We start from the raw sequence: 144,179 nt of genomic DNA on the forward strand, positions 1-144,179 counted from the left end.
AATACTTAGGTGAAGACAATTTTACATCTGTTTTTTTGTAGTGTTTATAACTCACCCTGAGGTGGTAAAAAAACAAATTTACTTTTCAACAGCAAAAAGTCAGGTACCCAGCTTTAAGTAGCTTTTAGATTTGGGTAAAGCCAAAATGGAGATAATGGTTGGATCAGATTTGGCACCATACATGCAATGATTTAGCCTCTTACCTCCCGCCTGAACCAAGGGCATTTTCTGTTCAGCTTTACCAAAATCTAAAAAACGTCTGGACTGGAGAGCAACGCTTGTAATGCCTCATTTGAAAGCTAAGATCTACAAAACTGAACACGACCTTTTTTGTCACGTCGTCACTGAGATTCTGTCACATTTGTGGAGCATTATTGTCGTCCGTCACTTTTTTGTCCGATTTTTTGACACTTTATTGTTGCTTTTCCTGCACGTTTTTGTCGCTCTTTTGTCACCTTTTTTTTTATCGCTTTTTTTCATTGTTTTTTTGTCATATTTTTGTTGCTTTTCTGACACGTTTTTGTTTTTTGTTTTTTTAAATCATGTTTTCATTCTTTTTTTTTCACTTCGTTGCATTTTCGTCCTCATTATTGACACTATTTTGATGCTTCGTTTTTTTTAAAGCCTTTAGATTTGGGTAAAGCCGAACTGGAGAAAATGCGCTCGGTTCGGGTGGGGGTTAAGAGGTTAATGCACTGCGTAAACGTGCTGTCTTGTTTGCGGATGAACAGAATAATACGTGACTTCCAGGCTTCGTCTCTCAAAAGTCTCACCAAATGATTAAAAGTCACATTCCCCCCATCGCCCCCCCCCCTCGGAGCGCTCACCCTCCGTCCACTCACCCAGGCGGCGACCACCTGAAAACAGTTCGAAAAGCGCACCGCTCTTTCCCTCCTGCTCCGCGGCGGTCACCCCCCGGTTCGCAGTTGGTCGTGCGTCAGCGATGGGCGTCACCGCGTCGGTATAAAGTCCTCCTGCTCCCTCTCTGCGCGCACTCTCCCTCCCCGAGCGTCAGAGTCAGTCAGTGTGAAGCCTCCTCTCTCTGCGCCTCGCCGTGCTCGCTCGCTCACTCACTCACTCCCCCCCCCCCCACCACCACCACCACCCCCCTCCTCCTCCTCCTGCAGCAGCAGCAGCGGGCCGTGGACGCGTGGATGTAACCGCTGCGCATCGCTCTGAGCCTCCGCCGCGAAGGAAGCCCGTCTCCAACAAATGGACTGCCCTCCTCCCTCGCCGTGCGCGCAGCAGACCCGCAGAGCCGCCCCGGCGCTCGACTCCTCTGGACCTTGGGATTTGGGATTCTGAACTTTTACGCGTTGGATATGTGCACAGAGGACGATGACAACCGCTTTTCTCATCGTAGAAGTAAAATAAAATAGGCTTTCCCTGTCCATTGGATTTACTCCTGTCGTTCCATATGAAGAAGCCAAAAGTAAGTGGCGCTTCCTCTTGCCTCCCCCCCCTCGATGTTTTCCACAACTTGTCCTCTCTCCACATTTGCAAACAAGAACACTTTCAGAACAGTCGCTGGTCTTTTCATAGTTTGGCACGGTTTGGCCCGCGCGCTCCTGGGGTCTTCGGTGCATGCGTGCGCTCTTCCTTGGACACCGCTCGCTTTTGGGTTCTCCTGCGCGCGGGGCAGCGGCGGCGCATCCATCGACCCGCGTTCCAAACCAGACTTAATCCCCGCGACACTAACGCGCACAACCCAAATCTCACTCCAGACAGCGCAGAAACGTGCGTTTTAGTTTGGAAGTTTGCGTAAAGTCCGCGGTGTCTTCTGACGCGCTTCGGAGGCTTTTGGTGCTGGGTTTAGATTCTGCTAGAGCGAGTGGATTAACCTCATGCGTTAAGCAGCGCCTTTTCTCCAGTTCGGCTTTACCCAAATCCAAAATCCAACCTATGCGCTAGAGTAACGCCTCATTTGAAAGCTAAGACCTGCAAAACTCATCTAAACTCATCTGTTTCCTTGCGTTGTCGTCACGTTTTTGCCTTTTTTTTTTCTTTTTTTTTACTCCATCTCTTTTTCGTCACATTTTTGAGCTTATAGATTTGGGTAAAGCCGAACTGGAGATAATGTGTTTGTTGGGGGTTAAGGTTTTTTTTTTTTTTTTTTAAGAAGCGGCAAAGTTTTGGACGCGTCACGTGAATGCCGCTCGAGCGCAGAGGTAATTCTAATCCAAAGCGCACCGGGCTGGAGCCGCACAAACGAACGCACTTGTTTAACACAATCAGTTCCCGAGACAAAGATCCCAGATTGCGCCGTAGGTTTTGGCGTTTTCTTGTCTCTTCCCGAGATGCGGCTCCCGCTCCGCGCGCCTCCCGCACAGGAGCGCTCCGCCGCGGGGCTTTAATGGCTCCTGACAGGGCCATTTGTAAACGCATTACTGCAAAAGCGAGGGAAAAAAGAAAAACATTCCTCGCAATTATTCCGTCGTTCGAGTCGCTCCTCTGGATACACTTTCTGTCTGAGCTGTCACGTGATGCTTCGCTCCGTCAGTGCGCGGCGTGCCATCGCGGAGCAAATGCCCCCCAGGCGGCCGCTTTTCTGGCTCTGCCGCTCCGCGCTGCTCGACCCCATTATCTCCCTCGCTCCGGGCGGGAACCATTTGAGCGCAGGCCGTATTTTAATGGGGCTTTTTTAAAGTTGTTGCGAAGTATTTATGGCTGCGTTTACGAATCAAAGAATTAGCTGGAGATAGTGCGTGCGGTTTCTTTCTTTCTTTTCCCCTTTTCTCATCAGACTGCTTTTTGTCTTAACTTGAGAACGTAGTAAATCAAATTCTTATTCCGCATTATTGCTTGATTTTGTCATAAATTTCAGCAGGGAATCTAGCCATCTCGGGGCGGTATGTGGGAGATTTTTGGTCCATTTGTTGGTGTTGATCGCGGGTGGGCGAGCTTCCTTGGTGGATTGATTTTCTTCATCATTAAAGGAACAGTTAGCCGTTTTTCCATAAGGTGATATGTTCTTACCTGAGCTTAGACGAGTTGATACGTACCTGTCTGGTCTTCGTGCCCGTGGTAGAGCGTGGTCGCTTCCAAATTCACCCCCGTTTGGAGCTATAGGATCATCTTTGGTCAACATCTTTGGTCCTTGGCACGCACAAAGACCAGACAGGTACGCATCAACTCGTCTAAGCTCAGGCAAGAACATATCTCAGTATGGAAAAACGGTGGCCTGTTCCTTTAAGACCTAAAGGGTGTTCTGCATGAACGTTTAAACAGAATTATCAGCATTGTGCCCAACTCGAGGGCCAGAGTTTCTTTGCTGGAGGGTTTGTTTCCAACCCCTGGTGTCGAACGTTATTCGGGTCTCGGTTCAGACCTGCAGACCTCGCTCAGTCCTGTTTAGAACTGACAAAGTCTTGGTTTCTTCGTGACGCACTGTTGTGAAGGATCAAAGCAAAGGTTGAAGGGCCGCACATTCATAGAACTGTAGTTACTGTAGTTACTCTGCTTTGTTGCTCTCGTTCAGACCCCCCGTGGAAAGCTTTGATGCATGAACGATTATTTCTTAATCATTAAGAAATAACGGTTTGCGTTTGAAGGTCCCGGGTTCGATCCCGGGCGGGGCCTCTCTCGTGTCATTCACAAAAACATGTACAATAGACCAGGGTGACTGTGTTTGAGAGCGCGAGTTGGGGATAACGGATGGAAATGAGTCCGTGGCTGCACTGCGAAAAATAATTAGTTAAAGCCAGAGCGAAATGTACAAACGAACATGAGCCTTTGCCGTGAGCGGCTCGGCTCAGACGTGACTGTACCTTTACCGGGAGTGGGGACGTCTCCAGCTCGTCTCCATGGAGATGTGACTCAAGTCAGACGGATTTGAGATTTTATACAGGTTAGGCCCTCATCCAGATCCATTCTTTGGTTTCCCACTGCAGCAACAACGGCCTTTTCTGGTCATTAGGAGCATGTTTTGTACTGACAGTATAAGTCCAAAATGTTATGCAGTGTGCCTTTAAAATGTCTGAGCATGATAAGATGTGTTTGGGGGGTTTGACAAAGATTACCTCACTTGTTCTGAGATGTTTCTGACTCGTTTCAATTCTTTTTTTGTCTTTACTTTTCTTTGCCAATGGGGGTAAAGCAAATTGCTCTTGTTCCATTGTCAGTTTTACTTCCTTATTTCAAGCAATATTACCTCAGAACGTCTAAATGAGTGGAAACCGCTCAAAGTAAGATTAAAACTCTCAGCTCAAGTCATTTAAACCCGTGCTTTATATTCGCTTCATCTGGTGCAGGAAACCAAGTGGATAAAAAGTATTTGCAGCATCTTTAAATCTGTCTTTTTGTTTTGTCGAGGATTCCGTTTTCATCAAAAAGTCAGTTTGCTAAACAGTCTGACTCGTCCTACTTTGTTAATATATCCATTCGGATCAAACCACTACAAACATTTTTAAAGGGGAAAGTTGCCGTGTTTTAATTTTAAGCGTTTAGCTACATTACAGTGTGGCCGGGTTTACAGATCTGGATTGTGTCAAAGCAGCAAAGATTTCTGGGATTCCTGGCGTATTCTAGGAAAGTGAACCACACACAGTTTTTCCTTTTACGCCGTGTTCCTCCTTTAAGGGCTGTTTTTTTTTTTTTTACGGCTTGGATCGGGCGACCGGAGGACTCGACCCAAACGCCAACTTTGATTTTTGATTGATTTCCGTTTGCGGGACGTCCTCTCTGTTGGGCGTTGGCCGGTGTTGTGTGTTTTTTTCGGTGAAGCCAGGACAGACCGGGACTAACGCGGCACAAACGGAGCCGAATGCCACGGAATTCAGAGTCCAGACAAGTCCGAGGCCAAATCCCAGTCCCAGAAAACACCAAATTGGACTCGCACGGCGGTCATGGGGGACGAATACGGGAATTTGGCACAATTTACGAGAAACTTCTACAGCGTCCGTGACTCACAACACACCAATACTCACATTTTGGATTTATTTTTGTCCGGCTATTTTTACATGAACAACTCAAGGATGGAAGGATAGATAGATAGATAGATAGATAGATAGATAGATAGATAGATAGATAGATAGATAGATAGATAGATAGAGAGATAGAGAGATAGAGAGATAGATAGATTTATTTCATGCACAAGCTTAATATAGAAGCTGCAGTTACACGTTTGACCTGAGGTGGCAGTAGTGAGTAAGTCAGACATAGATGAATCTGATCATTACAACTTGTGCATAACAAATATGTTGTATCAGTAATTCCTTCAAGGGGCTGGATGCAAGTTGGCCATTTTATACTCACTACTGCCACCTCAGGCCATACGTGTAACTGCACTTTCTATGTTAAGCTCGTGCATGACGGTACTTCGGACCTGAATTGACACTTATCGAGTGACAGTGCAGGATTTTAGAGGCAGTTTAGGACATGGCTGGAACATGTAGGGGGAGGAAAATACTTAATTTTAGCATTTTTAAACTCCGTATAGTCCCTTTAGCAGCATTTCATAAACTAAAATATACTGAAACACGTGGCCACAATCGTAGTTTCTGTCCCAGTCTTGATTAGTTGCCGTTAGCATTAGCTTGCTGCCGCTAGCGTTAGCATACCGTTGCATTCGGCACAACGATCAAAAGAGGTTTGCAAAGGTTAAAACTAACTCGGTCATTAAAGTCTCCAGGTTCTGAGCTTCAGAATGACCTACAGGACGTCCACATTCACTTAGTCGGTGAAAGTTCAGTACATAAAACTTGAACTTTTACACATGTTCAATGCATTGTTTGTTTCTGGTTTTTGCGATGTATATTGTGGCTTCTTGTGATATTGCATCACCTGATATCGCGATACAATATTGTTCATATTGTTCATCCATATGTATTTTTTTTGTGACAAACCTTCTAAATAAGGGTGACCGGATTTCCCACATTCTAAACTGGCACCCAATGAGCCCCTTCAATGGAACAATCAGCCCTGAAGTGACGATTTTGTGCTTAGCTGAGGTCAAAAATGGCTTCGGGGGGCGGGACTGGTGATAAACCGGGACAGCTGGGACAGAAATGGTTGTCGAACTGGGACGAATCTATGGAGAAATCAACTGGGACATCTGGTCACCCTGGTCTAAATGCTGAGTTAGTTCATCAGTGAATAATCTGAGGAGACTTTTGGAAGATGATGGAGTCGGTTTCCTCTCAGAGCTTCACCTAAACGTTTGCAGATTTGGTCCGACGTGACTCACTCGTTTTCTGCTCAAGGAGGAAACGAACCTTTAACAAATGTGAAGGGGGCGGTATTCGTAATAGTGAACGACTTTCGTCCTGGAACACTGGGGAAAGTGAACTTTGGTGGAATGTCCAGTTTTTTCTTGTGATTTACGGGCGGCTCTTCTGAACCGTCTGGTGACCTCTGAGTCGGGGAGGGAGAGGTCGGAGGTCGCAGCCTCTCCAGAGACCGGGAGTCACATGTCCGATCCGTGTAGTCGTTCGTTTTCTGACTGTAAGGTTGAAGGAATCTGTTTTGATGCCGACGGCCTCATTAAAGCGACAGTCTGTAAGATTCAATGTTTTACAAATGTCACAGATTGAGAATAACTGAGTCTGCAATACCACCTTTCCTTTTCTAAAGTCTCTCCCCAACTGGTTAGTTAACCTCTTAACCCCCACCTGAACTGAGCACGTTTTCTCCAGTCGAGTGGCTTTTAGATTTGGGTAAAGCTGAACTGGAGAAAATAGTTAGACTTCCATTCATTTTACGAAGGATTAATGTTCAGTTTGGGCCTAAATCTGAATGCACCTGTTGTTCAGTTCACCTCTAAGCCCCGCCTTCTCTCCAGTTCTGCTTTACCCAAATCGAAAAGCTTCTCGACTGGAGCCTATAGGCCAGGGTAACACCTCATTTGAAAGCTAAGACCTGCAAAATTGATCTAAACTCATCTCTTCCCTCGTTTTTCATTGCATTTTCTGATCATTTGAAAGCTAAGACCTACAAAATTGATCTAAACTCATCTCTTCCCTCGTTTTTCATTGCATTTCTGATCATTTGAAAGCTAAGACCTACAAAATTGATCTAAACTCATCTCTTCCCTCGTTTTTCATTGCATTTCTGATCATTTGAAAGCTAAGACCTACAAAATTGATCTAAACTCATCTTTTCCCTTGTTTTTCAATGCATTTTCTGATCATTTGAAAGCTAAGACCTACAAAATTGATCTAAACTCATCTTTTTCCTCGTTTTTCTGATCATTTGAAAGCTAAGACCTACAAAATTGATCTAAACTCATCTTTTCCCTCGTTTTTCATCGCATTTTCTGATCATTTGAAAGCTAAGACCCACAAAATTGATCGAAACTCATCTTTTCCCTCGTTTTTCATTGCATTTTCTGATCATTTGAAAGCTAAGACCTGCAAAATTGATCTAAACTCATCTTTTCCCTTGTTTTTTCTGATCATTTGAAAGCTAAGACCTGCAAAATTGATCTAAACTCATCTTATCCCTTGTTTTTCAATGCATTTTCTGATCATTTGAAAGCTAAGACCTGCAAAATTGATCTAAACTCATCCTTTCCCTTGTTTTTTCTGATCATTTGAAAGCTAAGATCTACAAAATTGATCTAAACTCATCTTTTTCCTTGTTTTTCATTGCATTTTCTGACCATTTTTTCAACCTCATCTTGAAACATGTTAATGATCAGATAGAAATGATGGGGGTTCGAATCCTGGCTCCTGTCATCGTGCCATTGGGCAAGACACATCGGTTTATGAATGAGAGCATGAATGGGCGAGCCGGCACTTTCTGACGTCGAATTTGACGTATTTCGGAGTGAAATGAGTCCAAACTAAATCTCTCGGCCTCTTTCCGGACGTGTGTTTTGTCGCAAATTGAAGCAGAACATTTTCGATCGTTTGTTTTCAGAAAGGTTGAAATGGCAATCCAAACAATCGCAGCTGCTTTCTCCAGTGTCTTGTTGTTCTTCCAAAATGTGGGTCCGCTGTTAAAGACTTTGTTCCTTGAGAGCCCAGAAGGGGGCGTAGTTCTGCCGAATGTGAGCGAGACGGACCAAAGGATCCAAAGTGTCAAACATTTACTCCGACCAAAGTAAAAGCCAGGTGTAATACTGCTTTAGTGAAAGTACTGGATGTGTAAAGTACTTTGTGGGTCAGTGGATTTTGACCGTATGTCTGCACAGCGCCACCTGCTGTTCAGAGAGCGTGCATTATTAGTCAAATGAAGCGTGAGTAAATACCTTTATAGAAAAGTAGTGGAGTAAAAGTAATAAGTTCTCGACTAAAGTATTGCTCAAGTCAAGTACAGATCCCAAAAATATCCCCAAACTATTGAACTTAGATATTTACTTTGTTACTGACCCTCTGGCTTTGTAATAGTTGAAGCAGCAGTAGTAGTAGGAGTAGTAGTAGTAGTAGGAGTAGTAGTAGGAGTAGTAGTAGTAAGAGTAGTAGTATGAGTAGTAGTAGTAGTAGTAGGAGGAGGACTAGGAGTAGGAGTAGTAGTAGTAGTAGTAGAAGTAGTAGGAGAAGTAGTTGGAGGAGTAGTAGTAGGAGTAGTAGTAGTAGGAGTAGTAGTAGGAGTAGGAGTAGTAGTAGCAGTAGTGTAGTAGTAGTAGGAGTAGGAGTAGTAGTAGGAGGAGGGGCAGTAGTAGTAGGAGGAGGGGCAGTAGTAGTAGGAGGAGGAGAAGTAGTTGGAGGAGTAGTAGTAGGAGTAGTAGTAGGAGGAGTAGTAGGAGGAGTAGGAGTAGTAGTAGGAGTAGTAGGAGGAGTAGAAGTAGTAGTAGGAGGAGTAGTAGTAGGAGGAGTAGAAGTAGTAGTAGTAGGAGGAGTAGTAGTAGGAGGAGGAGCAGTAGTAGTAGGAGTAGGAGTAGTAGTAGGAGTAGTAGGAGTAGTAGCAGGAGTAGGAGTAGTAGGAGGAGTAGAAGTAGTAGTAGGAGGAGTAGTAGTAGGAGGAGTAGAAGTAGTAGTAGTAGGAGGAGTAGTAGTAGGAGGAGGAGCAGTAGTAGTAGGAGTAGGAGTAGTAGTAGGAGTAGTAGGAGTAGTAGCAGGAGTAGGAGTAGTAGTAGGAGTAGTAGTAGGAGTAGTAAGAGGAGTAGTAGGAGTAGTAGGAGGAGCAGTAGTAGTAGGAGGAGGAGGAGCAGTAGTAGTAGGAGTAGGAGTAGTAGTAGGAGTAGTAGGAGTAGTAGCAGGAGTAGGAGTAGTAGTAGGAGTAGTAGTAGGAGTAGTAAGAGGAGTAGTAGGAGTAGTAGGAGGAGCAGTAGTAGTAGGAGGAGGAGGAGCAGTAGTAGTAGTAGTAGAGGAGCAGTAGTAGTAGTAGTAGGAGGAGCAGTAGTAGTAGTAGAGGAGCAGTAGTAGTAGTAGTATAAGTATAGTAGTTTAAAGGAGTTATACCTGATTTGTTTTTTCTTTTTGCCCCATACAAGCATGTTGTAAAAGTCATGCGTGGAAAGATCTGCCTGATGTCTGACATTTGCTGTATTGTGATTGGTCGATGTTGTGTCTGGTCGACCCACATTACCATGAAAAGGGTTCAACCTGAGGTTTAGTCCCTTTAAGTTATTTACGGCAGCCTGTGTTTTAAGTGTGGGTGTAACGAGGCACCGGGCCACACAGGGCAAACATCTGACCATGTGCCCCGTATATGCACATGTGTCATCATCACTAACCACTAAACCAAAGGATTCTGCACGGTGGCACAGCGGGTTCGATTCCCACCTGGACCGGGCCTTTCTGTGGAGTTTGCATGTTCTCCCTGTGCCTGTGTAGGTTTCCTCCAGGTACTCCGCTTTCCCCTACCACTAAAAAACATGTACAATAGGTTCCCCTCTGGGGCCAGGACTCCCTTGAAGAAGAGATTCTTAATCTCAGTGGGACTATCCTGGTTAACCCCTTAACTCCCACCTGAACCGAGCACATTTTCTCCAGTTTGGCTTTACCCCAATCCAAAAGCTTCTGGAAAAAATGCTGTGAAAATAGCGACAGAACAGACAAAAACAAAGATGTGACAAAAAAAGTGAGAAAACTTTGACAAAAAAGTGACAAAAAATGACCAAAAGAAAGAAAAAAAACCCACAAAAAGTAAAAAAAACAAAACAAAAAAAAACACAAATGTGAGAAAAAATGACAAAAAAAAATGACAAAAAATTGATTTAAAAAAATGACAAAAAAGTTACAAAATGAGTTGAAACCCACCCCCAAAAAAGATGAAAAAAAATCTGATGACGTGAGGAAAATGATCCATTTAGATGAGTTTTGTAGGTCTTAGTGAGGTGTTACAATGGCCAACAGGATTTGGGTAAAGCTGAACTGGAGAAAATGCTCTCGGTTCAGGCGGGAGTTAAGAGGTTAAATAAAGGTCAATAAGATTCTCCCGCTGAGGACCAGGCTGCGGTGGTAGAACATCAGAGCTCTGTCAGATCAAGTCCTGCTCAGACTCCGCCTCAGGAGAAAAGTACACACAGAATGTCCGAGAACAGCCTCAGATCACACGGTTTGGAAACGGAAATGCACCTCTGAGCGAGCACATGGCCCTGCACTGATCTTCTCTTTTTTTAAGTGTAGAACGCTGCACATTTTACTCACTTTACTATTACACAATTCATTACAAAGCTGAAACTATAAACACTGTCTAATGATTTACATTTTGGCTTTTTTATTTGTCCTTGCACCGTGATATATGTTATTATATTGTTTTTTATTGTATTTTTATTGTGTTTGGTGATGCTGTGAAGTACACGGAGTGAACTAAGACATGAAATGTGCTGTACAGATACAGCTTAGTAGCAGCAGTAACAGTAGTAGTAGTAGTAGTAGTAGCAGTAGTGTAGGAGGAGTAGTATTTGTAGTAGTAGTAGTAGTAGTAGTAGTAGGAGTAGGAGTAGGAATAGGAGTAGTAGCAGTAGTAGCAGTAGTGTAGGAGGAGTAGTAGTAGGAGTAGGAGTAGTAGTAGTAGGAGTAGCAGTAGTGTAGGAGTAGTAGTAGTAGGAGGAGGAGTAGTAGGAGTAGGAATAGGAGTAGGAGTAGTAGCAGTTGTAGCAGTAGTGTAGGAAGAGTAGTAGTAGGAGTAGGAGTAGTAGGAGTAGTAGGAGTAGGAGTAGTAGGAGTAGTAGGAGTAGAAGTAGTAGGAGTAGAAGTAGGAGGAGTAGGAGTAGGAGTAGTAGGAGTAGAAGTAGGAGTAGTAGGAGTAGGAGTAGTAGGAGTAGAAGTAGGAGTAGTAGGAGTAGGAGTAGTAGGAGTAGAAGTAGTAGGAGTAGAAGTAGTAGTAGTAGTCTTTCCAGTGGTTTATGGCTGCAGTCCCAAGCCCTGATAACATCTGTCTTCATGCTTTAAGTTTGCGTGTTCCCCTCGGGCTCAGACGCACAAATGTGAGCGCGGATTAAAGCTCCGCCCGACGCGCTGATCTCGATCGTCCAGCGCCCCCGGCCCCTCCGGCCCCTCCGGCCCCTCTGGCCCCGGGCTCCTGCTGAGGGACGTAGAGCCTTTCAGAGTCAAGGGGATTAACAAGAGGAGCAGGTTCAGACCGTCCTTCACAGACGGAGCGGCTCTTTACGGCAAACAGAGGAATGTCACCTTTTGGTGTTTTATACTGAGGGGATTAGTGACGAAGTACCTACAGTACTGCAATACTGCAATACTGCAATACCGCACTTAAGTCGAGTCTCAGAGCACTTTAAGAGAGAGGGTTTGTCTTTGCACTCCTCATTTTCACTGCATATTTTAGCCTTTCACAAAAATGCCCAAGGCCGTGGGAACCCAGGGTGCTGAGGGGTGCTGCAGCGCTCCCTTGTGGGTGGTTTGTGCATTGCAGGCAATAATAATAAACAGGAAATGAGCACAGAATAAAATAAATCTTGTCCCCGAGCGCCCCCGAACCAAAATATGTTCCCACGGCTCTGTCATGTAAGAGAAGCTTCTTGAAAAAAAAGCGTCAAAGTAGCAATAAAAACAAAAAAGGCAAATCAAGCAACAAAAATGTGACGAAAATGCAATAAAAAAGACCAACCAAGGAGCAAAAAAAAGTGACAAAAACACTGGCCTTTTACACTATAAGCCGAGAAGCTGCTAGATTTGGGTAAAGCCCAACTGGAGAGGCCTAAGTGTCATTGCAAATTAGCATTAGATCTAAATTTGTTTGTTTGGAAAGACAAAAATGATGCTCTATGATGGTGACTCCCAAAGTGGGGGTCGCGAGGCCTTGGATGGGGGTCCCCGGATGATTTCAAGATGAAACAAAAAGAAAAATGCTGCTTTTATTGTAGATTTTTGAGTGTGAAACAACCTAGAATTTGTGAAATCCATTCAATGATTCAATATAAGCAGTTCAAATGCATCTTCACTTGATTTTAAAATGTTTTTTCTGCCCTAAAGTAGCACTAGAGCCAATAACTTTATACAACAGGGGTCCCCGAGTTGTTTATGTGTTAATGTTTGGGGTCCCCGACAAAAACTGCTGCAGTTTAGGCTGAAATGAATGATCAAGTTTCCCCATTGGATCTGATCTTCCTCGTAGTCTGGACGCAGCAGGTCAGATTGGACGGTCCAAAGTCCTCCCTGAGCTCTGAATATGTGTGTGTTCATTAATGAAGGCGAGACGCTGCAGACGAACAGGGGAACAACACTGCAGATCACTGACACCCACATGAGAAGAACATGTTTTCTGTCGTTTCATGTTTTCATGTTTAAAAATCCAGTGACGAAATGTGCATAATGTAGGATTTTTTATCTTGTAGGTGAAAAAAATCTGTACAAATTCAAATTCTGCCTCGTCTGCTGCTGTTCGGAGCTCAATAAATCAGGCTAGGGATTAGATATTCAAAAATCCTTCTGGGAAAACCTTCTAAATATTGTTAAGCGCAAGCCTGTAAAGTCTGGAGTCTGTAGGAGCTGCTGTAGCGAGAGTGGAATGAAAAACGGGCCTAAAACATAAAGGGCCTAAAACATAAAGCACAATGATCACACACATGTTGATTTTTAAGTTTATTGCTCACATTTTGTCCTTAATGGGCCGTAGTCGTAGTTTTCTCCGGAGCTAGCTGCGCATAGACATGACTATTCCTATGCTAGCCGCTTAGCAGCAAACAGCTAGCTCACATTAACCCTGTGAAAACAAGTGTTATGAACCAATAACGTCAATAAAGCTGTAACTACACAGAGCAGACTTAATGATGATCACACACATTTGGATTTTTAAGTTTAGCGCTCACATATTATCCTCAACGTGCCGTAGTCGTAGTTTTCTCCGGAGTTAGCTGCGCATAGACATGATTATTTCTATGCTAGCCGCTTAGCAGCAAACAGCTAGCTCACATTGACCCAATGAAAACAAGTGTTATGAACCAATAACGTCAATAAAGCCTTTATGAGGATCACACACTGAGCCGGGCTTCACGTATTTGTGGTTTATTTCACGCTTTTTATCAACAATGAGCTGTAGGCGATTCTAACAAGCTAACCGGGCTAGCCTAGCCTATAGCCACCTGCCACCAATGTCCCGTCAACCGTATGGGCTGGATCTGAGCCCAAATACTGGGGCGATCCTGCGTAGGCCACGGGGTAGGGATGGCCAATACCACATTTTTTTGAATCAATACGATACCGATACTTTTGGGGTCATTTTTGTCGATGCCGATACTGGTCATTTCATATCAATATCAATATCCATTTCTAAAACTGGTTATTTTATATAATAATAGATCAATCAACATTATATTACTTTAACTGGTTTATTAAACAATGCTAATGTGAAGTTAAATACATAAACAAAATGTAAAATGAATACTTAAAGACACTAGATGGCCATTTTATGCTCACTACTGCCACCTCAGGTCATACGCGTAACTGCAGCTTCTATATTAAGCTCGTGCATGACGGACCTGAAGTTTCTGAGTGACAGTGCAGGGTTTTAGAGGCAGTTGTGGGGAACGGGTCTGGGCTGAACATGAAGGGTGAGGAAAACACTTAGTTTTAACATTTTTAAACTCCGTATAGATAATCTATTATAGAAAAGGCTATCTCAATGGCCGCCGCCTGGGCGCCGCCATCTTTATTTCCCATACCGACTTTGAAGCTAAGCAGGGAAGTGCCTGGTTAGAACTGGGATGGGAGACCGTTCCTCCGAAGCTAAGCAGGGAAGGGCCTGGTTAGGACTGGGATGGGAGACCGTTTGGGAACACCAGGAAGCCTGGCGACAGTACTGAGTGTGTGCGTGGACATCCGCGGCCGGCCCCCACGTGACGAGTCCCACCGGCCGCGGGCATTGGCCACGGGTCCATATGGACCGCGGTGCTGCTGTCCGAGGACAACCCGCTGTCACACAAACGCGAGTGCACGAGATCTGACTGCCGTGCGTGTGCGCGCATCCAAACAGGGCGATGTGTGCGTGTGTGTGCGTGTGTGTATGTGTGTGCGTGCGTGCCCTAAACCTGCTCAAACACGAGCCTCTAATCACACGCGCTGCTCCGACTGATTTCTCCTCCGTGCGAGTCAAAACGAAAATGAAACCACTTAACTGCGTAGTTTTTTTTCTTTTTTTTTTCTTTGCTGCTGTACCATTTGTTTTCTATTTTGCTTTCACGTATTGTGAGCCCAGAGGTACATTTCATTCTAAAGCAGCTTTGAACGCATTGCCAATTTTATTGTAAGGTTATAAATACTGTCTAATAACGATCATTAGGCTATTTCACTTCAAAACCTACTCATTCTTTTTTTTTATTGTACACGACCGTGATGCACCAAACCACGGGTCCTGCACCGTGAACCACACCGTTAGAGCTGAACCCCTAATATTTATCCATAATTATTCCACTGTCTCTTGAATCCTGTTCCCCAAGTTTAGCCAAAATATTGTCGTACTTTATAAGACAGGAGTACGGGTGCATCAAACACTCCAATTGCAGTTTCTTTGAAAAAAATTTTTGCCTTCATTCTTTTACTCATTTGTTGTGGCCATAGTTTTTGGAATGGGTTGGGAACCACTGGTCCACAGCTGAACTGTGTGACGGGTTGGACATTTCTTTGTAGTCACTCACAATCTCTGAATATCAAATGTGGAGACTAGCGAGGCCCGGCCGAAGGCCGGGTCTCAGCTAGTAGATAGATAAATGACAAACAGAATCTAAACCAGAATGACACGCCTGGGTCAGAACAAAGAAATAAATGGTCCTTTTGTTTTGATAATTGCCGCCGCGCCTTCTTCTTACATCTGCAAATTTGTATCAATACTTTTTGCCCAATATCGATACTTAAAAAGTAGCCGTTTGGTATCGATATATTGGCGCTTTGGTGTGATGTGGGGGTGTAGTTAAAGATCCATAGGACATGGCAGGAGCTGAGATGTGGAGCTTCCTCCTCCCGTCACATCTGAGCGCCAGTGTTTTCTCACGGACGAGGTGAAGCGAGGGCACGCAGCGAGAAACAGGTCCGACGAGGCGCCGTGTATTGAGTAATCTGGCAAAACGTTTGGCCAGATTACTCTGCAGAACACAAAAGGCGTTTCAGCTGTTACTTATTACCAGCAGCTGCGTGCGGCGCTCAGCCTGATGAAAGATCACAGCCGCGAGCAACTACTATCTGCACTTAATGAACATGACGAGGGTTGGGCACAGGTAAAAATAATAAATAATGGATGCCGGTGTGTGACTTGGTTTTCGATGCCAACGCCTGAGTAATACTTTTTCTAATACCTGTAATATTTGTCATTTAGAAGCAGAAAACACGTCATTGAAGTGCGTATGTGTTAATGCTTTCGAAAATACGACTTATTTAGATGAATAACATCCGTTGCAAGGAATAATAATCATTTTATTTCAGTGAAGCGGCGATTTAATTAAGAAATGTTGGGCAGAAAAGTTTTTGATTTGAATTTTTAAAGGATCTGTATCCTGCTGTTTTAGCCATCTCAAAGTGAAGTATTAGCATTCATATGATATATTATACCTCTACCACTATGGAGTACTGTTTTTTGTATTAAGTATTCAGTATTTTCTGGTGGTATTCTTCCAACCCGGAAGACAAAACATTTTCGATTCAGTTAAGTCCGCCCCCTCTGTCCGCGCATACAACTTTACCGTAGTAGAAATATAAATATACAGCAAAAAGTGAAGTTTCTTAACAATGCAGTTATAAGGAGTTGACATCTGCAACACAGCTTCATAAAAGGCTAACACACACATGCTAACACACGCTAACACACACATGCTAACACACACATGCTAACACACACATGCTAACACACACATGCTAACACACACATGCTAACACACACATGCTAACACACACATGCTAACACACACATGCTAACACACACATGCTAACACACACATGCTAAAACGTGCATTTTCGCCACATTATCGTTAAGTAAGAAAAAAGAACAGGCGTGTCCAGAGTAGGTTAGAAAGAGCTCCTTCACAGCTTTCGGAGCAAACATGAATCTGCTCAGACGCTCAGGGGGTGCGTTTGCTTTCTCTGCAGGGGCAGCGCGGATGAGTCAGGCACCTTTTCTTTCTTTTTTTTTTTTTATAGCATATAGCATAACAACATGGTTTAAAGCTCCAAAAAGTCGATTTTGCATTATTTAGGACCTTTAAAGGGACTATACACTGATACAGAGTTTAAAAATGTTCAATTTCTGTATTTTAATCCCCCTACATCAGGGGTCGGCAAGTTTGTTTTTCGTGGAGGGCCGATTTTTATCATTCCCAAAACACCCAAGGGCCGAGCCGCAACATTGTGGCCTAAAGTAAAGAACTATTTCCAAGTGGCAGGGCTTTGAGACCCACCATTACCCTCAGATGGCAAGCCCCGGACCCAAAAAACACTGTAATTTGTCACATATATATAAAATATTGTATTTTCCACATAAGATTTTGTTGAACAAGCAGTAGATTTCCCTTTAAGACATGCAGTTTCAGATGGAAAATACTGAAAAAAAAGTTCCCTATAGACTTGCGACCCACAGGAAATGGTTCCGTGACCCATGTTTGACTTCCGATGGGACATTTTTGAAATACTGACACCATTTCTCACATTTTAAGAGTATACTTTACCAGGTATTTGCTCTCATATTTGCATAATAATATTTCTCAACAAAACTGTTTTTTTTCCTCATGTCTTTTCCCCGTTTTTGTCGCTTTTTGATGCTGTTTTGATTTGGCCTAAGCTCTGTCGTGTGTCCCCTTAAGAGACAGTCTTTCACACCTGGGCCTGAAGAAGCTGTCCCTGGTTTGAAAGCCGGTCCTCTCGTCCTGCAGTGGACTGGTGCACAGAGCTCTTCAGGTTTTGACGCTGCAGACGCTGGTGGTTTGACAGATCGACGAGGCGCGAGGAACAGGAGGTGCCGTTCACAGGATCACAGCGTCCTCGGAGAGACCGTCCCGCGTCAGAGCCGAGAACAAGGGTTTGATCTAGTTATTAGCTGGACGAAACGGGCACTTTTACTGGTCAGCATGAAGTCACAACCTGCAAATATTTAGGTTATTGGTTAACTAAACACAGGGTTTTAGAAGCAGAGGTGGTCAGTGATTAAGTACTTTTACTTCATGGGTCAGTCTGGTCTCACAAAGGCTTTCAGCTCTCGGCTCGTCTTCAGGAGGCGTTTTGTTTTGTGACGTTGATGTTGGAATGATCAAACCTGTCATAGGCAACAGTTTTTGTCATGTGATTGTGCTTTACGTGAAGTGGGCGGGGTCAGTCACCTCCAATATTGTTCACAATAACCTTAACATAAAAACATGGTACTAGGGTTTATTGGTTCTTTTGTCTGTCCATCCATTTTCTACCACTTGTCCATATCCGGGTGGTGGGGGCAGATGTTGGAGTTGCCCCAATCACACTGCCCCAGCCCCTGTGGCGCCTCCTGCAGGTGGTGGGGCCACAGAAGGACGGCCTCATGGTTCTCGGGCCTGTTGGTCTCTCATAAGGAGATCCTGACCCGCTCTCTGTCTGACCCGTCACCTATAGGACCTGTTTGCCCTGGGAGACCCTGCCAGAATAATAGGTGCAATTCAGACTTCAGAGGAAACAGGAAGTTGAGAGCGTGTGGTCTCTGCTGATTGGTCAAATGCCTCAGAGGTGGGATCTGTGCTGCAGGATGCTCTCTTCTGATTGGCTGAGTGAGGAAAAGTGTGGAAAGTGTGCGGAAATTACCCAAAATAGTCACTTGCCTTATAAAGACTTAGGGCTGGACGCTGGAAAAAATGTTTTCCCATACCAGTACTTTAACGATATTTGGTTTTCGGTACTGATGCTAAAGTATTTGTCATCTAGAACCGGAAAACAGAGCAATAATGTGATCTGTAAATGTACAATATCGGGTTTATCTCCAGTGTCAAGAAAAGTGTGAAAAATGGGGAATCATTTGGGGCGATAACTTCCTTAACCTCTTACCACCTGCCTAAACCAAATGCATTCTGTCCTCTTTTGGCTGTGTAGCACCTCATTTGAAAGCTAAGACCCACACAACTGACCTTTTTCCTCGCGTTGTTGCTGTGTTGTGTCACCTTTTGTATGTTTTTTTTTTCTTTTTTCTTTTTTGTCACATTTTTGTTGAGTTTTTGTGACATTTTTGTTTAGTTTTTGTCACTTTTTGTTGAATTTTTGTCTTTTTTTTGTTGAGTTTCCATCACATTTTTGTCACATTTTTGTTGAGTTTTTGTCACATTTTTGTTGAATTTTTGTCACATTTTTGTTGCATTTTTGTCACATTTTTGTTTAGTTTTTGTCACATTTTTGTTGAATTTTTGTCACATTTTTGTTGAATTTTTGTCACATTTTTGTCACATTTTTGTTGCATTTTTGTCACATTTTTGTTTAGTTTTTGTCACATTTTTGTTGAATTTTTGCTGAGTTTTTGTTGCATTTTTGTCACATTTTTGTTGCATTTTTGTCACATTTTTGTTTAGTTTTTGTCACATTTTTGTTGAATTTTTGTTGAGTTTTTGTTGCACTTTTGTCACATTTTTGTTGAGTTTTTGTCACATTTTTGTTTAGTTTTTGTCACATTTTTGTTGAATTTTTGTTGCATTTTTGTCACATTTTTATTGCATTTTTGTCACATTTTTGTTGCATTTTTGTCACATTTTTGTTGAGTTTTTGTCACATTTTTGTTTAGTTTTTGTCACATTTTTGTTGAATTTTTGTTGCATTTTTGTCACATTTTTATTGCATTTTTGTCACATTTTTGTTTAGTTTTTGTCACATTTTTGTTGAATTTTTGTCACATTTTTGTTGAATTTTTGTCACATTTTTGTTGAATTTTTGTTGCATTTTTGTCACATTTTTGTTGAGTTTTGTCACATTTTTGTTGAGTTTTTCCTCACTCTTTGGTTAAGTTTTGTCACATTTTTGGTGCTTTTTCCCCAAGAATCCTCTTAATTAGGTAAAGCCAAACTGGAGAAAATGGGATCCGTTCAGGTGGGAGTTCAGCTTTACCCAAATCTAAAAGCTCACCGCCTATAGGCCAACGAACCACTTTCACTCCACTACATTTGAAACACTTTCCTCTCCACGGATTTGCACTTTCTCCTGACGACATGGAAGGCGACAGTTTGGATTTCACTTTCCGCTCAGACTAAACAAACAGGTCGCGCGGACGTGTTTTCTGTAAGCGATCCACACGCTGGCGGGCGGTAAATGACAGGGATTGTTACCAAAGCTTTTCAGGCGTCTGCACTTTGCAATTAAGAGCTCGTAAATGCGGCTGGTCCGAACACGCCTTCGGGACAGTGATTGACAGAAGGAAGTTTCGGCGCTCGGGAAGATTTACGACGAAGCTCAGCGTCTGGATTTACAAAGAGGAGCAGAGTTTGTTTCATCCATTAATCGGGGAAAGATTTTTTTTTGTTTTTTTTTAAATAGTTTTAGGTCAAGGGAAATATTTAATCTATAGGGAAGCATATTTAATCCCCCACACAAACTATTTAAAAGATTCATAAACACTTTCCTCTCCACTGCGCTAAATCTGTGCACGCGTTTGATTCATTCGCCCTCCAGATCAGTAGGTGGCGCTGTGCAGATCTATCTATTACAAAACATAAGACACGTGGCTGACGTGGGAGGAGTTCTGGATATCCAGTATCAGTGACTTACATTAGATATCACTTGTTTAATGCTGACGATGAATGAACTGCTGACAAGGCTCCAAAAGAGTTCAAAGTAGAAAACTTGTCGCCTGAGGACGCAGCGTTTATTAAAGGAAACTCACTTTAAGCGCAGGTGAACATTTAGGTTATGTAGACCTATTTGAGCTATAGACATGTACTTCTTAAAGGGATACAGAGTTTAAAAATGTTAAAACTAAGTATTTTCCTTCCCCTATATGTTCCTCCATGTCCTAATGTGTAGAATGAGCTCAGACCTGTTCACCACAACTGCCGAAGTGCCGTCATGCACAAGCTTAATATAGAAGCTGCAGTTACACATATGACCTGAGGTGGCAGTAGTGAGTATAAAAGGACTGACTTGAATCTAGCCCCTTTAAAGTACTTCGGCACTTTGGTCAATGGGAAAATGTGGCTCCTGTAGTTAGTTTGAATTTATCCGCTGCTGCTCTCGTCCCTCCCGACCTGGACCGCGGCCTCTTTGTGCGTTTTCTGCCTCTGAAAGCTGAACAGCAGATCCGAATCAGGGCACGAGTTCTTTATCTCAGGGACCACTTGTCTCTCGTTTGATGCACCTAAGGGTCGTCTCCTCTCCTGAGAAGATAAGGTCAACGTTATTGTGCCATAGGACTGCTGTGGTTCACACAATAGCAGCTTTGTGTTGTTTCTAATTATATGAAAACAGAAGTGTGTCAATCAAGTGGTGGTGCTAGTACAATATACATATTATATATACTACTATACTGTAGTTTTTCACTTGTTTTGAACCAAGAGAAGAAGAAGAAAGTTTATTTATATAGTGCCTTTCACAGATATATAGTCACAAAGTCTTTCCATGCTCCGTACGTCATACACCCGCTGTAGTCTGCACACGGCACATGTCACATATGGAGCCAATGCAAAACCAGGAGCAACATTTTCATTGATTCAACGGCAGAATGTGAGACTCACTCATTGTCTGTGACTGGTTTCAGGGTCAGGTCCTTCCTTTGAACCGTCTGTGGTCGTGTTGTTCAGCTGGAGATGGCTCTGTTTTCGCCGCTCTCCTGTGTAGTTCCGGTGGCTTCTTTCCGGTCTCCAGGCAGCACAGGGAATGACTCTCCTGTGTTAATTTCGTCGACTAAAATATCTTAATTGTAGTCAAAGTGATATTTTTGACGACTAAAATTGGACTAAAACTAAATTAAAAGTTTTTCATGAGACTAAAACTGTGACTAAAAATGTCCAGACATTTTAGTCGACAAAAATAAGACTACAAAAAAATTGAAAGGGAGAGACTAAAGTCATCCAAACTTCTATTGACAGTATAAATCTCTCCCAAAGGATCGGCTCTGAGCTTTGTTCATGTGGAGCAGCTCCATGAAGCAGAGGAACCAGATTAAATATGATTATAATGAATATTATCAATGCAAAGTTGACTAAATCTCGACTAAAATTGAACTACATTTTCGTCAAAAGACTAAAACTAAATTAAAATATGTTGTCAAAATTAACACTGTGACCCTCTTCTCCTGTGCCGCTGTTGGTGTCATTACCCAACATGCCTTTGTTTCTACATATCTGTCCTGCCAACTGATAGAAAGCGATGTCAATTCAGAAGTTTTGCTGCACATTTTTGCATATTTCTGGCTTGCAAAAATATCACTTCATCGTCATTATCGAGAAAAAAATATCCCTAAAAAGATCTTCATATTTGTCTTCATCGCCCTGCCCTAAGCTGGATAGAGAGAGAAAGAGTGTGTGTTATTGAGTCCGGGATGGAATGTTATAAATCCACTGTTACCATGGAGATCCGCCATGTTTGTGGGCACGGGCAAACATTTTCCACAGACGAACGACACTGCTGCGAAACCCATCCAACAACAACTCCAGCACTTTACCTTTAAATCCTCCTCAGTTCATCATTAACGGCCGCTCCAAATCTTCAGTCCTGCTTTGAGCTGATGGAAGGGTTTTTTTATTTCCTCGTTCTTGCAGTGTCGCTGCAGTGAATCACTCAGTTCCCAGGCAGCAGCTTTAAGGGCATAGTCAACCACTTCCTTGTTGTTTATTTAGCATCAAATCTGTCACGGCGGTTAATGTTTGGACTGGAAATCCGCCAACTTCCTTCATGGCTTTCACCGGAGCTTCATTGTCAAGCCTGACGTGTACCTGTCGTTCAGGGTTCAGTGCGAAGCAGACACGGGGAAACGAGCGTCGAGTACACGGTGCTGACAGAAGGGTGTACTGTAAAACCTTCAGGTCTCAAGACGCAAGACATGGAGTCAGAGCCGTTTGGATGACTTTTATTTATTCATCAGAGACAGTGAAATGAAGAGGATTCATCAAAACTGAGCAACATTAGACTAAAATTATAATACAATTCAAAAAGTCTATTTTATTTAGTTTACTGCAGGGGTCGGCAAGTTTGCTTTGTGAAGGGACGATATTTATCATCGCCAAGACACCAAGGGCCGAACCTCACCATTGTAGCCCAAAGTAAAGAACCATTTTCTGCAAATGCCAGTACGTTACATTAAATATGTGGGATGTTCTGACAGATTTTTAAAAATACTCTATTTGGCTTTTAAGCATTTGCTTCAATGACTTAAATCCCACCGGAACGGATCCCATTTTCTCCAGTTTGGCTTTACCCTAATCAAAAAGCTTCTTGGGGAAAGAAGCACCAAAACAGCTACAAAAAATGAGAAGAAAACAAGGATGTAAACGCAACAAAAAAGTGACAAAAATTCAACAAAAAGTGACAAAAACAACAAAAAAATGTGACAAAAATGTGACAAAAATTTGACAAAAATGTGACAAAAATTCAACGAAAAGTGACAAAAACAACAAAAAAATGTGACAAAAATTCAACAAAAAGTGACAAAAACAACAAAAAAATGTGACAAAAATGTGACAAAAATTAGACAAAAATGTGACAAAAATTCAACGAAAAGTGACAAAAACAACAAAAAAATGTGACAAAAATTCAACAAAAATGTGATAAAAACAACAAAAAATGTGACAAAAAGTCAACAAAAATGTGACAAAAATTCAACAAAAATGTGACAAAAACTCAACCAAAAAAAAATCAACCAAAGAGTGCCAAAAATTCAACAAAAATGTGATAAAAACAACAAAAAATGTGACAAAAAATCAACTAAAATGTGACAAAAACTCAACAAAAAAGTGACAAAACTTCAACAAAAATGTCACAAAAACTCAACAAAAATGTGACAAAAATGGAAAGAAAGAAAAAACATACAAAAGGTGACACAACACAGCAACAACGCGAGGAAAAAGATCAGTTCATTTGATTTCATTCATTTGGTTTAGGCGGGTGGTAAGAGGTTAACGAGGCTGCAGGAGTCTGTTCTAAGGAAATAGACTTTTCTACATAACAAGATTCAAGAGATTTATTGTCATTGTCACAGAGAACGACACAATTATGTTTATTTCAGGGGTGTTGAACTCGTTTGGGTCGTGGGTCACATATATTGTAAGGGACTGTGGCCTCATAAATGGTAAATGGTCTTATAAAGCGCTTTTCTACCTACATTAGGCACTCAAAGCGCTTTATCCAGTCCCTGGAAGGAAGGAAGGAGGAAGGAAGGAAGGAAGGAAGAGGAGAAGGAAGGAAGAGGAGAAGGAAGGAAGAGGAGATGGAAGGAAGGAAGGAAGGAACGAAGGAAGGAAGGAACGAAGGAAGGAAGAGGAGAAGGAAGGAAGAGGAGATGGAAGGAAGGAAGGAAGGAAGGAAGAGGAGATGGAAGGAAGAGGAGATGGAAGGAAGGAAGGAAGGAAGAGGAGAAGGAAGGAAGAGGAGATGGAAGGAAGGAAGGAAGGAAGGAAGGAAGGAAGGAAGATGGAAGGAAGGAAGGAAGTAGTAGGAGGGGCAGACTGACCATTCACCACGTGGCTATAATGTGCTGCTTATATCCTGATCTCTTATTATGTCAGTGCCCTCTGCTGGACGTGTGTGGCATTCTTTCCTTTTTTTAAATGTAAGCTGCCCCCTAGTGGCTGGAGTGAGCAAACTGGTAGTTTCCTTTAGAAATCCATAACTCCGCACAGGAATGGGCTGGAGACTTACTCTTTTTTTTTGACATGTTCAGGAAGTTAAGCCCCTCAAAGTGCCAGTACAGTCCAACAAAACCAGAAACAAAACCAAACTCACCCTTTACAAGCCTTATTTCAGGACCTTCTGTAATCCAAATATGGTCTAATAAATCATCTCAACCTGACTCTAAACTTGTCTTGTCTTTGAACCCAAAAAGACCAGCCAGAATTTGAATGTTTGCAGATTTTTTTCATTTATAAATGGCTCGTTCAAAAACTAAACCTGATCCCAAACCCTCTGGGCAGATCTTTGTATATCAACAAAACAAAACCATAAATCTAAACCTGGCTCGATCCAGTATTTGGATGTTGCCACTGAAAGTCTGAAAAAGCGTCTCTAATGGTTTTGTCAGCGGTGTTTGGGGTGAATCTGTTGAACGGTTTGGTTGTTTGACACTTTGGGAAACGGTCGGGTGAGTCTGGTGAAAGATGGGACGTTTCGAAGGAGCCGTTCTCATCGGAGTTTCATTCAGCTTGGCAGGAGGTTCAGCTGCTGGGGCCCATGTGTTTAGATTTGTGTCAGGGAAAAACAACGAGCTGTCAGGGGACATGTCAGGAAGGGTTTCCCTCTCGCCAGCGGAGGAAACCGAGACCAAACAAGGGTCCAAATCCAAATCCAAAGTCATTTCCTCCGTTCAGTCCTGGTTCCGTCTCGCCTTGTCCTCATTTGATTCGAGTTTATTCCAGGTTTAGCTCTTGTTTTCATTTTGAGTTTTGTCCTGGGCCACACTTTGGGTAATGACTTCTTCTAAAATCCACACACAATATGAACAATTTAAACCTGGCTCTATTCATTATTTAGATTATATCCAAGAGAAAATGAGAGAAAACGTGCAATACATTTTTTTTCTCATATGTTTGTCAGTATCTACAGCAGAAGTTTCACATGGATTTCTCTACAAACAAAGAAAAACCCTACACACCTGCCGCGTGTTTTCATCCTTTTTATCACAGTATGTAATAGGTTACTGTAAAATGAGAAAGTAGCTCCAAAATGTGTTTTATTCCTTGTTGAGTCCTAGTTTTGTCGTCTTAAGGGGAGACACTACAGGCAAAACTTTTTTTTTTTTTTTTTCAGTTTTCAGGTTTTGGGCCAAATTGGTCTCTGAACATACTAGCTTTCAGCCGGAAACCAAAAATATACCAAATCTTCACAACAACATGTTTAAATGTTGCGCTGATTCAATGTTCCCCCATAGACTTATATGGGAGAATGCAATTTCAAGGGCCTTTTTCTCAAAACACATTTTTCTGTCATTGTGGCGACACTATGTCCACGTCAGCAGGACATAAAGACTTCAAATTTTCCAGCCTTGGACTGAACAATATTTGGAAGATTTTGTCAGAGGGATTTTTTTTAAATTTAATCCCTTAAGCCCCATTTATTGAGTTTTGAATGTCAAAAAATAAGGCGAAAATTACATTTTTACACATTTTTACACTAAAAATCAGCTTATTTTAAAACTAAACAAGAAATTCAAAATCCCCTCTGAAAAAGTCTTGGTAACTCATTTATCAATAAAATGAAACCATAAATTTGAATGTAGCTCTATACATTATTCAGATTTCGTCGCCGAAAAGATGGGAAATTTGGGGCATTTTTAGGCATAAAACACCTTGTTCTTATGAAAAGATAAAATGACAGAAAACTAGCAATGTATTTTTACTCACATTTATGCCAGTGATCGACAGCAAACGTTTCAAATTGATATCTGTAAATATACATTTTTTTCCGTATTCACCTGCAGTGTCTCGCCGTAAGGGGAGACACTATAGGCAAAACTATATATATATATATATATATATATATATATATATATATATATATATATATATATATATTTTTTTTTTTTTTTTTTTTTTTTTCACGATTTTGGTCCTATTTGGACTGTTAGCACCTAGACTTTCACCTGGAAACAAAAAAATCCCAAATCTTCACAATAACATGTCATTATTGCACTGATTGAATGTTTTTCCATAGATTTATTTGGGACTGTCATGTCCACTTTAGTAGCACTTTCTGGCCTTGGACTTAAAGCAGTACTAAGTAACTCTTGCCCCTAGAGGCCATAAGCGTAACTGCAGGTGCAATTTGTTTCACTCGAACTTGACTGTAAATACTATTTAAGTGATGCTAGTCCGCAGTTAGCCTGTTAGCTTCTTCTTCATGATTCCATTAGTGTGTATTGGTTCAATTGTTCCAATGTTCCAGTGGTCCGGAGGCCTGTGTCCTCCCTTTGGTTAGCATGCGGCTAATATACCAAGGATACATCAGTGTAGCCTTCACTGCCTTGCTCAAGGCAAAATCACCCATCACCACCCTGCCGCCTAAAGGCCATAAGCGCCACTGCAGGTGTCGTAGCATGTTACGTTTTTTACTCATTAATTGTCCGTGAGAGTAAATCCTACAGTGACAGGAAAGACAAAGGGACAGAGGGACATTGTTCATCCAATTACACGATGGAGATCATTTTTTTCACTCACTTTTTGGCTGTAAATACTGTTTAAGTGGTGCTAGCCCACAGTTAGCTTTGCCCGTTAGCCTGTTAGCTTCTCCTTCGTGATTCAATTAGTGTGTATTGGTGACTCCGGTCCGGTGGCAGTCAAGTTGCAATTGTGGTTTTGTGGCCAGAGACACCAGGGGGTGATGAAAGACAGAGGGACTCCGGGAAGGATTTATCAAAGTAAACAAGTTACTTAGTTCTGCTTTAACAATATTATTACGCTTTTCTCAGCGGGGATTTCTTAATATCTAATTCCTAATCCTGATTTATTGAGTTTTGAATTTCAACAAACAAGTCCAAAATGTCCAAAATCTCCTCTGAAAAAGTCGTTGTAACTAATCTGGTAATGAAATTAAAGCACAAATTCATAAATTCAAACTTGCCAATCCATTATTCATGTTCAGAATAGGACATTTTGGGGAATTCTTATGCATAAACACCTTTTTTTAAAATATAAAAACATGAAATGGCAGAAAACTTGCAATGCATACGTCAGTAATCCACAACAGAAGTTTCAAATCGATATCTCTAAATCTAAAAAGTTTCCCTCTTGCCATTAATGAATTTGTGCCTCTTAGTCACATGTTGAGTTACGACTGTTTGTGGTTTTCATGTTTGCAGCTAAGTAATGACTTTATGTTTTCATCGAAAGCCTCCGACAGATTTACGTCCTTCTAATTTCCAGTAATTTCCACACATTTGTCCGTAAACATGTGAAAGGAGCGAATGTTTGTGTACATCGGGAAAAACTTTATCCTCGGGGGGAAAAAAACGTTGCAAAGTTGGATTGAAGTTTCCGTATCGGTGCCTTCTGTGAACAGCCACTTATTCTTTTACTGTACAAATGATCTTTGGTGCTGGATGAGTGAGGAGTATCTGGCAACAACGCACTCTCCTTCTTTTCAAAGCTAGACGGTCTCGGCTTTCAAATGAGATATCACAGTGGCATATGGGCTGTAGGCTCTCCTGTCAATGCGCTTTGAGATTTGGATATGCTGAATTGCTAAGCTTAACTCTAAGGTAACAGGTTAGCATGCACTGTCCCGACTATATAAACAAATAAAGGAAGGAATGAAGAGGAGATGGAAGGAAGGAGGAGGGGAAGGGAGGAAGGAAGGAAGAGGAGATGGAAGGAAGGAAGGAAGGAAGAGGAGATGGAAGGAAGAGGAGATAGAAGGAAGGAGGAGGGGAAGGGAGGAAGGAAGGAAGGAAGGAAGAGGAGATGGAAGGAAGGAAGGAAGGAAGGAAGGGAGGGAGGAAGGAAGGAAGGAAGGAGGGAAGGAAGGAAGGGAGGAAGGAAGGAAGAGGAGATGGAAGGAAGGAGGAGGGGAAGGGAGGAAGGAAGGAAGGAAGGAAGGAAGGAAGGAAGGAAGGGAGGGAGGAAGGAAGGGAGGAAGGAAGGAAGAGGAGATGGAAGGAAGGAGGAGGGGAAGGGAGGAAGGAAGGAAGGAAGGAAGGAAGGAAGGAAGAGGAGATGGAAGGAAGGAAGGAAGAGGAGATGGAAGGAACGAGGAGGGGAAGGGAGGAAGGAAGGAAGGAAGGAAGGAAGGAAGGAAGGAAGGAAGGAAGAGGAGATGGAAGGAAGGAGGAGGGGAAGGGAGGAAGGAAGAGGAGATGGAAGGAAGGAAGGAAGAGGAGATGGAAGGAAGGAGGAGGGAAGGGAGGAAGGAAGGAAGGCTCCTCTGAAACGATGCAGCGCCTCCTGGGTTTGTCCCTGTTTCAGAGCGTGGTGTCCTGCACTGGTCAGCTCCTCCAGGGAATAGGGAAAATAATTAAATGTAGAGAAATCCTTTTGAAACTTCTGCTGAACATTGCTGACATGAATATGAGGGGAAAATGTATTGCAGGTTTTCTATCATTTTATCTTTTCATATAGAGATAAGACATTTTGTGCTAAAAAAAATGGCCAAAATCGAAATAATGGATAGACAGGAAATGACCATATTTGGATGACAGTCGCCTTTCGATTTCCCCAATTCTGATCCAGATCGAGATGGGAACTTTACTGACACACTTTCTGACCTTTTTAAAACAAACAAAGCATGATTGTCAGCCATGGCTAATCCACTCCCCGCACGGGACCCCCTCGTGAGCAGCGCCGCCTCCACGGTTCCTGCGCCGCGGCGTTTACGCTACAGCAGATACTCGGGGAGGGAGATTTTTTGGTTTTCTGATCTTGACCGAATTACAAGTTCCCTCATGAAAACCAGACCTGAATGTGTGGTTTGTTTCATCCACACATGTCTGGCTGACCTTCGCGTAAATCAAGTAACTGCCCAGCTGAGTCGATTCAAGCGTAGACCAAAGGCATGCTGGGTGATCGGGGGGAGTCGGGCCGTTTTCCCGGTGGGCCGCGGTGCTTCTGGGCCGTCGGAAAAAAATAATGAATTAATCACAGGCTCACAGGCGTGCTGTTCCAGGCCTGAAGGCTTTAACTGCAGCTGGAGCCTTTTTATTCATGCAGTCCTTATATTAGCGGTGCTAGGCTAGTGCTAGGCTAGTGCTAGGCTAGTGCATGTCTATGGTAACTAGTAGCCTGCATTAAAAACAGTCTGACCCGAGCACAGAGCACCTGAGGCAATGTCTGTGTTGATTTAAAATAACTTATATTTGAGCAGCATCTACTTCCTGGTTGTAGCTACGCAGCAGCGGAGTGATCTGCTCGGTTACCAGATCTAAAGTTTGTTTACCTGCGGCCGCCATTACTACACGTGGAATTCACAAAGGAGCTTTCTACAAATCCAGGCAAATATAATGTCCAAACAGATGTGAAGGAAGGAAGGAAGGAAGGAAGGAAGGAAGAGGAGATGGAAGGAAGGAAGTAGGAGGAGGGAAGAAGGAAGGAAGGAAGGAAAGGAAGAGGAGATTGATTGAAGGAAGGAAGGAGGAGGAAGTGAAGGAAGGAAGGAAGGAAGAGGAGATGGAAGGAAGAGGAGATGGAAGGAAGGAAGGAAGGAAGGAAAGGAAGAGGAGATTGATTGAAGGAAGGAAGGAGGAGGAAGTGAAGGAAGGAAGGAAGGAAGGAAGGAAGGAAGGAAAGAAGAGGAGATTGATTGAAGGAAGGAAGGAGGAGAAAGTGGTGAAGGAAGGAAGGAAGGAAGGAAGTAGGAGAAGGGGGAGGAAGGAAGGAAGGAAGGGGAGATGGAAGGAAGTAGGAGGAGGGGAAGGAAGGAAGGAAGGAAGTAGGAGAAGGGGGAGGAAGGAAGGAAGAGGAGATGGAAGGAAGGAAAGGAGGAAGGAAGGAAGGAAGGGAGGAAGGAAGGAAGGAAGGAAGGAAGGAAGGAAGGAAGGAGGAGAAAGTGGTGAAGGAAGGAAGGACGGAAGGAAGGAAGGAAGGAAGGAAGGAAGGAAGGAAGGAAGGAAAGGAAGAGGAGATTGATTGAAGGAAGGAGGAGAAAGTGGTGAAGGAAGGAAGGAAGGAAGGAAGGAAAGAAGGAAGGAAGGAAGGAAGGGAGGAAGGAAGGAAGGAAGGAAGGAAGGAAGGAAGGAAGGAAGGAAGGAAGGAAGGAAGGAAGGAAGGAAGGGGTGTCAGCTTCCTGGTTGTAGCTCAGATATGGCAACGTTTGGAGGACAACCCCATGATTTTGAAGAGGTTTTTAATGCAGGCTACTAGTTACCATAGACATGCACTAGCCTAGCATTAGCCTAGCACTAGCCTAGCACCACTAAACTCTTCAAATATAAGGACTGCATGAATGTCTTTCAGCCATTTCTTCAGGTTCAGTTTAACCTGTTGCAAGGTGCTGCTCTCTCCAACAGTTCCACGTCCTGCAGCTTTGGCAGAGAAGCTTCCGTCCAAAAGTGGAGGATCTAAAGGTCACAGAAGAGCCTCCTAAGTCCTGCCTCTACACAAGATCTCACAAACATCCTCAGGGGCTGTGGGGCCAAGTCATGAAGAATTTTATACACCAAGCTAACATTTGCAAACGTTCATAATTTAGATTTCTTCACAGTAGTGCAAAGTAAGCCCTGCCCTTCTAGTTATAAGTAGAGTATATCCAGCCTGCATTTAAAAGACTGTAAGCTGCCGATGAAGCCTCTTGAAGGTTAGACAGAGGGACACCAGGATTGATCGGTGCCGCTCGCTTGTTGTTTTGGCCGTTGTCTCCAGGACGGTCATGTGAAAGGCCACATTAACGGATTAATCGGACTCACATGGAGCCGGCCCCAGACTGGAGCCAGGATCCCAATCTCCACCGGGACTTGGCTCAGGACTCGGGTCTAAAAGCACAAGCCTAAACGTCTGACCTACACAGAGGCCGGTCAAACGGATTAGCAGCTACGTTTTTTCCGCTCCTTATGAAAGCAAACGTACGCAGCCGAGACTGGAATCTGAAACAGCCTCAGAAAGATCCACAAAGGCCGGAATTAATTCGGTAATTCGACGTCCTCTGAAGGATCGATCTGTCCCGTCGTGGAGCAGGAACTGATGACGATGTCGTGACGTCAGCGCTGAGGGCTGGCCTGAGCTCAAGTCGTTATTTTTGTGGTTTAAAGTCTTTTATTCGTTTTTTATTTATCCAACGTTTCATGTCGCACGATCGACCGAAACAAAAAATCCTAGTGGTGAACCTGTTCGTAACCATGGCAACAAAACCAATTCTGCTTCTGATCCGAAAGGAAAAAGAGTCACAATATCAACAAAAGAGCGACGAAAAAAGTGAAAAACAAGAAAGACACGACAACGATGCAGGGAGAAAGATCAGCTTAGAGGAGTTTAGGCGTTTAGATTTGGGTAAAGCTGAACTGGAGAAAATGCACTTGGTTGAGTATTAGTATTTCAAAACATTTATTTCGATAAGTAGCTGTTGGAAATTGAGGTGAAGGTTGACAGGCTGCACTGACCTTTTAATAATAAATACTGTAATACCCGACCGATATATTGGCCGGCCGATATTGGGATATTTCCAAAATTGGCCGATAAAAAAGGCCGATATCTCTGGGAACGAAAGCAATCGAGTTTTCAGCGTCAGAAAGAAGAACTTGTGTGTGTAATTAGAGAGTGGGACTTTTGATTTGGAATTTACTGATTTCTGTCTTTGTTTGTTTGTTTACTTTATTGTCCCCGTTGGGAAATTTGTCCTCTGCATTAAACCCATCCTTCGATGGCGCTGGGGCGACCCGTAAGGAGCAGTAGTCCCACCTCCTGAAAGTGCACACTGTCGTTGTGTCCTTGGGCAAGACACTTCACCCACATTGCCCCCAGTGTCTGCATACACTGGTGTATGAATGAGCGTATGAATGGGTGAGTGGGTCCTTGCTGTAAAGCGCTTTGAGTGCCTAATGCAGGTGGGAAAGCGCTATTTAAGTGGAGTCCATTAATAGTCGATGGCAGTGCCGCGCCCGGGGCTGTAGGATTCGCCTATTGTACATGTTTTTAGTGGTAGGGGAAGCCGGAGTACCCGGAGGAAACCTACGCAGACACGGGGAGAACATGCAAACTCCGTACAGAAAGGCCCCGTCCAGGTGGGAATCGAACCCGGGACCTTCTAGCAGAGGGGCTAGAAGGTCCCGCCCAAACAAGCTCCCTCTGAAGAACCGTCTAAACCTGAGCACTCAGCGCCCCCTGCTGTCACAGGTCAACACTGACACACAGGATTATAGACGAGACATTTCGAAAATTGGGCCAAAAATATCAGTGGTTCAGATCGGCATCGGTAGTTTTGTATATTTCTAGGATTGAAACCTTTACTATAATAATAAATGTTTAACTTTATTCTATTTGAGAGATTAAAAATAACAACATCATCAAATTAAACTACTTAAAATAATACTTTGTATCGTATCGGACCCGAAAGGCCATATCGGTCGGGCCCTGATGATAATCTCTTGGCGAAGTGTCATCGTCATCAGGACTTTCCCACAGCTGATATTGTAAAGTGAATTCTACCATATTGTGAGCAGAGACGTGTGAACGTGTGGTCTGGGACTTAATCTCTGCGTATTCGATGAATTAGTGGCATTAAAAAAGTCAATGCCGTTATTGTCAAAGAAATGTAGATCTAATTCCTGCTTGGACAGGGCGTAATGGGAATCATAACAGACGTCTTTGTGATTGTTTAATTTATTTAGAGCATGAATGGAGCTCTGTCTCACAGCGGCTCCGGCGACAAAGAGAAACGACACTAATCTAATCATAATCGTAAACTGGGACTCGAGGAAAGGCTGGAGGTGGAAGAGACCAGGACCAGGACCAGGACCAGGACCAGGAATAGGAACAGGACCAGGACCAGGACCAGGACCAAGACCAGGACCAGGACCAGGACCAGGACCAGGACCAGGACCAGGCAGGCGACTTTAGGGGCTTTTCACTTTGTCATAACATGAGACAGTTTATAATAAAGGAATAAACTAGTGACTCCAACATTATTCATTCACAAATACTGACAAATACTGACGTTTGGTATCCACGTGTAGCACGAAAGGCTGTGACCGAGATGACGCTGTAATCCAAATATGGTCATTTCCTGTGTGGGAGACAGCAGCGGCTAAAGACTGGAGACATATCCACAGGGCGCATGTGCAGACAAGGGACTAAACTTTAGGGCCGTTTTCTCTCTTTTATTCCACTTGTAGCTCCTACAGACTCCACACTTTACAGGCTCCGACTCCAGAGGCGTAGTTTGCCATTAGGCAAAGCAGGCAGACACCTGGGGCCCCCAAGTCAGCAGGGGCCCCCAGAGGGCCAACACATTTGACAGAAACCACCAAGAGAATGCAGCAGTGACATGACACAGCGACAATTGGCCGTCGCAAACTCTCTGAAAGGGCCCCATGAGCCCAGCTCGCCCCGAGACAGACACAGCTCCGACAAAATGTGGAGAAGTTCTGCTTCTTGCAGCAAAAAGGAAAGAAAAAGGAGGATAAAGAGGAGGAAGGAGAGCGAGACAGCAGCGAGTGTGAGAAGTTACTGTGGTTGTTTGTCTCTGAAGGGCTTTGTTTTAACAGCCTTCAGTGTTTGGCAAAGATCATCAACAAGCTATCTTCCATTTTCATCTCACCCTTGCTTTTTTTTGTTGAGTTTTTTTCACTTTGATGCTAAGTTTTCTGTTTCTTTTTTTGGTCACTTTTTGACACTTTTTTCTTGCGTTTTCATCTGGTTTATGTCGCCATTCGGACATTTTTCTTTTTTAGATTTGGGTGTGGCCGAACTGGAGAAAATGTGCTCGGCTCAGGTGGGGGTTAAAAGGTGAACCGGGGAAGTCCCACTGAAACTACGGGAGAACCTATTGTACATGTTTTACTGGTAGGGGAAACCGAGCCAGTTATTTAGATTTCGTCGCTGAAAATATATAATTTAGCAACTTTTACGCACAAAATGGTTTATTTTTATATGAAAACCTAAAATGACAGAAAACTTGCAATACATTTTTGTCTCATGTTTATGTCCATAATCTACAGCAGAAGTTTCACATTGATATCTCTACATTCATTTTTTCCCCCCATTCACCTGCAGCGTCCCGTATTGACCTTGCAGCGATACATTCTCCAACAGAGTATAGGACAGTCCTGGTCTTTCTACGCCGAATCAATGGGCCCCTGTTTGTTTAAATCGGCTTCAGTGGCTTCCCTCCGCGCCCTTACTCTGCCCATTCACGCCTCTTCTATTGAGTTACCTCCCAAAGTGTCCGCGGCCTTTCAGACAGGTGCTCCAGACTCCGCCCGTCCCGCTCGTGGAAGTGCTTTGGTTTGATCCCTGTGTGCCCCCTTTCTCCAAACTGTTTATCCGCTGAACCTTTCCCCCAGCTACCGAGAAAAAACAGCGCCTGTGAAGCCCCCGCGGCGGCCGGGCCCGGGGCTAACCTTGTTGACGTTCTGCGATTGGATTTCCCGGATAATCCGCCGTGTTTTGGTTCACGCTGTTTTAACCCTAACACGCTCGGCGGCGGAAAGAGATGAAATTTACGCCTGTCCCGGGGTTTGTGGTCGGTGGGAGCGGAACCCCTCCCGCGAGACGCCGCTTCGTCCAGAGAAAACAGCGCTGAAAAAAAAAGAAAAGAGAGAAAGCAAAGCCGCAACATGAAGTAGGAATTGTTGTTTTTGGACGGGCCTTTGGGAGACGTTTGGGGAGCGTTTGGGAGTTCTGTGTAAGCAGCTACAGAAGTTTCTGATTCCAATGTCACTGTGGATAAACAATTCCAGATCTGAACTGGGATCTGGTCCCGAAGTGGCAAAAGCAGGGCCGGGGTTTGAAACTTCAGCTCGTAAACCGAACATTCAGAGGAAAAAGTGGCCACTGAACAAATGTATGTCTGGTCACGTTCACAGGGTTTTTCTGCGGGGCCTTAAAAAGCATCAGTCAATGTAAGAATGACGGCCTCAAGTCATTAAAAAAGCATTGGATCAGATTCAAACTGGCATTAAATCAAAATGTCTTTTTCCTGAGGGACAGAACCCACAACAATGATATTGCACAACATTTATATAGCAATAAACTAAAACTAATTCAGCTGCTGACGTTGTTTTGCTCCACAGTTTACAAACCTTATAAAATGGGCGGCACGGTGGCATAGTGGTTAGTGCTCATGCTTCACAATTAGAAGGTCCCGGGTGTCCTCCAGGTACTCCGGTTTGCCCTTCCACTAAAAACATGTACAATAGGCCAGGCTGAATGTGTGTGCGTGTCAGTCTCCCCCAGGGGAAGCTGTATGGACTGAATGTATCATTGTCTCATGTGAAGCTCATGTCTGTTAATATAACTATATAAAAAAGGTTAAATAAGATTTGTTTGCCATCGTTGGATTCAAAATGTAGTATTTAGACCAGGGGTGCAGTGCTAGTTTCGTCGACTAAAATATTTAGTCTTAACTTTAGTCAAAGTGATGTTTTTGACGACTAAAATTGGACTAAAACTAAATGAAACGTTTTTCATGAGACTAAAACTATGACTAAAATGTCCAGATATTTTAGTCGACTAAAATAAGACTAAACAAAAATGAAAAGGAGAGACTAAAATCATCTAAACTTCAGTCTGAAAGAGCCTCAGATCATGTCAATTCTCTGTCAAAAGATCAGCTCTGAGCTTTGTTCATGTGGAGCAGCGCCATGAAGATTAAATATGATTATAATGAATATTATCAATGCAAAGTCGACTAAATTAGTCTTAAATTTAGTCGACTAAATTGACATGCAATTTTAGTCGACTAAAACTAGACTAAAATTGAAACGATTTTTTTGACTAAATCTCAACTAAAATTACATTACATTTTAGTCAAAAGCCTATGGGCCCGATCTTGTGCATCATAGCGGAGACTGCAGCGTGACATTTTGCGCTCAGTAGGAGCGCACTTTGTGATCTTGCCACTCCAGACTTGGCGCATTTAAATGGGCGGAGACACAGATTTTCCTCCAACCAGATCGACTCCGCGTCCAGGAGAGTGGTTCTGTGGTTGTGTGGGAGTGGGGGGTGAACATGTGCTTTTGTTTTGCTTCGTGTTCACGCCAAGCGCGGCCGATCCGCGCCACAGCGGACGCTGTAGCTCTTTTTCTCTGGAGACGTGAACATGGTTTAGCTCACGATGGGGTAAATAAAGTTTTTAGTTTGACCTGTGAGAGCCTAAGGCTTAAGAAAGAACGCAAGACAGCGCAATGTAAACGAGGAAGTGAATGTCAGCGATGTTTCCATCAGTGCAGTCGCCTCCTCTTGTGACGCCCCCTCACAGGTGGCGGAGGCGAATGGCACATATAGCGCCGCCACTCGGAAAATAATTCGCCAAGAGCCTGCGCCGCCCCGTGCGCCGCCACAAGATCTGGCCCCAAGACTAAAACTAAATTAAAATATGTCATTTTATGTTTTCACATAAAAATAAGGCATTTTGTGCATGAAAATGGCCAAAATAATGAATTGAGCCAGATTAAATTTTTGGTTTTATTTTATTGACATATTAGTAACTAAGATTTTTTTACAGGGGATTTTGGATATTTTGTTTAGTTTGTCAAACTAATCATCAGTGAAAAAATCTGTAAAAACTCAAATTCCGCCTGTTTTTTTTTGTTTCAAAGTTGAATAAATCAGGCTAGGAATTAGATATTAAAAAATCCCTCTGAAAAAACTTTCAAAATATTGCTAGGTCTCAGACTGTAAAGTTTGGAGTCTGTGGGAGCTTCTATAAGGGCTCAGGCTCTGCCCGAGTGCGGCTTCTCTCATTCAGAGAAAACCAGCCCTGAAGTTTTGTAGCGAGTGCTCATGCTCGGCCCGTTCTCCGACTTTTCCGCACCAGGCGTCTCGTAGGAGGAAAAATACCATATTTGGGTGAAACTGTCATCACGAGGACCCTTCGCAGGACACGTGGATGTAAAATCTGTCAATATTTGTGAATCCAGTCACTTCCAATCTCACCAGCCTGGAGACTGGTTAGAGACTACAGTCGCCGCTGGTCACAGAGACGTCTCCAATACCTCACCTGGAGACGAGGCGACGTATCGGAGATGATCTGAAAACGAGATACGCCCCTAATGAGCTCCTGCTTTCGAGGAAACGTCTTGTCGATCTGGTTTCATTGTTTGCGGCGAACGCTCGTGGGGATGGATTCCATTTGAGTTACGCTTTGATCACAGGAATCATAAGACGTGGAACATTGGCGCGGTTTCACGGACTCGATCGGAGATGAAAAACATTCACCTCGTGTTTGAAGAGGCTCTGCATTTGCCGGTTCTGTTTTGGCCGTGATTGGCTGTTAGTAAAGATCGTTCACTATGGGGCGGAAACATGTTCTCCCCGTGTCTGTGTAAGTTTCCTCCGGGTACTCCAGGTTCCCCTTCCACTAAAAACATGAACAATAGGTCAGGATGAATGAGGTGCGTGAAAGTGAATGTATCATTGTCTCATGTAAAGCACTTTGGGACTATGTACTATATGAAAGGCGCTATATAAATAATAATAAATAAAGTTGACTGGAGATCTTACAGCCTATAGACCAGTATTTGCCTCATTTGAAAGCTAAGACTTACAAAACTGATCTAAATGGATCTTTTTTTTGAGTTATATCATCAAAGTTTTGTCACATTTTTGTCCCTTTGCATCCCTTTTTTTGTTGCATTTTTGTCACTTTTTCCATCAGTTTTTTTGTCACTTCTTTGATGAGTATATTTATCAGAAAAAAACAAAACAAATTTAATCCATTTTGGAAGGACACTGCAGCCTAAAATGTGGTTTTACTTTTTTCATTTATTGGTTTATTTGGTCGGGACAGTGAACACACATGGGTCTCATGCATGTAAACAAGCCACGCCGGATTGTAGTATTGGACTAATTTCCATCCGTCGTCCCCCATGTGCACTCTCTCATTCATCCTGGCCTATTGTACATGTTTTTAGTGGTAGGGGAAACCCGCACAGACACAGGGAGAACACGCTAACTCCACACAGAAAGGCCTAAGTAAACTTTACCCATTCACTGTAAAAATCTCAACATTCACCTGCGTTATTCTGCTTCGTGCTCATCCCTGTGGCTCTGTTGTGCACATTTCCAAATCACCGGAGGAACCTTCCATCTCCAAGGTCAACAAACGTCCCGTCCCGTCGCGGACACACACTCGCTCTACCTCTAAATATACTCCTTTCATTGGCGTGTGATGTTTCTGCGCTCCAACCTGTAGCACTCGGCCTCTAATGTCATCACTCTGTAACTTTAACCCTCCCGAGCCGCTCCAGGGCACTTAGCCCGGGCCAAATCTTTAAGAGCGTGTTTACTTAGCACTTCTTATCTGGCCTGACGGTCTAATCGAATTCTCCGCTCCGCATCGCTTAGCGCCGGGGTTATTTCCCTCATCCGTGGGTTTTATGGTAAAGAGTTTCTGAATCTGAAAACCACATCTCTCTCTCCTGATCCTTGTTTCCTTGTTCCCGTTCGCTGCTTGAGAACTTCTGCGTTTTTTATTTGTTGACACAGTTTGTGGCCTGAGTTAAAAAAAAGGAGAGAGGGAAGTGTCCAAAGCAAACAGGCCCAGATCACGCAGCCTCGAGAAGAGTTTCATCTCTGTCCTCCCGACGCCCCGACCCTCCACTTCCACAGATGGCAGGTCACGTTTGGAGATAAGGCATGGCTTAGTTTGGACTGATTTAGTCCCTTTGTAGGTTTAGGTTTGATTTTGCAGACTGGCCTGTTTGCTAAGACCTTTGTGTTGACTGGGCAAAAACAAACAAAAAAGATGAAAAATAGTTAACCTTTTAATTTAAGCCCCTAGAAAGAACAATATATATACATTTTTATTTATAGTATTTCCTTACCATTTGGGGAACAAGTTTTAAAATTGCATACCTCTACCAAAGCAAGCAGTTTATGAGTACCAACCTGCTCTAAACCAGTTCAAACCTGATGTAAACCAGTCCAAACCTGATCTAAACCAGTTCAAACCAGTTAAAAACCTGATCTAAACCAGTTAAAACCTGATCTAAACCAGTTCAAACTTGATCTAAACCAGTTAAAACCTGATCTAAACCAGTTAAAACCTGATCTAAACCAGTTCAAACCAGATCTTAACCAGTTCAAACCAGATCTTAACCAGTTAAAAGCTGATCTAAACCAGTTCAAACCAGTTCAAACCTGATCTAAACCAGTTAAAACCTGATCTAAACCAGTTCAAGCCAGTTCAAACCTGATCTAAGTCAGTTAAAACCAGTTAAAACCTGATCTAAACCAGTTAAAACCTGATCTAAACCAGTCCAGACCTGATCTAAACTAGTTCAAACCTGATCTAAATCAGTTAAAACCAGTTAAAACCTGATCTAAACCAGTCCAGACCTGATCTAAACCAGTTCAAACCTGATGAAAACCAGTTCAGCCCAGTTAAAACCTGATCTAAACCAGTAAGCCTGATGTAAACCAGGCTTGAACTGTCCAAACCTGGTCTAAACCAGTTCAAACTCGGTCAAAACTAGTTTAAAACAGTTGAAACCCGGTCAAGACCAGTCTAGACCAGTCCAAACCTGCTTTAAACCAGTTAAAACCAGTCCAAACTTGATCTAAGTCAGTCCAAACGAAGACGGCTGATCAAGACATGGATTAGAACACACGAGTCAATGAAAGGCAGGGATGCAAACTGTGCTTTACCGAATGGTTGAGGAAACTCTTGAAGGGTAACGTCGGTGTTGTTTTTCTCAGCGAAGACGAAAACAAAATCACTGCGCTGATGCGACTTCTTTCAGGACGTTTATGTAACGTGACGAGGTAGAACGTTACAGCGACTTTATCTTTTCTCAGGTTCGTGTCAGATTAAATGCTTTTTAATGCCATTTTAATTCAAATTCAATGCTGTGGCGCCACACATTTGCACAAGTTTACTGCATTTTAACATAATGATTTGTAACCAATTTGTTCATACATTTAATCACGAAAAATGTCCTAATGTTGAAACAAAGTGGATTTAAGGCCTGGCATGACCTGGTGGTGCAGTTTTCCATCTAAACCAAATCCTTTCTCGTTCCCTCGTCCTTAACAAGTGTTTTTCACTGAGCGAAACTGGACACTTGTTATCACACTTCCTCCTCTTCGCTCCTTCTGAGATGATTCCATAAATCAGCCGACACTGAGGTTATCGGGAGAGGATTGGACGGTGGAGAGAAAACCAGGACTTAGTGGAAATATCTCACGTCTCTGTCGCCGCCAAGACACACTGGTTAGATGGACGTCGTGTTTATTATCAAAACAGCCCGTGTTGAGTCTGCAGCCGCTGGGAAACAAGGCTCATTAATAAACGCTCAGAACAAGGCAGGTCAGTAGAGGCTCCAAACGGTTTGTTGTTTTACATATTTATAGCTAATTTCACACGGACAAATATGGCAACCGTACTCACTTCAATATGCGGCCCTCAGTGAAACAGTTTGGACACTCCTGATCTGGGCAATTGTGACCTTTTTACTCATTAACTACTGCAAAATGAAAAAAGTGCATATACGGGTGAAACTCGTAAAATTCGAATATCAAGTATTGTTCAAAAGTTCATTTATTTCTATAATTCAACTTTAAAATGTGAAACTAATATATGACATACGTGACCGCCTTTGCTCTGCCCGATCCCGTCAAACCTTGGAAACTCAGCAGGAAGGGCCTGGCAGGACTTGGATGGGAGACCGTTTGGCAACACCAAGAAACCTGGCCAATGTAGTGAGTGAGTGAGTGGTGGTGGTCGGAGGGGCCAACGCTTCCGTCAGTCTACCCCAGGGCAACTGTGGCTACAATAGTAGCTTACCACCGCCAAGTATGGAGTGTGAATATGAATAATGCAATGTAAAGTGTCTTTGAGTGTCCAGAAAAGCGCCATATAAAACCAATACATTATTATAATTATTATTATTATAGACTCATTACATGCAAAAGTGACATAATATGTCAAGCCTTTGTTATAATGTTGATGATTATGGTTTACAGTCCCATCCATACATTTTCTTCCACTTTACCCGGAGCCGGGTCGCGGGGCAGCAGTCTCAGCAGAGATGCCCAGACTTCCCGGTCCACACACACCTCCTCCAGCTGTTCTGGGGGGACCCCGAGGCGACACCAGGCCAGCTCGGAGACATAGTCCCTCCAGTGTGTTCTGGGTCTTCCACGAGGCCTTGTCCCACGAGGACAGGCCTGGAACACCTCCCGCGGGAGGCGACCAGGAGGCATCCGAAACAGATGCCCGAGCCACCTCAGCTGGCTCCTTTTGACATGAAGGAGCAGCGACTCTACTCCGAGCTCCTCTCGGGTAACTGAGCTCGAAGGGTGCGCCCAGACACCCTGCGAAGGAAACTCATTTCGGCCGCTTGTACTCGGGATCTCGTCCTTTCGGCCATTACCCAAATCACAGCCCATTTTCAAATAACTCTAATACTTTATTTTACACTACCTTTACTTTGTACCTGCCACATTAAGTACAATGTAATGTATCACAGTGTAATAACCTGTACCTACAGGTTACAAACACAATGGAATAATGGAATCCTAACCTTAAGGAACAGGCCACAGATCTTCCAGACTGAGATCTGTTCTTACCTGAGCTTAGACTTGTTGATCCGTACCTGTCTGGTCTTTGTTCCCGTGGAAGAGCCTGGTCGCTTCTAACTTCACCCCCTTTTGGAGCTATAGGAAAACACTGGGAGAGGCCAAATGCTAACAACATCTTTGGTCGTTTTGTGTGACTGAGCGCACGCACAAAGACCAGACAGGTACACATCAACTCGTCTAAGCTCAGGCAAGAAAATATCTATGTAAAAACGGTGGCCTGTTCATTATGTACCTGCTAAAATTAGTACAGGTAGTGTAAACTAAATTGTTGCCTTATGATATTTTTAATTAGGGTTTTTTATAAGTTGTGAGCCATAATAATCACAATTATAACAAATAAAGGATATATATGTCACTCTGCATGTAATGTCATATTAGTTTCACAGTTTAAGTTGAATTTCAGAAGTGGATGCACTTTTTAACGCTAGCTTCAGCTGTATTGGCCGCACTTGTCTGAGTGTCCCTCCTCTACGCAGCTTCCTTCTCCTCCTCACTCGTTTTTCCACAAACTTTTTTTAAAATGTGCTTGTTCCATTGGCAAGAATAGGTTTTATCTGCTCTAAGGCCAGACCAAATCTACTCAAACTTTAGATAAAAGGGTGCTCTGCTAAGAAATATTAAGGAATTGACAGTATTTCTCACATTTCTAGAGCACTTTAACAGGCATTCGACCTCTGATTTGGGTCATAATATTTCTCAAAATCATCTCGAGGGCCAGAGTTTGATGATGGAGGGCCGGTTTTGGTCCCCGGGCCTGACGTTGCCTGCCCCTGCACAACATCGGTGTAAAGGCTGCATGTTTCAGAGCTCGTAAACCGGAAAGCACGGTTTAATCTGCATATTAACAGTTTCAAACGGACGTCTCTCTTTAGAACAGTCCCTCGGTCGCCTTTGTTTCTGGTTTACGCCATCGTCCTTCGTGCTGGTTTGTTGTGGTTTCGTGCCGCAGCTCCGTGTTTACGATCTTGTCTGTTTTTCGGCGACGCCGGAGCGACACGTAAATCTGCTTGTTTTTTTTGTTTTTTTTACGCTCTTTCATTTCTCCCGTCAGCTGCTCTCTGGCTTTTATTTGGCTGTTATGTCGTAATCGCGGAGGCTTAATGGGAACGCCGCGCTCTCGCAGCAGTTTGAGCCAGCGGGACGCCCGAAGTCTGTCCCGTGTCTGAAGGTTCGGCTAATTAGATAATAAATGTCTTGTTTTTGAGGTCATTATCAGCAGCACATGTTTCCAAATGCCTTCATCCGACGTTTACAAGATGGGGAAATGCTTCTCTCTTTAAAACCTGCTGCAGTTGTTAGTGATGTGACGGCTCTTGAAGGTGAACGGTGTGATCTCTCACCCGGACGAACGCGAAAATCAGCCCAACAGCAGAGCAGGCCACACAAGCGAGGACACACAAGCCACAGCTTAAAGGGACGGTTCAGGATTTTTGACATAGGGCCTCAATTCCAAGTTATCCAGAGTGTTGCTGATTTCTGGAGATATTTTTTGTGTGTAATTCATGCAGTTCTTATATTTGAAGAGTTTCGTGGAGCTAGGCTAGTGCAAGGCTAGTGCATGTCTATGATATCAGCTAGCCTGCATTAAAAACAGTGTGACCCGCTCCACAGAGCACCTGAGGCAAATCACGTATAACACCAGACTAACCATATAAATGTCTGTGACCATATAAAGTCATGTTTGGAATATAACTGACCTGCATCACATGAATGATCGCATTTTGAGGGACTATTTTCTCGCAGATCACTCCGCCGCCGCGTAGCTTATACAACCACGAAGCTGATGTTGCTCAAATAGAAGTTAGTTTAAAAGAATCATGGTTAAAATGATTCTCTTCTCAGGTGCTCTGTGGAGCGGGTCAGACTGTTTTTAATGCAGGCTAGCTGATACCATAGACATGCGCTAGCCTAGCGTTAGCCTAGCGCCACGAAAGTCTTCAAATATAAGAACTGCATTAATTACAAAAAAAAATATCTCCAGAAATCAGCAACACTCTGGATAACTAGGAAATGAGGCCCTATGTCTAAAATCCTGAAATATCCCTTTAATGCACTTTCAGTCTCTTTTTATCAGTTGTGGAGCAAAAAAACATTTTTCAAAGCGTTAAGATCAGTCCCATTGTAGTTTTGGATGAGTTAAAGGGACGACAAGGAGTTTAAAAATGTTAAAATGAAGTATTTTCCTCCCCTTAAATGCTCCAGCCATGTCCTAAGGCAGGGGTGGGCAACGTCAGGCCCGCGGGCCAAATCCGTCCCTCCAGCACGGAACCTCTGGCCCTCAGGAAGCTTTGAATGAATTTGAAGATGACTCAAATCTGAGATCAAATGCTAGAGCGCTCTAGAAATGTGTGAAATACCGTCAGTTCTTTCCACATTAGGTCAAAGGGCCGTGTGCGGTTCATTTGTTGTCAATACCGATACCTGAACGATACTTTTTCCGATACCTATGCTCAAATATTTGTCATCTCGAACCAGAAACAGAACAATAATGTGTGGAAGATCAGCAGATTTGCAATAACAGGTTCATCTCCATTGTCAAGAAATGTGGAATAAAATGGGGGAATATTTTGGGGGGGAAATTGGGAGAATGTTAGCAATAAGAAATGGGAAAACAGGAAAAAAAATGTGTAGAAAAACATTGGCAAAACATTGGATGAAAAAACTGGAAAAGAATAACGGATCCCAAAGACTCGGCTCCCAGTAAAGAGCCGTGAATCCCATCAGTAATGAATATCCTGCAAATTGTTCTGAGCTTTAAACCATGTTCGAACACTGTCCCCTCGTCACACACACAGAGTTTAGCTGTTTCTTCTTCTATGGAGTCAGCGCATCCCACATTATATCAGCCCAAAGTGTGTTTATCAGGTCGCGCTGAAGCTGGAAACCTGGATGTTGGTTATTCCTTCACACTGTAGACGTCTCCACCGTGCGATGGTTTCAGGCTCCAGGCGCCGCGTGTTTCGCTGAGGATGAGCGGTGTTTATTTCCTCACAAAAGAGCAGGGAAAGTCCAGTGCGGTCCCGTTCGTGACTGCCCTTTGCTGCTGCTTGCCTCTAGGGTGGACTGACGGTGTCGTTTGTTGACCAGACACTTGACAGAGATCAGCTCGTGTTGGGTCGTATGACGATCCTATGTCAAATCTCTTTCTTTGTGTCACTGTACGACCTAAGACCTGTGTTTTTAAAGGGACTATACAGAGTTTAAAAATGTTAAATGTTCCAGCCATGTCCTGATGTGTAGAATGAGCTCGGACCTGTTCACCACAACTGCCTCTAAAATCCTGCACTGTCCCTCACAAAGTCTTTCGGATCTGAAGTGCCGTCATGCACGAGCTTAATATAGAAGCTGCAGTTACATGTATGGCCTGAGGTGGCAGTAGTGAGTATAAAATGGCCAACTTGCATCTCGCCTCTTTAAGCTACGACTCAAGACTTTCCCCACTCGTCACTTGACAGGCGTAGTGGTGCAGTTTACACCCTCAGAGTTTGTACGGTTGGTTTAGTCCTGATGGTTCACTCCTGGATTACAAGTTCTGACCTTGCTCGTGCAGGGTTGGACAGTTTTTTCGTCCTCTGAGTCTGAAGAATAAATCCACCTCCTCGTCTCTACTGTGAATCCATTGAGGAGTTTCAGATTCACCCGCAGAGTTTTGAATGTTATGGAAAGTTCTCTCCACACAGGCCTGGCAGATGTATCGCTCCGTCTTTGGAGGGAAAGCGTTTTGTCTTCGTGTGACTAACAGCCTCATCTTTGTTCACGACCGTCCTCTGTCAGACTCAGTGAGTCTGAGTCCCTGACCTGGAGTGGACGTGCAGGAGATGTGCTTCACCGTCCACTGATGTTCATGGGAAAGTGAGACTTTAGCCCATTGTGCATGCTGGTAAACGGACTCAGCTTAAAGTGTGTATATAAAGACTGAGCAGTCATGATGTCATTTATCTGTCTACATTTTTGTGAGCTGGTTTGGGACAGTGTTGATGCTGAATCCCAGCGGTTTTGCTCAATCAGGTCCATGTTTTACCCTTTGGCCAAATGTTTCTGAAGGGTGTTGTCTCCATCATGTCTTCGTCCTGGAGCCGGTCTGTCCACAGTCTGGGGGAGACGTTGTTCGTGACATCATTTGCATTTGTGCAGATATCTTGGTGCAAAGCAGCTGTTGCTCACAAAGGAGTGTGTGTTGGTGACAGTTTATCAAACACTATAACAGGCTCTTTTATTATGTGATACTTCAGTTCACTTCTTATAAAGATGTTGTTGAGCGCTGGTGTAACATCCTTAAGGGACGGTCTCACTGGAGAGAGCTGCGTAGACGAGGATGGGACTGATATACAAAGGGCCTGTTTCACCGGCCTGGAGACTCGTTGGAGACTCGAGTTGCCCCAAGAAATTAGACGAGTCTCAAGGTAGTCTCGGTGCAAACCAATGGACGATATCACCCCCCGGTGGCCAGGGGCGACTCCAAGAGACACTTGGGAGCATTGATTCTACTGGGACTTCAAGAACTTCTTAAAAGTCTGGCTCCAAAGAGTTTTTCTTTTTAGAAAAATCGCTGTGACCCATGTGACCACACTGGGGGAGGTGAAATATTTTCAACCGCGCTGCTTTTTGTTTATCAGCCTGGAATATGGAAGCATTTTCAGTAAAATTTACTGGCTATAGAGCCTGTCAATCAAGCTCTGGAGCTCTGTGGAGGCCCCGCCCACCCCATGAGTGCAGGGCTTCCCGCCTCCCGACGTTTCTGTGTGCAATGCCTCCGAGACCTGTTGGAGACCACAGATATCTCAAAGATATCTCAAAGAGTCGTTTGGAGTCGATGCGAGATCTCCTTGGTCTCCGACAGGTCTTTGAGACATTGCAAACGTCTCACAGGTTGAGGAAACAAACAGTGTTCGCGACACAACAAAGACTTCTCAGGGACCACGCAGAGACTCCACTGAAATCCAACCTGTTCATTTTCACCGAGACGACCTGAGAAGGAAAAAAGGATCCCATTTGCAGATGTCCTATGGGTAAGCTTTGGTCTCTGTCACCTCCTCATCCACCTCCATCGGCTGCAGACTCTCCTGACTGTGCCCTGGCTTTCAGGCCTGGCCTCGGTTTCGTCCAGGCTCCTCCCCTCCATGCGTGCGTGCCTGTCTGCTTTTTACCGATGTTTATCAAACGCACATGGACAAAACAAATCAGAATTAAAAGAATCCTCAAAGGCAGTTTTACAAATATGCCTAAATCAAAGGATGGCTCCGTTTTAATGACCCCACAGACGCCGTGCATTAAAGAAACGGGCAGATGTGGCCTGTAAACGTCTGAATCCACATAGTTTGGATCAAAAGTCACAGGACTGAGGAAAATGGCGCCTGTGTTTTGGTGGAAATGAAATCGTAAAGTTTAATGATTAAGGAAAAGCTTGGGCGTGTAGCTAATTGAGTTAATGTAGCCCTGACTGACTTAAACGTTGACTTTCTCTTTAAAGCGTTGCTATGTTTGTGTCTTTTGTTTCTTTTGAACATCGTGAAACTCTCGTGCTCAAATAAAAGGATTAATAGAGGCTTCGTGACATACTTGTGTGGTCCTGGTTTAGAGTTTGCTTTAGTCGAGGCCGGTCATGTGTTTGCTGCGGGACGCCAGCCTCCTCCCAAATCTGGCCAATTTGTCCTGATCCCAAAAAAAACTCAATCAAAGTAACTGAGAAAATCACATCGGAGCCCGGGTCAGCCCAAAACACCAATAACAGCGCAGACATGTGATCTGAGGAGCACCAGATGAACTCGCCTGGTGTTTCCGTGCCTGCATAAAAGAACGTTGGAGGTTTGGATCAAGCTTTTTGTTGGCGACCGGTGATTCTTGTCTCTGGTTAAGCAGGATCTATGTCTGATCAGAGACTGAAGGCCGTTTCTTCTCAAGCGCTCGGACTTCTGCGTTTCTCCTCTGTGTTCGTGTTGTGATGTACTTCCTTATTACTGAAGCTAGAACGAAGGAGATCGATGGTGTCCTTTGTCTGGTTCATCAGCCACTGTCCTGTTCGCAGCCTCGGCCCAGGGCAGAGAGGGAAAAGAGGGAGACCAACAGTCGTGAAAGTCTGTGCTTCTGCAGGGGCGCCGCCCACATGCAAAAGTTACTGACAAATAATAAGAATAAACAATAATGATAGTATTTTTAGCTCTAGTGTGACGAGGAATTGGACTTTTGACCAAACAAAATGTGGTTAAAATGGCCGATGACCTTGACGTGAGGATTATGTGGTTGCAAACATGGAATGACAGACAGGGGGCGCTCTGTGGAACCCTCAGTGATGCCTGTAATGAGTTACTTTAATCTGACTACTTTTATCCACCGCATTACTTTTTCCAGTCCAGTAATCAGATTACAGTTACTTTTCCATGTCACTGTCAGTTACAGGAAAAATATAAAATTATTTTTTCTTGCGTCTTGTTTGTGACGCGAAGACGATTCTCGACATAAAGGAGAGAGTCGGAAATACTTTCACTTTTCTGAATCTATGGCAGTTTTAGTTCATGTTGACGTTAAAATGGTCTATTTAATAACGGTTCACTTGCATTTTGAGGGGGGTGATGTCGGCAGCTGTTGACTGTCATCAGTAACTAAGCTACTTTTTAAAGGGGCTAGATGCAAGTTTGCCTATTTATACTCACTGCTGCCACCTCAGGTCATATGCGTAACTGCACCTTCTATATTAAACTCGTGCATGACGGCACTTCAGACCCGAAATTAACACCTTTTTGACAGTGCAGGATTTTAGAGGCAGTCGTGGTGAACAGGTCTGAGCTCATTGTACACTTTAGGACATGGCTGGAACATGTAGGGGGAGGAAAATACTTCACTTTAACATTTTTAAACTGTGTATAGTCCCTTTAAAGTTGTAATCCGGATCAGAAATCACTTTTTCCAATACTTTGTGGCCACACTGGGAGTCTTTGGTTCAGACCTGGTGCGGTCAGTGGGTGGACACGCACACGGTGATGTGAAGCAGCATTAAAGGTGCATTATGTCACTTTTCATGCTATTTGTGTGTATTTGACCTTTTCATGACCGCGGCTGTATGAGTGGTCAGCACGGCGCCTTCACTTTCCATCCCAGCGTCCTCGATGAAGCTCCAGGAACAGTTATTTTCAGAGTGTCTGGTTTTCACAGCGTCTCACCAGGAAACCAAACTGAAGCTCGGTGCATAATGAGGAGAAGAGGAAACAGGCCGTGTTTTAGTCTTTTTTCCTGAGCGATGCCCTCAGGTTACACACCGTTATCTATGTCTATGTCTATGTCTATATCTATGTATATCAGGTTCACCTTCGAGAAAAGCCGCTGTTGGTGGAAGATCAGGCCCTGAATGTTTGAAACTGGGACTGCTGGATTTGGTTGAGCCCTTTCATAGACCCGGCTTTGTCCTGGTTTAGTTTCAAAAACAGGCTTAAACTTACTGACTGGTGTTTTTCCAGTCCCAGCCGCGCTTCATCTCCATTTGGAGTGGCCTGCGGTGATTTGCACATGAAGGAGATCAGAGCAGACCCTCGAGAGCCGTCTGTCCGTCCCTCTGCACTTCCCGCCCATTGTTGCTCAGATATCTCAGCTTTGGAGAGGCTCTTCACTCGAGCGCTTGGAGAAAGTGGACAAAACCGCGATTATACGGGGCGCTTTTCACACCGATTAGAAGTTCTGTGATGTCGCCAGAGTGCCCTCTTCCTGGAGCAACTATTCTGACGAGCAAAAGCGGAGCTCAGTCACCTGCTCTCGAGCCCAACAATGAAACAATTCAATTAAAATGTTGTTGTTTCCAAACTTTCCAAACACAAATTCCATTCCTTGAACAAACCCAACAATTTTAAGCCAAAACAGACACTAAACAAATGTGGATTGTTCGTTCAAACCTCTGTTGACTCTCATCCAAAGCTTTTTTAATTTATTTTAATTTAGCGCCTTTAAAGATGGTGATTTTTACGGCTCCAAGTCTCTGTCGAATACATAATCCCACGAACATCTGGTCCATGACAGACGCCTGGCTTCTCCCCCTCAAAATGCTTTTTTTCTTTCACACAGTTTGGATTTTGCTTCTATAATCCCGGTTATGAAACGCGGGTAATGGATGTCACGAGTTGCCGCGGTGACGTTTTTTTGAGAGAAGACGGCGGGAGATGAGAGCGAGATTACAGATTTGACAATGACAGGGTTCTGTTCAGACTGGAAATAGTAACATTGGAAGAGTTTGAGTCCCTTTATTTGGGTTTGGATTTGAGATTTCATGCACTTTATTGTAGGTGGATGCCCATTGACAATAGAGGTCGACATTTACCTGAGCCGAGCACATTTTCTCCAGTTTGGCTTTACCCAAATCTCAAAGCTTCTTGAAGAAAGGCATCAACATAGCGAAAAATCGAGAAGAAAATGTGGATGAAAACGCAAGAAAAAAAGTGGTAAAAATGTGATGGGAAAACAATATGAAAAAAGAAAAAAAAATGATGAAAAAAGAAAAAAAAATGATGAAAAAAAGAAAAAAATGATGAAAAAAAGAAAAAAAATGATGAAAAAAAAATGATGAAAAAAGATTTAAAAAAATAGAAAAAAAAAAAAAAATGTGATGAAGGAAAAGACAAAAAAGGTGATAAAAGAGACCAAAAATGGATGGAAAAAAGACAAAAATTTTATTAAAAAAAAGAAAAAAATTGACGAAAGAAAAGACAAAAAATGTGATGGAAAAAAATATGAAAAACAGACAAAAAATTGATTAGAAAAAAGAATATGAAAACAAGAAAAAAACATGAAAAAAAGAAAAAAAATGATGAAAAAAAGATTTTAAAAAAGGTGATAAAAAAAGACCAAAAATGGATTGAAAAAAGACAAAAATTTGATTAAAAAAAAAGAAAAAAAATGGAAAAAAGACAAAATATTGATGAAAAAAATTAAGAAAAGAAAAAAAATTGACGAAAAAAAAGACCAAAAATTTATGAAAAACAGAAAAAAATCTGACAAAAAAAAGGCAAGAATGTGAAAAAAAAAGACAGAAAATGTGAAAAACATCCAAAAAAAGTGACGATAACGCGGCAACAACGCAAGGAAAAAAAGATCCGTTCACATCTGTTTTGAAGGTCTTTCAAATGAGGCGTTGCACTGGCCTATAGGCTTTAAGCACCGCCAGCTTTTAGATTTGGGTAAAGCTGAACAGGAGAAAAAAATGTGCTTGGTTATGGTGTGGGTTAAGAGGTTGAAGAGTGTGTTGACACTGGAACATTTGCTTTTTTCAAATCTGTGTAAAATCAAATCTGTTTTGTGACAGAACATGAATAAATAGAGGTCGGGATGAGGTCGTGATGAGGTTGGGATGAGGTCGGGATCAGGTCGGGATCAGGTCGGGATGAGGTGATGAGGTCGGGATGAGGTCGGGATCAGGTCGGGATGAGAACAGATGGAAAATTATCCGTGAGCCTCATGTGTTTGTTTGCGCACGCCAACGAAACTAATGGATGGAACATTGTGAAATAAATAAAAGAAGTTCTGACAAGTCTGTAATTGGCGGCTCATCACAAGGACAGATGTTTTTTTTTCATTAGTTAGTCGTCAAACCGGATTGACTTTTCCCTCGATTAACTCGCCAGTGGTATTGATGTCGCCCTTTGAAGGGTTTTGGTAAAGAGTGGATGGAAAGCAGAGCCGTTTTCAGGCACGTTGCAACCAGAACAGAGCGTCCGAAGAGGTTCTGAAGCAGAGGCCCGAGCGGGGGGTGTTTGTTACTTGCACGGCTTCTTCCTCTTGGGATCCCGCGGGGGGATAGATGGAGAATAGGCGGAGAATAGGCGGAGAATAGGCGATAGAGGCTGACATATAAAGGAACAGGCCGCCGTTCTTCCATACTGAGATATGTTCTTACCTGAGCTTAGACTTTGTGCCGGTGGAGGAGCTCGGTCACTTCTAAACTTCCAAACTTCACCCCCGTTTGGAGCTATAGGAACACACTGGGAGAGGCCAAATGCTAACAACATCTTTGGTCCTTGTGCGTAGACAGGTACGTATCAACTCGTCTAAGCTCAGGTAAGAACAGATCTCAGTATGGAAGAACGGTGGCCTGTTCCTTTAAGTTTTTGGAGAGAAGACGGCGGGAGATGAGAGAGAGATTACAGATTTGACAATGACAGGGTTCTGTTCAGACTGGGAATAGTAACATTGGAAGAGTTTGAGTCCCTTTATTTGGGTTTGGATTTGAGATTTCATGCACTTTATTGTAGGCGGATGCCCATTGACAATAGAGGTCGACATTTGCCTGAGCCGAGCACATTTTCTCCAGTTTGGCTTTACCCAAATCTCAAAGCTTCTTGAAGAAAGGCATCAACATAGTGAAAAATCGAGAAGAAAATGTGGATGAAAACGCAAGAAAAAAGTGGTAAAAATGTGATGGAAAAAAATATATATATAGATGAAAAACAGACAAAAAATTGCTTAGAAAAAAGAAAAAAATGGAAAAAAGAAAAAATATTAATGAAAAAAATTAAAAAAAGAAAAAAAATTAAGAAAAAAAAGAAAGAAAAAAAAATGTGACGAAAGAAAAGACAAAAAATGTGATGGAAAAAAAGACAATACTAAGGCCTTAACCCCCCACCTGAGCCAAGCACATTTCCTCCAGTTTGGCTTTACCCAAGTCTCAAAGCTTCTTGGAGAGAAGCATCAAAATTGCGAAAAATCGAGAAGAAAATGGGAATGAAAATGCAACAAAAATGTGACGACAATGATGTGAAAGAGACAAAAATGTGATTACAACGCAGCAACAATGCAAGGGAAAAAGATCAGGTTATATCTGCTTTGTAGGTCTTAGCTTTATATATCGCGCTGTCTTGTGTGGACGATACAGAGTTTAAACACTATTTAAAATATGTATTTTACCTCCGTGTCCTAATGTGTAGAATGAGCTCCGACCTGCCTCTTAAATCCTGCACTGTCAGTCAAAAAGTTGTTACTTCGGGTCTATCTATCTATCTATCTATCTATCTATCTATCTATCTATCTATCTATCTATCTATCTATCTATCTATCTATCTAGAGCTTACAACCTATATGCCTGTGTACCGACTCATTTGAAAGCTAAGACCTACAAAACTGAACAGAAAAACTACAGAAACACATCAAAAAAAGCAATAAAAAAGAGACGGAAACACAACATTAAAGTGACCAAAAATGTGGAAACAAAAGCCACAAAACAGCAACAAAAATGGCATGAACAAGAACGTGAAAAAATTGACGATAACCGGCAAGAACACAAGGAAAAAGATCATCAGGTCTTAGCTTTCAAACGAGGTGCTACACTGGCCAAGCTCTCCAGTCGACAAGCTTTTTAGATTTGCATAAAGCCAGACTGGAGAAAATGGGCTCCGTTAAAGTGGGAGGTTTTTTGGCTTCCTGCTGGTAGAATCAGGCTGACGGCGACCTCTGCAGCCCCCTCGTCCCGGTTCACAGTCCGGGATCTCGGAGGCTTCTCTGATCCGAGGGCTGGGCAATTAATCGAATTTTAATCTAATCGTGATTTTAATAAAGGTCGATCACGATAATCGCGCCGTGCGTTTAAATCGAGGAGAATTGGCCGGTCCTGTCGCATTCTGGGAGAAAATATGGACGGTGCAGCTGCAGCGCCTGTCAGGTCAATCCCAGGGAAACATTCGGCCCAAACAAACAGGGAGCACAGGATGACACATGCGGCACCAAGAGGACCTGGTGATTTTACTGTGAAATCAGCTACAAACTCGTGTTAACTCGTCTGAAGGAGAAACAGAAACACGTGAGGAACCTCAGAGACCAGGACTCACACGGGGATGCAGATGTTTGCGGAGTTTGTTTTTGCTGATGAGTTAGCTTAGCAGCATCTGTTCACTCGCTCGACCGGGAAACACCACATTTATGTTTATTTTTCTTTTAAACAAAAAAAAAATCGAATCGAAAATCGAGTTTGATCAATACGGGGAAAATAATCCTGATTTTTTCTTTTTTTTTTTTTTTAGTTCAATATTACCCAGCCCTACAAGACAATGGCTGTGTCCGAAACGAGCAGATTGGTTAGAGGTCTAACGCCAAACCGGATGTGCGTCAGCGTCCGCCATGACAACAAGCTTCCGAACTGGTCTGTCAGTTTGGAAGGAGCCTCAATGCTAACTATCATAGCCACTTTAGCATGTGCCATCCCATAAGCCACTGCGCCAATCCCCCCACCCCCCTCGCCCCCACCCTCAGTGATTCATGCGCAACCACTGTTGATTGACAGGAGCACATTTAATAATAAATAATAATAATAATTCTGCACAAGCCAAACTTTATAAAAGTGACAAAATCCATGTTGTCGTCACCACAGCTCAGTCACATGTCAGTGTTAAAGAGGAAACTCAGGAAACGGATTAAATGAAGGCAGTTTGTGCTTTTGCTTTCGTTTAGTAGAAACTTAAGCCACATGGATCATTTGCACAAGGTATGAAACAGCTGTTGAGATAAAATAAGGCTAAAGAGAAATGTTTGGCTCATTTGGATCTTTTGTTTGGCCTGCACTCCACCAATAACTTTAAAGAAGAAGAAAAACAGCTGTTGGTGACGTCACTTCCCCTTCCCCTAGGCAAGGGCGGTTTAATTAGGACAATAGCTCTAAAGCTCTAGTTCACTAACTGCATAGATCTAACAGTCGACCCATAAAGGTCAAGGATGAGTTGCTAGTGTTAGTGCTTAGAGGCGATGATTTGACGGTTTCGGACGCAGACAATGTCGAAGTAAATCCCTCGAGCTTCCTTTCCTTCTCTTCTCTCATGAACGTAGCGCAATAAGGAGAGTGCCCAACTTTAAAGCTCGGTCATTTTTGTAAAAACAGAAGTCGGCGCCTCTGGGCTCAGTTCAAAATGGCCTCTAAAATGGCAGCTTCTTTGTGTCTGTGTGTGAGCTCCACATCCCGCCTCGTCTCTAGGATTTCTCATAAAACAGCCTTGAATCCGTTCAGTCTTGTCCGTCAGTCTTTTAAACCCAGCGTGAGCTTCAGCGTCAGGGGAGAAGCGGACACGAGGAGAACCTGCAAAACCAATACAGACTTTTGAATACGTTAATTGGCCAAATCAAAGCAAGTCTTTCCAGACCCTGATACGTGATAGTGCTCTCCTAATTAACGACGCTTGTAAACGGAGGAGCCTCTTCCATCGTCTGCCAGGGGTTCGGCCCTAAGTGTTTGCAGAGGCAGCAGCTGGAGCATTATGGGTAAAACGAGCAGGTGCGAACGCTCGTGAAACTGTTGTCGTCAACAACGCGCCGTTTCATTACAAATCCACATCATTGTGGAAACAGGCGATAAACAGGGTCCAACCAGATCTGTTTTTCCGTTGATTGATTTTACCCAGAACTTCAATTCAAGAATCTGCCCGACAACGGAGCCGGCCACACAATGAAAGCTCAAAGCTAAACGGCCTCTTTTTATTAGTCACGGTGCAGGATTTTTTTTCAGACACGTAGGGCTGGGCTGATTATTTTACTCATGTTGATTGATCTCGATTTCTGATTCGATTTTTTTTTGTTTTAAAGAAAAAAACAATGGATGTGGTCTTTCCTGGTCGAGCAGATGCTGCGGCCGAACTGAAAACTGCAGCATCAGCAAAAAATCACCAGGTCCTCTTGGTGCCGCATGTGTCATCCTGTGCTTCCTGTTTGTTTGGGCCGAGTGTTTCCCTGGGATTGACCTGACAGGCGCTGCAGCTGCACCGTCCATAGTTTTTTTCCCCAGAATGCGACAGGACTGGACAATTCTCCTCGATTAAAACGCACCAGCCATTATCGCAATCGACCTTTATTAAAATCACGATTAATTGCCCAGCCTTACATCAGTCCCATAGTGATTTTAGATGATTTAAATATATAGATATTGTAGAGTTATCTGGCTGCCGTTATTAAAATGTTATATTAGAAAGAGCCAGACTCTCCCAGTTTAGTCGCTCCAACAAACTCAAAACTTTTTCATTCCTGCCTGACTTATTCAGCTTTGAACCCAAAAAGCAAGTCAACGTTTGAATCTTTTGCTTCACATGGGTCTCCTGCCTCTGTGCGGAGGTTGTGGGTAACCTGAGTGAACGGTCAGTGGTCAGTAAACAGACTTCCTGCTGTCGTCTTAAGGCAAAGAGGTTACGTAAGCGGCCATTTTGGATCTGTGTCACTTAATTTTGGCGCAGGTCTGTCCGCTGATCCAGCTCGTGTCTCCAGACTGCAAAGGTGGAGTAATCACATATGAAGACCATTTTAATTTAACGGACCAAAAGCCTGGGGAACGTTAAGCGACACCAGTGTGGTATCGGAGAAAAGAGTCGGGGTCCTACAGGTATCGAAAATGAAAGTATCGAAAGCAGGTGCAAACAATATATCTCTTTAGATACTGGGGTTTGATTCTGTTGGTCCAGCGACAGCATAAAGGGGCTGGATGCAAGTTGGTCATTTTTATGCTCACTACTGCCACCTCAGGTCTTACACGTAACTGCACCTTCTATATTAAGCTTGTGCATGACGGCACTTCAGACCCGAAGTAAAACTTTCTGAGTGACAGGATTTTAGAGGCAGTTGTGGTGAACAGGCCTGAGCTCATTCTACACATTAGGACATGGAGGAACATGTAGGGGGAGGAAAATAATTAGTTTTAACATTTTTAAACTCTGTATAGTCCCTTTAAAGTTGTTTGCTCAAATAAATAATTGTTCTACCCCCCCATTTTTGCCCAATTAATACATTTTTTTGTTTTTGTGATTTTTTCAAATATATATATATATATAAAGTCCAATGTTTGTCCCATTGTTCTGTTTTTTTTTTTTTTATGTTGATGATTTTCAGCCTTGTTTTCACATTTTTGCCCAAATTACTTTATTTTATTGCCCCCTATTTTTTACACATTTAAAAAAAAGAATGTTGCCCAATATTTGTCCCATTTTTTTTTTTTTTACATATTTTCTTTCCTATTTTTTCTCCATTCAAAAAAATGTAGTATTTTTTCTCTTTTCCCAATTTTTCCGCCTCATTTACATGCACACATTTCCCACCATTTTCCCCCTATTTTACACATTTTGTCCTCAGTTTTGCCACACTTTCTCCCAATTCTGCCTTCAATTATTCCCCATCTTTCCCACGACCCTGATGTTGGACATTTTCAGACGCTGGTTTCCTGGTTGTCGTGTCCCTCTTTAGCCTAAACGTTTCACTTGGGGAGTGATGACATTGTTCCTTCCTCCTGTTCCACGGCTCGTGAATGTGTCTCGTTAAACGTGACGCCAATCTGTCCGTCAGCGCTCGAACGCCGCGTCCCGCTGCGTTTAGGCTCGGCTCCCGAGCGCCTGCGTGAACTCCAGGCCGAGCGCCTGCAGAGCGACTTAAATCACACAGACAGATTTATGGATTTTAACATCGAAAAGGGGAACCTTAAGTGAACCTGCTCACGCGAGGGAAGGTCTGGGATCAGGTTCTTTCTTAAGGCCAATACATGCGTTTCCAATGACGTCACACATAGTTCTGGCGGCCATTTTGAATACCGAAGTAGAATTATGCAGCACTACAACATGTAACAATATCTCTGCTCAGGATGAAAATGAAAGACGACTGATGGACAGTGACATTTTTATGGACACTTAATCATTGCTAAAGAAGAAAGCAGTAAAAACTCGGCTCCAGAGACGCACGTTTATGTGATAAAAGCAGCAGATGTGGCACAGATGTAGCAGCTCTGTCTGTGGAGCTACAGCAGGACTGACTAAAGATCTGCTTCACTCTGAAGACTAAATGAACACACCAAAGAGGAAACAGAAAACCTTTCTCTGTGATTTTGACAGTTTGTCATGTCGACAGAGTCTCAGTCAGTGTTTAAGCTGCTCAAGACGTTAGCATGCTACCGGTTAGCAACTGTCAATGGCTTCAACACGATAAACACACGTGTGGCTCACATGTATGAACACTGTGGAAATACTACAGTAACAGCTCTGACCTCTGACCTCTGTCACATGTTGTGGGCAAGGTTTTGAGTGTGGTTCAGGGCTTCTCTTGGCGATGTCAGAGCTGAGCTGTTGAAGCTAAATGCTAAACCGGTACCATGCTAACGTCTTAAAAGCTCACTGGTTTATTCCATAAACGTGCGTCTCTGGAGCCGTGTTTTTACTGACAGTTTCTTGAGCAATGATTATGAGAACATAAAAATGCCTCTGTCAATCAGTCGTCTTTCCTGAGTAGAGATATTGTTACATGTTGTAGTGATGCATGACTGAAAGGCATGTATAGAGATTTAAATGTAGAGATATCAATGTGAAACCTTTGCTGAGCATTACTGACTTAAATATGAGGAAAAATGTATTGCAAGTTCTCTGTCATTTTATGTTTTCATATAAAACGCATTTTGTGACCAATCGAAACCATGATCAACATGATTAACATGCGCCAAACAAACCAATAAACTTAAACCAAACGGAGCTTAGAAACTATGTTTCTCAGTTTCCCACATTCAAACATTTTTACACAGATATTACCATTTTGTAAAAAAAAAAAAAAACAAGGCATTAGGAAAAGGACCAGAAATGGAATCCCTGCAGGCGACAGAACAAGAAGTCCATGTCCACAAGGAGCCCTGGGGGACGAGTGGCACCAAAGTGTCCATCCAAAAGCTCTCTCTCTGGACAGGTTTTTCACACGGTCTCCTCCGCTGACCTCCAGCACCATAACTCCTCATATCTCTTCATAAGTCTTCATAAGTCTTCATAACTCCTCATATCTCTTCATAAGTCTTCTCTCAGGTGATGGACGCTGCAGTTTGAAGTGTCCATGTGCACAGCGATGGTTGTTTGTATATATTGCATTTCAACCCGGATAGACTCAGTCAGGCAAAAGCAGCAATCAGGAATGTAAGAACTGAAGTGAGTGTGGATGGACAGGCTGGAGTGAAGGATGTCTTTCCCCGGAGCCTGGACACGGGTGAGGGCATGAAAGACCCGTGAAGATGCAGCAGGGAGAAGCCGTGGATGGAAGAGGCAGAGCTTGGGTGGAGGCGGATCGCTAGAGGCTTAAAAGCAGGACGAGGTAGATGATTGAGGTGGAGGTGCGGCTCTGCGCTGATAGGCTGAGGTGGAGGTGTGGCCCTCACGGAGGCGATCATTGGCTGGACGTAGGTGATGCTGAAATTGGTCTCCCAGGTTTGGCTTCATATTTATGCTCAGAAAACCTGTCCAGTAAACTGTGTTTGTTAAAGCAACCACATGGACAATCCAAACCATACATTACATCCGTGGTTGATGGAGAATTGTAGAGTTAATTCGGCCTTTATTGTACTGTCAATTTGGGACATTTGGGCGCCGACCTTCTCCATGACTTGTGGCCTAGTCAGCCGAGGACTCAGTATGATCAATGCCCTGAACACTGTAAAGAGTTTGGGAAATTCTACAGTTACCATGGAGATCCGCCATCTTTGCAGCTGTTAGCATACATTTCCATTGATTAACATTAGTTAAAAACTGTATAAAAAGTGGAGACAGCTCCGTTAGCTGCAGAGCTACTGCTGGTAAAAACATCGAACTCACTGTGGTGTCCAAGTTTTAGTGGGAGGCGAGACACGAGGAGAATGTGCTTTTTTCCCGCTGCTTTTACCAGGAAACCATGAACGCATGACTAGAACTACTAATCGATAAGTTGTTTCACTCCGACTGGATCGTAAACATGAGTCGCAGATCTGATCATTAAAGCGATTTCTGAACCTCTGTGTCGTCAAAGACATGCTCTGTAAGTTCTGCACAGAAGTGAAAGCACGATGGTTCCAGAGCTGGTGCCAGTCCCTCACACGGAGCCCAGACGTTTGCTCCCCGTCCAAGATTCCTCGAGGAAATCAGATTCAGCCATTCTGAGAAAAACGTCTGACAGCAGTGTGTGTGTGTTTTCTTTTGTTTTTCCCCCCGAAACTAAATTCAAATCTAAATGATGTAATAGTCGGGAAGTGGAAACAGCACGAGGGTTTCAGTGAAGTTCGTTTGGTTTGACGGCGAGACGCTGCAGGTGGAACTTAACCCTTAACGTTTTAATGTCTAAAAGTATGAGTATGAAAAAGACTAAACTTACCCTGTACCAGGATTATTTTATATTTCCCGGAAGTTTAACTCCAACTTTGTGCTGCAACAAACGGTTTCCCCCACGCTTATTCATTCACAAGGACTGATGTGTTTGGTATCCACGTGTAGCAGGAAAGGCTGATGCTGTAATCCAAATATGGTCATTTCCTTTGTGGGAGTTGGTTTGGAAATTTTTTTTTTTATTAACAGTTTTATTATTATTTGGAGCAGTTTGAAAAATTTGGGAAAGTTTGCATTTTTTTGAAAATGTAGGGGAAAAAATGTAATTTTTTTTTCATTTTTAATTCTGATTTTTTTTTTTGGGGGGGGGAACATTGAAATTGTTGAAAATTTTGACAAATGTTATATTTTTTTTTTTTATGTTTGGATATTTTGGAAACGAGGGAAACAGTTTGGAAAATTTGGGAAAGTTTGATTTTTTTTTGAAAATGTAGAAATAAAGTAATTTTTATTTCTTTTTTTATTCTTATAGATTTTTTTTTTGGACAACTTTTGGGGGGAAAAAATTGAAATTGTAGAAAAAAAAAATTACGTTTGGAAATTTTGGAAACGTTGGGGAAAAAAGTTCAGAATGTTGGAAAGTTTAGGAAAACTTTGGGACAGAAATTGACTCTAGCATGGCTGTGGCGCTCGCTGGACTTTCCCACGCTTACGCTCACAAACACTGGCATGTTTGGTATCCACGTGTAGCAGGATAGGCTAATGCTGTAATCCAAATATGGTTATTTCCTTTGTGGGAGTCGGTTTGGAACAGTATTTTTTTATTATTATTATTTGGAACAGTGTGAAACATTTGGGAAAGTTTGATTTTTTTTTTTTGAATGTAGGAAAAAAGTAATTCATTTAAAAAAAAAAAAAAATATATATATATATATATATATATATATATATATATATATATATATATATATATATATATATATATATATATATATATATTCTTAAAAAAAAAACAATGACAATTTTGGGGTAAAAAATTCAAATTGTTGAAAATTTAGAAAAATGTAGATTTTTTTTTTACGTTTAGATATTTTGGAAACGTTGGAAACAGTAGCGAAAGGCTGACACTGTGAACCAAATATGGTCATTTCCTTTGTGGGAGACAGCAGCGGCTAAAGACGGGAGAAATAGACCTTATTCTATATGTGGACAAATGACAGGCAACAATAATGTGCATGAACTAAAGGCATGAACTGTCTGCGTATAAATATGTAAACAGTTTTTTGACAAAAAGTCTGTCAGTCTGAGTTGGAGCTGTTGAACATTGAATCGCTCTTCATCAGACGGGGTCAGGCTGTACAGTCGTTCTGTCTCTGTCAGAGCCTTGACTGTGGAGCTCAGACTTTCAGCCACTGAATGTTTGCTTGTGCATCAGTCTGATGCTCTGAGAGGGTTTTTATCCCTTTTCTGTGGGAACATAGACAGACTTGAATGGCAGGACGAGCGCAATGTCTCGAGTTCATGTCCCGGGTCCCGCACCGATGGTAAATAAACTTCTCCTGTGTAAGACATCCAGACTGCTGCCTGTTCATCATCCATCCTCTCCAACACCATTGTTCATTCACACTCAACTTGATTTTGTTTGTACAGTTTTCCTCAAACACATAAAGCCAAAGGAAGGACCGACGCTTGGTTTTCCTCTTTAGTTTCACTTGTACACTCGCACCCTTCGAGATCGGGTGAGGAGCTCAGTTACCCGGGAGGAGCTCGGGGTAGAGTCGCTGCTCCTTCACGTGGAAAGGAGCGGCTGAGGTGGCTCGGGCATCTGTTCCGGATAGCTCCAGGTCGCCTCCTGCGGGAGGTGCTCCAGGCATGGAGCACCTCGGAGACATAGTCCCACCACCAGGACACGCTGGCGGGACTATGTCTCCGAGCTGGCCTGGTGTGGCCTCGGGGTCAGAACATCTGGAGGAGGTGTGTGTGGATCAGGAAGTCTGGGCATCTCTGCTGGGACTGCTGCCCCCGCGACCCGGCCCCGGATAAAGCGGAAGAAAATGTTTCCGAGTTGATGAAAGTGTTGGAGTAAATCCGCATGTGCACGAGCTAAACCTGGCTCTCGCTCTTCTTCTAGATTGATCGGAGTGACTTTTGCCCGGGGTCGTTGTAGCTCGGCCTCGTGTTCCTGCAGATTCAGCCGTCCCTCCGGCCGCTCGGCAGAGGAGGAGGTCGCGGCCCGCGGGTGGACTGACCTGCCGTTTGTTTGTTTGTCATCTGTAAACGCCTGACCGGCCTGGACGCCGCCGTGTGTGGCCCTAATCCCTCCCCTCCTGTCCGTGTTGTGTAAGGAGCCGTATCTAAATAAAAGTCCGCTCTCATTAATCTCGGCCTGTAATGGAACCGCTTTAACTGCTTTGAACCCCCGACCCCGTCACTTATTCACAATTATATAACCCAGAGTCCCAAAGGCTTTTTTTTATGCCTGAAAATCGGCTTTATCTGAGTTTAGCTTTTCATATTCTAATCTCCTCAGGCCTCGGCGTCTTGGGGGGGATGTGGATGGAGCGGGAGCCGGTTCGTGTTTGAACGCAGCTTCATTCACTGTGGCCTTGTTTCAGAGAGTGTGACCAAAACCTTCTCCAGAGTCTCAGCGGGGTCACCGTCTGGACTCTGTGGCGTCTCTTTGATAATCAGAAGAAACCCACTGATGGAGTAACCTGCCTGGGCGATTTCCCAGTGGGCGTGATTGACAGACGGGATCAACCAATCAGAGAAGCGCTGGATATGACGCAGGAACAAGCGGCTTTTTCACGAGGAACGAATCCAGCGCTGTTTCTTACTGCAGTTTTAGGAATTGTATATTCTCCAAATGAGTTAAGCTTGACAAAAGAGCAGAAGAAAACAGTGTCAGTCGCCACACCGCCATCTTTAATGTCTCTAAGTGAAGGGGTTTCCAAAGTTTTAGGCTGGGACCCCAAAAACTGACACTTAAAAATTCGGGACGAAGTTAATTGTTAAATGTATTTTAACAGTTTGTTTTAAGTATTATTTTGCACTACCTTGATACATTATACCCAACTAAATTTAGTACAAAGTAATGAGCTCTGTAACAATCTGTAATAATGTGTACCCGTGTAGTACGTACACAATGGAATAACTTGTATTTGTACTTTGTAAGTACATAATGTAACAATGTGGACACAAGACCCTCAGGGTTAGGGCTTAAGGTTAGGGTTAGTGCTAGAATTATGTCTTATTACATTATGTACCTACAAAATACTAATACATATTATTCCAGTGTGTATCTAACCCATAGGTACAACATTACATTGTACTACATTTAGTTTGGTATAATGTATCAAGGGTAGCGTAAAATAAAGTTTTACGTATATGATGTTTTACACTCAAAAATATACTAAAAACAGTAGCATTTTTCTTTTTATTTCATCTTGAAATTAGGCCTCGCGACCCCCTGAGGGGTCCCGACCCCCACTTTGGGAACCTCTGTCTTAGTGTGATGAAACGATTGGCTGTGAGCCGCCGTCATTCAGGAAGTTCAGCTCATTCTTGGGCTCATCGTGTTGTTGTTCCCAGTGTTGGGGAGAAACTAAATACAATACTCATTTTGAGTAACTGTATTCTGGCAAAGTTACTATACATTTACTTTCCAAATATCGATGGAAAACATCCCAGGATCAGTCAGTACATTTTAGCTCCATATTGAACAACATTATGAACTTTTAATGTTAATCTAAAATAAAAATAAAAAGATTTAAACGCCACAGTTCAAACACATGTGTCACATGATGCTGTATCTGCTTCTCCATTGGCCGACAGAGTTAAAGAGTTCCTCTTTAATGGTCAGTGAGTTTATAGCAGATGTTCCAACAATCGTAGTCTTCATGTTTGTAATTATACACCGTATTTATACATAAATATAGTGACAATCAATGTGAACGTATTCTATGTATTCTGATTACACAAGGAACAGAATACATTACAAAATACATTTTAAGGCAAGTATTCAGTAACTAAATACAATTTCAAAGTGCTCTCCCTGACTCTGGTTGAGCCTCAGCGACTGCAGCAGCTCCAGATCAGAGTTAGTAACAAACATCCAGGTAAAGTTCAGGCAAACCGTGCTCAGTAAATCCTATTGGAAATATATCAGTACGGCCTCGGGACTATAGCGCGTCGTATCGAGGCTCGTGATACAGATGTTTCACCAAAGTCTTTATTCAGAACCAGAAAACCTGCTCACCTTCTTCCACTGACTGTTCCCCTTCACTCCTGTTGGGGCTCCTGTGAGGGCTGGGGACGTCCGGAGGAAATCTGTTCTCACGGTGCATTAAAGTAGAGTCATCTGTGGATTGTGCCGCTGGTTCATCAGTTTTTTCAAAAAAGTGACAAAAATCCAGCAAAAGACAGATAAAAATCCAGCAAAAAAAGAGAAAATCCAGCAAAAGACAGATAAAAATCCAGCAAAAGAAAGATGAAAATCCAGCAAAAGAAAGATGAAAATCCAGCAAAAGAAAGATAAAAATCCAGCAAAAGACAGATAAAAATCAGCAGAAAAAGACTAAAATCCAACAAAAAAATGGCAAAAATCCAGCAGAAAAAATAACAAAAATCCAGCAAAAAAGAGACAGAAATCCATCAGAAAAAGATGACAAAAATCCAGCAGAAAAAAAGACAAAAATCCAGCAGAAAAAAATGACAAAAATCCATCAGAAAAAAATGACAAAAATCCAGCCAAAAAATGACAAAAATCCATCAGAAAAAAATGACAAAAATCCAGCAAAAAAATGACAAAAATCCATCAGAAAAAAATGACAAAAATCCAGCAAAAAAATGACAAAAATCCAGCAGAAAAAAATGACAAAAATCCAGCAAAAAAATGACAAAAATCCATCAGAAAAAATGACAAAAATCCAGCAAAAAAATGACAAAAATCCAGCAGAAAAAATGACAAAAATCCAGCAAAAAAGTGACAAAAATCCAGCAAAAAAAAAGAGACAAAAATCCAGCAAAAAAGTGACAAAAATCCAGCTAAAAATGACAAAAATCCAGCAGAAAAAATGACAAAAATCCCATAGTTGAAACATGATCAGTTTTGTAGATCTAAGTGGCGAGTGTTTAAATTCCTCCCTGTCAGAAGCTTCCCTGAGTTTTTTTAGTTGCGCTCCTTGACTGATCTCATCTTGTTTCCAGCTGAAGTGATTCATAACGAGCGTCTCCGTAATCGATACTTGCCGTTGTGAGAGCTGGCGTGCGCCCGGAGCAGGTGGCTGCGGTTTTTTTTGCCCAAAGACTGACTCCATTGTTGAATATTTTTATTTACGAGCCGCTGTCATCGCCGCAGATCTATGGGCGTCTCGGGAGTGTGTTGGCACGAGAAGTTTATTCTGTGGAAGCAGGAAAGGAATTACCTGTGAACTCGAGCTGCAGTACACGAAAAACAAGCTGCAGGGGAAGAGTAACCTTTGAAATCGAGAGACGTCACTTTCAATCTTTGGCTGTAGATTTCTGGCATAAATCTGAGGAGAAAATGTATCGCAGGTTTTCTGTCAAGAAATCTGAATAATGGACCAGGTTTTATTATGTGTATGAGACTTGGGATTTCTTTTTTAATTTTAAAAAAAGCTTCATTGAAGGTTCCTGAGTCGTCTTCTATATCTGTAACAGTCTTAATTTTGACAACATAATATATTGTTTAGTCAAATAATTTTCTTCAATTTTAATCTAGTTTTAGTCGACTTTGCATAGAAAATATTTAGTCTAATCATATTTATTCACATTAATAAAGGGGGGGGGGGGGGGGGGGGGGGGGGGGGGGGGGGGTTGGGGCACGGGGTGTCAGCTGCCACCCATTTGAGGTAGCTCTAGAACAGGGGTGCCCAAAGGGGGCCTACCGGAACAATTCCATTGGCCCACCAGAGAGTGGCCTACTTTTGCGCCGCACCTGGTTAATTCTCCCATTCATCCTCAATGGTAGATATGGATGCAGTACACTTTTTGGCCACCAGCGTCAAATTGGGGGCGCTGTTTCACTCCTTTTGCAAAGTTAAGGAAACGCTGTTGTGGTGTCTTGGTGTTTAGCACAGAGCGTTGTAGCATCGACTTTCTCAGTTTTCCAACTTTTATCGCAAAGGTTGTTGACATTAACAAAGGTTCATGTTAAAAATGGACTTAGAAGCTCATTTATGCTGAACTGAAACTTTAAAAATGATCTCATGTGGCATTTACTTAGAGTTAACAAATGAATGAGGTAAAGTCACAGTTTTTAGGCTGCTGTAAAACTGTTGATTACATTTTGCACTATTTGTGTGTTTTGATGTAGCATGATATTTGCATAGATGGAATCAAATGCAAATAAACACCAACAAATAAAGTAACTTTTTATTTGCATTTATATGTGTGTTTGGCCCGCGACACACTGGCACTTTTTCATTTTGGCCCTCGGAGAAAAAAGGTTTGGGCCCCCCTGACTTGGTGCTGAATTATAACAACTTTAGAGCTAAATGAGGAGCCAGTTGCCAACTCCTGTGGCTCCCAAGATGATTATTTAACCAGAGTTATAAACCCCCGACTTATATTATGAGCAATGCAACTATTTGCATATAATTTTGGGAGGCTCAGCTGCATGCAAACGGATGAATTCCCTTGCGATCAAGCGATAATTGAGTATTCCTGTTATAAACATTCGACATTATAAAATGTGTTGCCCCCGGAAATAATCCCTGACCCTGCTCGCCACCCGTGATTTTTTTTCCAGATCCGCCCCTGATCTGAGGCTCTTTAAGACTGTCACTGGAGGTTTTGGATGATTTTGTCTCTTCTTATTTTAGAATGGAAAACATCTGGACATTTTTAGCCTTAGTTTTAGTCCAATTTTTGACTTCGTGGACTAAATATTTTAGTCGATGAAGTTATCACTGCTCTGTAGTTGAAGTGTCGAATGTTTCGCCTCTTCATCCAAAAGGCTTCGTCAGCTCCAGCTCAGCACACAGACTGGATATAGACGACAAGGAGGCTCGAGTAACAGCTACTCTCACCTGTGGGTAAACAGCTTTGTAGTTCTAAGTCCTAACCACCTGACTCACACCTGAGTTTCAGTCTGAACGGCCCTAATCTCAGCTGATCACTGCTAATGACCTGCCTACTGATCTGTCCTGGGCTGAGTCTCAGCCTCATTAGCATTAGCATTAGCATTAGCATGACAGGGTTCTCCAGGCCTGGGGTGAAGGAGGTATTTTGTTTCTTCACAAAAATTGCTTCTTTGACTCCTCTTTCAAACCACATTTTCTCCAGTTCAGCTTTACCCAAATCTAAAAGCTTCTTGACTGGTGAGCAACAGTGTAATGCCTCATTTGAAAGCTAAGGCCTACAAAACTGACCCCAACGTTTTTTTTTTTCTCCTTGCGTTTTTATTGGGTTTTGTTGCTTTTTTTTTTAATCGTTTCTTCGTTGCTTTTTTGTCATGTTTTCATCATGTTTTTGTTGCGATATTGTTGCTTTTCTGGCACTCTTTTGTCACTCTTTTGTTGCTTCTTTTGTCACTCTTTTGTTGCTTCTTTTGTCACTCTTTTGTTGCTTCTTTTGTCGCTCTTTTGTTGCGTTTTCGTCCCTGAAAACCAAAACGATGTGTAAATCTCAGTCAGACGGAGTGGCTTCTGTGAGTCTTGTGATGTGGATTGTGCGTCACTTGTGTTGCCTTATGGCTGTGTGAAGTTTGCATGACTTTCGAGCCCAGTTCCCCCTAAGCCTTTAATGCTCCCGCGTGAGTTAAGTCCAAGTCAATGTAAAGTAGTTGAGTCAGCGTCTAAGTCCAGTGAGGAATTCTGACCATTCTGCCGCTGAACCTGAAGAGAGAAACTGCTCTGTTTCCCCAACACTGCGCTTAACACATAAACTATACGAGGTCACTGCACTAATCCAACGTTCAGTTTTACATGAGGACTTTCCATTTCCTCAGAATCCACTTAGCACCAACAAACTCCATAGGTTAAAGTTTTGTTTCAGATTATTTCATTGCTGCCTGGATTTGTTGAGCTTTGAACTCTAGAAAACAAGCTGAAATTTGACTTTTTTTTTACAGATTTACTTTAGTAATGAAACCTAAACAAGATTGGGAACATTTCAAGAGTAGAACGAATTGATTCAATCGAATTCCAACAACAGATTCTGGAGGAAAACGTAGCACCGTCTGTGAAAAAGCAGGTCGTTTCTGCAAAGGGGTGACGATCGTGAACCCGGCTCAAAGTCCACAGTGGACTCCATCCGAAGGTGCAGGCTGAAGGTTTTACTGTGGCCTTACAGTCTCTCGCTGCAAAAAGTAAGCTTGGAATGAGTGGCATCACTGTTGTTCTTGATTTGAGAGTCTCATTTCAAGAAGTCTGTCCCAGGAGCCAGATATTTACACCTAGATTAAGGTCAAAGAAATGGCCGCCCTCAAAAGCTAGACTTCATTTTGGTGTAAAATATCTCACCCCATGGACAGGTTTCTTGAAATTAGACTCAAATCAAGGACAAATTTACTTGCTTTTTGCAGTGACCTAAACACCAAAGAGCAGTACGCGCAAGACTGCAAAGAAATCTCTTAGTTCTTGAAGAGTTTTGTAAAGAAGAAAGGGCTTTTGTCATTTAGAGCCGTGTAAAGCCATGGTGGCTCGGTGGGGCAGTGGTTAGCGCTCTCAGTAAGAACGTCCCGGGTTGGATTCCCACCTGGACGGGCCTCTCTGTGAGGAGTCTGCCTGTTCTCCCCGTGTCTGCGTAGCTTTCCTCCGGGTACTCTGGTTTCCCCCTACCACTAAAAACATATACAATAGGCCAGTATGAATGGTGTGTGTGAACGTTAGGTGGTCAGAGGGACCGTTGGCGTGTGCGTTCGACTCTACAAATAAAGTCCTTCCCTCCTTGATGTTTGCCGTATTGGAGACCACGAGGTTGCGCAGTTGGTAGAGCGGGTCGTCTCTCCTTGGGCACTTCAACCCACCTTTCCTCCAGTGTCTGAGTACACTGGTGTGAATGGGTGAGTTTTCCTGTAAAGCTTTGGGCCTGATGAAGATAGAAAGTCGCTATAGAGACCATTTACCATTCTGTTAATGTTATTTTGACATGTATAAGATGGGAATGTTTCATCTGTAACCTCATGCCTTTGGAGATCATCCCCTCTTCCTCTTGCTTCATTGTTCACATGTTGATCCGGGATGCCTTAATGTTCACGCTCCTCTGTAGATCTTGTATGAGTATGTTTGTTTTCCTGGTTAAACTACGCTGAACCTGGCTCGTTCCTCACTGCTGCCGTTGTCTCCTCAGAGTTGGATACGCGTCTGTGTCCAGTTACTGCTGTTCATCGTGTTCGGGGGAAGAGCGCTTGAGTTCGACGGAAACCCAGTGACGGATGACATCCTGAAGCTCAGCGTTCTGGTCAGTACCACACGTCCCGGCAGGAGCGGTAGTTCGAGAAAGTAGTCCTAGTGTTTGTAGATAAACTTTTAGAAACACCAGCTCAGGAAATGTGCCACGTGGAGCCACTCGAAACCGCAGCGATTTTATCTAAAACTGTGTCAATATGAAGCTGCACCGTGGATTTGATCTACAGAAGAGACGAGGAGGTGAATTTATGCTTCAGAGTCACGGGGCTGAGGCAGGAAAGCGGTCAGTCCAAAACCACAGCCTGGATCGAGGCCAACTCCACGGTGGTTTTCTCCTTGTCACTCGTGGTGAAGCAGAGGAGTGTAGGACTGTGCAGTAGAGGTCATTATAAGGTCTGTAGATGAAGGATAACTGACCCTGCGATGAAGGTTCCACCTGGTAACCAGCATTCTGAGATCTTAAGGGCCTGGAGACTAGTGGGAGACTTGACTTGCTGCTGGACAGGGAGATGTCTATGTCCCCTGGAGATAAGGTGAGTCTCTTGGTAGTCTTGGTGATCTAAGAGGAGACTCCATCACTGTGTGGCACAGCACCAGCACTGCCTCCTGCCGAAGGAGCCTCCAGCGCATCGTGAGAGCAGCGGAGAAGATCTGTGGAGCTCCTCTCCCCTCTATTAAGGAGATGTACTCCACCCGTCTCAGCGCAAAGGGGACCCTTCACACCCATCACACAGTCTCTTCAAGGTTATGCCTTCAGGGAGGAGACTGTGGAATCTACGGGTCAGGTCCATTGAACAGTTTCATACACAGGGCCATCGGGAAGCTGAACTCCCTGCCCTCCCCTCTTCCCCCTCCCCCAGCTCTACAATCAAGGATGAGAGAAAGATAATTTCAAACCCTTCACATGGTTTGACAAATAAAAAATCTGGAATCACAAGTGGTCTCAAGCAGTTGTGTCGGACACAGGAGACCTCAAAGACTCTCCGTACGACTCTTCGAGATCTCCTCGGTGTCCGACAGGTCTCGGAGACATTGCAGGGCCGTCAGAGAAACGTCTCACAGTATGAGGACAACAAATAGTGTTGACAACATGACCACAGCTGCTTGAGATCACGGAGACTCCACTGAAACCTAACCTGTTCGAGACTGGAGACTCGCCTTATCTCCAGGAGACGTATCGGAGACATCTCAGCGGCAACTCAAGTCACCAACTAGTCTCCAGGCCCTTTGTATAAGCACAATCAGTCTGAGTTGTGGAAACCAGGGCTTAATTTGATCCCCTGTTGTTTATCAGGGTAAAGGATCTGGGAAATATTTAGGAGGATCCAGCAAAAAATGTATCTGATGTAATGGTGTTTAAAGAGAGTGTCCGGCAAATGTTTTGGCCTGTTCCCCCAATCCATCAGACCAAAAGTGTTCCTGAAAAGACTCATTTATAAATTAAGCACTGGTGGAAACATTGCAGAGACTCCTCATCACAGCTGTCAACACGAAGTCAAGCATAGGACTAAAAGCAAAACAAATTGAGCAATCCAGCATATGATCCATATTTGGGGGTCTGTAAACGATGATTTTCCAAACTAGGTCCCAGAATGATCTCAAAGCGTCGTGTCTGTTGTCCATTATCTACCGACTCCGCGAGCCACAGGTGACACGGAGGAAAACCCGGCAGAGTTAGACTCCACTCAGTGTTTGTGGACTGACAGAGAAAGACGTTTTTCTGCTTAAGTCCCGTGACTAAAGAATAAATCCACCTCCTCGTCTCTCCTGTAGTAGATCGTAAATCCATGAATCCGTTTTCTTGGCTTCGTGTGGATCGTTCAGATGCTTCTGGTGCAAAATATTGACGCAGGAGGAACATCAGAGCGAAGGGATGGAAAGAGAAAGGAAAATGCATTTTTACGAGAAGAGCAAACCCAGCCCTTCAGATCGTCACGAATTCTCAAATGAATGAAAGGATTGTTCATCATTCAGTGTTAAGTCGTTAAAAATAAGTGAATTACTGACATTGCTGATCCCATGTGAATGTTCATAACAATTACTGACGTCCAAAGGAAAATACTGAGGTCATTCTAATCCCGCAAGAATGAGGTTTAAGATGTAAAAGACGCACCTTCATTTTGTTTTTAAAGTTAAAGTCATGGACTCGTAAAGACAACAATGGTTATTCCCTGTTTTGTTTTGCAGAGACAGAATATCCCTAAAGATTACAAGATTCCTGTGCATTATATTCCAAGAGAAGAGGTAAGAGTTCTTATTGGATCATGTTTTTGCATTTGTAAAGCAGATTAAAAGCCGGTTCCTCCCTGTCTTGACCAAAGCCGTCTGACCAGTCCCTGTGTGTGCCTGTGGTTGCAGGGTGGCATGTGCTGGGTGAAACTCAACATCTACTACCTTGAGGAGAGTTTAAAAGACCTGTCGCATAAGTTTGGCAACATTTCATCGAACCGGAAAGACATTAGCATCCTTATCGAAATGCTCCAGGGCTCGCGCATCAAGATGGGCGCTCTGGTAAGTCCCTTCACCGCAAACACGGGTCTTTGGGCTTTTTTCTGTGCGAACTCCACCGACGCGCGTCTGTAGATTCATGTGAGTCTGTTACACATGGGGCCAGATTGAACTTTAACCCCGTGTGTGGGAGGTAAAACCCACATGAATGTTCTAAACAATGGCCTCTGGTTGCACTGCTTTAAGACCACGGCGCTGGGGGGTCGACACTGTTCACCATTGCTGCAGTAGCTCCATAAGTGGGCGCCAAAACAAGCTAGCTTTGCGTTAGTTAGCACTGCACTTTCCACATGTGTAAAGCCTGGTTTCTCATTTTGTGAAACTTTCTACAGCTCGATATTCTTCCTGTGACAACGCTGGGTTTGGTTTTCGTAAGAAACATTTTAGAAATCTCGTATACTAATGAGGGCCGGACTTTGATTGACAGGCTGTTAGCATCAGAGCTAATGGCATGGCTGTGACTGAGCTACACGCCCCCGTGAGGGCGGAGTCTACGGTGAAGATCCGCCCTTTTTAGAAACATGCTCCGTCAGAGCAGGGCGGGAGGAGTCTGTAAATCCACCGTGTCATTATCATAGATATATATAAAGGCTAAATGTCTTACGGCAGAGTCACTTCCGGCATAACGGGCGGCCATCTTGCCACAGGGAAGCTTTCTGGCTCAACATTTTTAACGTGGCTATAATTCTGAATGAAGATTTTCTTTTTTTCTTCATATGTTTGCACAATTGAACAAGTTATGGTTATTTAAAAGTACATGCACCATCAAACACAATGTTACGAGTGAGCGAGCTCCCTGTGGCAAGATGGCCGCCGTGTGCGGACGTCGCCCTCCATTGGCCAGCACATCTAGCCTTTATATATATCTTTGGTCAGTATGGTTACCAGGAAGGAGTGAGGAGGCGGAGTCTGTTAATATTATGTCTATGGTCTGTCAGTCAGTCAGGGATTCCCAAACTTTTGAGGTCGCGACCCCCAAAATCTTCAACCAACAACTTGGGACCCACTGCTATAAACTAGCATTTATAATCATTTAAACCTCTTAACCCCACGTTAATGGACCACACTTTCTCTCCACTGCCCAATTCTTAAAGCTTCTTGAAAGAAGTGTCAAAATAGCTGCAAAAAAGAGACGTAAATGATGATGAAAAAGTAACGACTGTGTTGCAAACGTGTCATCTCTGAGGTGTGGCGGTGTTTACTTTTCAGTTCTGACGAGGTTTATCAGTTCACTTAATCAGATGGAATCATGACAGGTTCACTGACAGGAGGGACGGGGTTTTTCTGGTACTCAGCGGCGATAAGGACTCGTCACGTCTATGATGTCTCTTGCAGGCTTCGTGCGACTTCACACTGCAGGCGTGTCAAAGATAAAACATATGAGACAAAACACCGACACACGGCGATGGAATTAAGGGCGTGGCGCACTTTGTTGTTTGTGTTTCAAAGCGAAGAATGAAAAATAAAAAACCTTCAAAATGTCGTGAACCTGTTCCTCGCCGGCCTGCTCTGCTGTCCAAGCGGTGCCAAAAGACTTGAACGTCTTTGTTACATTAGCGGTTTTCTCAGGCGAAGGGGGCGGGGTCTGGGGGAAGCACTGTCGTTGTACGCCGAATTCTGATTGGCTGAAAGTTCTGTCAATCATGTGAGCAGCCTGACGTCAGATTGGCTGCAGGATCTGTGGAGAGGTGTTCAAGGCACTTTTTGAGTCAGAAATTACAGCTGCAAGTCAACAATAGCAATATGTATATAATAATAATACAAATAATAATAATACTAATAATAATTCAAGCTGCAAATGGCATTGAAAGGCCCTCGCGACCACACCCTAAGTCTTTGTTTTGGTTAGTCCGAGATAAATGGCCGCCATATGACCAGAAACCCCCTGAGCCCAAAGTTCTGAGCAAAATTCATATAAAGACAGTCTGGAATTGTGGTAATAGGACGCAATTTCCAAATGGAGACTGGAGGCGGGGCTAAGGATCGCAGCTTGAACGAGAGCGAACCAATCAAACACAAAGCGACTTACCTTTGAGTTTGTGTTTGTCGTCCACACGCGCAGTCAAATAAATGTTCTGGTGAAAGTCCTTCGGAGCAGCTTCTGTTGTGGCTTTAAGGACAAGTCCAGCTCATTTAAAACAGAAGAAAGGGCGCGGCCGCCATCTTCACTGTTTTGGTTACAGGAGGAGCACGGGTTGATGGGAAATCCTAGCGTGGAAGATGACGCACCGTTAACTCCCGCCTCCCGTGCTGTGATTGGCTCTGCCTGGTTATGCCGGAGTCAGTCAGATTCAAATCACACTAATCCAGACTGTATCCCCGAGTATCTCTGAACATGGAGGATCCGTCTGGCTCAGGCTAATAAAGAGAGGCCATAACGTGCCGAAAACACAACAAAAAAGAGACACAAAAAAGTGACAAAAGAGCTACAAAAACCAAAGAAAAAAAAGATGAAAAAGTGAGAAAAACACAACAAAAAAGAGATAAAGAAGGAGATGAAAATGCGCTCGGTTCAGGTTAAGAGGTTAAACTAACCCGTATACCTGACCCTAATCCTGACTCTAAAGATAGTGGAGTTTACAAGTCTGGGCCTCCTGGAAAAAACATCCTGCGTCCAGGCCACAGCTGCATTAACGCTCACAGACCTGTGACGGGAGGGAGTTTCAAAGACTGATGCCAAACTTATCCTTACATAAACATTATCTGAAAGGCAAGATGTCAGTGCTGGTGCTCAGACCAGTGCCACGTCCCGCCGGTGTCCCCCGCGCCTCAGGCTGAGAACCCTCTGTAGTAAAACACAGGATCCACTTGAGCGTCCTCTTCAGGCCTTTGTCTCGGGGCTTGTATCCGTCTAACGTTACGGCCGGCGACCGCGCCCTGGGCCGCGCTGACGGACAGCTGCCGCGCTCCTTTGTGCTCCAACACGTCCGCTCAATTATTCAGGCGCTGAGACAGACGCGCAGCCAGAGGGAAACCTGGCCTTGACCGGGGCCTATTGTGCATGTTTTAGGCCGATGGGGGAAGGTAGTGCATCACGGAGAATAGGGCTGCAGCTAGCGATTATTTTGATAATCGATTTATCTACCGATTATTTTCACGACTAATCGATTAATCGCTTGGCTGTGAAAGGTGCATGGAAATTGTATTTTTTTATTTTCTTTATCACATAAGCTAAAGTGGCGCCGCTTGAGGACATGTTGATGGAGTAAACTTAAAGTAAACGTTTGTGGGAGGCTCTTTGTGCTAATTCTGCTTCTGATTGGATGAGACATGACAGATATTTATGAAATTTATAATGTACAAAACACTGCAGACCCTCACTTTAATAACAAAGTAGGTTTTCATCCAAAATACATAATTTTCATGTCTTTTTTGCTCTACTTTAGTCTGTGTTTACAAGAAAACGATTAATCGATTACTGAAATAGTTGACAACTATTTTAGTAATCGATTAGTTGTCGATTAATCGATTAGTTGTTTCAGCCCTAACGGAGAACCACCGAGACGTGGAATTGGACCTGCGTTTAGAATAAAGTTAGAATATCAGACCTTAATGAAGTCATTTTGAGCTGCCACGGAACTGGATTTATATAAACAAAGGAAACACATCTTATTTCAAATGAATTAAAATGATTTTCTACATTTTTGTTTAGTACAATGTTTTATTCCTTTAATTTAAAGGAGCTATACCTGATTGGACAAAGAAACAGGGTCACTCAAATTTCAAATTGCTATTTTCTGGTCTAAACTCATCTCAAACTTTCCTAATGCATTTACAACATCAACATTCATCACAGGGACTGAGTTTAAAACAGGTTTCACAGCTTTCAGGGAAAACTGTCACTTCACTGTAAAATATGCTGATACTAGCCTGACATTTTATGACTGTTTAAAAGGCTTTAAAACCAGAGTTTTTTGGATAAATGTCTGCTTTACCATATACTAAAGGACAAAACAAACTTTATTCCAATACCGAGATTACAAAATCAAGGATAGCTCCTTTAAGGCGAGACATGGTAGGTGAAAGTATTGACTTTTCATGCAGTGGTCAATATGGAGATTTTTAGCCAGTTTTCTCCCTTAAAGGGACTATACAGAGTTTAAAAATGGTAAGTATTTTCCTCCCCCTACATGTTCCTCTATGTCCTAATGTGTAGAATGAGCCTGTAAAATCCTGCTGTCACTCAGAAAGGTGTTAACTGGGGAAGATCTGCTCAGTTCGGGCGGGGGTTCAGAGGTTGGGGTGATGTGTCTGTATGTGCTATACTTTTAACGCCATCAAACACAGGAGTGAGGGGGAACTTTAGCGCTTTAACCCTCTGCAGAATCGCTTCCGTCTCCACTTCCACCGTGTTCAGGGCGTCTTTCGAGTCGGGCTGAGGAGCAGACGTGGAGCGGGGAACTCGAAACCGCAACTCCAACGTAACTGAATCCGCGGCGTTTGTTGATGATCCACCGCCCAGAGCCGCGAGGATCTGATAACGCCCACGGTCTGTGGCCCGACAACATCTCGCTGCCACTCCAGCTCCGCTCCGACCGCTACACGCCGCCGCGGATCAGCGCCGCCGATAAGACAGAGATCTCACATGGAGAAGTTCACCTGGCCCTCCAGAACGCTGACAGCAGAAGGTTGTGATGTTTACACAGCCAGGTTCTGTTATTGGGCAAGACTCTGCCGTCTCCAGCCTCGAGTCCGTTATGTTGTTTACGTCACACTGCATGCTGAGGAGGAATTTAAAATCGTTAGGAGAGCAGGTTTAGTAGGGTGAGGAGAAGGGCTGGGCAATTTTGGAAAAAACATAACCACAGTTGTTTTCCCCATGTTGATCGATCTCGATTTTAGATTCGATTTTTTTGTTTAAAAGAAAAAAACGATAAATGTGGTCTTTCCTGGACGAGCGAGTAAACAAACTCCACACTTCCCCTCAGAACAACACAAACATCTGCAACACACAAACATCTGCAACACACAAACATCTGCAAAGGAGACGCAGGAAAGTGGAATGTTTGAAGAATGTCAGAAGCGACGACGAGCGCATGTTTGTGGGCGGAGCCACAAAAAGGCCATGACGTCACAGAGTGCGGCGCTAACGACTTAATATGTCCATACAGGGCCGGATTTAAGTCAAATGGGCCCCAGGGCTAACGTTTTTTCAGGGGGCCCCACAATCAATCAATATTTATTTATACAGCGCCTTAACAACATCTGTACATATACTGTCTGTCTGTCTGTTGGATTTCTCTCTCTCTACAATGAAAGGATAAATGTTTTTTTTATTTATTTCAATATGCAGAAGCAACTTCTTAAACATAGTGATGACAAATTTGTGAAAAAAAATTGTTTAACAAAATGACCCCAATTTGAGCTCTGTGGCCCTCGCGGAAGAACCTTTGCTACTGCCAGACTGGTGGGGGGGGGGGACACATTTAAAAGGGGGGTGTGGGGCTTCTCCCACAGAGATCTTTTATTTCAATGGTGCATTTTCATGCATGTTAACAGAGCAATAGGTGCATATGTTTTCCCAGTGTCAACCCATGAAAATAGCTCTGACCTTTTTTTTTTAGAACTGGTTTAGTCCTGGTTTAGTCTTGGTTTAGTCTTGGTTTAGTCTTGGTTTAGACCTGGCTTAGTCCTGGTTTAGTCCTGGTTTAGATCTGGTTTATTCTCAGGTTAAAAAAAATCATCTGATAAATGTGAGGGAGTCTGCAAAGAGAGAGAGAACTAGTTGACCGCCCGCTCTGAGAATCCGGCTTTGTCCACATAAATGGAATATAACTGACCTGCATCACATGAACGATCGCATTTTGAGGGACTATTTTCTCGCAGATCACTCCGCCGCCACGTAGCTTATACAACCACGAAGCTGATGCTGCTCAAATATAAGTTATTTTAAATGCAAAATGGTTGAAATGACTCTATGGACACAGACATTTATATGGTTAGTCTGGCGTTATAAGTGATTTGCCTCAGTGTGGAGCGGGTCAGACTGTTTTTAATGCAGGCTAGCTGATACCATAGAAACCACAGAGACCCATCAGTCACTGCCTCCCTCTCCCCTGACGCCTCCACAATGTGCTTTCTCGTGATCCGTTGGCCATGGGGCTTTCACGAACCCGTTCATGCACAGGCCAAGTGAATGCAGCGCTTTGCCCGAGGACACAGCGGCAGAGTGGTTGACATGAGACGCACATGTTCCTGCGTGTGATCTGTGGGCGCTGACACGCAGAGACGAGCGTGCCGGGCCCAGAAGCACATGCTTAGAGCGTGTTTGGAGAGTGGAGACGTCCGCGGTAAACCACAAACCACCTCCACCGGCCGGAGCTTTCTGCTGCAGGGTCCGAGCCGCGGCGAACATGAAACAGACGCCACGCTCGCTGTGTTTAGTTCAGTTTACTCCGTTTAGCCTGAAGCCCAAGTCAGACTTAACGTTGAATTTGAGGAATTCCTCCACTCTGCATCGAAACCACGATTCAAACTGACTAACATTAAACCGTGTGCAATAATTAATCTAAATGTAGCACTGAGTGAGCTGTAAACACATTATTACCGGCTCGAAGGACCATATGGCTAATGCTAAGCTAAAAAGGCGGGTCTTAAAAACATTTTCGTTCTCCTCAGCCCTGAGCTCCTCCTCAGGTGGTTCCAGAGGCGAGGGCCGTAATATTGAGTCTTTTTGTTGACTTTAGGAATAACTAGGAGACCCCTGAGGAGGAGCGAAGGGGCCGTGAAGGTTCGTGAGGTAAAAGCAGTTCTGAATGATAAGAAGGAGCAAGACCATTAAGACATTTAAAAACCATTAAAAGAACTTTAAAATCGATCCTGAAACACACGGGAGCCAATGCAGCGATTCTAAAACCGGTGTCATGTGGTCCCGCCTCCTGGTCTTCCTCAGGACACGAGCTGCTGAAGTTTGTAGAAGTTGTAGACCTGAGATCCTCTTTTTGGGAAGACCACACTGCATAAAGTGGATTCTAAGCAAGTAAAACATGTCTTACTTTATGAAATAAGTTCTTATTTTTCCCCTAAAAAGTAATAATGTCTTGCCGAGCAAAGTTTTCTTGAGAAAAAAAATCTTATTTTAGGAAATAGAATCTAGCCATTTCTTGTTCAGATATATTTGCTAAAAACATGCTAATTTTTCTTGTAACAAGAAAGAAAAACTTTTTGAATCTTCAGCTTTAGACAAACTGTTAATTTAAGAACTGATTCTCATAGATAGATAAAACATTTCATTCTATAAAGTGGGAGGCATGGTAGCACAGCGGTTAGAGCCTCTGCTTCAAAGCTCGAAGGTGCCAGGTTCGATTCCCACGGGGACGGTGGTGTGGAGTTTGCATTTCCCCACCACAAAAAACATGTACAATAGGTGAATCCTCCGGCCAGGTGATTCTGACCATCTGGCTCCACATCATGGAGACGGGTCCCCGGGCGTGGGTAATATTTTCCTTAAATATTAGTATTTATTAAGAACATTTTGCTCAAAAATGTGTGTAATTTAGAACATTTTACTTAAATCAAGCAACATTTAAGTAAAATACCCCAATTTTTTCACTAAATAAGAATGTTTTCCTTAAATTATTCCATTTTCTGAGGACATTTTGCTTAATTCTAGCTATTTATTTGCTTAAATTTAGTTTTTCTTTTATGATAAGAAAAATATTCTAGAATTATTTTAAGATTTTTTTCCTTGTTTTTAGAAGGGTACTTTTTGCAGTGCAGAAAGCAGGGCAGGGGATAAAAGCATGCATGAGCGTCTCCGTGTTGGCCCCAGAGAGAATAGGGCGACTCTGGCTCTGTCTTTAGATGGTAAAAACCTGTCTTTGTGATATTCTTAATGTGTGGAATAAACGGCAGCTCAGAGTCAAAGATCACGCCCAGGTTCTTCACCTGTGAGGAAGGATTCAGAGACAGTGACTGTAGTTTGGGTAAAAGTCTCTCTCTATGGCCGCCTGCAGACACATATGAGAGACATTCAGCCCAATACACGGCGATGGCCGATCGTAAACCACACCTCTCCTACGAGAACATGAATTATTGGTTCCCAGACTAAATATAACTTGTGATGTTAGTCTGCCGTTAGCCAGACTAACCATCACAGGCCAGAGTAGGGGTATCGTTCTGTTGTTGATGTGTTTGCAAAGATTAACCTCTCGCCTTAAAGGAATAGGCCACCGTTTTTATATACTAAGACATGTTCTTACCTAGCCTTAGACGTGTTAATATATCCCCGTCTGGTCTTTGTCCGTGCGCTCTGTCACACAAACGGAGCACATACGCAGCCTCTCCCACATGTCATATAGCTCCAAAAAAGCTCACGATAGAAGCTACCAAGCTCTTCCACGTGTTCCCTATTTAAATAAAGTTACGAGAAGTGTTTTCATGCGAAGTATATTTACACAGAAATGTAGCATGTCGATTTTATAAGCAAATAAAAAGGGGGACTATATTGTGAGGCGTAATGATAAGAGGAGCAAAACGTCCGCGCAGTAACTCCTAAAGGTTATTGACGGAAGTGAGCGGGGGGAAGTCTTTAGGAGTTACTGCGCGGACGTTTTACTCCTCGTATCATTACGCCTCACAATATAGTTCCCCTTATTATCTGCTTATAAAATCGACATGCTACATTTCTGTGTAAATATACTTCGCATGAAAACACTTCTCGTAACTTTATTTAAATAGGGAACACGTGGAAGAGCTTGGTAGCTTCTATCGTGAGCTTTTTTGGAGCTATATGACATGTGGGAGAGGCTGCGTATGTGCTCCGTTTGTGTGACAGTGCGCACGGACAAAGACCAGACGGGGATATATTAACACGTCTAAGGCTAGGTAAGAACATGTCTTAGTATATAAAAACGGTGGCCTATTCCTTTAACCAAGTGCATTTTCTTCAGTTCCGCTTTACCCAAATTTAAAAGCTTGCAGCCTATAGGCCAGTGTAAGGCTAAGACCTGTCTTTTCATTGTTTTCTGTTACTCTTGTTGCATTTTTGTTGCTTTTTCGTCACATTTCTGTCACCTTTTGTTGCGTTTTCATCCTCGTTCTCGACTCATTTTCTGTCGCTGTTCTGACACTTGTTTCCAGAAGCTTTTAGATTTGGGTAACTGGAGAAAATGTCCTCGGTTCGGGTGGGGGTCAAGAGGTTAAATTATATCTTACTAACTAATTTCATGAGTGCATCGATCGCTTCCTTTCCTGTGTTCGGGAATCACTGGAGTCTTGATTCCTCGTCGTCTGGTTTATTTCAGTAGACCTGTTTGTGGCCTGGTTTACATGTGGTTTAGTCCTGGTTTAGGCCTGACGTGGGCAGAAGTCGAAGGCTGACACTGACCTCTGTGGTTTCTGTCATCAGGAGCCAATCATGTTCGACTTCCAGTGCCACTTCAGGGAGGACCGGTGGCCCACGGCGCGGTACTTCGACTTCGTGAAAGACTTCCTGACCGCGGCGCAGCTCAAGCAGTACTCGGACGACTGCGAGCCGCCGCCTTGCCCGACGACGCCACAACCAGTCCGAAAAGAAACCACCACCACATTCAAGCAGCTACAGGCCACAGGTGAGTCACTGGGAGGCCCTCAAAGCTCCTTGTGCCTACAGGGAGATGTCTACAGGGAGATGCCTACAGGGAGATGCCTACGGGGAGATGCCTACAGGGAGATGCCTACAGGGAGATGCCTACAGGGAGGTGCCTACAGGGAGATGCCTACAGGGAGATGCCTACAGGGAGATGTCTACAGGGAGATGCCTACAGGGAGGTGCCTACAGGGAGAGGCCTACAGGGAGGTGCCTACAGGGAGAGGCCTACAGGGAGGTGCCTACAGAGAGATGCCTACAGGGAGATGTCTACAGGGAGGTGCCTACAGGGAGAGGCCTACAGGGAGGTGCCTACAGGGAGGTGCCTACAGGGAGAGGCCTACAGGGAGGTGCCTACAGGGAGAGGCCTACAGGGAGGTGCCTACAGGGAGGTGCCTACAGGGAGATGTCTACAGGGAGATGCCTACAGGGAGATGCCTACAGGGAGGTGCCTACAGGGAGGTGCCTACAGGGAGAGGCCTACAGGGAGGTGCCTACAGGGAGGTGCCTACAGGGAGGTGCCTACAGGGAGGTGCCTACAGGGAGATGCCTACAGGGAGATGCCTACAGGAAGATGCCTACAGGGAGGTGCCTACAGGGAGGTGCCTACAGGGAGGTGCCTACAGGGAGATGCCTACAGGGAGATGCCTACAGGAAGATGCCTACAGGGAGGTGCCTACAGGGAGATGCCTACAGGGAGGTGCCTACAGGGAGGTGCCTACAGGGAGGTGCCTACAGGGAGGTGCCTACAGGGAGATGCCTACAGGGAGATGCCTACAGGAAGATGCCTACAGGGAGGTGCCTACAGGGAGATGCCTACAGGGAGATGCCTACAGGGAGGTGCCTACAGGGAGATGCCTACGGGGAGATGCCTACGGGGAGATGCCTACGGGGAGATGCCTACGGGGAGATGCCTACGGGGAGATGCCTACGGGGAGATGCCTACGGGGAGGTGCCTACGGGGAGGTGCCTACAGGGAGATGTCTACAGGGAGATGTCTACAGGGAGATGTCTACAGGGAGATGTCTACAGGGAGATGCCTACAGGGAGATGCCTACAGGGAGATGTCTACAGGGAGGTGCCTACAGGGAGGTGCCTACAGAGAGATGCCTACAGGGAGATGCCTACAGGGAGGTGCCTACAGGGAGGTGCCTACGGGGAGATGCCTACGGGGAGATGCCTACAGGGAGGTGCCTACGGGGAGATGCCTACAGAGAGATGCCTACAGGGAGATGCCTACAGGGAGATGCCTACGGGGAGATGCCTACAGGGAGATGTCTACAGGGAGGTGCCTACAGGGAGGTGCCTACAGAGAGATGCCTACAGGGAGATGCCTACAGGGAGATGCCTACAGGGAGGTGCCTACGGGGAGATGCCTACGGGGAGATGCCTACAGGGAGGTGCCTACGGGGAGATGCCTACGGGGAGATGCCTACAGGGAGGTGCCTACAGGGAGATGCCTACAGGGAGATGTCTACAGGGAGGTGCCTACGGGGAGATGCCTACGGGGAGATGCCTACAGGGAGGTGCCTACGGGGAGATGCCTACGGGGAGATGCCTACAGGGAGGTGCCTACGGGGAGATGCCTACGGGGAGATGCCTACAGGGAGGTGCCTACGGGGAGATGCCTACGGGGAGATGCCTACAGGGAGGTGCCTACAGAGAGATGCCTACAGGGAGATGCCTACAGGGAGATGCCTACAGGGAGGTGCCTACGGGGAGATGCCTACGGGGAGATGTCTACAGGGAGATGCCTACGGGGAGATGCCTACGGGGAGATGCCTACAGGGAGATGCCTACGGGGAGATGCCTACAGGGAGATGCCTACAGGGAGATGCCTACAGGGAGATGCCTACGGGGAGATGCCTACAGGGAGATGTCTACAGGGAGATGCCTACGGGGAGATGCCTACAGGGAGATGCCTACAGGGAGATGCCTACAGGGAGATGCCTACAGGGAGGTGCCTACAGAGAGATGCCTACAGGGAGATGCCTACAGGGAGATGCCTACAGGGAGGTGCCTACGGGGAGATGCCTACGGGGAGATGTCTACAGGGAGATGCCTACGGGGAGATGCCTACGGGGAGATGCCTACAGGGAGGTGCCTACGGGGAGATGCCTACAGGGAGATGCCTACAGGGAGATGTCTACAGGGAGGTGCCTACAGGGAGGTGCCTACAGAGAGATGCCTACAGGGAGATGCCTACAGGGAGGTGCCTACAGGGAGGTGCCTACAGGGAGGTGCCTACAGGGAGGTGCCTACAGAGAGATGTCTACAGGGAGGTGCCTACAGGGAGATGCCTACAGGGAGGTGCCTACGGGGAGGTGCCTACGGGGAGGTGCTTACGGGGAGATGCCTACAGGGAGATGCCTACAGGGAGATGCCTACAGGGAGGTGCCTACAGGGAGGTGCCTACAGGGAGGTGCCTACAGGGAGATGTCTACAGGGAGGTGCCTACAGGGAGGTGCCTACAGGGAGGTGCCTACAGGGAGGTGCCTACAGTGCTTCAAGAAACCTGGTCCAATCGTCAGGATCACTGTGGCCTTTGGCGTCTTCTTCGGTTTGCTGCTTCTGTTGTCCACCTTCCTGTTTCTTGGCTTTTCATTATTCGCCATAATAAAGTAGGGCTCTGGAGGAAGGAAAAGTATCATTTAGATGGATTTAGGAAGAAAGATTTAGAAAAAAATCAATTCTTGCATTGATTTCTTGCATTCTCAATGCGGGACTTAAGGTCGGCCGATAAATCGGGCCGATCTTTGGGGACTTTACGATATCGGCTGATAGGTCTGATGAAAGCTGTTATACTCTGAGACTGAAAGTTATGGAGACTTCTGTTTCTTGAATATGAAAGAGTGAAGTCGGGGCTGAAAAATGAGTCCTCCTCAACTTCCAAGGCCTCAGAGGAATAAAGAAACAGAAGAATGAAAACTGGTTAGTTACAAGTTTAACTGAAGTTAGTTTCACTAAACCTTAGTTCACATGGACATGTGTGTGACCTTGGAGAATCAGTCACTCAGTTAGTTTGAACCTCCACAATTGTATTCTTTTTGATCGCCGTGCAAAATGCCGTGGCTAACAGCACCATGCTAATGCTAACAGCAGTATGCATTTTTTTAAATTTTTTTTTAGATATCTTTATTTGAATTGGGACAGTGCACATTAATCAACATGTGTTTCTTCAACATGTAAATGTGCCGGAGTTAGCCATATAGGCTATTTTTCATCCGTAGTCCCATGGCAGGTTGATGTCATGACAGGACAAACATAGGCACAAACATACAGCAAAAACACCATCACAGAGACATAAAAAGACAGTGAATGATGCTAATGCTAACAACAACTAATTAAAGCTGGGACAGAAACTATGATTGAATCACTTCGGCCACAGCTGGAGCTGGAGCGGCCAAGTGTTTTTACAGGATTATAGATCAGACATTTGGAAAAATCTAAAATATCGTTTGAAAATATCGGCCGTGCATATCGGCATCAGCCAATAAAAACATTGGGAAATATTGGGAACAAAATTTGTGGAAAAAGTGAAAAAATTGAAAACAAAATGATGAAAAAATTGGTTGAAAAAAGTGATTTTAAAAAAAATATGGGGACAAAATTGAAAGAAAGTGGATCAAATGTTGACCTTTTTTTTAATAATTGGGGGGAAAAAATGTGAAAAAAGAAAAGGAAGATTGGTTAAAATGAATATAAACGTGTTATATAGTATTTTTTCTGCTCTTTTGTCGTTAAAGGAAGTTTGTTGGTTGTTTCTTGGCTTTTGGTTTCCGTTCTAATAAAACCCTCTGGACCCTGGACTCTTCCATCTGACTAATCCTTCTCCAACACTTCGCTCTGTGTGGCAGCATTTTGTTCCACCCTCCCAAAGTAATGATGCGCAAAGACCTGCTTCACACGATAATGGCCTTTTAGGGAAAGGCAGATGTTTCCTGAGTCCAGTCCTCCAGAGCACCTTTCGTCTCATCCAGCTAAGTTCACCGCGGCCTCTCCGAACAGGCCACCGTTTTTAAACACTGAGATATGTTCTCACCTGAGCTTAGACGAGTTCATGTGTACCTGTCTGGTCTTCACGTGTGCCCTCAGTTATGTAAACACAGCACAGACGGCGTTAGCATTTAGGAAGAGTTCGACATCCTTTACTGCGCGGATGTCGAACTACTCCTGGTATTATTACGCCTCACAATATAGTTCCCCCTTTTTATCCGCTTAGAAAATCCACATTGTTTAATTTTGTGTAATTATACAAACAAATTAACTCGTCTAGGCTAAAAGAACATATCTCGTTGTGTAAAAACGGTGGCCTGTTCCTTGAAAGCGAAGACCTGCAAAACTGATCTACTTTTTTATTGTATTTTTATTGCTTTTTTGTCACTTTTTTGGTGCGTTTTCGTTGCTTTTATCGCCTGATTTGTTGTGTTTTCATCCTTATTCACGTCTCATATTTGCCGCATTTTTCAAGAGGCTTTTAGATTTGGGGAAAGTCGAACTGAGTCTTGGTTAAGGCGGGGATTAGGAGGTTAAACTCCACAAACCCCAGTTTCCTTTTCATCGTTTTCCACGTCATCCTCCTGTAAAGCTGCCCACGTGCTGTTGAGCAACGCTTTAATCTCTGAGGACAGATTGTTTCTCCACCCGTGTCTTTCTCTCTGATTCCTATGAAGCTTTTCCCATTTCGAGGGAGAACATATTTTTTACTGGTCCTTGGCAAAGCGCGGACCTCCTTGTGCCTCTTTCATCGCTCGCTCCAAACCTTCTATAAAATGTGTCGGCTCCGATTTGCAGCTCGGGTCTCCGGGACTGGCCCGGATTCCGCTGTAACAGAGGTTTAGCAAAGAGGGGGAAGATCATTAACAAAGGGATCCAGGAAAACAACAGTGTGGATCCAGGAGCTCAGTCACTGCAGGCTTTGTTTCAAACATGTTCAGAGACTCGACCGACGGAACAAGCTGAACATTACAACAGGACTCTCTGAGACACTGTCCTGAGTTAGGTGACTCTGCATCGTCGCTATGGTTTCTCATAACCGTATGGAATTATTCACCATAATAAAGACGGGCTCTGGAGGAAGGAAACGTATCATTTAGATGGATTTAGAAAGAAAGATTTAGAAAAAAATCAATTCTTGCATTGATTTCTTGCATTCTCAAAGCGGGACTTGAGGTCGGCCGATAAATCGGGCCGATCTTTGGGGACTTTACGATATCGGCTGATAGGTCTGATCAAAGCTGTTATACTCTGAGACTGAAAGTTATAGAGACTTCTGTTTCTTGAATTTGAGAGTGAAGTCGGGGTTTAAAAATGAGTCCTCCTCAACTTCCAAGGCCTCAGAAAAACAGAAGAATGAAAACTGGTTAGTTACAAGTTTAACTGAAGTTAGTTAGTTTCACTAAACCGTAGTTAACACATGTGTGTGACCTTGGAGAATCAGTCACTCAGTTAGTTTTAACCTCCACAATTGTATTTTTGATCGCCGTGCAAAATGCCATGGCTAACAGCACCATGCTAATGCTAACAGCACCATGCTAATGCTAACAGCAACTAATTAAAGCTGGGACAGAAACAGCTGGAGCGGCCAAGTGTTTGTACAGGATTATAGATCAGACATTTAGAAAAATCTAAAATATCGTTTGAAAATATCGGCCGTGCATATCGGTATCACCCAATAAAACACTGGGAAATACTGGGAACAAAATTTTGGGAAAAAGTGAAAATATTTAAAACAAAATGATGAAAAAATTGGTTGAAAAAAATGATTTTTAAAAATGGGGACAACTGAAAGAAAGTGGATAAAATTTGGGGGTAAACATTTTTTTTGAATAATTGGGAAAAAAATGTGAAAAAAGAAAAGTAAATTTGTTATAATTAAGATAAACGTGTTCAGTATTTTTTCTGCTCTTTTGTTGTTAAAGGAAGTTTCTTGGTTGTTTCACCTCAAATAAGTGATACAAATGTGAAAGAAATCAAATGTGAAGAAAAGGAATAAATGAACATTATTCATCTGTTGTATGGTTCTATATGACTAATAAGTTAGTATAGGCATCGTTAAAGTACCGGTATAAAAAAGTACCCAGCCCTTCTTCCACTCCACAACAGACTTGGACCACTCTGGTCTCCTGAAGCCGTCCCGTGAACATACCGGCTCCGCCTTTGATGACTCCCGAACATCTGAATCCAGTTTGTTGTAATTGGGACCATGCCTCCTCCGTCCCGATAGCATCACCTGAAGAGCCGCTCCCCGCGTGATTTGTGAAGCGAAGGCGGCCTGAGATGAGTTTTTAAAAGCGTGTGATGGATGGCGTGAGCGGGGCCGGGCTGAGTTATGGTCTGTGTGAGAGATGAGAGCCGCACGGGACAGTGTGGCGACGGGAGAAGGATTCTGGATGTTCTCGAAGATGTTGAAAAGAGATACACCCGTCTCTTGTCTCTCAGGACCTTCAGACCAAGCCCGCCCTTCCCCAGTGCGGTGACTGTCAGTCGCTCCGTCCTGGCTGTGGCCAAAAAACTACCAATGGACAAAAAAGTGGCAAAAAAGTGAAACAATTTTGAAAGTTACAAAAATGTGACTAAAGGATTACGAAAAAGTGACAAAAAAGTTGTGAAAAAATTACAAAAAAATGTAGAAAAAAAGTGCCAAAAAAATAATGAAAAAGTGAGAAAAAAGTGGCAAAAAACGGATGAAAAACTGACAATAATGTGATGAAAAAATTACAAAAATGTGACAAAAAAGTGACAAAAAAATAATGAAAAAGTGAGAAAAAAGTGGCAAAAAAGTGATGAAAAATTGACAATAATGTGATGAAAAAATTACCAAAATGTGACAAAAAATTACCAAAAAGTGACAAAAAAAATAATGAAAAAGTGAGAAAAAAAAGTGGCAAAAAAGTGATGAAAAACTGACAATAATGTGATGAAAAAATTACAAAAAGTGACAAAAAATTACAAAAAAGTGACAAAAAAATGTGAAAAAGTGACAAAAATTTACAAAAAAGTGACAAAAAAATTATAAAAATTTGAGAAAACAGTGGCAAAAAACTGATGAAAAACTGACAATAATGTGAGGAAAAAATTACAAAAATGTGACAAAAAAGTGACAAAAAAGTGACAAAAAAATAATGAAAAAGTGAGAAAAAAGTGGCAAAAAAGTGATGAAAAATTGACAATAATGTGATGAAAAAATTACCAAAATGTGACAAAAAATTACCAAAAAGTGACAAAAAAAATAATGAAAAAGTGAGAAAAAAAAGTGGCAAAAAAGTGATGAAAAACTGACAATAATGTGATGAAAAAATTACAAAAAGTGACAAAAAATTACAAAAAAGTGACAAAAAAATGTGAAAAAGTGACAAAAATTTACAAAAAAGTGACAAAAAAATTATAAAAATTTGAGAAAACAGTGGCAAAAAACTGATGAAAAACTGACAATAATGTGAGGAAAAAATTACAAAAATGTGACAAAAAAGTGACAAAAAAGTGAGAAAAAAATAATGAAAAAGTGAGAAAAAAGTGGCAAAAAAGTGATGAAAAATTGACAATAATGTGATGAAAAAAATACAAAAAAAGGGAAAAAAATAATGACAAAAAAATGACAAAAAATGACAAAAAAAATTACAAAATTGTGACGATAAAGTGATGATAAACAACTTTTGAAAAGTGAAAAACAGCAACATCTTATCTTCCCCAGTGCAGTAACTCTCAGTCGCTCCGTTCTGCCTGCGTCCTTGGTGCACGTCTGGACTGGAGTTTTGGGGCTGTGACTTTGAGAAGTTGCTAATTTTCTGCAGAGACATGGGCTCGGGTCAAAGTGCTGTCTCTGCTTTGACTTGTCTGGAGCCACTTCGCATCACAACAGGGATGAAAAACGGAAAAGAGGATGAAGAGTGTATTTGGTTGACAGTTCTTTTTTACTTGACCTTTCTTTCTTGTTCATCCCTCGCTCACCTCTGCTGTATTTCACCGTGTTTGGAAAATATCAAACATGTTTAAAATCGCTTTGAATCGCTACTATTTTGCATATGTAAAAAAGAAGGCATTTCACATTAGCATTGTTTAATAAACCAGTTAAAGTAATATAATTTTAATTGACCTATTAATTCTATAAAACAACCAGTTTTAGAAATGTATATTGATTGAAATAGATTCACCCCTATGAAATGACCAGTATCGGTATCGACAATAATGACCCCAAAAGTATCGGTATCGTATCAATTCCCAAAAATGTGGTATCGCCCATCCCTACTGCCCAGCTAAGGCCTTAGCTCTTTCCTTGTTTTTGTTAGTTTTGCGTTTTCGTCTCGTTTTCGTCACGTTTTCATTTAGTTTTCGTTGCTTTTTGTGGCTCTTTTGTTGCGTTTTCGTCTCGTTTTCGTCTCGTTTTCGTCTCACTTTCGTCTCGTTTTCGTCTCGTTTTCGTCTCGTTTTCGTCTCGTTTTCGTCTCGTTTTCGTCTCGTTTTCATTTAGTTTTTGTTGCTTTTTTATGGCTCTTTTGTTGCGTTTTCATCCTCGTTTTCGTCTCGTTTTCGTCTCGTTTTCGTCTCGTTTTTGTCACTCTTTTGTTGTGTTTTCATCATGTTTTTGTCTTGCTTTTGTCTCATTTTCGTCTCGTATTTGTCTCGTTTTCGTCTCGTTTTCATCTGTTTTTTTCATCTGGTTTTCATCTGGTTTTCATCATGTTTTCGTCTTGTTTTCGTCTGGTTTTCATCTGGTTTTCATCTGGTTTTCATCATGTTTTCGTCTTGTTTTCGTCTTGTTTTCGTCTGGTTTTCATCTGGTTTTCATCTGGTTTTCATCATGTTTTTGTCTTGTTTTCGTCTCATTTTCGTCACTCTTTTGTTGTTGTTTTCATCATGTTTTTGTCTTGCTTCTGTCTCGTTTTCGTCTCGTTTTCATTTAGTTTTTGTTGCTTTTTTGTGGCTCTTTTGTTGCGTTTTCATCCTCGTTTTTGTCTCATTTTCATCACTCTTTTGTTGTGTTTTCATCATGTTTTTGTCTTGCTTTTGTCTCATTTTCGTCTCGTTTTTGTCTCGTTTTCGTCTTGTTTTCGTCTTGTTTTCGTCTCGTTTTCATCTGGTTTTCATCATGTTTTTGTCTTGCTTTTGTCTCATTTTCGTCTCGTTTTTGTCTCGTTTTTGTCTCGTTTTCGTCTTGTTTTCGTCTCGTTTTCGTCACTCTTTTGTTGTTGTTTTCATCATGTTTTTGTCTTGCTTTTTTCTTGTTTTCGTCTCGTTTTCGTCTCGTTTTCATCTGGTTTTCATCTGGTTTTCATCATGTTTTTGTCTTGCTTTTGTCTCGTTTTCATCTGGTTTTTGTCTCGTTTTCGTCTTGTTTTCGTCTCGTTTACGTCTCGTTTTCATCTGGTTTTCATCTGGTTTTCATCATGTTTTTGTCTTGCTTTTGTCTCGTTTTCATCTCGTTTTGTCTCGTTTTCGTCTTGTTTTCGTCTTGTTTTCGTCTTGTTTTCGTCTCGTTTTCGTCTCGTTTTCATCTGGTTTTCATCATGTTTTTGTCTTGTTTTCGTCTCGTTTTCGTCTCGTTTTCGTCCGGTTTTCATTTGGTTTTCATCATGTTTTTATCTTGTTTTCGTCTCATTTTCGTCACTCTTTTGTTGTTGTTTTCATCATGTTTTTGTCTTGCTTTTTTCTTGTTTTCGTCTCGTTTTCGTCTCGTTTTCATCTCGTTTTCGTCTCGTTTTCGTCTCATTTTCGTCTCGTTTTCATCTGGCTTTCATCATGTTTTCGTCTCATTTTCGTCACTCTTTTGTTGTTGTTTTCATCATGTTTTTGTCTCGCTGTTGTCTCGTTTTCATCCCGTTTTCATTTAATTTTTGTTGCTTTTTTGTGGCTCTTTTGTTGCGTTTTCATCCTCGTTTTCGTCTCATTTTCATCACTCTTTTGTCACACTTTTATTGCCTTTGTTTTGCTCATCTTTTGTGGCTTTTTCCTGTCTCGTTTTTGTCGCTACTGTGAAGCTTTTCGATTCGTGTAACGCCGAACTTGAGTAAATGTGCTCGGTTCAGGTGGGGGTTAAGAGGTTAAAACAACACAACAACCAAACCAAACCGGGCTAAACCTGGACCCAAAAGCAGGACTAAAACACGCTGAGTCTCCAAAAGGGCCGACGGTCTCTCTCTCGTCTGAGGAATGAGACACAAAATGCAAAGTGTGTTTTTTTCTTTGTGGATTCCCTCTGTCCTGCGCTGGGAAGATGGCAGCGGGTTGGACTGCTGGACAAAAGCCTTTTTCTTGTGACTTTGACGTGGAAGCACCTGGGGACACGGCGCCTTCACTGTCCCCTCGTACCCACGCACAGAGAGAGGTTTTATCTGCTGAGGCCCGGGATAAAGGAGCGTCCGAATAAAAAGCCACAGGAGATCTGCCCTACATCCGTCTGTCCCGGGACAAAAGGGGAAGACCGCATTCCGGAGAGACCACAGAGTCACAACTACTACATTTAGGGCGAGGACGGGCACAGGACGGGCACAGGACGGGCTTTAATCCACTCACGGTTCACTGCTTTAACGATATTTGGTTTTCGATACCGATACCTGAACGATACTTTCAACACGGCAAAAATGTTCCAGTCAGTTTTCTTTCAATCTCCAGTTGAGAAGCTTTTAGATTTGGGTAAAGCCGAACTGGAGAAAATGTGCTTGGTTAAGATGGGATAAGAGGTTGACCTCAAAACCCCCACCTGAACAACAAAAATCTAATCTGAAAGCTTCTTAGGGGATAAAAAGCTTAGAAATAGCACAAAAAAACTAGACGTAAATGATGAAAATACAACAAAAATATGAGGGAAAAAATATGAAAAATGGACAAAAAAGTGGCAAAAAAATGATGAAGTGACAAAAATGTGGCAAAAAAGTGGTGAAAATGTTGAAAAAAATGTGACAAAAAAAATACGAAAAATTGACAAAAATGTGACAAAGAAATGTGAAAAATTGACGAAAAATGTGAAAAATATGGCAAAAAAAGTGATGAAAAAGTGACAAAAATGCAATGAAAAAAATACGAAAAATGGACAAAAAAGTGACAAAAATGTGACCAAAAAGTGACGAAAAAAATACGAAAAATGGACAAAAAGTTACAAAAATATGATGAAAAAGTGACAAAATTGTGACAAAAAAGTGACACAAAAGTGACAAAAATGTGACGAGAAAAATACGAAAAATTGACAAAAAAGTGATGAATAAGTGAAAAAAATATGACCAAAAAAAGTGACAAAATTGTGACAAAAAAGTGACAAAAATGTGACCAAAAAATTACGAAAAATTGACAAAAAATGTGACAAAAAAGTGACAAAAATGTGGAAAAAAAAGTGATGAAAAAATTGCGAAAAATTGACAAAAATGTGGCAAAAAAGTGATGAAAAAGTGACAAAAATGTGACAAAACAATTACGAAAAATTGACAAAAATGTGGAAAAAAAGTGATGAAAAATTGACAAAAAATGTGACAAAAAAGTGATGAAAATGTGACAAAAATTTGACAAAACAATTATGAAAAATTGACAAAAATGTGACGAAAAAGTGATGATAAACAACTTTTAAAAAGTGAAAAACAGCAACAATGAGAAAAAATATCCATTTAGATCAGTTTTGTACTAAGTCTTAGCTTTCAAATGAGGTGTCACACTGGCCTAAAGGCTCCAGTTGAGAAGCGTTTAGATTTGGTGATGGCAAACAGGGGAAAATGAGCTCAGTAAAAATAAACTGGATAAAAGGTTAAAGGTTATTGCTGTTTTTGAGTTACACGCGTCTTTCATTACATACTTGACATGTCCAGTGCGTTCCAGAACTCGACCTGCAGGGCCCCATTGTTTACTCCAAAGTTGATCATTCTCTCATATTTACTTGGGCAGACCTAAAGTGGATCCTCTTGTAAACGGATTCCAAACCAGTGTGAGGAATTTCCACCGCATGTTCTCTGCTGTAAGTCGTGGTTTTGGCCCGGGTTTTTATTGAGGGTTCTGGGTTCCAAGACCTGCCTGTGTGAATGTGATTTACCCGTGCGCTAACGGGACGTCCCGCGGAGACGATCAGAGGAGAGGCCATCCCTGAAATGTTTGTGAGGGACGAGACTTTACATAAACTATAGGACTGTTTGAGTGGGAAAGCGACCAGGAGGAATGGACCAAAACAGAGAAGAGGAACAACAGTGGTTAGCTGATCTTAAATGCTCAAATGTTATAGCAATATTTAAAGTTTTGACGAGATTATGGGCCAGACATTTTGCTTTCTGGGAATCCAAACATCACAGTGTCACAGTTGTTAAACAGAAGCTGGACGGGCGGGTGCAGTGGCTGGAGAGTTCGCCCTCTCGTCTCGGTCTTCGGTTTGATCCCCGGATTAAGGCGTGGTCTTTCTGTGGAGATTCTCAGTGGGACTTTCCTTGTTAAAGCAAAGCACTGCTGATGAATAAGGGAGGACTTTAACGGACAACCATTGACCCCTGCATGAACATCCATCCAAGTTTAGCGGGCTATATTGTTCTGACCATGTTCTGTGCCAGTTCAGACCTGATGAAGGCAATCTCTTTGGAGTTTCCCAGATTATCGCAAAGCCTTGAAGATGGTTCTGGTTAACCCATGTGCACATTTTCACAGAGGAATTTGGTGCATGAAACTTGAAAGTTGCCGACTCCACTTGTTTCTGTATAGACATAGACTGACACATCTGTAAATGCAGTTGTGCCCCCGGCTTTGAAACTGACAGAACGAGGAGCTGTCATGAGACGTTCTTCTGCCCTGAGTTGGAGGCTGATGATTTGGTGATAAATCTTACAAATCTGTGAAACAGTCGCCTCAGACAAGTACCAGGCTCCTGCTCTGGCCCCGGGAGTCAATTTTACATTATGCTTTTACAGATTAAATAACTACAGTATGACGTTCATGACAGAATTTGCATATTGATCTTATTTGAATAATCCTGAACTTTAGAGGAACAGCCTGTTTGCTTCTGCTTTTGCGCTGAAGCTGCTCATGAGTTCAGCCTTTTTTAGACTCACTGCGGATCATTTATTGACGTTTGGAGAGAAAAAGTACCGAAAAATTAGCACCGAAAAAAACAAGTTTTTCGATACCGCCCCCTACCGGAGCTTTTCGGGCGGTACCAAGTAGGTACCGTTTAACAGTACCCAGCCCTAGGAACAGGCCACTGTTTTTGAGAGGTCTATGAGAGGTCTGTGAGAGGTCTGTGAGAGGTCTGTGAGAGGTCTGTGAGAAGTCTGTGAGAGGTCTGTGAGAGGTCTGTGAGAGGTCTGTGAGAGGTCTGTGAGAGGTCTTTGAGAGGTCTTTGAGAGGTCTGTGAGAGGTCTGTGAGAAGTCTGTGAGAGGTCTGTGAGAGGTCTGTGAGAAGTCTGTGAGAGGTCTGTGAGAGGTCTGTGAGAGGTCTGTGAGAGGTCTATGAGAGGTCTGTGAGAGGTCTGTGAGAGGTCTGGTAGAGGTCTGTGAGAGGTCTGTGAGAGGTCTGTGAGAGGTCTGTGAGAGGTCTGTGAGAGGTCTGTGAGAGGTCTTTGAGAGGTCTGTGAGAGGTCTTTGAGAGGTCTGTGAGAGGTCTTTGAGAGGTCTATGAGAGGTCTGTGAGAGGTCTGTGAGAGGTCTGTGAGAAGTCTGTGAGAGGTCTTTGAGAGGTCTGTGAGAGGTCTGTGAGAGGTCTTTGAGAGGTCTGTGAGAGGTCTGTGAGAGGTCTGTGAGAGGTCTGTGAGAGGTCTGTGAGAGGTCTTTGAGAGGTCTATGAGAGGTCTGTGAGAGGTCTGTGAGAAGTCTGTGAGAGGTCTTTGAGAGGTCTGTGAGAGGTCTTTGAGAGGTCTGTGAGAGGTCTGTGAGAGGTCTGTGAGAGGTCTTTGAGAGGTCTGTGAGAGGTCTGTGAGAGGTCTGTGAGAGGTCTGTGAGAGGTCTGTGAGAGGTCTGTGAGAGGTCTTTGAGAGGTCTATGAGAGGTCTGTGAGAGAACTCGGAGACATTGCTGAGACGTCACAGAAACGTCTCACAGGTTGAAGACAACAAACCTCTCGGTGACCTCTCGGTGACCTGTCGATGACCTCTCGGTGACTCCGCTAAAATCGAACATTTTCACCAAGACTACCTGGAGACTCGCCGTATATTCAGCGGACATCTCGGAGACATCTCTGTGACCAGCGACGACTCGAGTCTATAACTATAATTAACCTTCATATCCGCCCTTAAGTCCTAGACCGGAAAATGTTGATACTATAGGAGCGACTAAAGCGGATAGTTTGTACAAAACGGCTCTAAAGTTTGGGTTAGTTACTGTGCATACCCACTGGAAAGCCAAGACCTTCGAGTTTCTAAAAATCTGTGTAAGATCTGTGTGAGTGAAACACAACTTCCATCCCATTTGCCGTCACTAACCTGAATCATAACCCTGACCCTTGACCTCGGATCAGCCGCGATGGCAAGTATGAGGATGAAGGAAATGCAGCCATGTTGGAGTCGACAAAACATCAAATTGTAAAGGGAAACATTGGTCTATTCTTTTCTCTTTCATTGAGATATGTATTGTTCCGACCATGTTCTGTCCCAGTTCAGACCTGATTAAGGAGCTTTTTGTCTTTGTGCACATTGTCAGGAATTTGGTGACATGAAACTTGAAAGTTGCTGCCGACTCCACTTGTTTCTGTATAGACTGACACATCGGTAAACGCAGTTGTGCCGCTGGCTTTGAAACTGACTGAGCTGTCATGAGACATTCTTCCACTCTGAGCTGGAGGCTGATGATTTGGTGATAAATCTTGTAAATCTGTGTAACAGACAAGTATCAAGTTGACGCCCTTACATAATGCTTTTACAAATGAAACAATTACAACATGATGATCGTGCCAAAATCTGCTCTTGGCACAGATATGTCATTTGAATAATCCTGAAGTTTAAAGCATCTCCTCCTTGTAAAAGCACTTCCTTTGAGTGGGATTGTCAAATTCAACATTGGATATTTTACAAGGGAATTGACAGGAAAGTATGGGAATTAACATAACTGAAGGTTGCTTCTTTACAGATGAATTTTAACTGACGCAGTTGTAGGTTGTGGTCAATATAAAGAAGCACTTTTCATCCAATTATAGAAACGCTGGTTAAGACACGGGAACAAGCTGCAAGAAGCCATTTCAGTAAACATTTCCGCACCCCAGCCACAGTTAAATCTGATGGACGACCTCATAGATATCATAGAAAGGCCTTTTAAAGATGGGGTACATGACATTTTATTGTTATAGAGTAAATGTATAGCAAAAGCTTTACATTTTATAGAAGATCGAAGCTCAAAGGCAAGGCATGTTTATTTATACCGCGCATTTCTTACCCAAGACAACTCATGTGTCATAAAAAGCTGAACACGGGTGAGGAATAATTCACATAATTCATTTGCTTGAACGATTGAGATGTGCAGGAGGGAAACGACTCGAGTTTGGGCCAGGAAAGATCTGGTCTGATCAGCTTTAAGTATCCGAGCGCACATTTCGTTAGCCATTGAATCCCGGACCCCATAGAAATGCAGAGGTTTTAAGAGCCTCTGAGAAACTCCTTTAAAACCTAATATCATCACTGAACCCCCTCTCTCTTGTGTCTCCTCAGGCTCCACGGGGTCCATGAGTGAATTGTGTTCGCCCCAGAGGAACTGCCAGCCCGGTGAGTCTCGTCATCTGACATCTCTGAACCTCTCAGCAGTGGCCTCGCTCCTGCAGCCATGGCCACCTGACCTGCTCCAGGGCAAATTCCTCCGTCAAGTCTCACTCTGTCTGTCCACATTCACAAACCTGCAAATATGCAAATTTTCTGTCTTTTCCCAAGGCGCCCACCGCGGATTCTGAACAAGACGCGAGAAGTTTTAGCTATGTCAAAACTTCCAGAACCTGTTGAGCTTCAAGGGACTTTTTCAATATTTTGACACTTGTATTCACTCGGAGGTTTGCACGCTTCAGGCACTACAAGTGCAGCTTCTATCTCAATTTTCTTTGAGTTTTGACACATTAAGGCAAGTCACGCAATGTGTGGCTTCTCCTTTAAAGGAACAGACCATCGTTGAGATATGTTCTTACCTGAGCTTCATGCAAAACTGTCTGGTCTTTGTGCGTGTGCGCAGTAACGCAAAAACACGGAACATGTTGTTAGCATTTAACCTCTGCTCTCTCCTCATGGCCCCACATGGTAGCCAAACCCTTCTCCTGCTCTGGCCCAAACCCTTCTCCTGCTCAGGCCCAAACCCTTCTCCTGTCCAGGACCAAACTCTTCTCCTGCTCTGGCCCAAACCCTTCTCCTGCTCAGGCCCAAACCCTTCTCCTGTCCAGGACCAAACTCTTCTCCTGCTCAGGCCCAAACCCTTCTCCTGTCCAGGGCCAAACCCTTCTCCTGTCCAGGGCCAAACCCTTCTCCTGTCCAGGGCCAAACCCTTCTCCTGTCCAGGGCCAAACCCTTCTCCTGTCCAGGGCCAAACCCTTCTCCTGTCCAGGACCAAACTCTTCTCCTGTCCAGGACCAAACCCTTCTCCTGTCCAGGGCCAAACCCTTCTCCTGTCCAGGGCCAAACCCTTATCCTGCTCGGGACCAAACCCTTCTCCTGCTCGGAACCAAACCCTTCTCCTGTCCAGGGCCAAACCCTTCTCCTGCTCGGAACCAAACCCTTCTCCTGTCCAGGGCCAAACCCTTCTCCTGTCCAGGGCCAAACCCTTCTCCTGTCCAGGGCCAAACCCTTCTCCTGCTCAGGCCCAAACCCTTCTCCTGTCCAGGGCCAAACCCTTCTCCTGCTCAGGCCCAAACCCTTCTCCTGTCCAGGGCCAAACCCTTCTCCTGTCCAGGGCCAAACCCTTCTCCTGCTCAGGCCCAAACCCTTCTCCTGCTCAGGCCCAAACCCTTCTCCTGTCCAGGGCCAAACCCTTCTCCTGTCTGGGGCCAAACCCTTCTCCTGCTCGGGACCAAACCCTTCTCCTGTCAAGGGCCAAACACTTCTGCTCGGGACCAAACCCTTCTCCTGTCTGGGGCCAAACCCTTCTCCTGTCCAGGGCCAAACCCTTCTCCTGCTCAGGCCCAAACCCTTCTCCTGTCCAGGGCCAAACCCTTCTCCTGCTCAGGCCCAAACCCTTCTCCTGCTCGGGACCAAACCCTTCTCCTGCTCGGGACCAAACCCTTCTCTTGTCAAGGGCCAAACACTTCTCCTGCTCGGGACCAAACCCTTCTCCTGTCCAGGGCCAAACCCTTCTCCTGTCAAGGGCCAAACCCTTCTCCTGCTCAGGCCCAAACCCTTCTCCTGTCCAGGGCCAAACCCTTCTCCTGTCCAGGGCCAAACCCTTCTCCTGTCCAGGGCCAAACCCTTCTCCTGCTCGGGACCAAACCCTTCTCCTGTCCAGGGCCAAACCCTTCTCCTGCTCGGGACCAAATCCTTCTCCTGTCCAGGGCCAAACCCTTCTCCTGCTCGGGACCAAATCCTTCTCCTGTCCAGGGCCAAACCCTTCTCCTGCTCTGGGGCCAAACACTTCTCCAGTCCAGGACAAAGCTGCTTTGCTATTGAAGCTCTAAATGAGAAAGCGGCGCCAAATATCCATGATAAATTAATCCACTTAAATTTTCCTCCATTTCACAAAAGGTTTCGTTGTTTATTCGGTTTGGTTGAGGCTGCACTTCGAGTTGGAACACCTTACCCATGCGGAATCCCAATAAACGCCTTTTTGAGGACAACTACTTAGGGAATGGACTATTTCTGTGCTCCATTCTAATTTGTTGTTGATCAAATGTGGGGGAGACTCTCACAAGCTTTCTTGCTTCAGCCAAATAATATTGAGGCCACTTTCCGTTGTATTGAACACGGTATCAAGTCAAGAACAAAGGAGTTGCTCTGGCTCTAAGTGACCGGATTGTCGACAAAGTATTATGGGATTGACAGCGTTTCTATCCTCAGCCCCTTGTTTATTCTGTCAATGCCTGGCGGTTGGAAGGATTTAAAGGACTGACTCGGCTCGATGACAGCAGGTTCTTGTGGTTTTGACGCTCGCGGCTGATCCAGGCGTGTCCGAGCACGAGTAATTAGTTTACTTAGCACACTCGGCTGCAGGAGATCAGAAGAGCTCTCAGCGCAGAAACCGTCTCTGTAGTATCAGCACTTTTACGACCCGTGGGCGACTGATATATTATGCTGTAGGTGTCATGGCCATTAAAGATATTGCAATCATAACTTATCCTGGGTGGTCTTTGAAAGTTGAAAGCAAAATGCAGGCTTGCAGTGGTAATTACTGTAGTGACAGTTATTGCTGACAGGTGTTAAGAAATGTCAACATCATATCAAGAAACGTGGGCGATGTTTGCAAAGTGTTTTGGTAAATTCCTACACTGCCTTAAAGCAGTACTAAGTAACGTGTTTACCTTAATAAATCCTTTCCGTAGTCCCTGGGGGTTAATACAAGTGTTTATGGGATGATTGGAGGGTCTTTCATCTCCCCCTGGTGTCTCTGGCCAGAAAACCATGTTTGCAACTTGACTGCCACCGGTCCGGAGAAAGCAATACACACTAATGGAATCACGAAGAAGAAGCTAACATGCTAACGGGCAAAGCTAACTGCGTGCTAACGTCACTTTAAACAGTATTTACAGCCAAGTTTGAGTGAATTTTTTTTTTCCATTGTATAATTGGATGCACAGTAACCCTCTGTCCCTTCGCCTTTCCTGTCAGCGTAGTATTTACTCTCCAAGGCAATTAATAAGTTAAAAAATTGTAACTTGCTACTACACCTGCAGTTGCGCTTATGGCCTCTAGGGGGAAGAGTTACTTAGTACTGCTTTAACACTCACTACACACTACATTTAAGCATGAAGAACCTTCACCAACTACGGTTGATCCTCCAGGGGTTCATTTGGCCCATGAGTTAGCAGAATGAACTGGAGAGTAAAGATGGACTAAGTGAGTGTAAGTTATAGCTAACAGAAGATCGTTCATGCTGCAAATTTGGGTGGGTTTGTAGAGCGAGTTTCTGTTTCTGTTTACATGCATGAGTCCCATGTGTATTCAAAAATTGAAGTATTATTCAGAATTTGGCAAGGAAAAAGATTAAATGATGATGCCCAAGTTAAAGGTGCATTATGCAACTTTTTATGCAAAACAAAAAATTATATTTGTGCTCAATTTACTTTGTTGTGACCCGGTGGCTGCATGGGTGGTTATGGTGCTTTTACTTTACGTGAGGGCAGCCTCTACAGCTCTCCAGGACCAATCGTTTTATAGGTTTTCTCATCAGCACTGAAAACCTACTGGAAATGTATAAAAATCAATGATGGAGCATCGTAGAGCATCACTAAAAGTTCAAATAAAGAGTTCCATAATGCACCTTTAAAACACATGGGGCCAGATCTTGTGCTGGTGCATGGAGGGGCGCAGGCTCTTGGGAAGTTATTTTCTGAGTGGCGGAGCTATGTGCTCCATGGAGCTCAGAGGGTCCGTGGAGCTCAGAGGGTCCGTGGAGCTCAGAGGGCCCATGGAGCTCAGAGCGTCCATGGAGCTCAGAGGGCCCGTGGAGCTCAGAGGGTCCAGGGAGCTCAGAGGGCCCGTGGAGCTCAGAGGGCCCGTGGAGCTCAGAGTGTCCATGGAGCTCAGAATGACACGCCTGGCAAAACGTTTCAATGGAAAGTCCATAAGACAAAAGATCCTGCCCCCATTTTAGGCTCCATCAGCGAATAGCGATATTGCATTCATGTTTTCTTAATCTAATCACACTGAATGAACTGGCTCTTTTTGCACTCGGTCTCTTTGGTCCTCTGAGCGGTTTGGGCGTCTCCTTTTGCAGAACGCTTCTTCAATGACATCATGAACGAACAGATTCCGTGCCAGAATATTGACGTTGAGTTTGTTTGTGTTGCAGAGAAGCGGATTCTGTCTGAAGTGCTGGAGCGCAGCCTCCTGTCGTTACTCTTCATCCCCCTGTTAGCCATCATCTTCCTGCTCTTCTGGAAGGTACGTCCTCAAACACACATCGACCTTCACCGTGAGCGTATCTAAAGACGCTCCGCGGTTTGTTTCAGCTGCGATCTCGGAGGAACGCGCAGGACCTGGAGCAGAGTCCGGCTGAAGACGAGCTCTTCGCAGGGACGGAAGGGAGCGCTCCGGGGGATGCCGACACGCCCGAGAAGTAAGACTCGCTTACGCTCAATGTTTTAAAATGTTTCTCCCATGCAAATCAAAGTTGCTCTGTCAGATTTTGAAACTACTGAAGTATTAGTTGTAGAAAATGCTTAAAGGGATATTTCAGGATTTTTGACATCATTTCCTAGTTATCCAGAGTGTTGCTGATTTCTGGAGATATTTTTTTTTTGTAATTCATGCAGTTCTTATATTTGAAGAGTTTCGTGGCGCTAGGCTAGTGCAAGGCTAGTGCATTTCTATGGTATCAGCTAGCCTGCATTAAAAACAGTGTGACCCGCTCCACAGAGCACCTGAGGCAAATCACTTATAGCACCAGACTAACCATATAAATGTCTGTGTCCATAGAGTAATTTTAACAATTTTGCCTTTAAAATAACTTACATTTGAGCAGCATCAGCTTCGTGGTTGTATAAGCTACGCAGCGGCGGAGTGATCTGCGAGAAAATAGTCCCTCAAAATGCGATCATTCATGTGATGCAGGTCAGTTATATTCCAAAAAATATTCTACATTTATATGGTTAGTCTGGTGTTATAAGTGATTTGCCTCAGGTGCTCTGTGGAGCGGGTCACACTGTTTTTAATGCAGGCTAGCTGATACCATAGAAATGCGCTAGCCTTGCGCCTCCAAGCTCTTCAAACATAAGAACTGCATGAATTACAAAAAAAAATATTTCCAGAAATCAGCAACACTCTGGATAACTAGGAAATTAGGCCCTATGTGAAAAATCCTGAAATATCCCTTTAAGTATTCAAAGAAGAAAGTACAAATCAGTTTAAATAAGGGATTAGGAAAAGGGTTAGGAAAAGTACGTTTGCAGCTTCAAAAACACAAAAATCTTCTTCCTTGTCATGAGCATTGAAAGTACGTCTGCACAGCGCCACCTACTGTTCTGGGATGTGCATTATTAGGCTTTAAACAAGAACCAAACACAGACAAATGAAATTTTTACTTTTAAGCCCTCTTCGAAACATAGTGGAGTAGAAAGGAGGATTGATTTTTGATCTCACTGGTCTGGAGACTAGTTGGAGACTCGAGTTGCCACTGGCCACACAGATTTCTCCCAGACGTCCCCGGACATAAGGCGAGTCTCCGGTGAGTCAGTGGAGTATCTGCGTGGTCTCCGAGAGGTGGCGACGTTGCGAACACTATTTGTTGTGCTCAACCTGTGAGACGTTTCTGTAGCGTTTCTGCAATGTCTCTGAAGCCTGTCAGATACTAAGGAGTCTCTTTAAGATCAGGTCTCGGAGACATTGCAGGAACGGCACAGAAACGTCTCACAGGTTGAGCACAACAAATAGTGTCCGCAACGTCGCCACCTAGTCTCCAGACTCCCAGTGAGGTAAAAATCAGAGTGGAGGCTTCTGGCAAACAGAAAATAGGACTCCTAATGGTTTTCTTTTAAAAATGCCACTCTGCCAGAAAGGCCAGATTTGTTAGAATAGTTGGACAGTTTCCCCCACCTGAGCTGTTGCTCTCTGCACTTCATCCAGGGTCATCATAGGCTTCTTGGTAACAGCTCTGGTCAGTGCTGTCCTTGTCCGGTCAGTAAGTTTAGGAGGACGGCCGGGTCTTGGTAGGTTTGCAGTGACGCCAGACTCTTCCCATTCCTGGATGGTGGATTTAACTGGACTTTGAGAGATGTTCAAAGCTTTGGAAATCTTTTTGTAGCCTAACCCAGCTTCTGAAATACTTTATTCCGGACCTGTCTGGTGTGTTCTTGGACTTCATGATGCTTCTGCTCCACAATAGTCTCTTCACAGACCTCTGAGACCATCACAGAGCAGCTGTATTTGAACTGTCACTAGATCACACACAGGTAGACTCTATTTAGTCATTAGAGCAACATGTGATCATTCAGAAATCATCAGGAAACTTCTGAAGGCAGCTGTTGGAAAGGGGGGCCTATACTTATGCACATCACACTTTTCAGTTTTGTATTAATGTTTATGGTCCATAGCGTGGCAAAATGTCAAAGTGAAACTCATGCAAACAGCACACAGTAATTTCAATATTCTTCAGTAGAGAGACAGGGATGTACCGGTACTTGAAGGGGAACAAAGTGATCAGGCCTTTGACAAATCCAATCCCATGCTTCAGATAATCGCTCTTTGATCGTTTCAGAGAGCCGCTCGATCGAGAAACATTCTGTATATTTGATTGAGGGCTGTTGTTGTTGTTTTCTTTCTGGTTGTAATTCATTTTATTCTAACGTTGAAACGCGCCACAGTCGATTTCACATGACCGGCTTCAAAGTTGGCATCTCTTATTAACGCGCGGTCGTTCGCGGAAAAGCAGAGGGCAGCGACTGTCTGTTTTTTTGGAAACTTAGCTTTGTGGATAATTGTCTGAAAGAGGTCTGTGAAGAGTCCGTTTATCTGCGCCGGTCACGCGGACACTTCATGTGTGTCTCTGTTTGTGTCTTTTGCAGAAACAAGCTCAACGTCGAAACGGTGTAAATCCAAACTCTTCTTCTGCAGCGGAACTGGTGAGAGACTGAAGTCAGACGCTCCCACTTCACAGAAATACTGTTTTTTAGATTGTTACGACACGCATCAGCGCTGACTGATGGTGACTGGTTCAATACAGCAAGTTAAGGAGACTTATTACGGCGCTTTATTCCAGTCCAAAGCCCACGGAACGGATTCAGAACTGCCCTTTTTTGACATAGGGCCTCATTTCCTCGTTATCCAGAGTGTTGCTGATTTCTGGAGATATTTTTTTTTGGAATTCATGCACTTATGTTTCGTGCCGCTAGGCTTGCGCATTTCTATGGTATCAGCTAGCCTGCATTAAAAACAGTGTGACCCGCTCCACAGAGCACCTGAGGCAAATCACTTATAACACCAGACTAACCATATAAATGTCTGTGTCCATAGAATCATTTGGAATATCACTGACCTTGCATCACATGAATGATCGCATTTTGAGGGACTATTTTCTAGCAGATCACTCCGCCGCTGCGTAGCTTATACAACCAGGAAGCTGATGCTGCTCAAATATAAGTTATTTTAAATGCAAAATGGTTAAAATTACTCTATGGACACAGACATTTATATGGTTAGTCTGGTGCTATAAGTGATTTGCCTCAGGTGCTCTGTGGAGCGGGTCACACTGTTTTTAATGTAGGCTAGCTGATACCATAGACATGCGCTAGCCTTGCACTAGCCTAGCGCCACGAAACTCTTTAAATATAAGAACTGCTTGAATGACAAAAAAAATATCTCCAGAAATCAGCAACACTCATAACTAGGAAATGAGGCCCTATGTCAAAAATCCTGAAATATCCCTTTAAAGGGACTATACCGGATTTTGGAACATTTGTTTTGTCCTCCTTTAGTGTGTTGTAAACTCGGACCATTTGTTGAAAAAGCACTGTGCGTCCCTGTAAAGAACTGGGATGATGCAAATATGTTGGGAATGAGTTTGTAGGAACCCTAACCCTAATCACAAATCAGGTATAGGACCTTTAAAGGGACTAGATGCAAGTTGGTCATTTTTATACTCACTACTGCCACCTCAGGTCTTACTCTATAACTACAGCTTCTATATTAAGCTTGTTCGTGACCCCTTTTTGACAGTGCAGGATTTTAGAGGCAGTTGTGGTGAACAGGTCTGAGCTCATTCTACACATTAGGACATGGCTGGAACATGTAGGGGGAGGAAAAGACTGAATTTTAACATTTTTAAACACCCTATAGTCCCTTTAAGATACTTTTTAATGTAAATGTGCACCATACCGAGCTTTGTTATGCAGTGTGTAGTGAGTTTTCAATAAAACTACTCGTATTTGACTTTGACTTAACATAACATAGTGTCAAAACCAGACTTGGAGAGACTTGCGTTTGTCTCCAGCAGGTTAGACGACTGTAACGGCTGCAGAACATCCAGAACCAGGAAACACAACCATATTAGTCCAGTGCTCCGGTCTCTGCACTGGCTTCCTGTCGCTCAGAGAATAGACTTTAAAACAGCTCTGCTTGTTACAAGTCTTTTCATGGTTTAGCACCAAAGTCCATCTCTGACATGTTAGAGCCGTATGAACCATCTCAGGGGGGGGCCTCCTGGGGGTTCCACAGTCAGGACTAAACACAGTGAGGCTAAAGCTAAAATGTAGAACAGTTTTCAGGATGATGTGAGACAGGGCTCAACTCTGATAATGTTCAAATCCAGGCTGAAAACAGTTCTTTGACACTGAAAGTATTGTATCTGCACTCCTGCCTTTTACTGTAATTGATTAATTTTATGTTGATGTTTTTATTGATTTGATCTGTTTTCTTGAATTTTCTACAGCTGTGAAGCACTTTGAATTGCCGTGTGTATCAATTGTGCTCTACAAATAAACTTGCCTTACATTAAAAAGCAATAACTTAGACCCTGAGTAGTATCTTGGGACTGGGTCAGGCTCGACACAAAGTCCTTGTTTATGAATCATTCATCGGTTAAAAGCCGACAAACTTTGATTTATTGAAAATGGTGCTTCTCTTTGACATCCAAAGAAACATTTTCCTCATAGAGACATTGTAAGAATCCAGGTTAAGGTTAAAAAGTTAGCATCATGTGTTCCAGCAGCTGAGAGCACAGTGCCAAATCAATCCATAGGAATATCATAACTGCTCATTAAGTCACGACTCTTCCTTTACGGTAAATTGATGGACTTCTCTCTCTCTCCTCCAGGGCTGGATGGATTTCTCGAGTGGGCGTCGGAGTTGACTCTCAGGAGCAGAATTCACACGACGGCGTGAAGTTTCCAGACGTTTGAACCTGGAAGGACTTCTTTTTTTTGTTTTTTTTTGTTTTTTTCCTTTTCGAAAAACTCCACGTCCGCGTTGCTCCCTCTCTGACCATTTCAAACTCCCGTCCCGCCTCCAGCTCCGCCCGCTGCCTCCACCGAACAACAACAACAATAAAACCGTCGTCGAAACCGCGTGGATCTTCTGCCTTTCATCCCGGGACTGCGTTTTTAAAAAAGAAAAGAAGAAAAGTAACCCCGTTGTGTTTGACTGAACAAAAAGCGCAAAAACAAAAAGCGATAAACCACCCACTTGTTTCTCCCCCCCCAAAACTTCCCGCTTTCCCACAAAACAAGACGGCTCCTGCTGCTGTACAGGATCCAAAATGGCGCTCACTCTCTCTCTCTCTCTCTGGACCTAAAATGGCGCCCTTCGTCCCGCTCCAAACCTGCCTTGTTCTCCTTCAGAAAGTGACTGTGTTTTTTTTTTTTTTTTTTTTTTTGTCTCCAACGAAAACCAAGGCACGGACTAAACTAACTTCACTACCTCCGCCTCGATCTTTTCAACTCGTGTCACCAAATCTTGTGGGTTTTCTCTCTCCAGCTTTTGTTCACTCGAATCTGGTTTTTACGGGAGGTGGGTGGGGCTTCGGGGCTGAATGATGTATTTATTTATTAATGACGACGCAGAAAAAGGACGAGGAGTTGTCATTTCTAAAAGGCGAGCACCTTCTACTAATGGTCACAGTTACAGTCGTACTAACACGGAGCGAGCGGCCGGACAATGTCAGTAAACGTGATGAGATTTTGTTGTTGATTTTGAATATTGATGACTGGGTTTATTAGGTTTGTTTCTTTTATTTTTTGTGAATGAGACAAAGATTATATGAGAAAAAAAACGACCAAAGTATGCTGCTTTCATGATAAGTATCCATAGACTTTTCACCTACACGACGCTGCCGGGTTCAAGTCGCGGACGGGGGTTTTTTGTCGCGGTGAAACGAGAAATAAAAATGATAATTGGAAAAGAAACGAGAAGTCTGCGGGAACGTCCAGCGGGCCGTGAAGGGGCGGCGTTTCTCCTGTAAAGTCCAAACGTTTTCACAGATGTGCACAATAAATGTTGGTGTTTTGTTAATGGTGGCCCTCGATGATGTGCTTTGTGGAGTTTGAGTGGAAGGCGAGACACGGCAGGTGGAAACTCTTCTAAGATCCGGGTCATTTCGGAGTGTCGGCGAAAACGATCTTGCAAAATGAGTCGCTGATTAGAATCTAAACAAACTGTGTGGATTAAAGGGATGTTTCAGGATTTTTGACATAGGGCCTCATTTCCTAGTTATCCAGAGTGTTGTTGATTTCTGGAGATATTTTTTTCTTAAATACATGCAGTTCTTATATTTGAAGAGTTTCGTGGCGCTAGGCTAGTGCATGTCTATGGTATCAGCTAGCCTGCATTAAAAACAGTCTGACCCGCTCCACAGTGCACCTGAGGCAAATCACTTATAACACCAGACTAACCATATACTGTAAATGTCTGTGTCGATAGAGTCATTATAACTGTTTTGCATTTATATTTGAGCAGCACCTTCTTCGTGGTTGTATAAGCTACGCAGCAGCGGAGTGACCTGCGAGAAAATAGTCCCTCAAAATGCGATCATTTATGTGATGCAGGTCAGTTATATTCTGATAATGATTCTATGGTCACAGACATTTATATGGTTAGTCTGATGTTATAAGTGATTTGCCTCAGGTGCTCTGTGGAGCGGGTCACACTGTTTTTAATGTGATATCTTAGAAATGCGCTAGCCTTGCATTAGCCTAGCGCCACGAAACTCTTCAAATAAAGGGACATGAATTACAAAAAAAAATCTTCAGAAATCAGCAACACTCTGGATAACTAGGAAATGAGGCCCTATGTCAAAAATCCTGAAATATCCCTTTAAGTTTTAAAGTTTAATGTAACTGCGCTGGATAGGGATGTGCAATTAATCAAAATTCGATAAACGATTACAAAATTTGCATAATTAAAAAAATACTTTTTTTTTTTGCAAAGCAGACATGCATTATTTCACGGCGCTGGGATTATTTTCCCTTCACGTGCCACGGCTCATGCTTTTGCCTGACATAAAAACAAACGGCGCTGTGTGATGATGTCATCAGGCCGCGCTGCTCAGTTTGCTTGCGCAGGTGTGAGGGCTGGCCAGCAGGGGCAGGTGTGAAACAGAGACCTCTCCTTAATCCAGGCAAACTTGAAATCATTTGTACTTTTATGACTGTTCAGGAAACAGAAAATATATAGCACAGTTTTTTAATTAATAAATATAAAAATAAAATAAAGACTTTTTTTTTAAAGGCAACAAATAATTGTTTGAATAATCGTGATTTCAATTATGACAAAAATAATCGTGATTATTATTTTTTCAATAACCGAGCAGCTCTAGTGCTGGACACATCAGGCTCCAAATTCTACCATTTACTTGGCTTTAAACATAAAACAAATGGTCCTGACACACGTTAGTTAAAGTGATCGTCTGTAAGTTTGCAAAGTTTGGAGAGACTGGAAAGTAAACAATCAAATTCCTCCCCTCTTGGACCTGAAAGCCATGCAAAATGAAGAGAGTAGGAACAGAATTTTCAAAAATCAAGCTCCCTTCTCTGATTGGTCTTGACAGGCTCGCCCCATTGGTCAAAGTGGTATCCCGGGGATTATGATTAGTTGCTGAAATCAGCAAAGACTTTAGAAAAATATAAGTATTTAATATTACTTGTGTTACGTCAAATTTCGAACCCAGGCGGTCAATTATACACAATCTATTACATTTGTACAACATTTAAACTTACAGACTATCACTTTAATTCATGTTTTAGCTAAATCTAAAGCCAAATAAACTAGAAAGAACGAAGAGTCTCTAAAACATTAGCATTATGTCTAACTAACTTTTTAATCTAAATTGTGTTGAAAATTATGAGCTCCACGAGTTCATTGAAAAATACTAAAATGATATAAAACATATTGAGCTTCAGTTTTAGCTGGAATTTACCCATTTTGTTTCTATTTTGTCCAGTTCTCTCGTCTGTTTAATGAAAATCATGAGAAATGTCATTCCATTTTCACTGTTACAGAAGAAAAGACAAGGGTTTGAGGAAATGTTTGGTCTCATACAGAGATCATGGACCCAGTGACTGATATTAATGATCATTTTTGTAATTCATACATTTTATTTTTAGATAAAACTTGTGAAAGTGTAATGCAGTTTAAAGATACAGATGGCAGCTCTGGAATCGCCCATATATGGTCATGTTTGAAAACAGCTAAGGGGGAAAACAATGCCAAAAATCTAAACTTTCTCTAATTATTCAAAAACAACTTTAATAAATGCTGAATTATGAATATAGTTTTCTACTAAATGAAGAACTATCTGAACAATCTGCTGTGAATAAACATCCTACAGGCCTGATTTAGACATGACTTTATCTGTATGTGACAAATAAGTTGCTAAAAAGTGCGAAAAACCGTGTTTCCCAGAAGATTCTATTTCCCCCCTCGGGTGAAGCCACGCCCCCTTCTATAACGAGATGCCGTCTGTATCTATTCACCTTATTCCGGAGGTTTGCGTGGGCGTCGCCATGAATTGTGCCCGCCCCTTTTCTCCTGTCAGTCAACATGGGGCTGGAGAAGTCCACACAAAATCAGTTACTACACGAAAACGTTTTGCAAGGGGCGAGATGCAAGTTGGCCATTTTATACTCACTACTGCCACCTCAGGTCATACGTGTAACTGCAGCATCTATATTAAGAGATGTACATTCTTGACTGCAGTGTTTATTGACAAGGACTTTTTATCTCAAATAAAAAAAATGTGATGAATTTATTATGAAAACAGAAAATGACAGAAAACTTGCCACATTTTTTCTCATATTTATCTCAGTTTCAAATCGATATCTCTACATTTCATTTCCCCCCCCTGTATTCACCTGCTGTGTCTCGCCTTAAACGCTCGTCTCGTCGGCGACTTTTCTCCCAGAGGGCCCCGGACCCCGCTTTGGGAACCCCCCGGCCTGAAAGTGATTGATTAAGGGTTCAAAATGGCCGCCGGGGAAGCTGCCTGCAGGAGTCTGAGTCTGACTTTAGTCTCTGATCGTTGGTTAAAAGCCGTTGATTAGTTACGCAACATCTGCTTCAAAGCGGGCCGGTCTCAGGTTCGATTCCCGCGCTGAATGTGTGGACTCAGAGACACAGTATTTTCACTATGTCGTCAAAAATCATAAAGAAATTAGGGAAACTACGTCTGAAACTGACCTTTTTTTTGCCCCGCGCTCCTGAATGTGCAACTTCTCCCAAACCGCCTGACCACAAACCCCCGTGAAACCCCCGCGGCGACTTGGACCAGTTTCCGAGCCTCTGGACTTTGGCACCGCGCCGGCAGCCACTACATGCCTTTTTTCTTTCTCCTTTTGTTTTTTACTTGTGCGGATGGCAAAACTGTTTGTTGTCACTTGAAACTAAATCTGAAAAATGTAAAAAAGAGAGAGTATAAAACCAAATAGCATTAAATAAATAAATCATATATAGTTATTTTTAAATGGAGTGACTGTTTTTTTTTAACGCTGTTTTCAGGTTCCGTCGCTTTGGGGAGATTTTGGGATCACATAAAAAGGAACGGAATAAAAGTCTTTATTCTTAGCCCTGGTTTAGCTCCTCTTTAGCCCCTCTTTAGCCCTGGTTAAACTCCTCTTTAGCCCTGGTTAAGCTCCTCTCTAGCCCTGGTTAAGCTCCTCTTTAGCCCTGGCTTAGCTCCTCGTTAGCCCTGGTTTAGCTCCTTGTTAGCCCTGGTTTAGCTCCTCTTTAGCCCTGGTTTAGCTCTTCTTTAGCCCTGGTTTAGCTCCTCTTTAGCCCTGGTTTAGCTCCTCTCTAGCCCTGGTTAAGCTCCTCTTTAGCCCTGGTTTAGCTCCTCGTTAGCCCTGGTTAAGCTCCTCTTTAGCCCTGGTTAAGCTCCTCTTTAGCCCTGGTTTAGCTCCTCGTTAGCCCTGGTTTAGCTCCTCGTTAGCCCTGGTTTAGCTCCTCTTTGGCCCTGGTTAAGCTCCTCGTTAGCCCTGGTTTAGCTCCTCTTTACCCCTGGTTTAGCTCCTCGTTAGCCCTGGTTAAGCTCCTCTTTGGCCCTGGTTTAGCTCCTCTTTAGCCCTGGTTAAGCTCCTCGTTAGCCCTGGTTTAGCTCCTCTTTACCCCTGGTTTAGCTCCTCTTTACCCCTGGTTTAGCTCCTCGTTAGCCCTGGATAAGCTCCTCTTTGGCCCTGGTTTAGCTCCTCTTTAGCCCTGGTTTAGCTCCTCTTTGGCCCTGGTTAAGCTCCTCGTTAGCCCTGGTTTAGCTCCTCTTTACCCCTGGTTTAGCTCCTCGTTAGCCCTGGTTAAGCTCCTCTTTAGCCCTGGTTTAGCTCCTCGTTAGCCCTGGTTTAGCTCCTCTTTGGCCCTGGTTTAGCTCCTCTTTAGCCCTGGTTTAGCTCCTCTCTAGCCCTGGTTAAGCTCCTCTTTAGCCCTGGTTTAGCTCCTCGTTAGCCCTGGTTTAGCTCCTCGTTAGCCCTGGTTAAGCTCCTCTTTGGCCCTGGTTTAGCTCCTCTTTAGCCCTGGTTAAGCTCCTCGTTAGCCCTGGTTTAGCTCCTCTTTACCCCTGGTTTAGCTCCTCTTTACCCCTGGTTTAGCTCCTCGTTAGCCCTGGATAAGCTCCTCTTTGGCCCTGGTTTAGCTCCTCTTTAGCCCTGGTTTAGCTCCTCTTTGGCCCTGGTTAAGCTCCTCGTTAGCCCTGGTTTAGCTCCTCTTTACCCCTGGTTTAGCTCCTCTTTGGCCCTGGTTAAGCTCCTCGTTAGCCCTGGTTTAGCTCCTCTTTACCCCTGGTTTAGCTCCTCGTTAGCCCTGGTTAAGCTCCTCTTTGGCCCTGGTTTAGCTCCTCTTTAGCCCTGGTTTAGCTCCTCTTTAGCCCTGGTTTAGCTCCTCGTTAGCCCTGGTTTAGCTCCTCGTTAGCCCTGGTTTAGCTCCTCTTTGGCCCTGGTTAAGCTCCTCGTTAGCCCTGGTTTAGCTCCTCGTTAGCCCTGGTAAGCTCCTCTTTGGCCCTGGTTTAGCTCCTCTTTAGCCCTGGTTAAGCTCCTCTTTAGCCCTGGTTTAGCTCCTCGTTAGCCCTGCTTAAGCTCCTCTTTAGCCCTGGTTTAGCTCCTCTTTAGCCCTGGTTAAGCTCCTCTTTAGCCCTGGTTTAGCCCCTCTTTAGCCCTGGTTAAGCTCCTCTTTAGCCCTGGTTTAGCTCCTCTTTAGCCCTGGTTTAGCCCCTCAGCCCTCAGTCACGTAAACACAGCACAGACGGCGTTAGCATTTAGCCTCTCCTCCTCTTCACCTCCAAACCAGGTCAAGATAGAAGCTATCAAGCTCTTCCACGTTTCACTATTTAAATATGGTTACGTGAAGTGTTACACGATAAAGTATAATTACACAAAATTAAACAATGTGGATTTTCAAAGCGGATAAAAGGGGGAACTATGTTGTGAGGCGTAATAATACCAGGAGTAGTTCAAAATCCGTGCAGTGATATCTTCACTTCAGAGTGCGGATGATGAAGTATAAACGGTGGCCTGTTCCTTGACATAGATACAGACGGCATCTCGTCATAGAAGGGGGCGTGGCCTCGCCAAAGGGGGAAAATAGAATCTTTTGGGAAACACAATTTTTCACTCTTTTTAGCCATTTTCTGGTGGAATATGAACTTATTTATCACATACAAATAAAGTCAGGTGTAAATCGGACCCATATGAATATTTTCTCACAGCAGATTGTTCAGTAAAAGTGAAAAAACGGCAGTTGTAGCTAGCACTAGCCAACCGTTAGCATTAGCCCGATGCTAACATGAAGCATCATGTTAGCATACTCCGATATTTATGTATCTATGGGCTGTTGAACCACTTCGCTCCTCTCCATGTCTTTGTATCTTTATTTAGTTGAAAACTATATTCATAATTCATGCAGTTCTTATGTTTGAAGAGTTTCGTGGCGCTAGGCTAGTGCAAGGCTAGCACATTTCTATGGTATCAGCTAGCCTGCATTAAAAACAGTCTGACCCGCTCTACAGAGCACCTGAGGCAAATCACTTATAACACCAGACTAACCATATAAATGTCTGTGTCCATAGAATAAGTTTTGGGAATATAACTGACCTTGCATCACATGAATGATCGCATTTTGAGGGACTATTTTCTTGCAGATCACTCCGCCGCTGCGTAGCTTATACAACCATGAAGCTGATGCTGCTCAAATATAAGGTATTTTAAATGCAAAATGGTTAAAATTACTCTATGGACACACACATTTATATGGTTAGTCTGGTGTTATAAGTGATTTGCCTCAGGTGCTCTTTGGAGCGGGTCAGACTGTTTTTAATGCAGGCTAGCTGATACCATAGACATGCACTAGCCTTGCACTAGCCTAGCACCACGAAACTCTTCAAACATTACAACTGCATGAATTACAACACAAAACTTTAACACAGAACTAAAGGGCTGCCAATAAAGATTACAGGCTAATTTCTGTTGTACCTGGTTGGCCGGGTCGCCTCCTCCACCCTTAAAAGTGTCACATTCAGTGTGTTTTAGTCGACCTGTTTCTCCACAGGGATCATTTATCTCCTTCACTCTGAAGGACGGGTTTCAAACATATTCTGTAAATTTCCCGTTAGTGTCATCTCTGCTCTCTCCGGCAACAAATCATTCGGAATCTTCAAAGGTACTTTTCTGAAACTTTTCTGGGCCGATGTTATCTGTGATTGACGTTTTGGGGCCTTTTTTTTCTCAAATATTTTCTTTTAGTGCCGTCCCGAAGGCGACCACAGCCCGGCTATTCTGCCCGGGGCGGTCTGTCAGCGGCGCTGCCCTGAGATCCTCATGCAGATTATCGCCCAGTGGAATGCGGCTTCACATTTACGCGCCTTACACCCCGTAATCTGAGCACGATTCAGACACAAGGCAAGTCCGAGGGATCCACAGCTGCAGAAAGTGAATAATTACAGAAAGCAGAGCAAATCAATGACATAGAAATTCATTCATTACAGAAAAAGGCAAGAGTGCAGAGCAAATACTTTCAGCGTCATATGCACGAGTAAAAAGAACTGTCTCACACAACTCGTTAGCTTTAGCCTCAGCGTGTTTAGCAGAGGTGAGAGCAAGTATCGAGTCAAGTCCAAGTCTTGAAGGTCCAAGTCCCAAGCAAGTCCAAGTCAGTTGGTCATGGGGTCAAGTCAAATCAAGTCTTTCTTTAGTCGGTAAATGACCTCAAGTCAAACATCAGAGTTAGGCCTAATTCTCCTTTTCAAAATGTGTTTAATCTATTTGAAGATATGAAATGCTTTCTCAAGATTTATCCATCCATCCACCCGTCCATCCATCCATCCATCCATTTTCTTCCGCTTTATCCGGGCCGGTTCGCGGGGGCAGCAGTCTCAGCAGAGATGCCCAGACTTCCCGATCCACACACACCTCCTCCAGCTGTTCTGGAGGGACCCTGAGGCGACACCAGGCCAGCTCGGAGACATTGTCCCACCAGCGTGTCCTGGGTCTTCCACAAGGCCTTGTCCCACTAGGACAGGGTAGTGTTCTTGGCAGGGAGCCGATTTTCTTGATTGTAAATAGACCGAGGGCCGAAGCCGCTGATTATTTGCCCAAAGCACAACACTGGAAAAATGACCATCATGAGATAAATGACTTAAAATCGCTTGAATTAAAGTTCTTCTATGTTGAATTTGAGTCGGTTTGAACTGATCCAAGATACAAATGCTATCGCCATGAAACAAGAATAAAACCCACTTGAAATCAGACAAATAATTGTTTTTCACTTGATATGACACAAAATGATCCGAATTAAGAGAATAACTAGAGGTTATATCTCATCTAAGACCAGACCAAATCTACTCAAACCTTAGATTTAATCTGTTAAAGGAATAGGCCACCGTTTTTACATACGGAGATATGTTCTTACCTCACTTTAGTCTAGTTAATATATCCCCGTCTGGTCTTTGTCCGTGCGCTCTGCCACGCAAACGGAGCACATACGCAGCCTCTCCCACATGTCACATAGCTCCAAAAAAGCTCACGATAGAAGCTACCAAGCTCTTCCACGTGTTCCCTATTTAAATAAAGTTACGTGAAGTGTTTTCATGCGAAGTATATTTACACAGAAATGTAGCATGTCGATGTTATAAGCAAATAAAAAGGGGAACTATATTGTGAGGCGTAATGATACGAGGAGTAAAACGTCCGCGCAGTAACTCCTGAAGGTTATTGACGGAAGTGAGCGGGGGAAGTCTTTAGGAGTTACTGCGCGGACATTTTACTCCTCGTATCATTACGCCTCACAATATAGTTCCCCTTTTTATTTGCTTATAAAATCGACATGCTACATTTCTGTGTAAATATACTTCGCATGAAAACACTTCACGTAACTTTATTTAAATAGGGAACACGTGGAAGAGCTTGGTAGCTTCTATCGTGAGCTTTTTTGGAGCTATGTGACATGTGGGAGAGGCTGCGTATGTGCTCCGTTTGCCTGGCAGAGCGCACGGACAAAGACCAGACGGGGATATATTAACTAGACTAAAGTGAGGTAAGAGCATATCTCTGTATGTAAAAACGGTGGCCTATTCCTTTAATTCAAGTAGATTTATGCCATTTCTTCCTTAAAACGATTTTTTTTTTCCACTGCACTTCTTTCAAATACCAGTGTTGTTCATAATTTATGACCTAACTGGGTGCATTGCCAGTATTTCTACCTTTCTTTCTCCCATTTAACTCTAATAATGTTAAAAGTACTGTCTAATTTGGGTAATCATGTTTCTCAAACTCATCTTGAGGGCCAGAGGTTCTGTGCTGGCTCCTCACCCGATCTCGGAGGGTGCGCCCAGCCACCCTGCGAAGGAAACTCATTTCGGCCGCTTGTATCCGCGATCTTGTCCTTTCGGTCATGACCCAAATCTCATGACCATAGGTGAGGGTGGGAACGTAGATCGATCGGTAAATCGAGAGCTTTGCCCTCCGACTCAGCTCCCTCTTCACCACGACAGACCGATACAGCGACCGCATCACTGCTGACGCCACAACTCTTGAACTCCTCCAAGATTTAGCGATTTTAGAACATTTTGGCTGAATTCAAACTTTTTGGATTTGGATTTAAAGTCTAATTAATATTAAAACAACCACACAATGTTGAATGTATATATTTTGAAAGCTCCAGTCTATGTACAAAATGACTGGGACAGCATTTTAAGGAAGGGGGCCTCGGGGGGCTACTTCAAAAAAATGTAAACAGAGTCTTTTAAACATGAGCTGCTTTTCCCTGCCGTCTGAAAGATACATTTCAAATAATATTATTTTTTTTCTGTCAGTGGTTCCCCTGTAATGCCCCAGCCCCTGTATACTCGGATTCGCCCCTGCTCTAAGTCCTGCTGTCACTGGGCTCTGTGTGGCTGCAGAAAACAACCTCTTAATGCTGTAACTTTCCAGAGAACGCCTTAAAACACTGAACCCCAAGATCTCTGTCATTAATCCAGCTCTTACGCATCATCGTTCTGGAATATGTTCCTGTCTGCCTGACCCCAGGACAGACGTTTGGAACCCCCGGGGATTCTGTCACTGCATCATCCCACATACAACAATTACACACTATTTTAAACGCATTATATCTGCATCTTCACGGTCACGCTTCTTGACCCCAAGGCCACGCCGTAGGTCAGGTCCTGTGTCAGTTTTCTGCAACACAACAATGGTCGTCCTGTAGCGGAGCAGGATGAAGCCCCCTCTGTTTAATCAAAGGGGAAACTGTCCTCGAAATCACAGAAAATCCCCAAAGAGTCAGAGTCCTGCACGTGACGGTCGGATTTGAAATGTGTCGAGTTTCCTACAAACGTCTTCCAGGACTGAGAGATTCCTGGGCTCGGATCCGCAGACGTCCAGCCACAGGTCTTCAATGATGTTTATACGTTTTCCTCCAGAATTTGTTGGAAATGGATTGGCTCCAGTCTTCGTAATACAAACCTAAAGCATGATCAATCCCGCGTGTTCTTTTCTTACAAGTCTCTGCCTCTTCTTCCCCTTTGCTCTCTCCAGTTAACTCTTTGACTGCCATTGATCTGTCATTGACACATATTTGTTTCTTTTTCCTATGAATTTTTCGACTGGGTATGTTTGTATTGTCCAAGTCTTAAGTAACATTCATTTATATAGTACCTTTCACAGACAAAAGCCACAAACTGCTTCATGACACAGTTTAAAAATCAGAAATTACACACGATAGAAAAGGCCAAAACACACGGGGAGAACATGTAAACTCCACACAGAAAGGCCCCGTCCAGGTGGGAATCAAACCTGGGACCTCCTAGCAGTGATAAAGGATTTATCATTTGTGTACAAAAATAAATACACCATATGGTACTTTTACATCTCCTTCTCATTCTGATCATACACAAATATACACACACACACTTCAATATCAGCCCTGCTATACCAAATATACCCATGTGTACAAGCCCTGTGTAACCATATAGGAACGCACTTACAGTGTACATACATATGTAATCCATGGACATTTCAAATCAAATCAAATTTATTTATAAAGCACATTTAAAACAATTGTTGTTGACCAAAGTGCTTCACAAAAGGTCTACAGTACAGAAAAAAATGTATATAATAATAAACACAACACAATATACAAAACAGCAAAGCACTAACAGCTCAGATTTTGGCCAGGTATGAGCTAGACCAGTGGTTCTCAACCGGGGTCGCGAGACAAATTTGGAGGGTCGCCAGATAATTTAGATAAAAGATACATATTTTCATTAGCATATAATCTAATGTTTTATTGGAGCATGTGTTTGCTATTTTTGCCATTATTTGTCCGTAGTTTGATGAATTTTATATCAGCCATTTGTTTTTTTTCCTTTAGTTTTTAAGAATTATGTAGGCTAATGTTTTTATTTCTCACATTGTGACCCAGGGTCACTAATCCCTTTACCTGTTATAATAGTCCATGGGCCAGACCAAATATCGGTACCGAAAAGGTGGCAAAGGCTATCGTTGATTTTTAAGTAGGTCCATGTCTGAGGTTTATATTTTTGTATGATAGCCTTTTCAGAGTTACAACTTTATCATAGTTTTCAGCTGTTGAAGTGAACCAACGCCATGTCAAAAAAGTCGCTTTTGACACTGGTCCTTTTTTTGGTTGAGGCCATTTCCAGCCCATTAGATACTGATTTACACCATTGTATTTGGTATCATTGTAAAGAAGACATTTTCATGTTTCATTTGAGCCCAAATGTACTACTCTGTGACTATTACCATGGTAACCAAAGCTCCTCAAACTCAAACCTGAGGACATTTTTTCACCATTTTCATAAAAACAGTTTTACTATGTTTAACGCTGTTTCTTCAAAGAACATCACAGAGACAAATGTTTGATACTGGGTAACTCTCTAGACTCTGAGGATTCAGGAAATGTATAAAATGTCAGTACTTTTTCAACTTAAGGCCTCACAGTGAGCCCCGAAGTAAAAGAATGTCCACCTCACATGAGCCTCTCCCATTGAAATAAGCCTATATCTGCCATTCTAAGGTTGGAACAGCTGGTGAGACTTTCTGTCCAGGAAAGACCAATGCAACTTGAAATTACATTTGTGGAGAAGAACAGTTCTGTATTTTCAGCAAAAAGTTGTTTATCTATTTTATATATTGTAGATATTTATCATATAATATGCTATATACACACAATGCCATTCTGTTTCTTTCACTACTATACGTAGTCCTGTACATTTGTCTAAAATGTCTCAATAATCCAAGATAATTCCAAAAGTGTGTCTTTGTAGACACCACATGGTTGTGCCAAAAAATACCATATTTTACACTAGATACTAACTTAGTTGTTAATGTTGAATTTGAAAGTTGAATTTGAAATTGAAGTTGAATTTGAAGTTGAATTTGAATTTTTCATAAACCACACGTTTGAACAACATCCTTTTTTACTGATTAGTAAGTTAATAAAGTAAAACATTTTGTAAGGTCATTTCAGTAAAGTTGTTTTATTTCATTACAAATAAATAAAATATAGTAGTATGGAGATGGTGAGGTGTGAGGTGTTATAGATTATAACCAGGACATGAAGAGTCAACTCAAAACTAAAGCTTAGCCTCATCCAGAACTAAATCACAGAGGAATTTCTCCAGCGTTTCTGTTTTTTTGTGTATGTGCTGTATTAATGTATTTGAGTTTTTTTATGTTGTGTTATTTATTTATTTTCTTCCCAGGCATATTGAGTCTGTGCGCATGAAATATGCTGTATAAATGAATTATTAGTTTTATGGACAGAAAAACACAGCCAGGAACCGGAGGGTGTCCGGTTTGGGAACCCCAGGATCTCAGGTGTTGTTCTGTTGGTTTCATCAAACCAGGACCTTCAGCTGCCCTGGGGCAGTTTGCAGCCAAGTGTGAAGTGGGATGAGTATCAGCATCTCCAAATCCGAGGCCATGGGTGGCTTCCCCTCTCCAGGTCGGTGGAGAGTCCTTGCCTCAAGTGGAGGAGTTCAAGTATCTCAGAGTCGTGTTCACGAGTGAGGGACGGATGGAGCGTGAGATCGAAAGACAGATCAGTGCGACATCGGTAGTGATCGGACTGTTGTGGTGAAGAGGGAGCTGATTTACTGATCGATCTATGTTTTACCCTCACCTATGGTGATAAGATCTGGGTAATGACCGAAAGGACAAGGTCGCAGATGCAGGCAGCCGAAAGGAGTTTCCTCAGTCACCTAAGAGGAGCTTGGAATAGAGCCGCTGCTTCTTCCCATCGGGGAGAGCCATCTTAGGTGGCTCGGGGACACACTGTCTCTATGTGGCCTGGGAAGCTTCGGTATCCCTTCAAAAAAGCTGGAGGAAGTGGAGAGGGATGTCTGGAAATCTCTGCTTTGCTGCTGCCTCCATGACCTGACCATGGGTTAATTATCTTACCACCAAGTGTGGACTGAATGAATTCGTTTGGGCGACTTGTCTCATGTGAAGAGTATTCCTTATACTCATACTCTATCCTTTCTTCCCTAGTTATGAACTATATCTCAAGATATTTTAACTTGACCACTCAAAGCATGCCTCCTCTAAAACCCCAGACCTCAGACTTGCCGATGCCAATCCTTGGTGCCGTGTACAAAGTTCAAGGGCCAGATCTTGTGACTGGCACAGTCTAAACGCAACGTGGTGCACGTGCGATCTTGCATGTGGCGCAGGTTTTGCGCTAAAGGCTGTGCTGCTAGGGAGAGGGTGTTGTTTAAGAAAAAGAGGCCTTCTGAGGCGTGGTTCATTATAAGCAGCACTCGCGCTGCTCTTCTATGGCAACCTTCACATTATGTTCCTCTTTACATCGCGCTGCCTTGTCTTCTTCTACATCAAATTGAAAACAAACGCGAAATTGCCTTGAAAAGTCTGTTTGAGCGTAGGTTACGCACGGCCTACTTTGATACAGTAGATCAACACACACACCCCTACCACCAAACACACCCCTACCACCAAAACAACAGTTTTCCACAAATAAACCACTCATGCCTCAAGTGCCACAACACCAGGTCTGATCTGAGTTTTAAGGAGACATTTCCATCCTGTGTCAGTGTTTACCTCCTGATGATGCTCCTTGTGTAGCCACAGCTCAGTCCAAAAGAAAGAAGCACATTTTACAGGGCGCATAGCAACGTTTTTTTTTTCCAATTCAGCCGCTCCAAGAATCCTGCAGCTGTAGCGCAAATGTTCCAATACGCTACAGTTTTCTTGCAACTGCTGCATAACTCTGACCCCTCTGCAGCCGATATGATAGTTTCTGATCAATTAAATCCTGTACATTTCGTAACTTTGCGCATTCGAACGGTGTCCAACGTGAGGCTGCTGCCTCTCTGTTCCGCTCGCTCAGCTTGGATCTGCAGCGAGCGGCTGCAGCAGCAGCGGAGGAACACTTTTATTTCTTTAATCTTTATTAAACATTGCACGCTGCATCATGGATGTTACGCGTTTACAAGAGAACCCTCCCCTCGCTGAGCCACCTCTGCAGGGCTCAGCATCACCTCGGGCTGACAATAGTTATATCGAGCTCAGTCAAATGCAACTAGAAAACTGTCTCTTGGGAGCTCAGCAGGCACAACCTCTGAAAGCTCTTGTTGCCTCTTGTGCACATTTTATCTCAATACCAGCATCTTTTATGTTAATGGAAGAAACCAAAGCATCCAAAGAAAATCTGTCCACACAGACAGAGGATGTAAACTCCACACAAAAACACCTACATTGAGCTTCATGCTGAGAGGCAAGACAACGCTAAGCACTAAGACTAACCACTGAGGGCATGCAATCTCTCCTGCGCATTCAATAATTTTTGGGCCAGATCTTCCACCTGGCGCAAGGACAGCGCTGCTCCAAACAAGACAAGACCCACATTATTTTCCTAGGTTACATCGTGCTGCCTCATGTTCTTCCTTTAGAGTTATGGGCTTCTATAAGCTCTATCAGGTCAAACTAAAAACTTGAGTTAACCACTGTCCGTGTCTGAGAGAAAAAGATGTAAAGCCGGTCCTGCTGTGGTTCCAGTCTGTACTCAGCCGAAATTCACCCCCACTTCTCCCTCGCCCCTTCACAGTCGCAGAGTCTGGTTGGAAGAAAACATAACATTGCTATTGGCCACAGGTCGCCATTGTCAACTGTTGCAGGAAAAGCTTGGTTCTTGCATAACCAACTGTCTAACCAACTACAGTTTGTGTCTCTGGGAGACAGCTCTCCCAGATCTCCCTCAGCTGCAGGAGTTATGCAGGACACAGAACTGTGGCTGTGTTTAAGCTGTAGCTAAACTTACAATTTCCACAACTTCTTGGACATGAAGGTATTCCCTTCACCCTTTTCTATCAGCATAATGTTTTTTGTACAAGGGGATTCAAGAGTGACTGAATGTCTAGCTGTCACCTCACAGCAAGACATTCCTGGGTTGGATATCCTAGGCCCTGTGGGACCTTTCTGCATAGAGTTTGCATGTTCTTCTTTTTGTTTCATGTCCCCTGAGTCAATTTTCTGTAGAATCCACTTCTAGTATGGTAGAACACCTTGGTACTTCTAACCTAGCTTTTGACTCAAAATCTAGCAATAGTTAACCCCCTTTTGTCTTTGTCCCGAGGGCCATTCGACTGCACAACTCTCTGGAAGCAAAAGACAATGGTGTCTGCAATGTTATATTGCTAGAAGCTTTATTTATTTGCCAATTACCAATGTAGAATTATGTGGTTTCAGTAGTGAATGAGTGAAAGTGATTGAGTGAGTGCATAAACAGTGTATAGGCTACATAATATGTTTTTTTTGTTTTTTACAATTTAGTATCAGGTTATATAATACAGAATAACTGTAATTTTTATAAATGTAATTTCAAGTTGCATTGGCCTTTCCTGGACAGAAAGTCTCACCAGCTGTTCCAACCTTAGAATGGCAGATATAGGCTTATTTCAATGGGAGAGTCTCATGTGAGGTGGACATTCTTTTACTTCGTGGCTCACAGTGAAGCCTTAAGCTGAGAAAGTACTGACATGTTATACATTTCCTGAATCCTCAGAGTCTAGAGAGTTACCCAGTATCAAACATTTGTCTCTGTGATGTTCTTTGAAGAAACAGCGTTAAACATAGTAAAACTGTTTTTATGAAAATGGTGAAAAAATGTCCTCAGGTTTGAGTTTGAGGAGCTATGGTTACCATGGTAATAGTCACAGAGTAGTACATTTGGGCTCAAATGAAACATGAAAATGTCTTCTTTACAATGATACCAAATACAATGGTGTAAATCAGTATCTAATGGGCTGGAAATGGCCTCAACCAAAATATGGACCAGTGTCAAAGGCGACTTTTTTGACATGGCGTTGGTTCACTTCAACAGCTGAAAACTATGATAAAGCTGTAACTCTGAAAAGGCTATCATACAAAAATATAAACCTCAGACATGGACCTACTTAAAAATCAACGATAGCCTTTGCCACCTTTTCGGTACCGATTTGCCAGATTTTGGGGTTTGGCCCATGGACTATAATGGGGGTCGCGGCTCCAAAAGGTTGAGAACCACTGTGCTAGACAGTGTTAAAAGCGTTTGCATAAAAGTGTGTCTTAAGCAACATTTAGAAACAGGTGTTTTTGTCCATAGTCATAAAAAACTTACATTACACTACACATTACACTTACGTACAAACTGACCTCACTTTAAAGTCACACAAAATGAAATCGAAGCACACCTGTCTATGAATGTAATACTATGATACTTCACGAGCATACTTTCTAAAGAGAATGTCTTTACACGTTCTTTTCAAGTGTCCTGGTGTAAGTGTAGTTTAACATAAAAATCACAGCAGCCCAAGAGTAGCGAATTAAAAGCCTGAACAAATAGATTAGTCTTAAGTTTGCTCTTGAAAGTATCAACAGAGTCAAAGAGCGAAGAGCGAAGAGGGCAGAAGATCGTTCCAAAGCCTGGGAGCCGCTCGTACGAAAACGAGTGTGTGGAACCTTCAGTAGATTCTGATCCACAGACCTCAGAGCCCGTGCAGGTGAAAGGCTGGATCAGAATCTACAGACCTCAGAGCCCGTGCAGGTGAAAGGCTGGATCAGAATCTACAGACCTCAGAGCCCGTGCAGGTGAAAGGCTGGATCAGAATCTACAGACCTCAGAGCCTGTGCAGGTGAAAGGCTGGATCAGAATCTACAGACCCCAGAGCCTGTGCAGGGGTCTGAGGTCTGTGGATTAGAATCTACAGACCTCAGAGCCCGTGCAGGTGTAAGGCTGGATCAGAATCTACAGACCTCAGAGCCCGTGCAGGGGTCTGAGGTCTGTGGATTAGAATCTACAGACCTCAGAGCCCGTGCAGGTGAAAGGCTGGATCAGAATCTACAGACCCCAGAGCCTGTGCAGGGGTCTGAGGTCTGTGGATCAGAATCTACAGACCTCAGAGCCCGTGCAGGTGAAAGGCTGGATCAGAATCTACCGACCTCAGAGCGTGTGCAGGGGTGTAAGGCTGGATCAGATCACTGATGTAAGACAGCCTGACCTACAGGCAGCCAGTGAACCTCTTTTGGAATAGGGTTTATGTGAGTCGGGTCACAATACTCGCTGCAGAGTTTTGCACTAATTGCAGTGGAGAAGCTCCTTCTTGTCTAGACATGAGAACACAAAAGCATTAATGATACACTCCAAGTACAGCACTGCACTAATGACAGGTCTTTGATGACTCCCGGTCTAAGGCTTGGTTTCACAGACCGGCCTAAGGCACCCAGGTACTGTTTATCGAATCGAATTGAATCATCAGGAGCAAAAAACAGTGTTTCAGTTTGTCATCACTTAGCCATTGTTTTGTGTTTGTCTTGTGTTTTTATGTGTCAGTGATCAGTTGGTGGACAATATAATCTAATCAAATCTAAATGCCATTGCGCTAAGATGGACGTATCCATCAAAGCGTTAACAATCACAGAACTACTCCATGTTTAGTGACTGTGGCAGGTTCTTCCCTCTGCTTCTCACTGAGTGAAAACCAGATCTTTCTGCACATTTCTCAGATCAGGCCAAAGAGTGTGGAGTGAAAATGTTTTTAAGAATCCGAAGTATTTAAAAGAGGACACATCGGGTCAGGCTTCAGAGCGATGTGAAGAATGTCAGGGAGTGATGGAAACAAAAGTTTAGGCACCACCGGTTTCATCCAATCCAACGCTGAAAAAAAAAAAAACTTAAATCGTCACTTTTTCATCTCCAATTTTCATCATGTTTTTGTCAATTTTCGTTGCTTTTTCGTCTGTTTTTTGTCGCTTTTTTTATTGTGTTTTTGAGCAGATCAATTCCTGGTCAATTCCCAAAGTTGTTCTTCAGAAGAGTCTGTTTGCCACAAAAGTCAATTCTATTCAAGCTCCACTTTCCAAGCCGGTCTCCAGTGATGTCCAGGCGTCAAACCTGATCCTGATGATTTTGATCCTGTTTTGAACTATTGATTTCAGTTCCAGTTGACATCAGCCCAACATTCTGAATGTTCTATTCCACGTTGAACTCACTTGGTACTGGGATCTGAAAACCAGCTCTTTGAAGGACTTTGTGAGAGGATTGTATTCAAATGCATTATGGGGTCTGGTGTTTTTACCTTCACCAAACATGAACCTCCAAACCTTTGCCTTCAGCGAGTGCCGCACTTTGATCAGAAGGACTTGATTCAGGTCAATGGAAGGTAAAGAGACATAAAAACACCACTCATCTCATACACACTTATATTTCTGCTCAGTGAGATAAACCTGGACATTTTATTGTTATTCTTCCCAGTGCGGTGGTGTCCCTAAACGCCTCATGCTCCTCACCTGGCGTCATGAATCAAGAGTAAAGCGCCGGCAAATCTCCAAAGTATATATATTTTTGTACAGTTATTTAATACAACTTTTGGCACATGCCATCAGCAGAGCCCTGAGCTATCCATCGTACACACATAAATGTCTGAATATCTAAAATATACAACCCCCGACCCCCGACTTCCCTCTGCAGGAATGAGGAGGCTCTTGTTTTACGAAACCTTATGTTCTCAAAGTGTTTATCAAACCGTTACTGTAAAGATGAGGCAGTAAAGCTGACCACACACTACACCATTTCTTTAGTGGTGCTAGGCTAGTGCTAGGCTAGTGCTAGGCTAGTGCTAGGCTAGTGCATGTCTATGGTAACTAGTAGCCTGGATTAAAAACCTCTTCAAAATCATGGGCTCCAAATGTTGCCATATCTGATTTGTAGAAAGCTCCTTTGTGAATGTAGTAATGGCGGCCGCGGGTAAACAAACGACTGTAGATCCGGTCACCAAGCAGATCACTCCGCCGCTGGGCCGCTTACAACCAGGAAGCTGATGCTGCTCAAATATAAGTTCTTTTATGGTTATATATTTCAAAATGATTCAGTCAGGTGTTATACATGCAGTTCCAATGACATCACGCATAGTTCCGGCGGCCATTTGACGTTAGCTCAAGGCGTTAGCATGCTACCGGTTAGCAACTGTCATCAATCAACTGCCAATGCTTTCAACGCGATAAACACATGTGTGGCTCACATCTGTGAACACTGAGGAAATACTACAGTAACAGCTCTGACCTCTGACCTCTGTCACATGTATCTGTGGTTCAGGGCTTCCTCTTGGAGAGCTCAGAGCTGAGCTGTCGAAGCTAAATGCTAACCCAAAGCATGCTAACATCTTGAGCCACTTAAACACTGACTTACTGGCTTCTTCACATAAACGTGCGTCTCTGAGGCCGTGCTTTAACTGTTTTCTTCTTGAACAATGATTACGAGTCCATAAAAATGCCACTGTCCATCAGTCGTCTTTCATTTTCATCCTGAGTAGAGATATTGTCACATGTTGTAGTACTGCTTAATTCTACTTTGGTATTCAAAATGGCCGCCATAACAACAAAAGTCACATGACTGGTGTGAAGGAGGTGTCGGGAAGGAGACCCAAACTTGTGACCTCAGATAATGACTGTATTTAGAACTGGTTCCAAATCTTCAATCTCCCCAGGTTGTCCGGTTAGAACAATAAGAAACAATGGATTCACTCATTTGCCACTCTTTATTGACTGAATTGGTGATTCATGTGATTCATGGATCATGGTTGATGTTCATGTTCATGGTTTCTATAAACACAAATAAATGAATAATGAGTGATGATATTTGAGAAATGCAATAATAGGAAATCTGAATAGCTACTTTCTGTCTAAATAATAAATTATCTAAAGTATAAAATGACATAAATAAGAGATGGCTGAACTACATTCAAAGAAGCATTAAACAAACAGTGATAACTAATCCAAACTCCAAAACCGGAATATAATTAGAGAAACAGAGACAGTTAACTTTGGCTGGATGCTGGCGCATGGCTGGGATGCATGCGCATAACACGTGAATCACGTGAGTATAGAGAGTGGTGCGCGTAACACGTGCACCACGTGATTAGAGTGAGGCCTGCGCGTAACGCGCGCTCATGAGAAAACACGATGAAACTATAAAACACAACTAGACTACGAAATATGATGAATACTATTACAAACAATACACAGGCAATATAGGACATGACTTACTTTCTAATGGACGCATGAACACATAACTGAAGAATAGATGAGGTTTTCACGGAATTGCGGGAGGGAGGATGGAGCGTGTGTTCCCAAGGAATGATACCTGCGCACTGACTTGACTGAAAGTTGGGATGGGGGATACCAACTCCTGATTGGTGGAGAAACAAGGGGGAGGTGAATGGTGATTGGTTGCTAGGCCGTTGCTGGGGCTCTTAATATAGATATGGGAATGGAAAGTGAAACTAGTAATAATACGAAATAGTACTTTTGATACATTAATGACACAGAAAATTCAACATAAATCAGAACCTTGTTAACAGCCGCCCCCAACTTTGGGCAGCAAAGTTGAACACAAGTCAATCGGGAATGTCTTGAGGAAGTGCAGGTAGCTTGATGAGCTTAGCGACAGGTCTGGTGTAGGATTTGTCTCTGACCTGGACTTGAGCAGTACGAATCCTACCGTCAACTCCAGGGAAAACGGCTGTGACCTTACCAACGAGCCATAAGGCACGCGGAAGCTGCTGGTCAACAACAAGAACAATGTCGTCCATACAGATGTCCTCTTGTTCCTGTTGCCACTTGGAGCGGCTCTGGAGGGATGGTAAGTAGTTCCTGATAAAATGGATCCAAAACTGGTCCGCTAAGACCTGGCAATGTCGCCATCTGCGGCGACTGAGGAGCTCTGTACCTGAGTACACAACTTGAGGAGTGGTTGGATCTGGCCGCCCCATCAGCAACACATTTGGAGTGATTGGATCTGGGTCTGCCACATCGGAAGAGGTGTAGCCGAGGGGCTTGGAGTTGATGATGCTCTCCACTTCAGTAAGGATGGTTCTGAGGACCTCCTCGGTGACCGTTTGTGATCCAAGTATGGTATGCAGCGCTGATTTTATGGTGCGGATTTCTCGCTCCCAGGAACCCCCAAAATGAGGTGCACTAGGTGGATTGAAGCGGAAATGGATTTGCTGGCTGGCGAGTTGTGACTGCAGAGCGGGGGCAAGGGAGTTGAAGGCCTCTAGAAGTTCTGAGCTGCCACCTTTGAAGTTTGTGCCTTGATCAGACAGCAATTCGTGAGGCTTTCCCCGTCTAGAGATGAAACGACGTAGACTCATGAGGAACGAGTCAGTGTCCATGCTGGCCAGCAGATCTAGGTACACTGCATGTGTGGTGAGGCATTTGAATATTATACCCCATCGCTTCTCATTGCGCCTCCCTATCTTGATGAGGAAGGGACCAAAGCAGTCCATTCCAGTCGAGTAGAAGGCTGGATGGTGTAACCTTAAACTGGAAGGTGGGAGGTCGGCCATTTTGGGAATGATGGGTTGGCTGCGCCACTTGCGGCACTCTGGACAGTGGTGTTGGTGCTTGCGGACAGCCTCTCGGCCCCGTAAGATCCAGAATCTTCTGCGCAGCTCAGCGAAGACTCTCTCAGGGCCTGGATGAGCTAGCTTGCTGTCGTAATCTGCAATGATCAGCTTTGTGATGGGATGATGAGAGTCTAGGACAAAGGGATGCAAAGTGTCTGAACTGAGGGATTCACAGCGTCTTAGTCGGCCCCCGACGCGGATTAACTGAGTCTCTGGGTCATATTCTGGGGCCAAAGTGATGAGCCTACTGCTGGATGGAATGGGCTTTTGGGAGGAGATGAGAGCGAACTCCTCTGGAAAACAGTCGCTTTGCACTTGTCTGATGAGAGAGAGTTCAGCTTGTCTGAAGGACTCAGCTGTGGGTTTAGAGTCTGGGGCCGCCCCGTGACATGCTCGAACTGTGGCTTCCAGTAGTTCTTGGAAGCTGTTAAACTGGCTCACGTCAGGCAAAGGTGGATGAGGAGGAGCGGAGATGAGGCCACAGAACTTGGCTTTTCGCAGCTCGGCTGAATCAACAGGGCCGGTGATGTCTGGACAGGAAGGCCATGTTGACTCACTGTCGTGAAGGAAGGCGGGTCCGGATCTCCAGCGGCTGTGACTCTGGATCTGTGAGAGGGTCAGTCCACGAGTTATATCATCAGCAGGATTCTCACTGGAGTGGACATAGCGCCATGAGCTGCTCTCGGTTAACTCCTGGATATCTGCAACTCTGGCACCGACGAACACCTTGTAGCGGCAGGAAGGAGACAGCAACCAAGCTAGCACGGTGGTGGAGTCGGTCCAGTAGGTGATGGATGAGATGGGAATGGTGAGCTCTCGTTTCAGGACTGCACCAAGCTGGGCTCCGACGTGGGCAGCGCAGAGTTCCAGCCTCGGGATGGACTGCTGGCGGACTGGAGCCACACGGGAGCGGGCCGCGAGGAACGCCACCTGGACATCACCCTCGGCGCTGACGGTACGTAGGTAGGCGACCGACCCATAGGCCCTCTCTGATGCATCTGAGAAGACGTGGATGCTCTGGGAGGCAGCTGGGAGGTCGGTATCTGAGTGAACATAACAACGATTAACAGTAACATTAGGAAGTAACGGAAGTTCACTCACCCACGCTTGCCACAGTTTGAGCAGATCCTCGGGAAGATTAGGATCGTCCCAGTCCCGTTTCTTTCCCCAGAGGCTCTGCACCAGGATTTTGGCTCGAGTGGTGTAGGGAATGAGCAGCCCCAGGGGGTCATATTGTTGGGCTAGGACTCTGTAGATGTTGCGCATTGTGGGCTCCGGTTGCTCTGTGTGGCGAAGGCGATAGGTGAGAGTGTCTGTTCTGCAGTGCCAATGCAGACCGAGGGTCCGTTCTGGTGGATCTGCACCCTCCATTGACAGCCACAGATCTCTGCTCTCGGATATGAGTTCTGGTGGTAGGTGGCTGATGATGTCTGGCACGTTGGTGGCCCATTGACGCAGCTCAAAGCCACCCGATTGGAGCAGAGTCTGAAGTTTGTGGACGAGCTGCTTTGCTTCTGAGATGGATGAGAAGCTTTGAAGAAGATTGTCCACATAAAAACAGTTCTCGACTGAGAGCCGAGTGTCTTCATCAGGGCTGCTGTGGTCAATGACATGCTTTTGGAGGGCAAAGGTCGCGCAGCAAGGACTGCAGGTGGTGCCGAAAGGGAGCACCTGCCACTGGTAGATGTCGGGCTTGTTGCTGCGGTTCATGTCCCTCCAGAGGAAGCGGAGGAAGGGCTGATCCTCAGACAGGAGGCGGACCTGATGAAACATGCCCTTGATGTCGCTGCTCACCGCTGTGGGATACTGCCTGAAACGGAGCAGAACACCGAGGAGACTGGAGCCTAGGGTTGGCCCTGGAAGGAGATGTTCATTCAAGCTGGAAGTTTGGAAGGTGAATGAGCAGTTGAAAACGATGCGGTCCTTGCCATTGTGATGGACCATGTGATGTGGGATGTACCAGGATTGTCTGCTCTGATCTTCAGGTGATGTGAGCTTCCTGATGTAGCCTGAGTCTGCCAGCTTCTTGATTTCTTGGCTGTATGATGCAGCCTTGACTGGGTCTTTGGTGAGACGACTCTCTGTGCCTCGTAGGTGACTCAGGACAGCTTCCTTCGGGGCACTGAGCGGAGGAAGACCTTCCTTCCACAGCAGAGGGGTGGCATATCTCTGGACGTCATCAATATTAACTCTGACTGTCTTCTCCTCCAGCAATTTGACAGCTGCATTATCCTGTTTGGACCTGGTGATGAGCTTCTCGTTACGATAAGGAAGAATGTCCATCTGCCATAATCTGGACACATGACTGAGAAGGTCAGTAGAGGAAGGAGGAGTGTTGATGAGGAGACACTGAGGGGTGGAGGTCTGGTGCAGCAGGACTTTGGCAGGACCTTGTAGAGTCCAGCCAAGACGAGTCTTCAACGCTGCAGGGCCCCCTGGTGGACCTAGGTGTACAGGCTCAACTGGAGAGAGAAGATGAGGGTAGTCTGACCCGATAAGGAGAAGTGGCTGCGCTTGGTTGATTGAATGTAGTGGGAGGCCTCTGAGGTGGCGGTACGTTCTCTGCAGGGCCTCGACTGGATGGGAGTGTTTGGAAAGACCGAGCTCTGCCGCGGTGAAGGCTTTGTGAATGCGAAACCGTTTCTGAGGATGGGCAGATGAAGATATAGAGAATGACACTGACTTTCCTGACACAGTTTTCACATCTTGACGGATAGTTCTGAGCGCCAAGTCTTCACTCTGTCCCTTGAGATGCAGCTCTTGAGCAGCACTGTGAAGCAAGATCGTGCGCTCGGAGCCGTCATCGAGGATGGCATAAGTCTCTAGCTTGTGTTTGCCATTGTGGAGGAGAACTTTGACCATCTTCAGCAATACACAGCTAGTCCTGAGATCTGGATCGAGGTAGTAGGTAGCTGGTTGTCCAGTCTCTGTGACTGAACGTGCTGATTTGCTTGCAGGAGTGTTGACCTCATGCAGTATGTCAAGGTGAGTCTGATTACACTGCTGACACTTAGCTTTGAGGTAGCATTGAGCTGCGAGATGATTTCTGCCACATCTCCAGCAGCGCTTCCCAGTTTTGATCCATGACACTCTCTGATCAGTGGAAAACTTCTTAAACTCTGGACACTGATTGAAGTAATGCTGGATGTCATCACAAAAGGGGCAATACTTTTTAGGTTTCTCAAGTTTGGCGCTGCTAGGTCGAACTTGTGACGAAGACTCAGATGACTTAGGAGCAGGATCAAAGCCGAGCAAAACTGTAGTAGAGCGTGCACTAGACTTCTGTGACTTGGGCTTGAAAGCTTTCTGGCGTTCATCTTGTGGAGGCCGGGAATGGTAAGGCTGGTAGTCCTCATCCTGAACACGAACCTCATATTCGAGCCAATCAGAGAAGTGCACCAAGGTTGGTATCGGAGTGCGGATGGGGTCTATGTAGCGCTTGAACTGTGCTCTGAGTTCATGCGGCAACTTGGACAGAAGTCGTGAGGTGTGTGACCCGCAGTCCAGCTCAGTCTTGCCCTCCTTGCCCAGTTGATCTAACATGCCGACCAGAGCTCTGACTTTGAGGCCGAAGAGGCGAAAGCTTCGACTGTCCCCACTTCTGATTGGAGGCTCGGCCAGGACTTCGTTGATGCGCTGCAGGGCTAGTTTGTGAGGTTGCCCATACATTTCAGTCAGTGATGCCATCGTCTTGGAGTAGGGAGTTGAACTGTTGCTATAGGAGTCTGCAATGAGGAGCGCATCTTCGAGCTTGAGGTGGTCAACTAGTATTTGGTATTTGAATCGCTCAGTTGCGTCTCTGGGCAAGAGGTTGTCGAGCGCTATCTTGAGGCGGGCAAATTGACGTGGATCATCCTCTGTGAAACATGGAACGTCAGGCTTTGGCCCTCTGTATGTCGCCTCCACCGAAGGTGGGTTGTGAGGGAGAGTGTACGGCTCCACGTACGCTGGAGTAGACTGAAACCCTACATCATATGACGGCAGATATGACACCGGTGGCGGTGGCGGAGGTAGCGGCATGTCAACTGGAGGTGGAGGAGGTAGAGGCGCGCTCCAGGGCGGAGGTGGTAAAGCATCAGGCCAGGGTGGAAGATCATCCACTGGTGCTTGAAGATTGCGATTAGGAGTGGATGTTCTCTCAGGAGGATGATAAGGCACATATGAGGAGGCGCTGTCCTCAAACGGAACAGAATGCCTTGGATCGACGCGTTGAGGCTGAGGCGCTGTTCTCAGGGAGAGAGAATTGAGAAGGCTTTGCATATCTCGCCTGAGCTGGTTGTTGTCCTCTTTCATCTCCTGCAGAGCTGACATGACTGCTTCGGAGCTGAGGTTCTGAGGCGCAGGTACGAATTGAGCTGGAGTGATGATTGGAGCAGGAGGTGGAAGAGCTGCTCCCTCGTTGGAGTGGCCATGGGGTGTGAGAGAGGGAAGATTACGTGGCGGGAGAGTCACCAAGAAATCATCGAGGTAGCGAGGCCGACGGACATCACGGCGAGGTCGAGTGGGATCCATTGTAGAGCTGAGGAAACTGAAGATCCGGCTCGAAGGACCATGTGAAGGAGGTGTCGGGAAGGAGATTACGTGGCGGGAGAGTCACCAAGAAATCATCGAGGTAGCGAGGCCGACGGACATCACGGCGAGGTCGAGTGGGATCCATTGTAGAGCTGAGGAAACTGAAGATCCGGCTCGAAGGACCATGTGAAGGAGGTGTCGGGAAGGAGACCCAAACTTGTGACCTCAGATAATGACTGTATTTAGAACTGGTTCCAAATCTTCAATCTCCCCAGGTTGTCCGGTTAGAACAATAAGAAACAATGGATTCACTCATTTGCCACTCTTTATTGACTGAATTGGTGATTCATGTGATTCATGGATCATGGTTGATGTTCATGTTCATGGTTTCTATAAACACAAATAAATGAATAATGAGTGATGATATTTGAGAAATGCAATAATAGGAAATCTGAATAGCTACTTTCTGTCTAAATAATAAATTATCTAAAGTATAAAATGACATAAATAAGAGATGGCTGAACTACATTCAAAGAAGCATTAAACAAACAGTGATAACTAATCCAAACTCCAAAACCGGAATATAATTAGAGAAACAGAGACAGTTAACTTTGGCTGGATGCTGGCGCATGGCTGGGATGCATGCGCATAACACGTGAATCACGTGAGTATAGAGAGTGGTGCGCGTAACACGTGCACCACGTGATTAGAGTGAGGCCTGCGCGTAACGCGCGCTCATGAGAAAACACGATGAAACTATAAAACACAACTAGACTACGAAATATGATGAATACTATTACAAACAATACACAGGCAATATAGGACATGACTTACTTTCTAATGGACGCATGAACACATAACTGAAGAATAGATGAGGTTTTCACGGAATTGCGGGAGGGAGGATGGAGCGTGTGTTCCCAAGGAATGATACCTGCGCACTGACTTGACTGAAAGTTGGGATGGGGGATACCAACTCCTGATTGGTGGAGAAACAAGGGGGAGGTGAATGGTGATTGGTTGCTAGGCCGTTGCTGGGGCTCTTAATATAGATATGGGAATGGAAAGTGAAACTAGTAATAATACGAAATAGTACTTTTGATACATTAATGACACAGAAAATTCAACATAAATCAGAACCTTGTTAACAACTGGAAAGCATGTGTAAGTGTTTTGCCTCAGGTGCTCTGTGCTCAGGTCAGACTGGTTTTAATTCAGGCTACTAGTTACCATAGACATGCACTAGCCTAGCACTAGCCTAGCACTAGCCTAGCACTAGCCTAGCACCAGTAAACTCCTCAAATGTAAGGACTGCATGAATAAAAATTAAAAAAGAAATCTCCAGAAATCAACAACACTGGATAACTAGGAAATGAGGCATCAAACTCATGTCCCTGTGTGTGAAAGATCCAGAGGGTCGTCATTGTGGACTTGGTCGGGAGCTAAGATTAGCCACTGGGCACCGTTCAAAGATTAGTCAAAGATGGACGGTTCGAAACACAGCTCCAGGTCAGTTTTTGTGAGAGAACAACATCCCGGCTCCCGGCGGTGCAGACTGTTGTTGAATTCAGTGTGTGTGTGTGTGTAGTGAGTGGGTCAGTCTATGCCCCAGGGCAGCTGTGGCTAGAATAGTAGGTTTTGTTTGCGATTGTGGAGTGACTGAATAACGTAGCAACAGGACTTTGAGAACCTCGTCAACACAGGCTTGTAAAGAACAATGCAAGTGTAAGTGATTATTAATGAACAGTATAATCACTATATCCCTTTCACTCCTCCCACTGTCTCTCCTCGCGGTCTCCCCTTTCTCTTCACTCCCCCCTCTCTCTCTCCCATCTCTCTCTCTCTACCTCTTTGCTCCTCCTCTCTCTCCTCCCCCCTCTCTCTCTCTCCCATCTCTCCCTTCATCTGCCTCTCCTCTCTCCCCCTTCTCCTCTCTTTCTCCTCCCCTCTTCCCTTTCTCTCCCATTTTCTCTGTCCACCTCCTTCCCCCCTCTCTCCCTCTCTCCCTCTTCTACTCTCTTTCTCCTCTCCCTCTTCCCTTTCTCTCCCATTTTCTCTGTCCACCTCCTCCCCCCTCTCCCTCTTCTACTCTCTTTCTCCTCCCCTCTTCCCTTTCTCTGCCATTTCTCCTTTTCCACCTCCTTCCCCCCTCTCTCCTCCCTCATCTCTGCCTCTCCTCTCTCCCTCTTCTGCTCTCTTTCTCCTCTCCCTCTTCCCTTTCTCTCCCATGTTCTCTGTCCACCTCCTTCCCCCTCTCTCTCCCTCTCTTCCCTCATCTCTGTCTCTCCTCTCTCCCCCTTCTCCTCTCTTTCTCCTCTCCCTCTTCCCTTTTTCTCCCATTTCTCTCTTTCCACCTCCTCCCCCCCTCTCTCTCCCCTCTCCTTCCACATCTCTCTGTCCTTGCTTTCTCTCCTCCTCCCTCTGTCTTCTCATCTCTTTCTCCTCTTCCCTCTCCTTCTCTACCAGCCCCCCCTCCTCGCATCCATCTCTCCCCCCTCCCCCTCTCTCTCTCACTCTCTCTCGGTGTGGGAATCAGCACAGCGCCGCAGTCACAGGTCGGCTGCTCCTCTGTCACTAATGGCCCCCACCTTTGGGCCACCGCGCCGGGGCCACCTCACAGGGCTCCCGTGGGTGTCACCCGAGCTCCGAAATACTCCTGTGAAAGGCTGCTCCCAACGCCTCTCAATGCGGACCGGGAGGAGGGAGACGAGTCGGACACCAACCCCCCACCTTCCACCTCTCTCTACATGAGACCGGAGCGACCTGACGACCAGGAACGTGCCACAGGAGCGACCCGTGAAAAAAAAACTTCATCAGGGTTTCCATTCAAAGTCACTGAAGCCGGGATATTGCAGGTGAAACATACACTTTGTTTAGGAAATACAATATATATGAAACAGCTCAAACTGATTATCCAGTAGTTTCACTTCCTGATTTTCAAGCGATCGCCCCATAAGCCCCTCCCACATCCTCCACTTGCTCCCCCGTGAAAACAGATTTTTCCCACAGTGGTCAATGTGCAGATTTCTAGCTAATTCTCTCCCTTAACATTCAACATTCTTAATTTTCATGTATAAAAAAGACAAAACTTACCCCAAACGATGCTTATTTTATGATGTTTTGCTGCTCGTGAGGTGTAAATCTGGAAATCTTATGTCACTTACTCGCCACTGCCACCTCAGGTCTTACGCGTAACTGCAGTCTCTATGTTAAGCTTTCTGAGCGGCAGTTGTGGTGAACAGGTCTGGGCTCATTCTACACGACATTACTGGAGCATGTGGGGGAGGAACATACTCCAAATTCCAAATTATTATGCAAATTGTATTTTTGTGTCAAAAAGGTAAAAAAAAAAACAATAATAATGAAACTCATGGATGGTGTCGTGTCTCGGGGCTCTTTGAATCACTGACATTAATCTCAGAGACCTGGGATGATTAGTTTTCAGGTTAAGCCCAGTTAAGGGAAAAACTGCTGAAAAAGGGTGTTCCACTTTATTATGCAGATCATAATTTTCAAGCAATAAGGGAAAGAAAAAGGGTCTCTCTGCTGATGAAAGGCGTGAAATAGTTGAATGCCTTGGTGTGAAAACCTTCGATATTTCATGAAAGATTAAGCACAATCATCATACAGAAAAGAGATTTGTGGATGATTCAGAGCACACTCGGGTTTGTGCAGATAAAAGCACAATATGGACGGTTTCTGCCAGACAAACACATCAGATTAAGAGAACAGATGCTACAAAGCAGCATACAGGTATTTGAAGCTGCTGGTGCCTCTGGAGTCTCCCGAACATGAAGGTGTAGGACCCTCCAGAGGCTGCAGTTGTGCATAAACCTTCTATCCGGCCTCCCCTAAACGGTTAATTGAAGCTGATGAACAGAAACGGCTGCAGTGGCTCAGAAATACATGAGGACTCATTTTCAAACAGTCTTGTTCACTGATGAGGCCGTGTGACCCTGGATGGTCAGATGGATGGAGTAGTGGATAGTTGGTGAATGGCCACCATGTCCCAACAAGTCTGTGACGTCAGTAAGGAGGGGGCGGAGTCATGTTTTGGGCCAGAATCATGAGGAGAGAGCTGGTCGGCCCCATTAGGATCCCTGAAGGTGTGAAAATGACCTCTTTCTGACTGACCACTTTCTTCTATGCTACAAAATGAAGAGCCGTGCTTTCCCGAACAAAATCCTCTTCATCATGACAACGCACCATGTCCTGCTGTAAAGAATACCTCTGCATCACTGGCTGCTATGGGCAGAAAAGGAGAGAAACTCATGATGTGGACCCCCTCCTCCCCTGACCTCAACCCTGTTGAGAACCTTTGGAGCCTCAACAACAAAAAACTTCTATGAGGGTGGGAGGCAGTTTTCATCCAAACAGCAGCTCTGGGAAGCTGCTATCACACAAGGGCTCCTATGGTAAAATATAACTTGACCTGTTAATATTTGTTTTGATTGAAATAGCTTTTGATTTCAGTAAATATGACCTCCTAATGCTGCAAATTCAACAAATGACCATTTTCAGTTAATTACAAGCTTTAAAATGTATTGAAACGATGAGTTGCATAATAATTTGGAATTTTATTTTATTTTTGAAAAAAATACTGTTATTGCTGGGAGATTTTACATTTAAATGATCCTCTACCAGCTAAAGAATTGAAAATTATGCTGACTCTCATTTGAGTTGACAATATAGAAAATCTTAGAAAAATGTCATTTGCATAATAATTTGGAACGCAGTGTACATCATTCTAAAACTCCGTCTAGTCCCTTTAATGACAGAGTAGAATACACATAGAAAAAAACTGCAGCTCCCTCCCTTTCCATTTTTCTGTCATAACAGTGACACAAACAACTGATTAATAGGGCTGGGACAAAATAACGGATCGGACTTGGATCGCATTACTTTGTGCTGCAATATAATAAGTATCGATACTTTATAAAGTATCGCAATACTTTCAATATTTGTCTTTAGAGGCATTTTTTTATCACACACTCCTTTGTTTTCCAGTAACCCTTACACAGCGCTATGCTACATTTTGTGTCAATGCACCTTTCAATCTAAACACTTTTGGTTTATAAACTTTTTTTTACATTTTACACATTTTAAAGGGACTATACAGAGTTTAAAAATGTTAAAATGAAGTATTTTCCTTCCCATACATGTTCCTCCATGTCCTAATGTGTAGAATGAGCTCAGACCTGTTCACCACAACTGCCTCTAAAATCCTGCACTGTCTCAGAAAGGTGTTAATTCGGGTCTGAAGTGCCGTCATGTACGAGCTTAATATAGAAGCTGCAGTTCCACGTATGGCCTGAGGTGGCAGTAGTGAGTATAAAATTGCTAACTTGCATCTAGTCTCTTTAAGGCAAACATGTCACTTGTTATAATTACTTACTGTATTGCAATACGTATCGGATTGGCCCCTGAGTATCGTGATATGTATCGGAGCGTGACAAAAGTGGATCTCAGCCCTGTTGACAAACGCCCACAGCCCCACAGAGCCCACAGTGAGAGCACAACATTATCCTGTGTCACCAAAACTCTTTCAAGCCACATTTCAACCTCAAACAGACTTTAGTGACACAAAACTCAGCTGCTTCCCTCTGTCTCACGGGGCTGATGTCCAACTCCTTTTCTTAATCAATGCACTGGAAATATGTCCAACTCCTTTTCTTAAAGAGGGAGTATTCTGCTTTTTTCAGTCCCGTAGCACCAGTCTATATCACACTGCAATGATGACGAAACCTTCTGTTGGTCTGTAAATGCATTAAATTAGAATAACTGCCTTGTATAAAATCTCTCTCTCAAAATGGCTGTAGTGAATGTCTTGAAATAGGCCTCTGTCTCTTTAAGAACCTCTGACCCTTTCCGACACGCCCCCTCCACACGCTGTCTGTGGCATCAGTGGGGAGGGGGTTCTGCTGAGGAGCAGTGGTTGGTTACTCGGCTGGTGACGAAAGCTCGGAGGCGTCTCCAGGAGGTGGGGGCGTTCCTAGGAGGACTCAGGCAAACCTATCCCTAAAATGGCCGCCATCAGAGTTTTTACAGATTACTCAAAAATACGTGAATGTGCCAAGGCGACACTTCAGGCATGTTTTTAATGAGGGAATGACAGAATAACATGGTGTAAAGCTTTAAAAAGTCAATTTTGCATAATACCACCCCTTTAATCAATGCACTGGAAATATGTCCTACTTCTTTTTGTCGCCAAATTGGAATTTCTGTTTGAGAGAACTATGAAGTTCTTGAAAAACGGTCCCTGCGGAGACTGTCGTGAGGGGCAGTCACGGTGGCACAGCGGTTAGAGCCCATGCTTCACACGGAGAAGGTCCCGGTGTAACAGGCCAGAGTCAGTACCCCCATTTGAACTAAACCCGGGGTTAAAGGGGCCTAAGCCATTTTATACCCCGGAGTTTAGGGTGGGTTGTTGTTTCAATTCTTACCAGGACGGGGCCTTTCTGTGTGGAGTTTGCTTGTTCTCTCCGTGTCTGTGGAGGTTTCCTCCGGGTACTCCGGTTTCCCCTACCACTAAAACATGTATAATAGGTTCCCCTCTGGAGATTTTTAATCTCAGTGGGACTTTCCTGGTTAAATAAAGGTCAAATAAAAGTATAATAAAGTCTCCGTAACTCGGACTGATTGTGCGCATACATAGGGCCTGTCTCACCGGCCTGGAGGCGAGTTGGAGACTCAAGTTCCCCTTGGTCACGGAGATGTCTCCGAGACGTCCCCTGGAGATAAGGCAAGTTTGGTGAAAACGAACAGGTTCTATTTCAGCAGAGTCTCCACATAGTCTCTGAGAGGCCTGCGCCGTCTCAAACAGCTGTGGCAACGTTGAGGACTCCACTGTACATGTTGACTCCACACATGGTCTCTCTGAGGTCTCCTCGGTGTCAGGTCTCGGGTTGAGGACAACTCACAGTGTTTGCAACATTGTCACAACTGTTTTGGACCAGGAGACTCGCCTTATCTCCAGGGGACGTCTCGTTGACATCTCCGAGACCAGCAGCGACTCGAGTCTCCAACTAGTCTCCAGGCCGGTGAGAAAGGCCCTTCACTGAGCTGTGTTGTGCCGACAGCAATGGCCACTTGCTGCTCTGCTTTTTGGCCACAACACTAGGGGCCGCCATTGCTGTAGTATCTCCATATCGCCGCTAGTCTCCCATTGGAAAGCACTGGACTTTAGACACGTTAAAAACAACAACTTTAACGCCTGGTCCCAATTTTCTTGGAAATATCTAGAGCTTGATATTCCTCCTGTGATAACACTGGGTTAGTCACAATTAAAGAAACCAGGCTGGTTTTCGTAAGAATTTTAGAAATCTCGTACTTAATGAGGGTCGGACTGTTAGCATTGGAGCTACGCGAGCTACACGTCACGCAAGGGCGGAGTCTACAGTGAAGATCCCACCCTTATGCCCTTTTTAGGAACATGCTTCATCAGAGCTGGGGAGGAGGAGTCTGTAAATCCGCCATGATTTCCCCCTCGAGCGTGGCCATTATGGTAAACGGGGAGGAGTGAGGAGAAGCTGTCCATCATATATACAGTCTATGGCCGACAGTGATCACATGACATTGTTGACCAATCACAAACAGAGGCCTATCTTTGCTGATCTGGGGTCTTGTTTTTGGAAATATAAATGGTGTAATGAGTCGGCTCTCACGATTCCCACTCGTTTTGTGTCGTTGTATAATCGCACTAAATTTGTGTGTGGGCCCATTTTTTCACAAAAGCGTGTAGCGTGTGCTCAGATTTAGCGACCCATAGTCCGTGTGCGTTTCTATGGGAGGAAACAGAGGACCTGCTTCAGTCCATGTCGACGCTCGACCCTTTGACCCGGGGCTTTTTTTTTCATTGTTTTTTCAGACACCGATCTCAGCCTGAAGCGATAAAGCGAACGCGAGGGCGGAAGCTCCGGGCTCAGAGTTCACAGATTAACTCTCCGCAGCGCGCCTTATCCGTGTTGTGTTGGTTTGATGAATGCCACTATTTTTAGGCCCGAGTTTGGGGAGAAAGGCTCATTAATTACGGCGTAAGGGGAAAGTCCCGTAGGTTTTTGTTTGCGGCTAAAGATAGAAAATGATTCTGTGCTTCAAGGCTGTTCCCATGAAGAATGTACAGCAGATTTCCCTGGAGACGTGGAGTGAACGGCTCCATTCGACCCGCTCTTCTGGAGTGGGAACTCAGACGCTGCAGGTGAAACTTCTGCTGGAGATTACTCACAGAGATATGAGTCATTTCCATATAAAGATCAGGCACTTTATGCATGAAAACAGACACAACTGCCAATATTACCAGTGAGTTTTTTTTCATGGGGGACTTATTTCTCCTGTCTTTAGCCGCTGCTGTCTCCCACAATGGAAATGACCATATTTGGATTACAGCGTCACCTCGGTCCCAGCCTTTCGTGCTACACGTGGATACCAAACATGTCAGTATTTGGGAATGAATGAGCGTGGGAAAGACCAGGGAGCGCCGCGATGATGTAGAGATTTCCTGAAACACTGTGGTTTTGTGATTAGGGCTGGGGACTGACGGTACTTACTTGGTATCGACCGAAAAGCTCCAGTAGAGGGCGGTATCGAAAACCTTTTTTTTCCCGTGCTAATTTTCTGTACTTAGTAAAATAAATATAAACATACACGGCACGCGCTTGGATCGACTCACCGCTGTGTCCCGGCCGCTCCATCGTGTTGGTTATAAAAGTGAATCCACTTTGGTTCTGGTGAAGCTTCATCAAACATCCATCAGAGACAGTCACAGAAAAACACTGTTTTGGTGAAAGTCGCCGAATCCTGGAGAGAAAAAACAACTTCTGGTGAGTGGCCTCTTCTTTAGGAAGGTTGAATAAACTCCCGTCCTCGTAGCCAAAGGCACTTTTCTCTGTTACATTAACCAGAGTAGGTTAGAAAGAGCTCCTTAAATAAATATCAGTTAAAGGCTAAGCTAAAAAGATGGGTCTTGAGCCCTGAGCTCCTCCTCCAGAGGCGAGGGCCGTAATATTGAGTCTTTTTGTTGACTTTAGGAATAACTAGGAGCCCCCTGCCGGAGGAGCGAAGGGGCCGTGAAGGTTCGTAAGGTAAAAGCAGTTCTGAAAGATAAGAAGGACCAAGACCATTAAGACATTTAAAAACCATTAAAAGAACTTTAAAATCGATCCTGAAACACACGGGGCCAATGCAGCGATTCTCAAACCGGTGTCATGTGGTCCCGCCTCCTGGTCTTCCTCAGGACTCGAGCTGCTGAAGTTTGTAAAAGTTGTAAACCTGAGATTTTGGGAAGACCAGAGAGCAGGGCATTACAGTAGTGGATACGACTGGTGATAAAAGCATGCATGAGCGTCTCCGTGTTGGCCCGAGAGAGAATGGGGCGGACTCTGGATATGTTCTTTAGATGGTAAAAACCTATTTTCTCCACAGGGGCAGCGTGGACGCCTTGGGCACTTCCTTTTTTTTTGTTTTATTGGTTTCTTACAACAGAAATAATGAAAAGGCTTTTTTATAAAGTAAATCAGGCTTCAAGGTAGGGCTGAACAATTTTGCCGAAAATCAATATTGCGATTTCGATTTTATTGTGATTTTCCGCTAATATCTTTTTGTTGCAATACAATTAAACATTTACAACTGATTTAATAAAGTATTATTTACTCCTAAGTCCTTTATAATCACATGGAATATATTATTAATATATATATATTCCAAATAGTCCACATTGTCATTTAGCCTACTGTACATAATTTCCAATAAGCTTATACTGAATTATTTTTTTGAAAATAGCCTAAATAATTTCTTGCCATTTGCTCTTGTGTATTAGTCAGTGGTTGTGAGATAAGTTCTTATCTTTATCCAAAACATTCCCAAACAAAGTGAGCCGCAGAGGACTCTCAACAAGCAGCTCAGGCTCAGCTTCATCTCTGTGGAGCCGAGACGTGTGAATCTGGAAGAAAGTTTCTGTGATCAGAGCATCAGAGTGTGTAGCGCTGCAGCTAACGCAATGCTAACAGAGGAAACAGCAGTAGTCCTGAGCGCTGCAGCTAACGCGATGCTAACAGAGGAAACAGCAGCAGTCCTGAGCGGTGGCTGCTTTATATGCGCTGATATTTTCACAGTACATCCACGGTCTACCGCGTACATTAAGTAGACGGAGAAGTAAACAAAAGCACATGGTGGAGCGCGGGGCGGACGTCAGTGGCGTCTCTCTACATTCACTTCTATGGGCCGCGGCATCAGCTGCATGGGCTGAAATCGCGTTGTGTAATATCGCGATAAAATTGCAAATGCGATTAATCGTTCAGACCTACTTTAAGGCATTACATTACAGACGTCGGGCTCTTGCAAAAACGTCAGAGTGTCACAAGTCAGTGGTTTTCCAGGAGAGGGCGGAGCAGCTGGATTCAGGAGGATTACTGAGAACTGCGTAAATGAAATAAAAAAAACACTCTGTAATGTAATGTAATAGCAACAACACGGTTAACAGCTCCAAAAAGTGGATTGTGCATGATATAGGAATATTTAAACTGCCGGGAGATGATGTTTATTCGTTTTATTTGGAACTCACCACAGGAGAACCTTGAAACAGTCGTGTATTCTGCCGCTCACTTTGTAACTCTTTAACACACTCACCGGCCTGAATGGTGCAGAAGTGAAAAGCCTCTGTCGGGCCGAGCGCGGCGGAGTCAGGTGAGGTCAGAGCGTAGCACCTGAATGATCTTAAAGAGAGGGGGGGTGGGGCATGGGGCGGGGGGGTGCGGGACAAACGGAGCCTTGATACGGGCTCTTGTTTTGGGATGAATCGCTCCACCTCGGCCCCTTTCATTCAGCCGAGGATCCGGTTTCTGCTTCCTGTCTGTCTGCAGAGCGAGGGGGGGCAGTGGTCGCGTCTCACCTGAAAACACTCAGAGTCACAGCTCAGAGGGGCGGGGGCGGGTTCCAAGTCAAATGGGCGTTTTATTTAGAGAAATCGGTGTCTCCGGCTCCACTGAAATCCACAGTTAAGATTTAAATCCTCATCATTTTACTGTTGCCATGGAGATCCACCATGTTTGCAGCTGTTACATACACGCTAAACCACAGGCTAAAACCCTACATTGAGCCTAATTGCCTATTTGGGTTTAGTAAAACAAAAACCTACTTATTTATGCTATAGTCTTTTTTTAAACGTCAAGTTA

The 144,179-nt window shown here is 43.8% G+C and overlaps 1 protein-coding gene across 1 annotated transcript; it reads left to right on the top strand.

The window, feature by feature from the left end:
- Positions 1-1,110: 1,110 nt before the first annotated feature.
- kitlga (kit ligand a) lies at positions 1,111-106,229 on the top strand. Its single transcript, XM_079560429.1, has 10 exons — positions 1,111-1,432; positions 68,980-69,090; positions 71,226-71,282; positions 71,397-71,549; positions 80,896-81,097; positions 96,711-96,764; positions 100,978-101,069; positions 101,138-101,244; positions 103,688-103,744; positions 105,934-106,229. The coding sequence occupies exons 1-9, from the start codon at positions 1,418-1,420 to the stop codon at positions 103,713-103,715; spliced, it is 819 nt and encodes a 272-aa protein (XP_079416555.1). The 5' UTR covers positions 1,111-1,417; the 3' UTR covers positions 103,716-103,744; positions 105,934-106,229.
- The last annotated feature ends 37,950 nt before the right edge of the window (positions 106,230-144,179 follow it).

The sequence above is a fragment of the Gobius niger genome (assembly GCF_951799975.1).
Source record: "Gobius niger genome assembly, chromosome: 7".
In the NCBI taxonomy this organism is placed as follows: Eukaryota; Metazoa; Chordata; class Actinopteri; order Gobiiformes; family Gobiidae; genus Gobius; species Gobius niger.

Excerpts from the sequence above, each read along its gene's own strand:
- kitlga (XM_079560429.1), top strand. Across the intron at positions 71,550-80,895 it reads GCATCAAGATGGGCGCTCTG|GAGCCAATCATGTTCGACTT; the intron begins GTAAGTCCCTTC and ends TTCTGTCATCAG. Across the intron at positions 101,070-101,137 it reads TCTTCCTGCTCTTCTGGAAG|CTGCGATCTCGGAGGAACGC; the intron begins GTACGTCCTCAA and ends GGTTTGTTTCAG.